The 144,179-nt window shown below is 44.0% G+C and overlaps 1 protein-coding gene and 2 long non-coding RNA genes across 4 annotated transcripts; 1 reads left to right on the plus strand and 2 right to left on the minus strand.

Annotated features, from left to right (window-relative positions):
• Positions 1–16,568: 16,568 nt before the first annotated feature.
• On the plus strand, positions 16,569–55,242 carry LOC142503482 (uncharacterized). The gene is made up of 3 exons (XR_012804030.1): positions 16,569–16,630; positions 50,397–50,605; positions 55,095–55,242. It is a non-coding gene; the product is annotated as an uncharacterized LOC142503482 (long non-coding RNA).
• On the minus strand, positions 53,150–59,472 carry LOC142503483 (uncharacterized). The gene is made up of 2 exons (XR_012804031.1): positions 58,606–59,472; positions 53,150–53,779 (listed from the first exon to the last, which is right to left on the minus strand). It is a non-coding gene; the product is annotated as an uncharacterized LOC142503483 (long non-coding RNA).
• A 1,986-nt stretch (positions 59,473–61,458) lies between these two features.
• GIPC2 (GIPC PDZ domain containing family member 2) lies at positions 61,459–119,224 on the minus strand. 2 transcript variants are annotated; one of them, XM_075615731.1, is made up of 6 exons: positions 119,204–119,224; positions 96,846–97,031; positions 92,861–93,041; positions 77,261–77,370; positions 76,007–76,088; positions 61,459–65,233 (listed from the first exon to the last, which is right to left on the minus strand). In XM_075615731.1, the coding sequence occupies exons 1-6, from the start codon at positions 119,207–119,209 to the stop codon at positions 65,082–65,084; spliced, it is 717 nt and encodes a 238-aa protein (XP_075471846.1). In that variant the 5' UTR covers positions 119,210–119,224; the 3' UTR covers positions 61,459–65,081. The 2 variants fall into 2 exon arrangements, with proteins under 2 accessions (XP_075471846.1, XP_075471845.1); XM_075615730.1 differs by lacking the exon at positions 119,204–119,224 and adding an exon at positions 118,083–118,446.
• Between the last annotated feature and the right edge of the window lie 24,955 nt (positions 119,225–144,179).

The following is a 144,179-nucleotide window of genomic DNA, read 5'->3' on the forward strand; positions in this document are numbered from 1 at the left end:
AGATTTAATATTCATTTGATATGGAGGAAAGTTGTTTAGATACAGTATTATAATATATATATATTACTATACCGGCTTCTATTGTAACACGCATTGCACTCTTTTTAAAAATCAGTTCGCCATTAAACGTATCACTCTTACCTTAGGTTTGTTTCGATTTTAATTCGAAAAGTCTTTTTTTCTGTCTATTCTTTGGCCTAGCAATGTACCATCCTCTATCTGTATGTCACAGCTCTGAGCATCGCAGAATAAAACCGTGATCATTGCATCAAAAAAACATATACAATTATTTTAAATCACCAAGGAAAGAAGAGCAGTTGAAAAAGATCTGAAGCGTAGAGAACATTTTGAGAATAATCATTTGCTGTGGCAATCACTCCATATTTACTGCGCTCCGCATACAACAATACTAACGGAAATTGAAGGCAGTGGCCTTGTAATTGGCAGCACATTGAATCTAGATGAATGAGCTGATGACGACCATGAAACCCTCTGCTAGCCCATCCTTTGAAGATTTATTTTGCGTTGCATGCCTCTACCAGACCGTAGCTATTTCATAGCAGACATTAAGAATTCCTCTTAAAGTAGAGAAACTGAACACGTTTGTTACTGTACATCTCAATTTCCAAGCAGAAATAAATCTGGCCTTTACAAAGTACTGTAAGATTAGTGCAGACGTGGTCGGGAATTTTCAAGATGGTAAACGTGTTTCTAGGAGAGTATATAATATAAAAACAACTTTTGGTACAGTATGTCAATATGAAGAACAGAACAGAAGTGCATGGTCTTGGAATGATTATTATTTTATATGGACAGAAATATATGTATGTATACATGTGTATATGTGTATATGTGTATATGTAGCGGGGTACCCCCTGGCTACTAAATCTACCCAATGGGCTGGCAGTAAAACCCAGGTTTGCCAGTAGTTATCATGGGGTTTTCCCCCTTCATCCTTTAGTGCTGCGCTTGAGTGACAGCAGGGGTTGGCATATCCTGTGTGGCTGGGCCAATGGGATGCCTGCCCTCTGGATGTACTGAAGGGCAGGACCGCCCTGCTAGTTAGTGGTTGTCCTTCCCCATGAGGAAGGCAGGTCACGACTGTGAGCCTAAGATTGGGGCTTTCCCATGTGTTCTTCCCTCGGGGGAGGAGTAGAGTGACTATACCTCTGCCTCTGCTATGGAGGTGGGGAAGAGCTAGGATGGCTGTGGGTGCCCTAGGCCTGTAGTGACGGTCTAGGGACTATCTCTGGTAATATCTGAGAGAAGAGACTGTGATCCAGCAGGTGACTGCTGAGTACCTGTATTTCTGCAATAAGAGTAGTAATAAACCCGTTCCTGTTTTGCAATATACCTCCTGCCTGGTGTGTGATCTTATCAGGGGGAGTGTTAGAGTTCTGCCGTGGGAGATCGCCTCCATATCCCTGGGGCCTATGGCAGATGGAGGCGCTGCACTGCTAAGTATTATGTGGGGTACTCTTGTTACCAGCAGGTATGCACCACAAATACCCAGTAATGGCCCCGATATGCGATGGGGGGGGGGGGGGAATAGCGTTACATATATATGTAAATATATGAAAAAAGAAAGCCCTAGACTTGTAATTAAGGGGTGGCATGATGTCAGGTCAGGAAGAGAGGTTAAGGAATGGGTCTTAGGGCAAAGGGGAATGATCCTAGCTTCCTCTTTCTTCTAGGATCAACTGGAGTGAAGTTAGATTTTCCTGGTATCCTGATCCTGAGATATGGCTGCGCCGTGCGGAGAAAAGACACCGGCTGAGGATCCAGCGGAGATTATGGCGGTTGCGGTCAGTGGCAAAGACGTGTAGATGAAGGAGCTGCAGGAAGAGGCCCAGCGGCGTGGTCCTGAGTGGCTGGTGGCTCATGGCAACGCGGGGATTTTGCCCAGCGGAGCAGAGAGGCAGCAGCAGAGGTGGACGACAGAAGGTAGAAAAAGGGGAATTTATCTTTTTTCGGAGTGGGTTTGGGAGGGGTAGTGCGTTTGGGTATGATTTGCATGGAGGAACGGTTGCGGATTCCAGAATCCGTTTGCAGATTGTCATTTTGATGATCCTTTGGCGGATGGCAGATTGTACGGCATTGGAGAGCTAGCACAGAATCAGCGGATTAGTGCGGATTTAATACACGCCTCGGATTTGGGTTATATTGTACGGAGTTTGTATGAATTTTGGAGGGGAAGTGCGAATTTTGACAGGGTTGTGGATTTTGGGGTCAAATCTCTGTGGATTTGTCAGGGGAAACATTCGCGGATGGACATGAGGGCGAATTTCGGGATTCAAATTCATGTGCATTGGGTTGCAAGGATGGATTTCAGGTAAAATCCGTGCGGATTGGACACAATGGCGGATTTCGAGGGAAAAATCCGTGTGGGTTATATGCAAGAACAGATTTGGCAGAAAATCCAAATGGATAGATACTTTAGATACGGAGCAGATTGTGAAGTAAAAGGTTAGGAGAATGGATTTTAATGTTGTACCCATCTTTAATATGAGGGCAGGCTCTAGCGGCGGAGGCCGGGAGGAGTCAGGACCTGGCCCGGCGAGCGCAGCAAGGACAGGACGCACCATGAGAAGAAGGAGCGGGGGCGAGACTGCACGTGGCAACACTGCCCCAGCATGGGACATTGCAAGGGGCGGGTCAGAGCCTGCGGCAGCCCAAGGCAGAAGCGAGTGGCAGAGCAGGAACCGCAGCAGGGAACAGCTAGGACTACGGCGGCCCTGGCCTCCGCTGAGGCTGAACACATCAGAGCCAGATACAGTGTACACACACACACACACACACACACACATACACACACACAACTGTAAACACTTCTCTCTCTCCTTTTTTTTCTCTCTCTTTTTCTTTCTCTCGCTCTCTCTTTCTCTTTTTCTTTCTCTCTCTCTTTTTCTTTCTTTCTCTCTTTTTCTTTCTCTCTCTCTTTCTCTCTCTTTCTCTCTTTCTTTTTCTCTCTCTCTTTTTCTTTCTCTCACTCTTTCTCTCTCTTTCTCTCTTTCTCTCTTTCTTTTTCTCTCTCTCTTTTTCTTTCTCTCTCTTTCTCTCTCTCTTTTTCTTTCTTTCTTTCTCTCTCTCTTTCTCTCTCTTTTTTTTCTTCTTTTCTCTCTCTCTTTCATCCAACTTTGGATTGCAAAAAGACTGTCTTTAAAAATAAACAAAAGACGGATTGGTCTTTTGGGACTAATCTGTGGAAATCCGCAAATTACTAAAATTATGTTTACAAGTAAAACAGTCTCTTTAGTTAAGATTGACCCTTTGATGATACTATTGATTTTTCATCATTTATATATTCACTCTAATGCACAAACACAGCCTAACTGACAAATTATATAAATAATGGCCCAAATACAAAGAAAGATCTTCAGTAGGCATGAAAGCAACACACACTGGCGGTTGGGTTAAGACCATCATATTGATATCTATTCCTTTATCTTAATAATTACACCAATTAAACATCCCTCTTCCACTCCTTTAAAGATTTCACCATGTTCTGTAGGATATGAATGACAGTTTTCATGTTTTCTGGTTGCTCAGACACATCCCCAGAAGCTTCTTAAAGGCAGAAGTTGGCTAAAAAAGGAATGTTCCATTTATTAGAAAGACGAGACTTACCTTTGTATTTTTTCCTGTAAGAGAACTACCAGTAATATTCTTGGTGAGCAGCCAAACGGTATTTATTTTTATATTGCTTCATGTTCTCTGAATGGGACTCATTATACTGAAAACATTTTTCTGCAATGTTTTATAGTCCAAAACACGATTTATGAGCCAGGATATGCTGTCTGAAATCACCCATGTATAGATTTATAGATTTAGCCCACGGTAGCTCCCTCTGTTTAAATCTTCACCAGCATATGATTTCCATTTGGAAGTCTTGCTATTCACATCACCACGTAACAATCTTCATCATGTTCATGCATGAGTTCTTTCAGTTAAAGGTCCCTTACATTACTTACTGTTTTATTGCTGTCCAAGGTATTTGCTTCTCATCTTCGATAACATAGTTGAATTTTATTTTCTACGGCACCAAATTTAAATGAATGCTACACCATCAGTAAAGAAAAATAAATACATTTAATAAAAATGAATTTTTACAATGGAGACAGATAGAAGGCCCAGATACATCAAACTCTTTTAAAATTGAGTTAATATTGCACTGGGGTAAAAAAATAAAATAATGGGTCTTATTACCGCAATTTTGAGATGCTATACTTTTAATATTGAGGCAATCATTTATTGGGTAAGTTATTTAACCCAAAGTCACGATGCGGGAATTCAACCGACCGTTAATAATGCGTTAATTACTGCAGCGTGATAGTATTTCTATCATATGCATCTGTAATATCTATTATTACAGAAGCCTACGATGAAAATAACATTAATCCATTTGAGCCCTGTGATTACCAAGGTTTACCACAAGTAACCAAGGGGTTAATACATAAAGATACACTACCTAACACCCTTGGCTACCTTAGTGGTAAAATACATTGTAACCATAAAACCATCGATTATCAGTGTTTGTACCTAGGACTTCTCAATGGTGGCCTAGAAGGCCACAGTGGCAATCAATCGTAACCTGCATTAATAAAGTTAACAATATTAAAACACATTACTTACCACCTTGGACTACTTAGTGGCTAGTAAAGCATTGCTAAGCAATTGCTTTTCTAATAGCTGAGATAATGAAGGGGCATTAGAAAAATACATTACATTACAACAAATAATAAAAATGAAAGCCTTTAAATCCATTGAGTGTCATTGTGGCTACCTATGCCCTCAATGGGCATCATATACTGTACTAGATTGTGTTTTTCTATGAATGATTAGAAAATGCCCACAGCTCAGATGCAGAAAATTTGACTTTTTCTTCCTTACTGCTGAATTTTTCTGAAATAGACGCAATGTCAGCAGAAATGTACATGTGATTGTCACCCTGAGGTTTCCATATGTTTTCATCGCCACCGTTTGATTTTCATTGAGCACTAAAAGCATTTGTTAAATAATTACAAACATGCTGATTAACTTGTTTCCTCTGCAGACAAAGCATTACAATACTAACGCCAGGAGCATTCTTTTATGAGTCAGTAATATTACAATCTCCCTTTCCTGAACATTGATTTCCAATAAATCCGCGAACATGACTGGTGCCTTCATTTCCTTATCCGCAGACGTTGCGTTTTCCTGCATGTGTGCATGCGTGTAACTTCTCAGATCCAGGAATACATGGACATTTCCCCTGTCACATATTCTTTTCATGTCCCTTGCCCAGACCTCCAATGCAAATATCTCTCTCTCCCTGAGTTACCCCAGTATTCTAACGCCCCTTCAGGGACATTTGAAGTGACTTTTATTGGCTGATTGCACTGAAAGCTCTGAGGTAACTTATCAGCAGAAAATGATGGGAAGAATGACAACCTATAGTGTGGATAAAATGTACCTACCCGTCTGAGAAATTAATGTCTGCTGGTTTTAATGTTGTTGTAGCAAATGAGTGTGATCGTGTTAATAATATGCCTGCTTATTGTTTAGTCCTCAGGGGCCACCAACAGGTCAGGTTTTAAGGATATCCCTGGTTCAGCACAGGTGGCTCAGTCTGAATGTGCTGAAGCAGGGACATCCCTAAAACCTGGCCTGTTGGCTAGAGTTTTTTACTTGGCTCCAAAACTATACAAGCAACACATCTGTCTGACATTTAGGGCCATTTAATAAGGTGTTACTCCATGAAACCCCTTCTATTCTGGAGGGCACCTCACTGCCTCATTCAAGTGAACAGGCCAAACAGGGCTATATTTACATGATGCTGCTCCATACAGCACCTTGGTCCTTATATAGAAAAAAATATAATGTTGGCGTTAAAATATTATGAAGACTGAGCCACTGATTGAGCCACCTGTGCTGAGGGAAGGATATCCTTAAACCTGACCTGTTGGTGGCCCTTGAGGACCGGAGTTGGCCAGCCCTGTCTAGGAGTGTAGCCTGATTTGTACCTGGTCCAAGCAGACTCACAATTAAGAAGCCTTCTTAAATTAAGAAAGGCAGTTAAAATGACTCTGAATTGGATGCAAATGCAAGACGTGTTATTTAACAGGTGTCTGCCCATGTAGAACTCATTTATATAAATTAGAACTAGACAAGCCTACCCTCCACCTATCCGCTCACCCCCAACAAAATGCACTTTGCGTGGTTTCTTTGTCAACTCTAAATGGAGTTATTTTTTTATCACAAACCTCCCATTTGCGCCCATACAATAAAATAGCAGTACGACTGCTACTAGCCAACTCTAAATTGGCCTCTTTCTGTGCTGAAAGGTGTCTTATGTAGTAGCATTGCTTAGTAAATATGCCCCTAATAGCTTTTGATTGGGTCTTTCTTTATATGAAATGACGTGCCTGTTTGTATTCGTTTTGCAACAAGGAGACTTTGATGAATAGTGTCAGAATGTTAAATATTGCACCGCGGTTATTTGTAAAGACCATTTTCAATAGGTTTGAGTTAGACGTGTGCTGGTAATGCAATTGTGGCAAAAAGTTTCACAAATTCATAGTAAAAGTGGGACATGTATAAAGGTTCATAGTCAGGCAGGAAATAATGTTCAAATTATAAAATATCTGTGCAATAGGATTTTATGGCTCATAATGACCCTAATAATTATCCTCTTACTTTTATCTACCTTGATTAACTTCTAGTTGTAGATGCAATATTAATTACCCAGTACTGTAATGTATTATATTTGGAATCGAAAGATAAAAAAGCTTCAAGAAACTAAAGTGTGGATATAACAGACATACTTCATCTTCCATAATTACAGAGTATGTTTTAACACACGTTTTCAATATCTTTTTACGTCATTTTTCAGTGATTTATCAAGCACATTTAGTGTAAGGAACAGAGCAAAAACTACAATCTGAAATATACTGATATTTAATGCAAATTAAAGTACTGGAACATTTGAGCAATTCTTTACAACTGGCACACTTATAACATATCGCCAGGTTTTGATTACATTTTTGGTTAGATGTAAATTTATTTTATCCTTTGTCTCATCCAAAATCCATCTAAAACTGTCATCATTATCTTCCTCTGAATACTCTATTAAAGAATAATGGTCCCCACCAGCCATGAAGATATAGGAAAAGCATGTCTCGTATGGTATCCCACTGGGTAAAGTGGGACTGCAGAATTGAAATGTGTCTGTTCAGAAAAGGATGTCAGGCCTAGCGCACACTGTCCTCTTTTTCCTGGCCAATTCATTACAAGTCATTACAAATTAATCTTCTGTTTGTTCCAGACAGACTTTAACCTTACAGCTCAAAATCACCTGATACCACCGTGGTCTCTTGCAGGTGTGGCCCACTCTTGTCATCAGGGGCCGCGAACAGGTCAGGTTTTCAGGATATCCCTGTTTCAGCACAGGTGTCTCAATCAGTGGCTGTCGTTAACTGAGCCACTGATTGAGCCACCTGTTGTGAAGCAGGGAAATCTTGAAAACCTGACCTGTTGGTGGCCCTTGGGGACTGCAGTTGACCACCCCTGGTTTATTGTATGATCAGTCTTGTTTTTGTGTAAAAAACATTCAGTTCTTGCACTGATATTTTCCCAATTACTAAATTGCAATATTACATATAAATACCCCAACATAGAGAGATTCCAAAAACGGTGCAGAAAAAAAAACATTAAGGTCTCATTACTGGTTATCTGCCCCAGAAACTGGTAATTTACTCCAGATAACAAGCTTTTTCTGACATCTTTAATTTTCCACTAAACCGTTCTCTCTTTGACCAGCCTAGGGGCCTTTGTACTGGTCCTTTGTACTGGTCCTTTGTACTGGTCCTTTGTACTGGTACTTTGTACTGGTACTTTATGCTGGTCCTTTATGCTGGTCCTTTATGCTGGTCCTTTATGCTGGTCCTTTGTACTGGTCCTTTGTACTGGTCCTTTATGCTGGTCCTTTATGCTGGTCCTTTGTACTGGTCCTTTGTACTGGTCCTTTATGCTGGTCCTTTGCACTAAAAGCTCCAAGGTATTATATCTGCAGGGTTATTGGAACTGACATAATGAGCGATGTAGGGATCAGTACCCTTTACTTCCTCACCCCCGTCCTCCCTTCATCCTCTCTCACCCCCCCCCCCCCCATCACTTCATCCTCTCTCCCCCCACCCCATTCCCACCTCCCCCCTCCCCCCCCCTTGTCATTATCACTCCCCAGGACAGCCAGAGAACACACACAAAAACAGAACAAAGACACAGGGGACACAGGATACAGCCACCTGCGTTTCTTCCGCTCTTTGACCCCACCACCAGGCTCCTGCCACCTCCCTCCTGATTGGCTGCTGCCGTGTAATGCAGCCAATCAGGATGGAGGAAGCTGCCCAGCCCCCTAGCAGCAGCAGCCCTGCTCTCTCCTTTCTCAGGGGAAATCCCGCGATTGGTAATCAAGTCCGGTGAGGTAATACATGTCCAATCCGGTGAGGTAATGCACATACATGTCGTCGTCCCCGCACACATACATGTACAGAGAGGTAATACCGGTATGCACATACATGTGCCCCCCCCCCCGCACACATACATGTACAGAGAGGTAATACCGGTATGCACATACATGTCGCCCCCCCCCCCCCGCACACATACCTGTACAGAGAGGTAATACCGGTATGCCCTGAAAACCTGGCCTGTTTGTGGCCCTTGAGGACTGGAGTTGGCCATCCCTGGTTTAGTGGATAATGTGGAGGGCTGCGTGTCCCCTCTCGGTTCTGCTGCATCCCTGTGATACTCGCTACACTTTCACTATTTGTTCCTCAAATCTAATTCAGTATTAGCTAAAATAAAAACAAACAACTGGCACAATTGCGAGCAGCCTGGTTTGTGTTCTCATTTCACAAGCTCTCAAACATGTACAGCTCCTTAACCTTGGAATATGTTTTCCCCGCTGCCTGGCTTGCATTACCCTCTTCATTTCATTAGTGTGATTTGTGTTTGCTGCGGGCATTAAACCTCCTGCAATAGCCACATGCTTGCAATAATAAAACTTGCTATAGTCCATCATCCAAGTCACTTACAGTATCAGTCACTACAAGTTCAGAATGTCACATCCCAAACTAGCAGTGACCAGGTACCGGCTGCCTATTTGTCAACAATTGCTGGAAGAGTAGGCGTTATAGGGAAGAAAATAATTATTTTGGCAAGGGAGAGGCAGACTGACAGAGCTCCGCTTGTAACAGCCGAGTTCAGTTAGTAATAGAAGGCGGGTAAATGAACTGTTAACAGTCTGGAACATTTGATGGGACATGGTTTTCATGCTGCTGATTAAGTCGGAAACGCGAACTATGCTAATATTATGCAAGTAGCAGTATATTATTCATACCAGTTTACAGGCAAACTGGTTGGCCTAGAAAGGTACACAAAGGAAATGTATTCCTGCAACTATCTTATAGTATAAATTAGATCACAGTATGTATTTTATGCTATATAGGAACTTCAATTATAGAGTGGTAAAATGTACATAGTAGTAGTGTAGTTTACCTGATGCTAGAGATGCTATTAAATTGGCTCTGACAATACATAGCAGCCCGCTGTGTACCCCATGATGTGTACGAGAGAACTGTGTGACTGTTTAGATGGTAGAACAAATAAAAAAGAACTTCAGGAGCCAAATAGCAATGAGTGCTCACTTGTTTCAGAGATGGATCTGGCTGCCATAAATAGGCCGGTGTCTACAATAAAGGACGCACAAACAGAACGCTTTCAAAGTTATTAGAAAGCTGTTCCAGCTCAGAAAAGTTATATACACAAAAAGTACAAGAAGGATTTTGTATATAGAAAAAAGATTGCTTTATAATGGAATAAAAATTATACGAGGTATAAAAGGCTACAGTAAAATAAGGTATGTTAATGGGGGTATAAGCGTGTGGTCTTCAGGGCGAAGAAAGCCTACATTGCCATGAGGATCGACTCCGTGAGGAATCATCCAGTGAAACTCATTCAAATCTGCATCCAATCTGAACCCCTTCAGTGTACATCTGCGTCACCCCAAAAGGCAGACGGACGGCTGATGGGGCTCCCCAGGAGCTGCTCCCCTCTGCACAGGACCAGCGTGCTAAGGGTTAACATTTGCTTGTACTTTGTGGAACATCAACCTCACCTGGCACACCCGGTGGACAGACACATGAACTCTGAGAGAGGGAGACTTGGGAAACTATGTCAGGGCTATTCCTGCCAACATTGCAGCTTGGATGCTGAGTTGTGTTTCTAGTTTTGAGCATATCACTCCCATCTTACGCGATCTGCACTGGTTTCCAATGATCTTCCGGGTTCGGATCAAGTTGCCCGTAATGGCCTTTAAAAACTTGCAAGTTCTAATACTAAGACGAGTCAAGCTTTGGGAGATTTCCTAGCGGATTCAAAGCTGCCTGAACGGGGCGGAGAGAGAGGCCTTGAAAAAGATTTTACTTTGGAGGAACTGGTACAGGCAGTCAACGATTTGAAATCATCTAAAGCACCAGGTCCTGATGGTTTTTCCAACTTATAATATATTACAAAAAATGTATCAAATTATTAGCCCCTTACCTTCTACGAATGTTTAATGCGGTGCTGGCAGGAGCCTTATTCCCGGAACAAATGCTACAAGCATCCATCTCCTTAATTCATAAGCAGGGCAAAGGCCCATCAAATTGTAAAAGCTATAGGCCCATCTCTTTAATAAACTCTGACATCAAAATCTACTCTAAATTATTAGCAAATGGGTTAAGTCATATTCTCCCTAGACTGATTCACCTAGATCAGGTAGGATTTATTAAAGGTAGACAAGCGACAGATAACACTAGGATACTAAAACAGTCTGACGCGTTTCCCACAGTGGAGGAACTTTATCAAAGATAAATCTGGATCTTTGATAAAGCGCCTCCACAGCGGGAAATGGCATCAGAGTATTTTAGCTGTGTGTCTTTATTTTTGGCATATATGCCTAATAAATAGTTAAACATGTTTTGCCTCCAGCCCTGGCTTATATTTGCAGTGCTCGGCCTTCCACTCCTTCTATTAGAGAAATGTAATAGAATCTCAGGATTCAAGATCAATCAAACAAGGTCAGAGGCTTTAAACATTAACCCAGCAAAAGAGATCGAAAAATTGATAGATATCAATTTCCACTTCACCTGGCAACCGCAGGCTTTCAAATATCTTGGAGTTCATATCACTAACAATTATAAAACTTTATACGGCTCAAATTACCCCAAATTATTAAAAACATTGAGAGAGGATAGAGGCATATGGTCCATATACAATATCTCTTGGATAGGCAGGATTCATTGTATTAAGATGAATCTACTTCCACATATCCTCGTCTATTTCAGACATTACCAATCCCAGTACAGGCAGTCCTCGGTTATCCGACACAATGCGTTACTCAAAATGGCATTGTAAAGCGAAACGTTGTAAAGCGAAACACGCTTTCCCATACGAACACTGTTTAAGTGAAAGGTTCCGTTCCTGAAGGCATTTTTAACACTAAAATACACCAAATATTTTATGCCGGCAATAAGATATGCTGCACACACATAAATTATATAGTGTATATACTGTATTATATATATAATATAACATAATAAATAATATATTATATAGTATAATATAATATTATATAGTATAATATTATATATATACACTCTTACGACGCTTTGCAACGTTGTTTATGTGAATGTGTATATATATACACACATACACAACGTTGCAAAGCGTCATAAGAGCATTGGATAAGCCGGTTTTGCGTTGTAAAAATGAATATAGGTATGCATTGCATAGCGTTGGATAAGCCATTCGTTGTAAAGCAAAGAGTTGTAAAACGAGGACTGCCTGTAGTACAGAAGGATATATCCTCTCCAATATTTGATCTCCAAATTTATCTGCAGATACAAAAAGTCGAGAAACAATTATGTTTATGCTTTTTGATGTAAATGGCTATATGATGTCAGCATTGTTTGTATGATGTTTTACAAACCAATACATTTTGTTTAAAAAAAATTTTTAAAAAAACTTTGTAAGATCAAGGGCCTGCCTGCAGTCTCGTTTAAGCCCTGAAGGGAAACTCGCTATGATCTCAGGTCCTCAGGGGGCGTTCGCCTCTCCGTGCCAAGGATACTGCACCCTACGCTGGCCGGGCCTTCTCATGTGCAGCTACAGACGTTTGGAACTCGCTACCCCCAGAGCTCCGGCGTATATCGACCTTACCACTGTTTTGAGCTTGGTGTGAGACTTACCTTTTCCTTCTGGCTTTCCCAGTCTAACAAAACCATTGCTTATCATTTTAATTTGTTCAACTGTAAAGTATTGAGATACCCTCTTAAGTGGAGGCGTGTTTTTACTCCAAAAAAAAACAATATGATTATATTCACATCCAACCGAACTGTAGCTTAAAACAATATTGGCCTGTTTTTTTAAATGTAATAAATCGCTTGAGGCATGTAAGGGTAATCTATTAATATAGCTATAAACAGTATATATCTTATATTAAAGAAAGGAAATGAGGGTGAAACAGTGCCTTAACCCCTGTCTAAAAGAGCTTCAATAGAAAGTCTGTATTGGTCTGAGGAATCCAGCAGAGAGCTGTTTAATTGCAGCTACAGACAATTAACAAGTCTCCACCTGGCTCATCAGCCAGGTAGAAAAGCACCTCTTGCTCAGGAGATCTTCTGAGCACAGGGGGACTGTGTTGCCAGCAAGAGGCTCACAGAAGCATTGTTTTGAGCACAGAAGGACTGTGCGGCCTACAAGACACCCTGAAACCAGACCCTCTAGCATCCAGGACGCAGCAGACCCCAGAAACTGCCATAGAGTGGACCCCAATGGACACAACCCAGAGACTGACATAAAGGGCCCCCTGCTTACAGGTGCCTCATTGGACTTTGGGGTCGTAGGTTGGAAAGAGGCCTATCTTCCCAGCCTGGCATATAGGGACTGCGAAAGTGAGTTATCCCTTACACGGGATAGGATGTTTATTTATTTGTGTACTTCCTTAAAATGTATTGCTTAAAGCTACGGGCTGAATAAGAGCCATGGTTTCATTTCCTCAACTCTGCCTCCCTGGTTGTACCTCTGCACATGTCTCTTACAGGGTGTTAAAATGTAATTGGAAATCAGGAACAAATCCCACCACAAGGAATTGAGTGTTCCTCTATGCCAGCTGGTCCTAACCTTATTCTATTTTCTATCACCATATTAACCCATGTGTCCTGTGTGCTGTACCTAGAAGTTAATTTGGAAGTTAATGTGCGAAAACTGTGCGGCAAAATTTTAGTGGTAAAAACTAATATAAACCTTAAATAAATGTGCGTTGTATGTATAAAGACCTCGTACATACAGTATGACATATCATTTGTTTTTGTTTTTGACACATCCCTCATGAGGAATATCTGATTGATATAATTAAAATTAAAACAGACTTACAGGCTAAAATACAGTGTGTATTTTTGTATTTAGAACTAGTGTTAGTGAATATCAGTTATTGGTATATTATTTACACCGGCCATACAGTGAAAATAATAAATTTTTATACCTTATAATGAAACATCCAATTCTGGGTTGATATATAGCAACTTCATCCTGTGCTAACTTGGACACATTTGACTTAATTCATTTTCTGGCTCGTATAAATAGTAATCTTTTTTAGTCCATACCCTTTACCTTTGTAGGCCAAGTCCAATCCATTTCTGTGCAGCCCCCCAAAAAATTATTTTTGACGCAGTTGGTGCAGCTGGCTGCAAATCCTCACTAAGCCGGCTGGTCAGAAAGCGCATCCCACAGCAAATGCTAATTATAGACTGCATTGATATAGTGTATGGTACCCCAAACTCACTTTAGCAAACTACACACCCTCTACAAGTCAATATGCCGCTTCATCCTCCAATGTAACTACAACACACATCACAGCAAAATGCTCAAAGAACTAGATTGACCATCTCTTGAGTATATGCACAAAGTACATTTTTAATGTCTTGCCTTAAAATATTTTCTGGGCAAGCTACCTGTCATCTGAATGCTACACCTACCACATGCAGCACTTATCACCTGAGATCTGACTCCAAAAGACTGTTCATGGTCCCAAGGTTCAACAAAGAATCCGGCCGCTCCTCCTTCTCTTACCGTGCACCCCACACCTGGAACAGTCTACTCTCACTGCCGCCACCAGTCTAAGTTCTTTCCAAAATGAAGATGTCTCGCATTTTAATCTGGTCTGCAACTGTTACATACGCCCATAACATATATTATCTTTAACTGTTCATGAAATGTCTTTTAATATAATGTATAACCCTCTTCATTTAACGTAACTATGTATTGTTATAACTATGTGCCCAGTACACACATGAAAACGAGAGGTAATTCAATGTATTACTTCCTGGTAAAACATTTCATAAAGAAATAAATGATACCTTTTATTTGTAATAAAAGGTATCATACCCCCCCCCCCCGTCTCCCTCCGTTGTTACTACTGTACATGGAAGAAAGGACCGACACGGCCCCCCGCCCTTCTTTACTTGCAATAGCTAGCAATGCCATAGCTCTGAAACGAATGTCTAGTGGTAATCTCAGGGGTTTAAAGAGCCAACTCCCAATGTCCACCAATTTTTGTGGCATCAAAAGAATTATATATTGTATTTGTATCATATCTAGAATTAAATCATTTTCCATATTGATCTATAATGGTAATTTCATTCTTAAAATGCTATTGGTGTTTATATTGTCCTTTTTTCTCTTTGCTTCTTCCATAACAACCCGAGTCAGAAGGCAATTGGAGTACGTCATAGGGTCTTGTCTAACACTAGTGGTACTAGCACTGGTGCTGGTACCATAGACTGGGAAATACTGATCTATGGCACAGGTATGGCTACAAATCATTTTTCAGATGGCTTCACATACAATAGACTGTGCAGACTACTCCCAAGCTTACAATTTAGCAGTACCACCACTTATTTCTATTCAAACTGTCCATTGTTTTTAACAGGAAAACCACATATGCAAAACTCAGCAATGTAATGTGGGCTACACGTCTTTCTGTCAGTGAAGGGATTCATTTTCTAAAGGGGGAAAAAAGAGTTTTACACCCAATAAAAATGATGTATGTTTGTTTGTGTCTAATACACATACCTGCACAAGTAAATGTTAGCCTTGGGCAACTGTCCAGACTAACGCTTGCTTACTTGTACTTTCTTGTAACATTTCCCATAGCTAAGTTCCAGATGCCTCTTTTAAGTCATTTTCAGAGCTCTTCTGAGAAATAGTGATGCAATTCACAATGAGAAAATAAGTATGTAATCTATACTTAACTTTTTCCTCTGGTATTATTGAGTGTTTAGGGTTTTAAACTGACAAATCCAATTGGCATCTACTGTCTATAAAACAAATAAAAGGTCAGTATTTGTAAAACTAACCAGGCAAACAACAAAATAGTCAATTTTCCCATTATTTTTGAGGATTTTAAAGGGGAGTACCAAACTATTTGGGAAGTTGAGTAATCCCCAGCGAAAACAAAACAGTAATGACCTTTACACACAGAGCATATTCACTTTCATTAAATAAACACTAATCAAGAAAAAAAAAGTGTCTTTCCTACGAAAACGGCAAAAGAGAATGTTACATTTTTACTTTATAGCTCATGCTATAAAATTGCTAATAATAAAAGCAGAAAAGATAACGGTCTATTGGACTTGATCCACTTCTAACTAAACGAAAATATATATTGTCACGTATAGAATACCTGTAAGCAAGTGATCCGTATATGGTCATGGGTTAATACACACAGCTATCTAGCCGATTGTCTAAGCATTAGAGATATGAAGTTATGAGTGTGTATATATTGAGTAAAATGTAAATGTCAGAAAAAAATGGGGTTTTTTTCCTTTCAAGTCCTGAATGTCCCACAAGTGGCAGATTTATGGCGGGGAGGGGGGGGCTTGTGGGGTTCTCAATGAAGGGGAGTCAGAATATAAAGCACTACTTTTTCAATTATGAGGAAAATTCAGCAGCAGCTATGTTTTGGGAACAAGGCAGTGTAGGAAGGTTGGAGCACAACTAAGCACAGGAAAGGAAGAACAATCTGCGAGAGAGTGTGTGTCCCATAAAAAATATTTAATGGATCAAACCATAAACATACAGTGAGCCCACGGGACCCCACCAAATATGTTCCCATATGTTTTGGGAACAGACACGTGACTTCTCATCTTTACGACGCCAGTGACCTCTCTGGGAAAAACCTATGGTATATGATAACGTGCTGTATAGGGATTTCCGTTTATTTTATCCTTGTATTTTAAGAAATTGGCCTGTATTTATTATAACTGTATGTTTTTGTAATAATCACCATGAAAGCGTTGCACATCTCTAATTATAACAATAATATTTTAGTCATGTAACCCCCTCCCCATTGCGGTTACTATATAGGGCTAAAGGAGCATTCTAGTCAACCACCCTGGTGCTGGTGTTCTGCCAATCACCAGGCCCAGAGACAAGAGAAATGAGCAGGAGGATTCTATGACAGTTAGTGACAGTTGGAGACAGTTGGAGACAGTTGGAGACAGTTGGAGACACAGAGAGGCTGAGAGCAGAGATCAAGCTAGAGACCTATGCAGTGAGTAGTTAGGGAAGATAGAAGCCGTTGTTATTATTTTGCAGTACAGGGAAGTGTCTCTTGTAGCTAGGCCCTCAGTATAGGGAGGTGAATCAGGACACGGAAGAGTCTATCCTTAACAAGGCATTACAAACAGTTACTGAAAAACATGTTATCCCAAGATGGCTGCCCCGCATACAGCCCCAAGTCTAATCTGATACAAGTCCTTCAGGGGTCACGGCCCTGGTCATACTTCTAAGTATTGTACTGTGCTGTGGGCAGAAGGTGATGGAGCACAGTGTGAGCAAGCAGCATCACCCCATGTTACCTGTGTGCAATAGGTTTGGGTACGGAGAGAGGAAAGGGACCCCCAGCTGGGACCCTGGAAAGGGAGGATTGAAGAAAGTTACTAAGAACAAGTTTATTAATGCCCCGTGTTAAAATGCAACCAGTTTAAGGCCTGGGACATGGTGCAGGGAGCGGCGCTGGGCAGCACTGACGTTCATGCTTAAGCAGGAGATTTTTCTTGTCCCTGCATGATCATCAGCGAGCGAGCTTGTGTGCCGGTGGGAGACGGGTGGGAGGCGGAGCACAAGGCGGGGCTAGCGCGCCACGTCACGGCGCCGACATCACGGACTGCCATTGGCTTCTGGCAGTCACGTGACCGGCCCTGCACTTCCCTCGGCGGGAAATCTAAAATTGGTCTGTCGGCTGAAATTCCACACGCCTCCACACGCCTGCGGAAGCGCCGTCTAAAGCCGCGCTGATAGGGATAATGTTTCCCCTCAGCGCGCCTCAGCACGGTCTTTTTGACCATGTCCGAAGCCTCAAGTAACAAAAGTATCGTCCTCCTCAGCACTGCAAGTATGCAGCTGAGGAAGAAGTTGTAACCATAAAGATATGACAGTAAGGAATATAGTTAATAGTGTACTTAGAATAGAGTAGACTTCATTTGATAACAGTTTGGTTATTAATGATAGGTAGGTGCCCTAGGTAGACAGGACATCACAGTACCCCTACCAGAGAGAAATAACACCCAGGATCCCCTGAACAGGGATGTCTGGGGTATAATAAAGTGTCACCAGTTAGTGACTCAGAGAGAGAGAGAGAGTTATTTTAAATGTTAGATTTGAGGCCATTGTATCTCAAGGTGAGGTAGGTGCCCTAGGTAAACAAGAAACTGTTTATACCACTTAGTAAAAGAGTAGAGCATCAGGGTCCCCTGAACATGTAGTAGCAACATAGAGGCATATAGATGGTATACCTGGTAACTTGGTCAGGATGGTAGTAATATGGAGACATATAGATGGTATACCTGGTAACTTGGTCAGGGTGGTAGTAATATGGAGACATATAGATGGTATACCTGGTAACTTGGTCAGGGTGGTAGTAATATGGAGACACATAGATGGTATACCTGGTAACGGTCAGGGTGGTAGTAATATGGAGACATATAGATGGTATACCTGGTAACCTGGTCAGGCTGGTAGTAATATGGAGACATATAGATGGTATACCTGGTAACTTGGTCAGGCTGGTAGTAATATGGAGACATATAGATGGTATACCTGGTAACTTGGTCAGGCTGGTAGTAATATGGAGACATATAGATGGTATACCTGGTAACTTGGTCAGGCTGGTAGTAATATGGAGACATATAGATGGTATACCTGATAACTTGGTCGGGTGGTAGTAATATGGAGACATATAGATGGTATACCTGATAACTTGGTCGGGTGGTAGTAATATGGAGACATATAGATGGTATACCTGGTAACTTGGTCAGGCTGGTAGTAATATGGAGACATATAGATGGTATACCTGATAACTTGGTCGGGTGGTAGTAATATGGAGACATATAGATGGTATACCTGATAACTTGGTTATGGTGGTAGTAATATGGATGAACAAAGGAACATAGGGCACAACGGGTTTAGCAAATCAAACTCATTTATTGAGCCAACACGACGTTTCGACCATAATGGTCTTTATCAAGTGACAATGAGTTTGATTTGCTAAACCCGTTTTGCCCTATGTTCCTTTGTTCATCTGTTCAGGACTGATCGCAGGCTTTCGTGCAAACACTGGAGCACCGGTAACTGTATCATTATTTTTCTTTTTGAGGTGTGCAGCATTTCTCTTATATTGTCTGGGAGTAATATGGAGACATATAGATGGTATACCTGGTAACTTGGCCAGGGTGGTAGTAATATGGAGACATATAGATGGTATACCTGGTAACTTGGTCATGGTGGTAGTAATATGGAGACATATAGATGGTATACCTGGTAACTTGGCCAGGGTGGTAGTAATATGGAGACATATAAATGGTATACCTGATAACTTGGTCATGGTGGTAGTAATATGGAGACATATAGATGGTATACCTGGTAACTTGGTAAGGGTGGTAGTAATATGGAGACATATAGATGATATACCTGGTAACTTGGTAAGGGTGGTAGTAATATGGAGACATATAGATGGTATACCTGGTAACTTGGCCAGGGTGGTAGCAATATGGAGACATATAGATGGTATACCTGATAACTTGGTAAGGGTGGTAGTAATATGGAGACATATAGATGGTATACCTGGTAACTTGGCCAGGGTGGTAGTAATATGGAGACATATAGATGGTATACCTGATAACTTGGTCATGGTGGTAGTAATATGGAGACATATAGATGGTATACCTGGTAACTTGGTAAGGGTGGTAGTAATATGGAGACATATAGATGGTATACCTGGTAACTTGGTAAGGGTGGTAGTAATATGGAGACATATAGATGGTATACCTGGTAACTTGGTCAGGCTGGTAGTAATATGGAGACATATAGATGGTATACCTGATAACTTGGTCGGGTGGTAGTAATATGGAGACATATAGATGGTATACCTGATAACTTGGTCGGGTGGTAGTAATATGGAGACATATAGATGGTATACCTGGTAACTTGGTCAGGCTGGTAGTAATATGGAGACATATAGATGGTATACCTGATAACTTGGTCGGGTGGTAGTAATATGGAGACATATAGATGGTATACCTGATAACTTGGTTATGGTGGTAGTAATATGGATGAACAAAGGAACATAGGGCACAACGGGTTTAGCAAATCAAACTCATTTATTGAGCCAACACGACGTTTCGACCATAATGGTCTTTATCAAGTGACAATGAGTTTGATTTGCTAAACCCGTTGTGCCCTATGTTCCTTTGTTCATCTGTTCAGGACTGATCGCAGGCTTTCGTGCAAACACTGGAGCACCGGTAACTGTATCATTATTTTTCTTTTTGAGGTGTGCAGCATTTCTCTTATATTGTCTGGGAGTAATATGGAGACATATAGATGGTATACCTGGTAACTTGGCCAGGGTGGTAGTAATATGGAGACATATAGATGGTATACCTGGTAACTTGGTCATGGTGGTAGTAATATGGAGACATATAGATGGTATACCTGGTAACTTGGCCAGGGTGGTAGTAATATGGAGACATATAAATGGTATACCTGATAACTTGGTCATGGTGGTAGTAATATGGAGACATATAGATGGTATACCTGGTAACTTGGTAAGGGTGGTAGTAATATGGAGACATATAGATGATATACCTGGTAACTTGGTAAGGGTGGTAGTAATATGGAGACATATAGATGGTATACCTGGTAACTTGGCCAGGGTGGTAGCAATATGGAGACATATAGATGGTATACCTGATAACTTGGTAAGGGTGGTAGTAATATGGAGACATATAGATGGTATACCTGGTAACTTGGCCAGGGTGGTAGTAATATGGAGACATATAGATGGTATACCTGATAACTTGGTCATGGTGGTAGTAATATGGAGACATATAGATGGTATACCTGGTAACTTGGTAAGGGTGGTAGTAATATGGAGACATATAGATGGTATACCTGGTAACTTGGTAAGGGTGGTAGTAATATGGAGACATATAGATGGTATACCTGGTAACGGTCAGGGTGGTAGTAATATGGAGACATATAGATGGTATACCTGGTAACGGTCAGGGTGGTAGTAATATGGAGACATATAGATGGTATACCTGGTAACGGTCAGGGTGGTAGTAATATGGAGACATATAGATGGTATACCTGGTAACAGTCAGGGTGGTAGTAATATGGAGACATATAGATGGTATACCTGGTAACTTGGTAAGGGTGGTAGTAATATGGAGACATATAGATGGTATACCTGGTAACTTGGTAAGGGTGGTAGTAATATGGAGACATATAGATGGTATACCTGGTAACGGTCAGGGTGGTAGTAATATGGAGACATATAGATGGTATACCTGGTAACGGTCAGGGTGGTAGTAATATGGAGACATATAGATGGTATACCTGGTAACGGTCAGGGTGGTAGTAATATGGAGACATATAGATGGTATACCTGGTAACGGTCAGGGTGGTAGTAATATGGAGACATATAGATGGTATACCTGGTAACGGTCAGGGTATCAGTATTGAGTTTGGATAATAGGAAAAGAAATAGATAGATGTTCTGGGAACTTGGGCAGAAACTGGGAGAGGAATATATATATATATATATATATGGCATAGAGATAAATTGTTTTATAGATAAGTGTTTAGTTAGGTCTGAGAAAAGGCTAGAGCAAGACTTTAATACTATTAGTGGGAATAGAGGTGGTACTAGAGTTTAGGTTAAAATAGTAACGTAAATGTGCAGTTGCAATAAGCGATGCGCCTCCTCAGCAACCTCTGTGAGGAAGTCAATAGTTAATAAACAATTATTTTATTCAAAACTACAAAACTCCTGGCGCCGATCATTTAACAGCTTCTTTACCTCCTGAGAGAACCATGCCCAGTCGCAAGATCCATCTGTTGGACTAAGTATGAACCCTGAGACTGATATGAAAGATAAGCTGTATACTCCTTTGAGCTGGGCGGCAAGGGGTTACAGTCATATTTTTAGTAAAACAAACCTCGCTGCAATGTTTTAAATGCAAGGAGTACAGAGTGCATGTAATTTCCAGGGTGCAAAGTAAAGGTCCTGCAACAAAAGATAAACTGCAATGGTGCCGATCAGGGCAACGTGACACAGGCACTCCCAGCGACTTCAATGGGAGCTTCCATGCAATAATCCCCACAAGCTCATACAGAGAATAATACATCTGCAGCAGAACTCCGGTGGTTATTTGGTCGCGGCGAAACGGCCGTGGCCAAATGTTCCATTCCAGTCCGGAGTACATCATCTTCAACGTTCAATAACAATTTCAACCAGCCAAAGACTCATTTACTGTGAAAGAACGTCAAGAACACAGAGATATATCACACGAAATGAATTATTAAGTCTGCCTTAACTGGAACTTGTTTTGAAGGAAGAATCACTATCCAGCAATCAAACGGTTAATGGGGAGCGCACCGCAGGGCAGATAATTGCTGCAGTTAGCCTGACTTTCTTATACAAATGCAAGAAAGACGGTGAGGCCTGAAACAGGGGTGAGCTGCAAAATGTCGGCCTTATTCTTAACTCCCAATGTAAATATTTTGTAACTAAAAAAAGCTGACTCGTTTGCGTGATTATAACAGGATTATGTAGTCACATTTAGCTGTAGCAACTGCAAATACAATGTTTAATTGCAGTACATGTTCTACATTCATCACTGAGAATGTTTTTATAAACTTCCCCACACTGACTCTTGGTTTATCGGGGCACTGATTGAGCCACCTCTGCTGAAGCAGAGATATCCTTAAAACCTGACCTGTTGGTGGCCTTTGAGAACTGGCGTTGGCCACTTCTGCCCTAGGACATAAGCAAAGCAACATTTAGGACTCTAACAAGTTGAGGAATGCCATTCTGAGGCATTGAAATTATTTTTCCATTTCAATTTAATAGGTGTTTGCCCAAAACTCACCCTGGATCATCACATTATGAAGTGTTAGAAGTTGGCTGCCGCTACGGAACGGATGAAACTATTAACAAGCGGCCCTAAACATGCTAGAGACTTAAAGAAATGCAGCTACTTGTCTGACTATTTAGTTCATGTGGAGGTTCTGAAAATAATTGATGTGGTGACATCAATTCCCAAGAGTAATCCACTTAAGGGTCCCCAAAATGTAGCATTATCTACACTCTATCCGACTACTATCTATGTATGTACAGTATGTCTTTCTTTATATAGCGCCATTAATGTACATAGCGCGTCACAGCAGTAATACACATGACAATCATATCAATAACAAACAATACAAATAACAGATCATGGGAATAACCGCTTCAGACATAAAAGTAACATTTCGGAAGAGGAGTCCTTGCTCCGAAGAGCTTACAATCTAACTATGTCAGTAACTGTGCATTTTACGTTTTCCCACAGTTTAGGAAAACTAACTAGTTGTGTAACTCCACAGAGTATAAATACTTCTCGATCTCCGACAGTAAGGTCGCAGGGGTTACAAATGTCCTTACGTGTTGGAAATTATCTTGTAATGTTTATTTTCTGGCCAGAGGCAGTGACGAATATGCAAGCGAGAGGAACTCTGCATCTGGTGTATTTAGTATTGCAACCTGAAAACCCATAACATGCTAGTTCTGAACTAATGGAAATACTGAATAACATGTAAGGTATAAGGCACTTAAGCAGAGAAAATGCCTATGGAAAGTGATAGCCATGCGAAATAACCACTGCAATTTCTGATTTGTTTCAGTTCTGTTATAGTGAATATTCGCATAGCTGCAATTTATATTGTTCAATTTCTAATTGTGTTCTGTTTCATTTCAACAATCAAGAAATAAATAAAACATTATTTTGTTTGGCCTGGAAGCCTTGGGATGTGGTGAATTTAAGCTCCATAGGGAAGATATAAAACTAATTAAGGTGTCTTTGAAGAAGAAAGAAAAACCTATTGAACATGATATGTTACTGGTGGTGGAAATCCCTAAGGGATATGTTAGCATTTAAATCAGCTTTATCACAGAAACCTTCAAATAACTGTGAAGTGACAGAAACACACATATGCCCATACGTACTAAATTGTGCTATTCTCTAACATGCCATCTGGAGCCTGACGACCACTTACAACTGTTCAAGGAAATTGTGGTACTGAAAGGGTTACTGTTATAGTTCAAGTGAATGTGCCATGAGACGTCGTCTCGCGCAGGAAGGCATTATGGCCCAATTATTAAATATGGGCTTGAATGGCTACTGAATAAATTCCTTTTTTTCAAGGATCAGTCCTAATAGAAATACATAGGAGATATGTTTTATTTGTGTATTGTGTATTCATGATCTAAAACTGTCGTCAGAAACATTTAAAACCATGCACTGCGCAGGAGACAGATTAAGGTATACAGTGTGCCAGGGGTGGCAACTCCCGTCCTGACGGGTCACCAGCAAGTCCATTTGTCAGGATATCCCTGCTTCAGCACAGGTGGCGAAGCAGGGATATCCTAAAAAGTTGACCTGTTAGTAACTCTTATGGACTGACGTTGGCTACCCCTGGCATATACTGTACGTATGCTGTTTGGATGCAAGACTGGTCTCTAAGCAATACAAAACATAACAAAACCTAATGCGTAGATCAAGTAACATATCTACTCTGAACAGTGGAATGTTACATTAATTCATATGATAGATAGCTGCCAGTCAAGAGCTGATGGTTCATGCAGAGAGGAGGAAAGCTGCAGCCAGTAGTGTAATAGAACGTTTGCAATTGTGAAATATTAAAGGGACAGAAATGCTAAATCTGAATCTAAATCTGTCAAGGCAAAAGGAAATTACATCAGAAACCTCTGGCAGATTCATATATCTTTAGCCTTTGATTAAAGCGAGTAAAAGAGAACCATTCTTTCGAGTGGAGCTTGGCTAAAAACTAGAACCCTTTCAGTGTTATAATTGTCTGTAACTCATTGATCTGCAATGCATTCCAGACCCCTCCAGAAATTCAATGTTTAAAGGACTCTCTGACCATTACAATCCTCAAACAGCTGTTGTGGCTATTACTTCCATGTGAGCATACGTATATTTTCTCAACCCAAAATCTTTTTGGCAAGTTAAACAAATTCTGAATGAACACGGAGTGAAGTCCACTCAACCACATCACTGATATTGTAGTGCATCAGAGAAGGGAATTTGAGGAAGTTAGACACTAAAAACATGTCTAAAAATATTATTTGCGGGTTGAAGTGGCATATCATATGCAGGGAGTTATTTTTATGCTTTACAAAAATGATTGTGGTATTACAGTCCATTGTATATTAGTCCTGTGTTGGTGTAGAAACTCAGGCTGTAATATTTAATTTTGCTCAGCTAATGGAATTTAAATAAATCTCAAAACAATGTTTTACTAGTTCTGCCAAACAGAAGACTTCATACCCTAAATGGGCTGAATGTCATTAAAAAGGATGGGACTTGGGAAACGGGATGTTTGCATGGCTACAATAATCGTTTTAGGATTCCGCTTACAAAGAACAAGGTGCTGAAGCAGTTATGGTTCCTATAGGTCTCCATATAAAGATATTACACTGATTTGCAGTCCTACATACATTTATTTAGTCCAGTGCTGCTCAACTCCAGTCCTGAAGGGCCACCAACAGGTCAGATTTTAAGGATATCCCAGCTTCAGCACAGGTGGCTGAGTCAAAGACTGTGCCACGGATTGAGACACCTGTGCTGAAGCTGGGATATCCTTAAAACCTGACATGTTGGGGGGTTTTGAGGACTGGAGTTGAGCTCAACTGATTTCGTCTACTGTCAAAACACAACAGAATTCATAGTAGGCAGAACTGCTCCTCTAAGATGTTTGGGAGAGTTTAGTCGTTCACAGTGTTGCTTTATATTGTAGTATGTTCCTCTATCTTTATATTGTAGCTTTATATTGTAGTATGTTCCTCTATCTTTATATTATAGTATGTTCCTCTTGCTTTATATTGTAGTATGTTCCTCTTGCTTTATATTGTAGTATATTCATCTTCTTCAGGGGGATCCCTGAACATGGAAATATAAAACAGCTGCCCTGATCTAATTTGGTGCTGTCTGCTATTCCTCATTATGTTTACCGCAATGATTGTCTGTCTATTGTCACTGTAATTTATTCAATGACATACTGAAAACAAGATATTCATCTCAATACATCGTCCCTGATTCAATTTTTTAAATAACTAAATACTGTACACACAAAATTCTGCTTTGATCCATTTAGTGGTAACAGTGGTCTTTAACTCCTTACACTGTAGACCAGCGGTGGCCAACTCCAGTTCTCAAGAGCCACCAACAGGTCAAGTTTTAAGGATATCCAATCTTGTGTGCTGAAGCAGGGATACCCTTAAAACCTGACCTGTTGGTAGCCCTTGAGGACTGGAGTTGGCCACTCTTTCTGTAGACCTTTCCAACACTCAAGATGTTTAATTGTTCTTCTCATTGTTAGATTAATCTGTCAACATAATATTAATCTGCCAGGCCAGCATGCTGCTCATAACCACAAAAATCGCCACCATCAAAGAAGTCGGGCATGACTTGCATTTAACTAAAGAGCAACACTTAACTACATCCACTAGCAAGGACAGGGTTAAAAGCCACCCGAACGCTCTGTAATTTAAAGCTCCATGAAGCAAACCAGAAATATTTCTTGGATACAATCTAACATTTGTCTACACAGAGTTATGTGATAGTCACGTCTAGCCCAGGCTCAGCAACAATATTCCGTAAACTTTCACAGTAAGAAACAGATGGATTGTCCCCGTGTGAGAGAAACCACTCGTGTAGTCTGTGGGCTGTTTGTCAGTTTTTGGCAGCTGTTTTTCAGCCGAGGAAAATGTCATTTCACAATGCCAACCGTTCTTTTTCCTGATGAGGAGCCGAAGAGACTTGGGCGATTCTAATTACCGCATCGCAGGCGTGGCATTTTTCAGCAATACTGCGATCACTGTCATGGTGATTTTGCCCAGAAAGAAAACACAGAACTTGAAGTTAAGGGCGTTTCTAATCTTCTCTGGAAGATATTGTGTAAACTTCCTTAGAAAAATGATTTCAATTTGTTTACACATTCAGGCCATCTTAGGGTATAAGTAGTGTGGTCTGACGCGTGGTCTCTCCTTCCCCTCCCCCTTCTCTTTCCCCACTCCTCTCCCACTTTTATCTCCCCCCTCCTCTCTTGCTTCTATCTACCCTCTCCTTTCTCTCCCTCTTCTCTTTAGTCCCTTCCCCTCTTCTCTTCCTTCCTCTCCCTTACCCCCTCCTTTCTCCCCTTCCTCCCCCTACCTCTCTCCCCCCCTCCTTCCTCTTCTCCCTCCTCACCCTCCCCACTCTGCCCCCCTCTCTCGCCTGTCTCTTCCCCCTCTCCCTCCCCCTTCCTCTCTCTCCCCCACTTCTCCCTCTGTAGTGAGCCCATCTACCTACCCCCACCCAGGAAATGTGTGTTTCACTGCTTCAGCATCATCCCAGCCATAACAATGTAGCCAGATAATATAACAATGAGGTGGAAAGGAGCCCAGTTACCTACCCCCAACCCAGCTACCTACCCCCACCTAGCTACTTACCCCCACCAGGAAACTCGAGGCATCCATTATTTTTAATAATGGTATTGATAATGGTATTGTGTGTAAGGCAGGACAGTCTATTTTCCAACGTCTTCTGGCTGCAAAACAACAATATATTTATCAAGCAATCATTCCTTCTGCTTTCAACTGGGTTACTTTTTATTTGCCTGTTGCCGTTTTGATAAATAGTATTTCTTGGGACTTTTTTCAACCCTATTGATATCATTCAATTACCGAGACACCCACTTAATTTCTGAGCACTTACATTAATTACATTCCCTATAAAACACGTTTGATATACAAACCCAGTTGTTTTTATCTTTGTCTTATCTATCCTAGTAATTAGATAATAGCTCTCTCGCAGCCCCAAGGTCAAGGGCATCCTCAGGATTGACAGAGAGGGCAGGGGCCCTCCCCCTAGGAGAGGAGTGTGGCCGGGATGCATCCTGATTGGCTCCCTGCCTGTGTGAGACCGCTGCGGAGAGAGGGAGAAGTGTGTGTGTGTGTGTGTGTGTGTGTGTGTGTGTGTGTGTGTGTGTGTGTGTGTGTGTGTGTGTGTGTGTGTGTGTGTGTGTGTGTGTGTGTGTGTGTGTGTGTGTGTGTGTGTGTGAACTGAACTATTAAACTGCTGAACTTGGCTGGACTCCAAAATCAGCCAATTCAACAACTCTTTTTCCTAAATGTTACTTTTATGTCTGAAGCACATATTCCCATGATCTGTTATTTGTATTATTTGGTTTTTATATGATTGACACGTGTATTACTGCTGTGAAGCGCTATGTACATTAATGGCGCTATATAAATATACATACATACAACTCTGAAATTCAGCATGCGCATATGGACTGGCCTCCCATCGCTTGTCCCTTGTTAGAATAAACTGCACTCACATCTCTCTGTGCCTCCATTGCTCATCGGGATGTTATTGATGCTGTTACAGGGAAACTCTCCTCCTCTTTTGCTCCATGCTGATGAATGAGTGATAACTCATCCCGGCTTCAGCATTTATAGGTCCCCAACATTCAGTGTATTATGATGTCCCGGTGAGCTCACGTGACCTCACAATGCTGTGTTCAGCTGCCTAGCTATCTAAAGGAAGACAGAATTTTGACCAATGTGTGATGACTACTCCAGGCGAATGGCAGCAGCTGCAACTTAGCCACACCCATTCTGATGTCATTGATGACCTCACAGAGGTCCCCGCTATAACATACGCTGATCTATCAGATCTTAAAGGTTATTAATGAAACATTACTCTTTGTTCCCCCCCCCCCCGTAATGCCTTGCAGTCTCTTGTTACCTTTCCCCCCAACTTATTCTCTGCTCCATCATGCCCTGCACCTCTTTGCACTCTCTCCTCCCCTCTCTTTGTACTCCCTGCCTTACTGTGCCTGCTCCTCTCTGTGCACACTACAATTCCTCATCGCCTACTCACCTCATCTGTCTCCTCCTCACCTTGCTGTCTCTCCTCCTCTCTTTGCACTCCCTCCTGCCCCATGTGCACACTGCTCTGCATTCACTCCTACTCATCATCCATATGTCTCCTCTCCTTGCTGTCTCTTTCTGGCTCCTATCCCCTCCTTGCATTCTCCCCTCCTTGCTATGTCTATCTTACTCCTCCTTCCTCCCCTCCTTGCTTTCTCTCTCTCTCTCTCTCTCTCTCTCTCTCTCTCTCTCTCTCTCTCTCTCTCTCTCTCTCTCTCTCTCTCTCTCTCTCTCTCTCTCTCTCTCTCTCTCTCTCCTCTCTCTCACTCCTCTCTTTGCTTTATCTCTCTCTCTTCCTCTCTTTGCTTTCTCTCTCTCTCTTTCTCTCTCTCTCTTTCTCTCTCTCTCTCCTGTCTCTCCTCCCCTCCTTGCTGTCTCTCCTCCCCTCCTTTCTCCTCTCCTTGAGGGGGCATTCTGGTTACATAGTTACATAGTTACATAGTAGATGAGGTTGAAAAAAGACATACGTCCATCAAGTTCAACCTATGCTAAAATTAGACAAGAGATACTTTTTTCTATATCTATACTTACTTATTGATCCAGAGGAAGGCAAACAAAAAACCCCATTAAGGGGAAAAATTAATTCCTTCCTGACTCCAAGGATTGGCAATCGGATTAATCCCTGGATCAACATCCTTCCCCTGTATACTTATTTGGTATATCCCTGTATACCTTTCCCATCTAAAAAGATGTCCAACCTTTTTTTGAACAAATCTATTGTATCTGCCATCACAGTCTCCATGGGTAATGAATTCCACATTTTAACTGCCCTTACTGTAAAGAACCCTTTCCTTTGTTGCTGGTGAAATTTCCTTTCCTCCAACCTTAAGGGATGGCCCTGAGTCCTTTGTACTGCCCGTGGGATGAATAGTTCTTTTGAAAGCTCCTTGTATTGTCCCTGAATATATTTGTATATAGTTATCATATCCCCTCTTAGACGCCTCTTTTCTAATGTAAATAAATCTAATTTAGCTAGCCTCTCCTCATAAGTTAGAATGTCCATCCCCTTTATTAATTTGGTGGCTCTTCACTGCACTCTCTCTAGTTCCATAATGTCTTTTCTTAGGATTGGTGCCCAAAATTGTACTCCATATTCAAGGTGTGGTCTTACTAATGCTTTGTAAAGGGGCATAATTATGTTTACTTCCCTTCCATCCATTGCCCGTTTGATGCAAGATAAGATCTTGTTTGCCTTTGCAGCTACTGCATGACATTGGGCACTATTGCTAAGCCTGCTGTCTACAAGCACACCTAAATCCTTCTCCATCAAGGATTCCCCCAATATATCTCCATTTAATTTGTAAATCGCCTTTTTATTCTTGCATCCCAAATGCATAACCTTACATTTATCTGTATTAAACCTCATCTGCCATTTACCTGCCCACGTTTCCAGTCTCTCCAAGTCCTTCTGAAGAGAAATTACATCCTGCTCTGATTCTATTACCTTACACAATTTAGTATCATCAGCAAAGATGGAGACTTTGCTCTCGATCCCAACCTCAAGGTCATTAATAAACAAGTTAAAAAGCAGGGGTCCCAGTACCGATCCCTGAGGTACTCCACTCACGACTTTAGCCCAACCTGAAAAAGTTCCATTTATGACAACCCTCTGTTGTCTGTCCTTTAACCAGTTTTAAATCCAGGTGCATATATTATTACTGAGTCCAATTTTCTTTATTTTGTACACCAACCTCTTGTGTGAAACCGTATCAAAAGCCTTTTTTTTTAATCCGTGTAGACCACATCAACTGCATTACCCTGGTCTCAATTCCTACTTACCTCCTCAAAGAAACAAATAAGGTTAGTTTGGCAAGATCTATCCTTCATAAATCCATGCTGACTATTACTAATAATTTTGTTTTCCATTAGGTATTCCTGAATATTATCCCGTATTAAACCTTCAAGTAGTTTCCCTACTATTGAAGTCAGGCTTACAGGTCTGTAATTTCCCGGTTGTGATCTAGCTCCCTTTTAAAATATAGGCACCACATCTGCTTTACGCCAATCTTGTGGTACTGAGCCTGTGGAAATGGAGTCCTTGAATATTAAATATAATGGTTTGGCTATTACTGAGCTTAACTCCTTGAGAACTCTTGGATGTATGCCATCGAGGCCAGGTGCCTTATTTACTTTAATTTTTTCAAGTCGTTTATGAACTTCTTCCTCAGTTAACCAATTGTTCATTAATATGTAGGTTGTGGCTTCCTCCTGCGGCACTACTATTGAACTTGATTCTTCCCTGGTAAACTCAGAGGCAAAGAATTTCTTTAATACGTCAGCTTTTTCCTTATCTCCAATAATAATCTGCATACCCATCTCACACTGAAAGGGTCCTATATTTTCTTTTCTCATTTTTTTGTTATTAAGGTACTTAAAGAACTTTTTAGGGTTGACCTTACTTTCTATTGCAATCCTTTTTTCATTATCCATTTTTGCTCATTTGATTGCCCTTTTGCAATTTTTGTTACATTCCTTATAATTCTGATAAGATGTCTCTGTCCCTTCTGACTTAAAGAATCTAAATGCCTTCCTCTTCTTGTCCATTTCCTCCCCTACCTGTTTATTTAGCCACATTGGTTTTGACTTATTTCTTTTATACTTATTACCCAAGGGTATACACTGATAAGTGTGCTTTACTAACAATGTTTTAAAGACTGCCCATTTATCTTCTACATTTTTCCCCGCAAAAAACATCATCCCATTGTATTACTACTAGATTAGACCTCAGTTTATTAAAATCTGCCTTTCTAAAGTTTAAGGTCTTTGTTGAACCCAAGTAATCTGTTATTTGATCATTTATTTCAAATGAGACCATGTTATGATCACTGTTACCCAAATGTTCCAGGACTTGAATATTTGTTATTACTTCTACATTGTTTGATATTACCAAATCCAGAACTGCCCCTCTCCTGGTTGGTTCCTCAATAATTTGGGTCATATAATTGTCTTTAAGCACCCCCAAAAACCTGTTTCCTTTTGTTGTAACGCTAATCTCATTGCCCCAGTCTATGTCTGGATAATTAAAATCCACCATTATGCAAACATGACCCAGTTTTGATGCCTTCTCCATTTGCAAAAGTATTTTAGCTTCCTCAATCTCACAGATATTTGGTGGTTTATAGCATATTCCCACAAACATTTTCTTTATACTTTTATCTCCACTGCTAATTTCTATCCACAAAGTCTCTACATTTTCATCATTCCCTTCATAGACATCATCCCTTATAATAGGTTTTAGATCCGGTTTAACATATAAACATACTCCACCTCCCCTTCTATTTGTTCGATCCTTCTGAAAAAGAGAATAACCATCTAAATTAACTGTCCAGTCATGCGTTTCATCCCACCATGTTTCAGTAATGCCTATGATATCATACTGCTACCTTGCAGCTTTTAATTCAAGCTCCCCCATTTTATCTGACAGGCTTCTTGCATTAGCAAACATGCATTTCAGGGTTTTTTCAGCCTGTACTATTATCTTATCTGCTCCTTCCTTTCTGCTCCCACTTGGTTTAGGCTTTAGAAGTTTTCTAGTATTATCTGTATTTACTATAGGTGTCTCACTTCTTGTCAAACTTGCACTTGCCCCCAATTCTACCTCCATACCACCTTGTATCCTCATCTATTCCATTTAGTTCATTATCTGTTTCATTCCCCTCCCCCCTCCTTCCTAGTTTAAAATCTCCTCCAACCTTTTTAGCATTCTCCCCCCTTGCACAGAAGATCCCTCTTCATTGAGGTGCAATCCGTCCCTAGAATATAGATGGCACCTCTCAGAAAAGGAGTCCCAGTGCTCTAAAAACCCAAACCCCTGCTTCCTGCACCACTTTCTTAACCATGCATTAACCTCCCTGGTCTCTGACTGTCTCCCTGCGGTAGCGCATGGCACTGGTAGTATTTCAGAAAATACTACCTTGGAGGTCCTTGCCTTAAGCTTTTGGCCTAGATCCCTGTAATCATTGTTTAGGACCCTCCATCTTTCTCTAACTTTGTCATTGGTGCCAACGTGTACCAAGACCGCCGGGTCAATCTCAGCCCCTCCCAACAATCTGTCTACCCGATCCGCAATGTGCCAAACCCGAGCACCCGGGAGACAACAAACTGGTTGTTGCAGACATCCTTAGGCTTTTATATTTCAGAATGTTTGTCTGTGTGGCAAGTCAGCCACTGGCTGTTGTACCTGGTCGGCTAACGATCTGGCACATGACAACATACTTGTGTTACACTTATAAACAAGAAGAATAACAATAGACTTGGGCTGCGTGCCCGTTAGCGCTGAGCTCGCTGAGCGGGCGGCGCTTGCGGCGGTTACTTTCATATATAGATATATTTAAATCCCCGCTCATGCTGTGCGCGCGCTCGTGCGCAGGCACACATGCCCAGCGCTTAGGTAAACAATGGAGCGCTCTCCAAGCATGAGCGCGCTCAGCGCCAGCAGGGACTCAGCCTTAGGCCTTGGGCATGGTGCCTCGGGCCGCGCTGATCAGCGCTCCTGCTCTGCCTCACCTGCTCAAACTGGAGCTTTTTTGTGTCCTGGCAGGCGAGGCAGTGAGCGCGCTTTGGGGGCAGGTTGGAGGCGTGTCGGGAGGCGGAGCGGAGGTGTGGCGGGAGGCGGGGCTAGTCCCTCGCTCCCATTGGATGTGAGCGGTCACGTGACCGCTTCTCTGCTCCCCTGAGCGGCAAATTTAAAATTTGCCTGCCTCTCCAAAATATCTGAGCCTCCGCACGCATGCGGAAGCGGCTGCTAAAGCCGCGCTGATGACAGATGCAGGGGGTAAGTGCATCTGCTCAGCGCGGCTCAGCGCGGCTCAGCAAGGCTCACCGTACTATGTCCCAGGCCTTAGAATGCAGACACCTCTAGCAGCAAGAGCTCTGGCAGATTGTTACAATGTACAGTAGGTTAAAAAAAAGCAAACACCATACATGGATTTTGTTATAGCATTTTATCTCATGCATTGCACACTACATTCATCATCTTTAATGGGATTAAACTATTGTGATTTAATAGCTGTGGCAATTGATCAAAGTATCTCATTACGAACTAGAAAGCAATGAGAATCATTATTTCAACTTTATTTGTATTTTTTGTGAGCATGCACTGCTTTATGTCATGAAATAATCTCTTCTCACTAGTCTAGTTACTGAAGACAATTGTCTGATAATGGTTGCATTGAGTGCTTCATTTGTAATCTCTTCAGACATAGGAAAATACAAGGGAATATGAGATAACACGCTCAGATGAAATAATGCCTGCATACAGTATTTGTAGCGAAAACATCTTTTGAGCAGTTTTAAACTGAACAAATTGAGACAATGTCCACAAGGTGATAACTACCTAGGAAATAACAGTAATAACATGCACTATATACAGCAAGCAACCGGGTTCTATAGTTCATGTTTTAAAATGTTACTATTTTTGTCTTGAGAAAGCGCTATGATAGCGTGAAACGCGTGGGTGGAGGACCCCCCTTTTTGTTTTGTGTCCCCATTATGTTTTTTATGTAGCATTAATAAATATTTTTAATCCGTCCCAACCCGGTGAGTTGTGAGTGCTTTTGGCTTGCCCGTGCTGTCCGCCAATCCTCTTCAGTGTTCTGAGGACTGGACTTGGGAACCTTGAGGACTGGGAGTCTTGAGGACTGGACTTGGGAACCTTGAGGACTGGACTTGGGAACCCCGGCATTACTGTTTGCCGTAATAAAGAACCCTGGTGGTTCTCTTAAAGGCCCTTATGGAACAAGCTCTGCAGCAGCTGATCACAACTGACATTAGCTTTTGGATTTATCTCTGTTATCAGCTAGTTCAGAACTTATTTAAAAGGGCCAAAGACCTTGTAACAGGTGATGCTGGGGCCTGCCGGCTTGTCCTGATTGCACACAAAGTGGAGAGAGTTGATTTGCCGGTTGTTACGGATTCTCAGTCTCCTTTAATCCACCTTGTTGGGTGAATTGTTCAGTGGTTAGAAGTAGTCAATGCTCCAATAAGCTTGAATGAGGGCAACCTTTATGGTCCCCATTTATCTACATGGTAGGTTATACAGGGTGGCATGCCCAGGGGCCCTTATAATGTACGTGGTATGGTATGTCATGCCTATTTGGCTCATTTCCGATACTGGGTCACATTTAACGCTGAACGCAATCAAATCTCCAAACTCCACTTCCATGTTCATTATCAGCGGGCTGGTGGCAACCATGTGATCACTTTGGTGGCACTGGAGCTCCAGCAGCAACAAGGTTAAGATCATTCATCCATCCAGCACTACAGTTGCCTTTGGCAGTCCACTAGACTCCAATTCCCATCCATAAACACCACACCGCAGTATCACTTACTAACAACTAAAACTCCTAGAGGTTTATGCAGTATTTCTGTGTCTGTGCCAAATTTATAGATTTGCTGTAGAAGAGGCGCTTCTGTCACCAGTAAATAATTTTGTTTTTAAAGCTCTGCAAATATAAGTTGACAAGCAGCAACAGTCCATAATTTACCAGTTTTACGTCCCCGGGAACATCTGCTTTAATCTTTTGGGGGTGTAGTACCAACGCAACAACATTTTATACATATTCTCTTTTGTTACCGTACATATACAGGTTTTACCTGCATTCTCCCAAATATCTTCCCAGTCCTCCCTTGTTATTTCAGTCTGGAAAACTTTTTTAGGGTCAGCCCCTGGTACAGAGATGATATCAAACCTCTTTGGTATTTTTTTTGTTTTACATAAATCTTCAAATCGTTTATATCTAGGAAATTCTTCATCATGGAGGCCCTGACACACAAAATGTTGGACCTGTATATACTTATACAGCTCAATTTGGGGCAGACCATACTTTCTCATCAGTTCCTCGAAAGACATTAGCTTGTCCTTTTCTAATAAATCTCCTACCTCCAGAATTCCTCTGTCTCCAAATTTCAAAACCCTGACCCTGACATCACATCTGTGAATGTGATCTCTGTGATAGTGAAAAAAATATATATGTATATAATACAGACAAATGAAGTTACTGCTTCCACCTCACTGTTGATTGCTTCCTCAATCCTTGTGTTGTCTCCGTTATCCAGAAAGAGGGGGAGCACATCTACAGACCCATTGTTAGACCGAAAATAATCTTTAAGTGAGTCTCCCATTTGTGCGCTAATCTCCGGATAATTTAGTAAATAATCATTCATCCTCCAATGAAATTATTGAATCTTAGCGAATGGTGGGTCAATCAGTATTGCCACTGGGGCGTGGTCCGACCACGTGATAGTCATATGTAGAAGCACATGCACACCGCTGGTAGGTGCTGGAGGGGGGTACTTATCTGCCGGTGCGCTGTATCCAGGGAGGTCCAGACATCCCAGAGGTACTTAAGCAAAGGAATGGAAGCAGGCACACGGTCTTTCTAAAGGTGCAGTTTATTGTGCCACCAAAGGTCCAACGTTTCGGCAAATAGATTGCCTTTATCAAGGAGAGGGCTACAGAACATGTTAACTGGCGCCCTGACGTCACGATGGGGGGCGTTGACATCCAGGAGCAAGGCAGCAGTGATCGTGGGGGGGTGAGTACCCATTTGTGTATATATTGTGGTATGTTTAACATGTTCTGTAGCCCTCTCCTTGATAAAGGCAATCTATTTGCCGAAACGTTGGACCTTTGGTGGCACAATAAACTGCACCTTTAGAAAGACCGTGTGCCTGCTTCCGACCACGTGATAGGCCCTATATCTGAGTGGACCAATACTTCAGGATATTTGGAGATACAAAAATATTATTGATTCTATAATACGAATCGTGTGGGGCGAATAGAAGGAATAATCTCTCTGCCCTTTATGTGAGCAACGCCAGGCGTCCAACAGACGAAATTCTTTGATTAACAATCTAAATTTCTTTGCTACACTGTATGTCATTGCAGAGTGTGAATGTCCTGGATGTGTGGACTTGTCCACATCCGGGTCCGGGACCATATTAAAATGCTTCCTAAAATATATAACTGTTCTCGATTATCCCCATTGACTCCAATGTTTCCCTTAGAAAATCAATTTGTCCCTCGTTAGGCGCGTATATGTTCACTAGGGTAATATGTAGACCTGACAGAAGACCATGGACCACACATGACCTCCCTCCTTGGTCTCTCTTGACCTCCAGTGTCTGGAACGGGATATACTGTTTTATAAAAATCGCAACCCCCCTTTTCTTACTGGTGAAAGATGAATAAAATGCTATAGGGTATTTCCTGCTAAAGTTGTTTGGGGGTTCCTTGGTATCGAAGTGTTTCTCTCGCAGAAAAAAAATATCACTTAAATAGAAAAAGGTCCTTTCCATCCCGCTAGTAACAGTGCTTCTTCCGATTTGTCATAGTTTATAGTTAGACTGGAGATTTTACCAAAAACCCAAATTTTATCTATGATGGCTGGGATAGCGTCCTTTGGATTTGAAATCAAAAGGAGCATACCATCGACAAAAGCCCCTATTATTCGTTCTTGATTCCCAATGTGTATACCCTTAAAGTGACCCATTTGCTCTTAGTGTCACAGCAGGGGTTATCTGGTGCCAAATCAAACAGCATTGGGGACAACGGGCAACCTTGACTTGTCCATCTTTACAATGGGAAAGTGCCTGAGTTTACAGCATTAGCCATTACAAAAGCTCTAGGTGTTTTATACGGTATATGATTTGTATAAGTGATATGATGCCTTACCAAAAATATTTTGCTCCAAGTACTCTAATTATGTGTGCCCATGTCATTTTGTCAAATGCCTTCTCAGTGTAAGGATCCGTCATCTGTACCCCTTCCGATGCGCTCCCAGCTTACCCAGTCCCATGATCGGGCGTCCTGAATCTGCTGCCTCCTGCAGTGTATCTCGCAAAAAGGCGAATGCCAGTGTTCCTTCTAGGGGCGCGTGCTGACCGCACTCGGCACTAAATTCCGTTCCCGCTGGTCCCGCCTCCAGGCTTTGCTCGAGCAGTAACGTCATCGCCATGCAGTGCGCACCCACAATGCGCGGCAATCGCGCATGCGCGCAGAAGCTTCCTCGTTCCTTTGTCTAAAGGGATACACCTGTGCTGTCTCCCTCAGTCAACCACAGCCAGGCATACTCCTGAGTATGTTCCAAGCTCATTGGACTGTTCTGCCTTATATGCTCAGCCTGCCCTCTGGCACATTGGCTGGGCATAACCTTGTTTATGTTCGCTGTGTTCACTGCAGTCCTGCCTCCTGTCTGAGCCTTGCCTGTCTTGTCCTGCGTTGCCTGACCTCGCTTGTTCTTTGGATTCCACACCTCTCTGCTCCTGACCCGGCTTACCAACAACGATCCATACCTCTCTGCTCCTGACCCCGGCTTACCCACGACGATCCACACCTCTCCAATCCCGACCTTGGCTAAAGTACCTGCAATGATCCGTACCTCTCCAATCCCGACCTCGGCAAGTATCACTGACCATCCTGGCCTCTCCTACCCTGACCCGGCTACCTCGACCAATCTACACTCCAGGCGCACCCTCGCGGCTGTGGGTCGGCGTTTATCAAATCCCCACCTCGGCCTCGCGGTCACGCCTTGTTTGTGGTGAGCGCATCGTTACACTCAGCATCTCAATTAACAATCATATTATTATTTTTCTTTCCCTGGTTAGAGGCTACTATTGCTGCTATGATTGATTTTATGCTTGAAACCGATTACCTTCCTGGGACGAAGCCTGTTTGCTCCGGGGCTATTAAGTCAGGAAGCACGCTATTAAATCTATTTGCATACATTTTTGTTAGAATTTTGACATTCTGATTCAATAAGTACATGAGTGTATAAGAAGTTTGCTCTGGGTCTCTGGCACGCTTAGGGAGCGCAATTTATTAAAGTCTTATGGCATTTCCTGGGCGTAGATTATATAATTGAAAAGATTTGTTCATGGTTTTGCGATATCTGGGTTCAGTAATTTGTAATTCTCTGCACTACGGCTGGCAGGCGGCCCTGGTTATTTATTGGATGTTCCCCATTTGAAGTATTTGTTTTTTTGGGATAGTAAATAAAAATATCACTTGTGCGCACATTCTCATATCTTAGATAGGTCTGCAACCTTGCTCTGTACCATTATCTCTTCGCATACAGAGCTTCCACTGCAGCCAGGGATTCTGGGAAATGACATGCAAATGAGCACACCTTTCGCCTTTTATCCATTTGAACATGGACCCCTATAAGCTCATGCCTGCCGCATTACACATCTGCATAGCCAGGACACCCACAGAAACTGTGTCAACGTTTTGGGTCTTATCAATGTAAGGCTGGTTATACCGGTTTTGCAATGTGAATCTGGGATGGTTTCAAACACACATTAAATAAGTTATGGTGGGTAAAGAACTTTTGACAAAGTAATTGTGTCTGAGCTCTTTCAGAGAGTAGAGCATCATACATCGCCTTAGTTTTTACATATAGTTTTTGTGTTTTGTGTTGAACCATTCTCCTTATATGTTTGATATGCCTGGGTTAGGTGGGCATTTAGATTGTTTAATTTGGTGTTCAGAATTATTGTATTCTTCTTGGCCACGTATGCGATTGTGTGACCCCTTAGTACAGCTGTTGAAGTTTATTGTCTTTTTCCAAATTGAACCACTCATTTCTCAGGTAGTGTTTGAATTCCTTTGGCACAGCCAAATATGCCGGCATTCGCCAGCTTTGTGATATACTGTAGGTTAAGGGTGTTTAGATTTAGACTGATCCAGATCAGTGCATGATTAAAAACGATAATATTGATGGGTGCATGCTGGGAAGCGAGGAGCATGGAAGCTTAAACTGAGAGCTCTGTGCCTCACTCCCTGTTTTTCTAAAAAAAACGAACAAAAAAACTGGCAAGACTTAAATAAAAACACCACCTTATACTAACTAAACATCCAGGATGTCAAAGAAGATAGCTAAAACCCCTAAAAAAAGGGGGCTCCCAGAGTATTTTGGCGGAGCTAAACCGAGCAGAGCCACGGCAGCAGGGGCACCCACCTCCCGCACTGGATCAGAATCAGAGGAGGAGGGGGATACAGGGGAAGATCAGGGTCTTCTGCCGGTAAGACGCTGCGATTTTGAAAGACTATATACAGACTTAAAATCCATGTTGCAGGCTGAAATCAGAGCCCTGGGAAAGGAGGTAGGGAGCCTGGGGGCAAGAACGCAGGAGCTTGAAGTGAAGGTGGATGCTAACGCCAAGGTTGGCCTGCGCAATACAAAAAAGACAGCGGACCTGCAGGCGCAAATTAACGAATTAAAAGACAGACAAGAAGACGCAGAAAATCGCGACCGACGCAACAATGTCCGCCTACGGGGCGTCCCAGAGACTGTAGGAGACTGTGAGGAGTTCGTGGCGCGGTGGCTCGCCCATATGTGCCCGGATTCCCCGCAGGATAAACTGGGAATGGATAGATGCCATCGGGCGCTCCGGTCAAAGCCACAACCAACAGAACGACCGCGGGACATTATAGTGCGGCTCCATCACTATAAGACCAGGGAAGCGGTGCTGCAGCACGCAAGGAATGCGCCCCTGAGAGAATTTGAGGGCACCAAAATTGCAGTATTCCAGGACATTGCCCCAATTACATTAGCCCGGAGAAGAGAGCTGTGGCCCATAACTAAATGCCTCAGGGATAAGGCCATCCGCTACCGTTGGCTATTTCCCTTCGGGCTGATGGTGATTAAAAATGGACGCCCAATCAGTATGAAAGCCCCTGGAGAAGGTGAGGCGTTCCTCAAGAGGCTGGGGCTGCGGCTGACCCCCACTGCCTCCGAGACGGAAGAGCCGGCCCCGGGTCCATCCTGGACTACAGTCGGAGGCACAGCTTCTGAGGGGGCCACTCAAGGAGGAGGAAATGTTTAACCTCTTTGTTCCACCACAGTTTGAACTATAATAAAGTTGCCAGTTCGGTGTTTGAAACAGCAGGAAAACTACACCTTTGCCCTGGACTAATATACCTCGTGCCCCCCCCTAGCTGAGCCGGTGGATGTCGCATGCCCGGGACGTGGGGCGCCTGTTTTAAAAATCTATGGGACTCACCTCGTGGTGGTGGCATGGCTCCCAAGATGGCGGGGACAGCTCAGACGGCGTGGAACGCAGAACCAGGAAGGCGGGAGGATCGAGGTGAGCGGGAAGCCGTGATGATGCGTCTGCCCTGGTGAGTTAGCAGATCCAAGATGGCGGCCGGAGGAAGTGCGTCACCGGAAGGGGCGGGAATCGGAGCGGCCATCTTGGAGGTGGCGAGGAGCAGAGGAATCCCTGGCGGTGACGTCATCTCAGAGAGCCGGAAGCAACGGCGCCTGCGACCAAGGAAGCGGCCACCGAGCGGAAGGGAGCAGCTGTGACCCTGGACACCGGCACGCAGGCCAGGAGGCAGAAGGGAGAAGACAACGGAGCAGAGTTGGACTGCACTGGAGAAAATTAAAGGATACTGTTGTGGACTTGAGTTATTACGGAGCCAAGGGGGGGTAGAGGGGGGAGAGATCGGAGAGCCGAGGAGGCGGATAAGCAAGGCATGAGTAGCGCGGGGGGGGGGGGAAATGGAGGAGGGGAGGGAAATGGAGGAGGGGAGGGAAATGGAGGTGAGCAGGAAGGAGAGGGAAGGATAATAGGGCGAGATTGGAAGGGGTAAGTAGTTTAAGTAGGTGGTTCAGGGCAAGTGATTAGGAGGAGAGGAGCAGTAGATAGATGGGGTGGAGGGGGGATCAAGAAGGGGAGGAGTAGAGAAGAGAAGCAGAGGGGAGTAGGTAGGTTGAGGGGAAAGGAGGGGGATGTGATATATTGGAAGGTAAGAGTACGTTAGCGTAAGAGAAGGATTTATGGAAATGATGGAGAGAGATAAGGGAAGGCAAAAAGATAAAATAAGAGAAAGATAGAGAGGAGAAGGCAAGACGCTCGCAGGAAGGTAGATAAAGTGTGAGGGAGCATAGGAAAGTGATCAAAAGGACTCAGGTAACCAGAACACACCCGACTCCAGTGCAGTCAACTAATTAGATGCAGTTCATCTCTTTAAACGGTGGCCCCATCAGCCAAGGACAGGGGTGCGTAGGACCGGGCCAATCAAAGCCCGGACGTGCCACAGAGAGAGACGCAGGAGCTAGATTAATATCTCCAAGCAGGGGTGCGAGGCTAAGGTACTACAAAAGGAGAGGAAGGTTACTGTAGGGAGGAGTACATAGGGCAAAGGAGTGATCCTAGGAAAGCATTGTTTGCTAGTTATTGTTGGAAGATTTTATAGGAGGGAGGCCGGATAGCGGGGTTCGAGCCTGCTTTTGTTCCTGCATGGACCGACAGCCGGAGCGGGAAAGGACATCAACCCCAATGGCCGGCAAAGTCCCTTGGGAGGGGATTCCAGTGAGGGAGGGGCGGGAGGGTAGGGAGTACCTGACCACCTACACTGAATACCCAAGGGCGTTGGTCTCACAGCCAGGGTACTGGTACCGAGGCTCTGAGACCACTGTTTATATGTGTTGTTTATGTCTGTCTGGATGTTCCCCCCCTCCCTTCTTGTATCTCCCCCCCATAGTGCACCAAACTACAGGAAGATGGAGAACTACAGATTCCCAGAAGCAGTTGGAGTATGTGGACCAACGAACGGCCCAGACGATCTCGCCAATGGAGCACACCTCTTCCGCAGACAAGGATGAGTAATGAACTAATAATGATTACACACAATGTCAAAGGGTTTAACAGCCCGGTTAAGCGTAGAATCGCATTTAAAGAGTATAGCCGCCTGAAAGCCGATATACTTTTTCTACAAGAAACCCACTTTTCACGCTCCAATCACCCGAAATATTTAGACAAAAATTACAGAACTTTTTATCTGGCCTCTAACAAGGCAAAGAAAAGAGGAGTGGCTATCTTAGCACACAATAAACTAGCGTTAGATATAAATAAACAATATGCGGACCCGGAAGGTCGTTATGTCATCCTTACGGGGATGATACAAAGTCAACCTCTTACATTAGCGTCAGTCTACGCCCCATGCGAGACGAGCACTACATTCTTTACACAGTTCTTTAATAAATTACACACTGTCGCGAAGGGACATATCTTCATAGCAGGCGATCTTAACCGCACACTAGACTCTGACCTGGACAGATGTACGAGACCTAACCCATCCCACAAACAGGACGTACTAACCATACATAAGGGGATGCAAGACTGTCAGCTAATTGATATCTGGCGGGAACAACATCCTAATGCACGGGAATATACCTTTTATTCCCACCCGCACAATCGTTACAGTCGGATAGATTGCCTCCTGGTATCCAATAGAGTGGTTCCGGTGGTAGGGCACACAGAGATCCATGGAATCTCGTGGTCCGACCATGCACCGGTAGAGCTGCGGTGCACATTAGACGCCTTAGACAGACCTGGAGCAAACTGGAAGCTCAACGAACTCCTCCTTAAATGCCCCGTAACTGCAAAAGAGATTGGTGAGCGAATCCAAGAATATTTTAAGGACAACAAAGGCAGTGTGTCGGCTCAATCCACGCTCTGGGAGGCCCATAAGGCTACCATGAGGGGGGTGTTGATGTCCATAGCAGGAAAAAGAAAGAGAGCAAAAGAGGCGAAAGTAAAAGAGCTACGGGAGAAATTGGCACATCTCACGGCTCAACACAAAACGCATAAAGATAAATTGGTTTGGAAAGAACTGAGCGACACTAAAATTAAACTTAACCTGGTCCTGTCCTCTCAGGCCGAGAAGGAGTTGGCGTGGTCAAAGCGCAGATTCTATGAGAAAGCCAACAAGCCAGATACCCTATTGGCCAATAAGCTCCGAAACAAGCTTCCAAATTTTCGAATAGCATCCATCAAATCTCAGGGGGGGGACCTTACCTCTGATCCTCGACAAATAGTGGAGGTGTTTAAGAATTATTACGCCACATTATACGACGGAGATAAGGTCAGCCACACACAAAAGACCGCAGCAACTTTGAATATATTCCTAAAAGAGGCAAATCTGCCTACCTTGAGCAGAGAGGATAGGGAGGCACTCCAGGGCGACTTCACCCTTGAGGAAGTAATAGAGGTAATGAAGTCCCTTAAACCCGCTAAAGCCCCTGGTCCAGACGGATTTTCAAATTTATATTATAAAAAATTTGTCAAGATTCTGGCTCCCCACTTGCTGACTCTATTTAATGAGATTCTAGCAGGAGAGCCCCTCCCGGCGCAGATGCTCCAGGCGTCTATCTCTGTGATCCACAAACCCGGTAAGGACCCGGCAGACGTAAAGAGCTACCGGCCAATATCCCTGATCAATTCCGACATTAAAATCTTCTCAAAATTGCTAGCTAACAGGGTGGGCATTGTCCTTCCGGGGCTGATTCACCCGGATCAAGTAGGCTTTATTGAGGGCAGGCAGGCGGCAGACAATACTAGACGGATTGTAGATTTGATTGATCTGGCAAAAAAGAAAAGTATTCCGTCTATGTTGTTGAGTCTGGACGCCGAAAAGGCCTTTGATAGGATTGACTGGCCCTTCCTCAGGGAGACGCTGGGGGCGTTTGGGTTCGGGGGGCGCCTCCTAGAGGCAATACTAGCCCTTTACAATGGTCCCACTGCAAAGGTGCGACACCAAGGGTTCCCCTCGGAGGTATTTAACATCCGTAGCGGGACAAGACAAGGATGCCCACTTTCACCGTTAATATTTGCCCTTTGCATGGAACCGTTAGCGGCTCATATCAGAGCAAGCCCAGATATAACAGGGATAGATATAGGGGAGCAGCAACATAAAGTAGCGTTATACGCAGACGATGTAATCTTGACACTGTCAAAACCCCTCACCTCCTTGCCCAACGTCTTTGCGATCTTGGGAACTTTCAGCTTGGTGTCGGGGTTTAAAATTAACCAGGCCAAGTCGGAAGCGCTCAACATCAATCTACCCAAGCCGGTCGAAAAACTGATAGAGCTCAACTTCAATTTTAAATGGCAACCCTCCGCTATCAAATATTTAGGGGTATATATCACAAAGGACTACAACACATTATATAAAGCAAATTTCCCCAGAATAATGAAGAAACTGAAGGAAGATCTCAGGGTTTGGGCGGGGTATGGCATATCATGGTTTGGGCGGATCAACAGTGTCAAAATGAACCTGCTGCCTAAATTGTTATATCTGTTTCAAGCCCTCCCAATACCTCTTGTTAGGACTGAGGTCCTCACGCTGCAGGCTCACATTATTCAATTTATTTGGAATAAAAAAAGCCCACGAATTGCGAAAAGCATACTGACAAAACCAGTAACAAGAGGAGGGTTAGCGGTACCTTGCTTGTTGGCATACCACAAGGCGGCACAATTATGCCAAATTGTCCAGTGGCACTCGAACCCAGCAAATAGAAGATGGGTGGCCCTAGAAACAGAATGCTGCGCGCCAGTAAAACTACATGATCTGATTTGGCTTCCAAAACAGTGCAAGAAATCAATAGGGATGCCACTCTGTGCAATTGCGAACTCGCTAGCGGTCTGGGAGTCCTCTAAATTTAAAGCCAAATTGACCACACGACAGTCGTTGATGACCCCCCTGGTGGGAAATCCGGATTTTGCTCCAGGGCTGTTAGGTGACAAATTTGTAAAATGGACGCAAGCAGGGTACTTACGATTAAAGGACCTGGAAGGAAGTAAATATATCAAGACGTTCGATATGATTAAGGATGAGAAAAAGCTACCCAACACAGAATTATTTAGATTCCTCCAGGTCAGGGCTTTTTATAATAAATTCCCGGTTCGCCCAGCACGAACTAATTTCGAACAGCTGTGTTCCAGAGAGACAGACACAAGAGGACTAACTTCTCGGATGTACAGGGAGGTAGTCTGTCCGAAGACTTCCGACGCCCCCCGACTGAAATACATGCGACAGTGGGAGACAGATTTAGGGGAGATACTAGAGGACGAGGAATGGGAGCAGATATTACAGGCAGCTACCAAAAGCTCAATCTGTGCCACGTTAAAGGAGAACGCATATAAAGTCCTAATGCGGTGGTACCATACCCCATTGAAATTATCTAAATTTATCAAGGGCTATTCCCCGCTCTGCCCAAAACAGTGTGGGGAAACTGCTGATTTAAAACATATGTTGTGGTCTTGCCCGAACGTGGTCCCGATTTGGGAATCTATTAGGGAATGGCTAGAAAGAATCCTCAATTTGGAGGTCCCCCTGGACCCGTGGCTGTTCCTCGTGGGCAGACGCCCTCAGGACGTGTCTAACGCGACACTCAAATTGGTTGCACATTTCGCAACCGCCACGAGGTGTGAGATCGCAGCAGTATGGAGACAACAGGAATTACCCACTATAGCCAAAATCAGGAACAGAATTTGGCATGTCTGCCAGATGGAACAGTTGACGAGTTGGGTCAACGACTCTGGCTCCAAATTTCTAAACGTATGGGCCCCATGGCTGGCCCAAACAGACATCCCGGGGGTGGACACCGCCACAATTTTGCATTAATATATATAAATGCGTTCTCCTTGGACAGAGCAGACCCGACGGGAGGATGACATAGCGACGGAGAACGTAGAACCACTGTGATATTCACAACACACTCTAGCGTACGCACAGAGCAAAAAGCAGTTCCTCCACTCCGATGCAGCAGCTACAGGTGCCCCCCACCCCCACCCACCCTACTGTGTCTCACCCCAGTCTAGTTTGTCCTGTCCGTCTTAGTGATGTGGTTTACGTGTGGTTCGTTACGTCTGTCTCATGTCCTGTCTACGTGTTACTGTTTGGATGACAAAATTGTGTATTCTGTAACGTATGCCAATAGGTGGTGATATTATGTACACTCTGTAATACCAAATAAAAATAAGAGTTGTAAAAAAAAAAACCGATAATATTTTCCATTTTCATTGTGTTCCTTGTTTGCAGGAGATTGACTGAAACAAGAATATGGTTTATTCGGAAACATATATTGTGGCCATATGAGAAGAATGTGTATTCCTGTTCCAGTCATTTTAAAACTATCCAGAGATCTGCCAGATTCAAGCTATCCCTGAAGGATATGTCTAGTTGTCAGTGCGAATAATGCGGTACCACTTTGTTTCCTGACCTTTCCAGCTTCCAGTCCCCACCATGTTGAAGTCCTCACCCTCTTCCCCCCCCCCCCCCCTCCCAATTCCAGTTGTGGTGTCCCATTCAAGTAACTTTTGATATTTTGATGGAGAAGGAGCGGCTCAGTGAGTAATGACACTGACTGGCACTGAGTGTGAAGCAGGGGAGCCTGGTTCAATTTCCAGAGTCAGCTCCTTGTGACCTTGGGCAAGTCACTTTATCTCCCTGTGCCTCAGGCACCAAAAAATATAGATTCTAAGCTCTATGGGGCAGGGACCTGTGCCTGCAAAATGTCTCTGTAAAGCGCTATGTAAAACTAGCCGCGCTATACAAGAACAAACTATTATTATCATATAAATTTGTAAAAAAAATTGATGGTCAGGTACATTCGGAGCATAAACATTAACCAACAACACTCTTGACCCTTCAATGGTATATCAACAAACAGGGGTGCAGACAGCTCTCCCGGGGCCCAGGACTACAATTTTCACCCACCACCCACACCCCATCCACACCCAGTGTCAGTAGCCTTGCGAGACACCCCCCCCCCCCTCCATCTCTCACATCCTTCTCTCTCTCCTTGCTTTCATCCTCTCCCTTATCCTTCTCACTCCCCTCTCCCACACCCCCACCTTTTCCCACACCTTATCCCTCCCTCACTCACCTCTCTTTCCAACCTCTATCCCTCATGCCTCCACCTTTCTCTCACATGCCTCCACCTCTCCCTCACACCCCATCTCTCTAAACCTCACGCCACCACCTCTCTCTCCCACATGCCCTCTCCTCTCTCCCACCTCTCCATCCCCTACCTCCCCCTCGTGCCTCCCCTCACCCTACACACATAATACACCCCCCTGATGCACATACAATACTCCCTCCACCCCCACACAACCAAAAAACCCTCTCCCCCATACATAATACCTCTTATCCCCCCACACACACAATACGCCCCTTCCCCCACACACATAATAACCTGCCCTCCACATAATAAACACACACCCTGTGCCGTGCCAATCAGCCCGCCCAACTTCTGATGCGTGGTCCGACCTGGCCATATGATCGGGCCTAACGGCCAGTGCTAGCCTTCCTGGGCCCTCCGCAGCTGCTGGTTCCCGATAAATTGTCCTGGCTTTCCACCCCTGTCAACAATGAAGTATCTCCCCCCAGATCTCTAATAACTCTGTAAGTCACAGTCTTGTTCACTATTATTGCTATTCCCTTCTTCTTCTTCTCTGTGTATGGTGCAGCAATTATTTCTTTAAGCCAAGGCGCTTTAAGTTTTCTTGTGTCTTCACTCAGGAGGTGCGTTTTCTGGCAAATAGTCACTTCGGCCTTGGAGTGCTTAATATGGGAAATAACTTCTCGTTTTTGCTGTTGAATTTAAGCCTCCAGGAAACCAATTTGATGTTTCTGTTTTGCAAGAGAATAGTTACCCTGGTTCTCAGGCGCGTTTTGAGTTACTCTTTCACGTTTCAACAGGCAACTTGACAACCTAACCCAACAGTACATAATGCCTGAGGCTTTACCTCTGTGTATTACAGGACACTTACATATTACATATAGTGTGATCACTGCATATACACAGACATATATCGGGTGCTGTAAGATTTGTTTATGAGAACATATGAGTAGTTATGGAAAATCTTTAATATACAAACAACTAGAAACTCATTGAGGTTTTAGTAGTCTAACGGGTCCATATATGGGCAGCAAAGTTTAATCTCTTCTGCGGTGTTCATCAACATTAGATAAGAGGCGAAGTAACAGAGAATAATGTGCCAAGAGGGATTCATGTTGATGACAATGAATGTATCTAAATAGCTGTGATACATTGAAAAACAAAACCTTCAGGACCAGATCACAGATGACTATGTAAAGAAGAGAACTGGAAAGTGTCCACGTGATTGCTACATATTAGCGGTGTCTTGCTAAATGTCAGCTGCCCAGTTCCTATGAGAAAGAATAAACACAGGAATCACTCTACGGATGATATCTTCAAATAGTTTGAATGCAAAATAATTGGTTATCTTTGTAATGGGCCTTAGGCAATATTTATATTCATAAAGTGTTTTGATCGTGTTTGTCCTCGTCTAGTGTGATAAATTAAATACTGCCAGCAGGGCCGCCAACAAAGATTTAGGACAAATTAAAAGGAGCAGCCCCACCCCCAACCCCTGCCCACCCCCACTTACCTTTCCAGTGCGCTGGCGATCCCTGAGGGGGGGGGATATAGGTCTGTGGGAAGGGTTTGGGGGGAGTGAAGGAGATAAGAGCCTCAAGGGGGTAGCTATGGATCTGGGGGAGGGGAGAAAGGGGAGAGAGGAGGAGGGGTAAGAGAGGGGGAGGGATGAGGGGGAGGGAAGAGAGAAAGGGGGAGGGGAGAGAGAGGGGAGGGGATAGAGAGAGGGGGGAAGGAGATAGAAGAAGGTGGAGGGGAGAGGAGAGAGAGGGATTGGGGGAAGAAGTGTACATTACTCCTAAGTATTTAAAGTGGGTAAAATACCCCTTAGAGATTTATAATGACTTGGACAAAGTAACTTTTAATACATATACCATTTAAAAAAATGAGAGAGGACCTCCAAAGAGTTTCACAATAGAGGATGCAATAAGTAATGGAATGTATCTGTGATGTGTTAACCTAACTAAGTGATACAAAGTTATACATTTATAAAGAGACAGAATTAAGTGAATAATAAAGGAAAACGTAACAATAAAAAGCACGAGATCTGAGGATAAGCAAACCACAATGTTTATTGGTCCTAGTAGTGTGACCTAGGACTTATTGGTAATTTAAAATTTAAGTAAAATGATAAGGTGTGTGTGTGTGTGTGTGTGTGTGTGTGTGTGTGTGTGTGTGTGTGTGTGTGTGTGTGTGTGTGTGTGTGTGTGTGTGTGTGTGTGTGTGTGTGTGTATTTGCAGAACAAAAGACTCCTGATTTAAGGCTTGTTTGAGAATGCTGATTGAAAATTCAAAATGCATTAAATCACAGGTTGGCTTCTTCAGAGGTGCCGTCACCCTGAAAGAGACCCTATCCGCTTAAATAGATACGTACAGAGAAAGGATTTAATGCCTCCTGTACAATCTATATAAACAAGATTGCACAGATCTCGTCTAATAAGATGAAAATGTACAACATCCACATTATACCAGGAATATTCATCTACACATAATAACAGTGCTTGCTTGTCGAACTACAGTTATAACTGTGTAATCCCTAGAGAAGTGGAGGTAGCATCCATTTTTTCTAACTCAGTAGAGCGAGGAAGCCCATGTTCTGTTCAGCTTTTATTTAATCTTACCCGGCCCCAGTAACTCATAGCCCACAGTACATATTATTACTTTGTGCTTGAAGTGCTTCCAAGGTTACAGTCAACAAAATAGATATCCCTTGGAGGTGTGCTGACAGTAGAGGGTGGTACAGTGCTAGCCATCAGCTGAGTTAGCTCACACTGCTAGAGCTGCAGTCTAGAAAAGTAGTGGTGGTAGGTTCTAGTCCTGTTGGGTCTGACACCATTCCAGTCATTAGTTTGGTGCCTTAGGATTATCAACTCTATGTAATTGGTATGGAAATACTTTCAGGAAGTGTGGGATGGGATTCATTTAAATATAGTTTGCATATCTCCCAGTCAGGTAACTCAGGTGTGCTCCTTTTTCAGCACACGTATGTCTCACTAATTTGTTTGAGGGGTTATATATATACAACTGTCAACACATTACATTTGAAATCTCTCTCTTACCCCACCCTTTCTTCTCCCCCTCCCTCCCAGCGTCTCTGAGAGTCCTGCTGAGCTGACAATGTCTGGTGGTGTTTACTGTGTTCGAGATGGCTGCTCCGTCACCCTCATTCAGAGCTGTAACCAGATCTGAATGTTTAAATCCTGACTCTAAACAGTTAAAGAGTCTTTTGGCTAGTACATTACCAGCTTTATTTTGCTTTTATGATGTTCCTCATTGTCTTTTCTGTTTACTCCGATAGGTAAATATTTCATTTTCCTTTGACCACTATGAGCTCTTTTAGGAGAGCGTATGAGGGGGAAGAGAGTATGAGGGGGAGAGCAGAAGGCAGAGGCTGTGTGAGGGCTGGGGACGGAGCAAGTCAGAGCTGTGACAGTGTATTACAGTGTGTGAGTGTGTGTGACAGTGTGTGAGTGTGTGAGAGTCTGTGTGACAGAGAGCATGAGGGATGGGGACGGAGCTAGTGAGAGCTGTGTGTGTGTGACAGTTTGTGTGTGTGTGTGTGACAGTGTGTATGCGAGTGTTTGTGTGTGTGTGAGTCTGTGTGACAGAGAGTATGAGAGGTGGGGGCGGAGCTAGTCGGAGCTGTGACAGTGTATTACAATTTGTGAGTGTGTGTGACAGTCTGTGTGACAGTGTGTGAGAGTGTGTGACAGTCTGTGTGAGTGTGTGTGACAGAGAGTATGAGTGATGGGGATGGAGCTAGTTGGAGCTGTGAGTGTGAGTGACAGTTTGTGTGAATGTGTGTATGACAGTGTGTATGTGAGAGTGTGTGTGTGACAGTCTGTGTGAGTGTGTGGAGAGAGTAGGAGAGGTTAGAGCAGAAGGCAGAGGCTGTGTGAGGGCTGGGGACGGAGCTAGTCGGAGCCGTGACAGTGTATTACAGTGTGTGTGACTGTGTGTGTGACTGTGTGTGTGACTGTGTGTGACAGTGTATTACAGTGTATGTGACTGTGTGTGACTGTGACTGTGTGTGTGTGTGTGTGTGTGTGATGGGGGAGAGCAGAAGGCAGAGGGGGTGCGAGGACTGGCGATGGAGCGTGTGAGTGTGTGTGTGAGAGTGTGAGTGTGAGTGTCTGTGTGTGAGTGAGAGTGTGTGTGAGTGAGAGTCTGTGTGTCTCATCCACCGCTGAGCTGCTGTCTCCTCCTCCGCCGCTGGCATTTGAGTGCTGATTTCAGACTCAAATGGCTTTCCCGAAGGAAAATAATGTATGCTTTAGTTTATTTTTAGTCTAATATTGAAAGTCTGCGTGTATGTGGGCTATTAAACGCTTAACATAAAGGGAATATGTTTGGGAGTGGCCATTAGATTAGGTTATTCACAAAGTTTAGCAAAACTTGAATTAAATTGACCTGTTTCCCAGAGTCTCTAAAAATAAACAAAACGGGAAAACGGGGGATAACAAACTAATGAGGCATAAAATAAAATAAAACGACCCTGGGGAGGCAAGCAGCCCGGGGTAATGCTCCCAGTCACGTGAGGGGGCTGGCAGGGATAGGACAGTTTGGGTAATGTGGATACCATTTTACTAAGAAATAGGCATCCAGTGGGCTGATAGTAATAACCAATTCAAACAATCTGAATCTGAGCCTAATCACTGCTGTGGGATATCATAAATTGGGTTTACAGGAATAATCATAAGGACTCAGACCTACAACACGGAAATATCAAACAATAAAACACAAATACAGGTAGTCCTCGTTATCCAACGTTTCACTTTACAGCGAATGGCATATCCAACGCCGTACAATGCAACCCTATGGGACGTTTTTCGACCCCGGAATGCGTTATCCAATGCCTGAACGCGTTATCCGACGCCTGAATGCGTTATCCAATGCTCACCACCACTGATTAACATGGGACTCACTTTACAACGGTTTCACTATCCAACGCTACTTCCAGAACGGATTCCGTTGGATAACCGAGGACTGCCTGTAAAGATATGAAACCATTATAAAACAACATATACCACATAACTTGTGCAGCCCCCCTGTGGGAAAGGGTTAGTTGTGTGGAAGGCTCCAATTGTATCGTCTCTATCATCACATGAGTTGTTGGGCAGAAACTAGCCACACCCACCTTCTAGAGGGTACCTGGTGATGTGAATAAATAATGTTACTGATAGACTGTTAAACCCCTCTCTTAGTTGCCATAGTGACTAGTGATGTCACTATTGGGTATATAAAGTGGGGATGTAACATTCTAGCTTTAGATCCCAGGAGGAGACAGAGATGGGTGATCTCATTGTAAATAATGTCAGTCTTGTGAGTCTGTAACTGAAGCAGCGTCAACGTCACGGTGCGTGACATTGACGTCAGTGCGTCGCGGGGGCGATTGGCCCAGCGACGTCACTGCCCCGCCTCCAACCACCTCCCCCCGGCTCGCTTCGCGCACTCTGGCTCGCCTGCAAGTTCGTGCAATCGCGCTGACTGAAGCAGGCGAGCCTCAGCGTTAGTGCGCCTCCGCTCTCCCCACACCTCTATGGCCCGGGCCTTAGAATCAGAACCCCCTTTGTTATTTCCCAGTTTCGGGAAAGTGTCATTCCTAAATAATAAATCAAATTAAATCATTCCTTAATAAATCAAATTAACAACAACCGATGGCTACATTCTTAACTATACATAGCTAGTGGGACTTAAATTCATACATAAATTGGAATTCAATTGATCATATTCATAGAATACACCTAACAATAACTTACAATATGCAAATATCCCTAACACGTTGGTACAACATGACACGTATATACAGAATTATCCTTAAAATGTGAAAAAGCACAATGCATGGAGGAAACTCCCACTGATAGGGTGATCATTTCCCACGTGCACTTTACCCTACCCGAGCTCGTCCATAAAATTACAACCGGATTGATACATAATCGCAATCGTATGTTTTCAAAGTCTGCACATTTTACAAATCTGTCTCCACGTTCATTCCGATGGCCGTAACCGGACTTACCAACTGACGCTTCGTCCTTTTGCTGGGCACCAATTTTTGCATTGAAATCTCAAATAACGATCTTGAGTGACAATTTAGCTTAAAGTTGGTTAATTTCATGGTAGAAGTCTTTTGACTTTGGGGCATAGCCTTGAATATCTTGTATTTCTTTGTCATCTGAATGATGGTTTGGACGGCTCTTCCAGGTGAGCGTTCATTCTCCACTCTGATGTTTCTCCATTTCCTGTTAACAATGAAATCTTCTGCAGTGATTCTTCCATTTTCTGTATTACACATATAATGCAATATATTGTATCAGCCAAGAGATTGCAGCTGCTTATCCCTTACTTAGGCCATTATACATTTCATTGTCATTTCTCTGTGTCTCCCGCAGTGAGCACGGTCAGATCCAGTCTGTCACTGCTGCAACATATTGCTGTTCTCTCCATTAGTAAAAGAGTTCATGTATTTGCAGTGCTAATAGGAATTGAAAACAATGATTAGATTAATGAATACTGATCATATTTTCAATTCTGTAAATCCTCATTATAAGAGTTGTAATTGCTCTTAAATTTCTGAATGCAATTGAGATCTAAATTGTACATTGTGCTCCATCTAAACGCCCTTGGTTGTGATTTGCAATCGTAGCATTACACAATGCTACACCTTTTCATTCTTCAAATTCCACTATTACATTTTAAGATCCCTGCACAAAGTACACTATGAGACCTTCACAATTCAAATAAATATAGTGGACCTTTTAAAGCACTGGTCACATGTTTCATTTAGATTGTAAGCTCTTCGGGGCAGGGACTCCTTTTCTTAATGCTACTTTATGTCTGAAGCGCTTATTCCCATTATGTGGTATATTATTATGCCACGTGTATCATTGCTCTGAAGCACTATATACATAGTCGGCGCTATATAAATAAAGATATACATACATTAATAGTTGCTGAATATCATTTCATAAAGCTCAGTCCAAAATATCAGGTTGAACTTTGCTACTGCAAGTCCTCAGTCATGTAACACTGCGTACTGTATCTTTATCACCGTGTTTTTTTGGTTTGTTTTGACGCCCAGAAATGGACTGTGCTTGGGGTACAAATGTAAATAATATGGACTGAAAGAAAAGTTCTGTGTGCCACAAAATCAATAAAGTGTATCAAATCAGCAACCAAGTTCAGCTTGGCGTAAGCCCTAAAAATACTCAATAGTGTTATCACAGAAGGAAGTTGCTACAATTTGTATCAACCCCAAAATGTATTTGACCTGGAAACAGATGTTTCTATATATAGGTTATTAAAATGTATTATTTTCACGGAATGGCTTTTACAAATTATATAACACAAAAAATTGATATTTACCAATACCAGTTATAAATGTAAAAAAATACACAATTCTGTTTCATTTAAAATGTATCAATCGAGTATTCAACATTAGGGATGCATCAAAATTCCTTTTAAACAACAAATGTTGTGTGGCAGTATGAAGTATTTTCACTGAACTTTTAATGTACCAAAAAATGTAAAGTAAAATCTTAGTAAGTAGACCTTAATATTTCTGTGCAAAGTGATCTAGCCTCTGTAAGACAATTATCATTTGATTACAGTCTGCTCCAATTGTAAGAAACTTAAGCAAACACTTTGCCCATTTCATGCAGTCACAGGGGACAAATCTAATGTGTCTAGACACTTCCTAGAGATGCATAGCCACCTATCTCTGGAAGCAACATTCCTAGTATTGGATGAGCACATTCTCAGTTTATGTACTTTTCTCAATTTCTTTGCAGGAGCAAAGAACACTCAATCTGGTCTGCATTAGAACGAACACATGAAAAGATATTTTTCTATTGGTGCCAATTAAGAAAATCCAATTTAGCTGAAGACAGGACAAATGAAACAAAAAATTCACTTCCAATACAGAAGAACCACTAAACACAACCAACCGTTCTAAATAAAAAGAACAACAAAATAAATCATGATTTTGTTCACTCTTTATTGATAGGGACAGCTGTGCGCGTTTGTTCCACCACCTATTAATCCTGCACTATATGATAATAGGAAGTATCCATCTGTAGCCTCTTTCATTAGAAAAAAAGACCATGGAAAAGGCGATCAAGAATAGGTCTATTTACTAGAGCGTGATACCCATTATCACGGGCACGGGAGTGTGTGAGCGCATGAAAGGGGTTAACCAAAGAGGTCACCACTTGTCACTCACCTTCCCATAGGGCACTACAAATAAGCATACACACCCAGGGCCGCCGATGGGAGGAGAGCCGGGACAACTGTCCCGGGTCCAGTGGCTACTGGTGTCCAGACCGCTCGGTGCTAGAAGTTGGACCTGGCCAGAGGTCGGGCCCAACATCTGCTTCCGACTGACAGGCTTCAGCTCTCCCCAGCTGCGGGCCGGCCTTCACTCAAACCCTGCCCCAGCACGCTGAAAGTTTGGCATTCGCGTGGCCCCCGAGGATTCCCCCTAAGGTAGGTAGGTGTGTGGGTTTTTTTAGGGTGGGGGGGAGGTTGTGTATGATGATGGGATGGGGGGTTATTGTATGGGGGAGGGGGGGTTATTGTATGGGGAGGGGGGGTTATTGCGTGGGGGTTGGAGGGGTTGTTGTGTGCGAAGGGGAGGGGAGTTATTCTGTGGTATTGCCGTTAGGAGGAATTGTTGAGTGTGAGGAGGGGAGGGGGAATGATGGTGAGAATGGGGTTTATTGTGTGGGGAAGGGGGGTTTATTGTGTGGGGAGAGGGGGTTTATTGTATGGGGAGAGGGGGTTTATTGTGTGGGGAGAGGGAGGTTAATGTGTGTGGGGGGGATTATTATGGGGTTAGGAGGAATATTGTGTGTGGAGGGGAGAAGGGTTATTGTGTGGTATTGAGAGGCGTGGAGAATTGTTGATTGTGAAGGGGAAATGGAGTGTGAGAAGGGGAAGGGGGAATGTAGCGTGAGTAGGGGAGGGGAAAAGGAGTGTTGGAAGGGGGAGGAACGAGTGTGGGGAGGGGGAATGGAGTGTGAGGAGGGGAAGGGGAAATGGAGTGTGGAGAGGGGGGAATGGAGTGTGAGAAGGGGAAGGGGGAATGAAGCGTGAGAAGGGGAAGGGGGAATGGAGCGTGAATAAGGGAGGGGAAAAGGAGTGTTGGAAGGGGGAGAAACGAGTGTGGGGAGGGGGAATTGGTGTGAGGAGGGGAAGGGGAATGGAGTGTGAGGAGGGGAAATGGAGTGGGGAGAGGGGGTAATGGGGAGGGGGTATGGAGTGTGAGAAGGGGTAGGAGGAATGGAGCATGAAGAGGGGAGGGAAAAAGGAGTGTTGGAAGGGGGAGAAACAAGTGTGGGGAGGGGGAATGGAGTGTGAGGAGAGGGGAATAGAGGGTGAAGTGGGAATCGAGTGTGAAGATGGGAGGGGGAATGGAGTGGGAGGATGGTAATGGAGTGTGAGGAGGATAGGGGGAATGGAGCTTGAGGATGGAAGTGGGGAATGGAGTGGGAGGAGGGGAGAGTGGGAATGGATTGTGAGGAGGGGAATGGAGAGTGAGGAGAGGTGGGTGAAGGAGCATAAGGCAGGATGGGGGAATAGAGCATGGGTGGGGGAAAGGGGTATGGAGCATGAGGAGGGGAGGGGGAATGGAGGGGGAGGAGGGGAGAATGGGAATGGAGTGTGAGGAGGAATGGAGTATAAGGCAGGTAGGGGGAATGGAGTGTGAGGAGGGGGGAATGGAGTGTGAGGAGCAGGGAATGGAGTGTGAGGAGGGGGGAATGGAGTGTGAGGGGGGAATGGAGTGTGAGGAGGGAATGGAGCATAAGGCAGGATGGGGGAATAGAGCATGGGTGGGGGAAGGGGGTAATGGAGCATGAGGAGGGGAGGGGGAATGGAGGGGGAGGAGGGGATAGTGGGAATGGAGTGTGAGGAGGGAATGGAGTATGAGGAGGGTAGGGGGAATGGAGTGAGGAGGGGGGAATGGAGTGTGAGGAGGGGAGGGGGAAAAAGGAGTGTAAGGAGGGGAGAGTGGGAATGGAGTGTGAAGAGGGAAGGGGGAAGCTGAAGACTGAGCCACTGATTGAGTCACCTGTGCTGAATCGGGATGTCATTAAACCCTGACCTGTTGGTGGCCCTTGAGGACTGGAGTTGCTCACCCCTGATGTAGAGGTTGGCAGTTAGTAGGTGGCAGCCTCATGCCGAGAGAGAAGATGGAAAAGCTGCACAAGAAATGCGGGCATAGAACGGAGCTGATATTGGCAGCAGGAAGAGGTGAGCTACAGTACCCCACCACCCTTACCATTGGGCACGGGGTAAAAGAAAAAGACAGAACACCATCGGAGACAGCTGCCTCCATAAAAGTCATGTTGTGAAAGCTAGGTTTCGGTTAGAGCAAAGAGATTAAGTGAGCGAGACCAGAAGAGGTCGTCCATCCATCAGCACTTTCATTAATAGACATTAAAGAGGTATAAAATATATATTGCGCTGCTAATATATAAACTTCACAGAAGCACCTGCACTTGTATCAGAACTCAGGAATTATTCATGGAATGTTTTTAGTCTTAACAAATATGAAATTATTGGCGACCCTCGGTATGTGTACTGTACTGTTTAATATTTGTTTTAAAAATAAAGTAAAATGAACTTTTATACAGGCATACCCCGTATTAACGTACGCAATGGGACTGGAGCATGTATGTAAAGCGAAAATGTACTTAAAGTGAAGCACTCCCTTTTTCCCACTTGTCGATGCATGTACTGTACTGCAATCGTCATATACGTGCATAACTGATGTAAATAACGCATTTGTAACAGGCTCTATAGTCTCCCCGCTTGTGCACGGTACAGGTAGGGAGCCGGTATTGCTGTTCAGGGCGTGCTGACAGGCGCATGCGCGAGCTGCCGTTTGCCTAATGGGCGACATGTACTTACTCGCGAGTGTACTTAAAGTGAGTGTCCTTAAACCGAGGTATGCCTGTAATTATACTGTTATGGTTCACGCGCACTTTACAATATCCTACTTTTTCTTTGCCTTTTTTGTGCATAATTTAAATTGGGCAGAATATCAAAGAAAATGTGTAAATGAACTTGAACTGTCTCAGGCAACTGACAATGTTTACACATATCCTCACACAGAAATCATTTGAATAATTCCACAATAGAAAACGATTAGAGTATTTCACAAACAGATATTGAATGAGGGAAAGTACCAATTAAGAGATTGAATTTTTTTAAATTAAAAATATGTAACCCTTCCTTGCCCGGCAGGAAACAGGTGTCACCATGAGGTAGTGTAGATGTGGTGACACAGACTCTCCTTACCTTCTCAGGGTGCTGGCATTCAGCTGGCTGGTAGTGTAAGCGCTCAGGGTGGTAGGAAAAGGTGCCAGGAAATTTGTTACACAAACAGGACAGGTTTATTGGCAAGACAACATGTACACCTTTCTTCCTTGGGGTCCAGACAGCTCCACGGGGAGGTACACGTGGCTTGTGTCACTTAATCTCACCCACGGTAAAGATGAGCATGCATTTCCATGACTTTAATGGACTGGAATAATTCACAGGTACTTTCCTAGACTCAGCTTAGGGGTGTAGTTGCATCACGGTTCCCATCTACTCTTCATCCTTACAATGTCCTAACAGTCTTCACTTTGTAACCTGGTGTGCCTTTACTTCAAGATTGGCCTTAGAGCAACCTTGCTGGTGACAGTTCTGGAAAACCCTGGTTTAATGAACCTGGCCCGCACATACTCCCCTACACTTAGTGGACAGTCACGCCTCTACATCAGATATTAAGTGACCCTATCTGGCTGGGGACACTTCCCCTAACTGTGAAAACAATAAAGGTGACCGCACATCTTAACACAGAGTTACACACGTTCTAGACTAGGACTGCATGCACACAGATGAGACCCATCCTGTTTCCTCCGGGCCCTCCTGGTGTTGTTGGGGAACTCCTGTGATCCTCCAGGGGTCTAAGGACCAACCCCTTGTACTCCCATCTTTATATTCCCTAGTGACCGCATAGGTCACAATACTTATAGGGGAGTGTCTGGGCTCCTCACATCACCCCACCCCATGTGACAGGGGGAACCCCTATAGAATAGGGGCGGGGCTTAACTTTCAGTTAGACGGTTTGCAACAATATTTTAAAGTCACCATTTAGCAACATCCCAGCAGAACTTAACCCCTTCTATAACAAGTAGTAACCCGAAAGGGGGGGGTTACAAATATATACTGTAAATAACTCTGGGTCATGAATAAGATGCAGTGGCGTAGCAGACATGTGCCGACCACCAGGCAAAAACATTTTCAGGGCCCCATTAATACTGTCCCCCCCCCCCCCCCCCATCCTCTCCATTATTCTCGTACTCATCGTCCCTCCTCATCTCTCCCCATCCCTCCTCACCATCGTCCCTCCTCATTTCTCCCCATCATAATCATTATCTACCCCTCCTCATCATCATCTCACCCCTCCTCCTTATCTCACCCCCTCCTCATCATCCTATACCCCACCTCATCTCTCCCCCGCTTCCTTATCATCTCTCCCCCTCCTCCTCCTCATCAGCTCTCTCCCTCATCATCACCATCATCAGCTCTCCCCTTAATGATCATCGCAATCACTAGCTCTCCCCATCACCATCACCATCTCTCTCTCCTCCTGCATGCATACCTGTGGGTGGTAATAGAGACAGGCGGGGGGAGATGGTAGGTGGCGGCGGCCCCCGGGACTAAACAGAGAATAAGCCGGCAGAGGAATGAGCAGTTGCTACAGAGGCAGTGCCGGATGGCCGGGGAGGAGCGCCCTCTAGCGGTCTGACCCGGTGTCTGCTGCTAGAGGGCGCTCCTCCCCTGTCGTCCTGCTCTGCCTCTGTAGCAACTGCTCATTCCTCTGCCAGCTTATCCTCTGTATAACCCCAGGTGCCCGCCGCTGCATATCATCTCCACCCGTCTGTCTCTATCTGAAGAGAGATGTGGGCCACCAACAGGGGGGGGGGAAGAGTGGGCACCCGAGTGTGTGGGCCACCTGAATTCCCTTCAGTCTGTATCACTTCACTGATTATGCCAGCCCACATAGCAGTACGGTGTAGTTGGATTGAAGGAGACTTGGGAGAAGGGATTTCCACATGGCATTCTTCAGATTCATGGAAACAGCTTAAGTAACAAATTATGTCCAAAAGCAAAAGTGCGGAGGGGATCTGTGCATATATTTATATTAATCATTCTGACTTAGGTGTATTAGTTGGAATTTCAAGATAGTGCGAGAATTCCATTGCACACCACATACCTGTTAGGGCAGGACAGCAGGATGGAGTGTGGGATGTGTACAATGTAGTGTAAGTGACACTATGCAGAGTTCCCAATGTCCAGACTAAGAACATGATGCATTTAAATGATTTACTAAATATCTCTCCCACTGAATCAGAAGAACCGCTATGGCTTAAAGCAGCAGTCCAAGCTGGCGGTTTTATTCATTTATTTTTCCCTTTAATATGTGCATCAATACAGCCCACACAATGATAAGTAATCGGCTAAGTTGCTGATCGATCCGTTCTCCTGTGATCGATCGGTGAAGATTCGGCTCGGGGGTTCCCTAAATGGCTCAGTCAGCAGAAGAGGAGCAAAGATGCAAAGTTCTGTGGGGAAGATCACGTGACCAGGCAGTCACTAGATACAATTGGTGCACTGCTAGAGAGGGCAGGGCTCAAAAAGGGGTGTGCCAGAGCCTGTTTCAGAAGAGGAAGGGGATGTGACTTTGTAAGTGGTTGCTATAGAAACAATAAAATGCTTGTTACGTTATAATACATAAAAAATGTTTTTAAAAAAATTCTACAAGCATTTTCTCAAAGTACAGCACTGATTTTTGTTTTTTTAAACACACACAGACACGTAGGATATTGGTTGGTCTGCAGCTTTAACCAACTTCACGTCTTCCCCAACTTTCTCACCCTTTGCAACAAACCCTCAATAAGGGGAGCTGAGATATGGGGCAAATTAAAGAGGGGGAGAAATAGAAAACAAGCTTTGGCTGAGTCACTGATTGAGCCCCCTGTGCTGAAGCAGGGATAACCTGAAAACCTGACCCGTTGGCGGCCCTTGAGGACTGGACTTGGCCGCCCCTGCACTAGTAGCTTAAATCAGAAGCATAATTAAAACAACAAAAAATGCTAAAACGATTTTACAATAACACAGCTTTAATTATTCAACATCATCCTCCTTAGCAGAAAACGTCTCGCAGGATTTTTCTACTAAGCCAGACGGTTTATGCAATTAAACTAATATTTATTTTTGTAAGTATTTTTAAAACAATGCAATATCGTTAACAAGCAATATTTAAAGCTGACTGACTTTATTAAAAGCAACAAACACAGATTAACTTCAGATTTGCATTTTCATTTTAACTGTCACAAACGGCATTAAATGTATCAACACGGAAACAAAACGGTATTTACATATTTAAAAGACAGTGATAATATACACCATTACAATAACTGGAAACACAGGTAGAAGTTGGTGTGTGCAGACAGAGCGGTACCACCGGGCACGGGGCTTGCACTGTGGCTTTGGAATGGAATTAGTTCGCTGATAAGAAGAATCATTTTCTCGGGCCCCCAACTACTCAGCTGGAACCCATGGGGGAAAAAACAGAGTTTCACATCCCCTCTACTCTCCCAAGAACCGGAACATGTCGCTGCGATCATGCAGGCCCCTAACACTGGAGGCATACTCTTAGGGGTCTCTACAAACAGCTCGCAGCTTAAAGGAGCCGTACACGTGGGCTGTTTTTTAAACATTTTTTTAAAAACTATTTACACAGTAATGAAGCGGGGGGTCTCCGGAGCTGAACCCCCGTTAATTTCAGGTCTGGGGATCCCCTGCTTCCAGAAATACTTGCCTCCGAAGCGGGCGTCGGTATCTCCTGCAAGTTTAAAGCTGCCGCGTCACGCGGGCCAATAGGAAGCCGCACCGGATGATGTCACGGTTTCCTATTGGCCCGCAGGGCGCGGGAGCTTTGAAACTCTGCAGTTACGCGAACACCAGCTAGCGGGCTGGAGCACCTACCGGCACCCACTACGGAGGTAAGTATCTCCGGAAGCAGAGTGTCCCCGGAGCTGAAAATAATGGGGTTCAGCTCCGGAGACCCCCTGCTTCCTATGTATCCAGCTTGGATTGACGCTTTAAATGAGCTGGACTAGACCGTGCTGACAAACAGTAGTTAATCAATGGGAGAGTCCAACAAGCCGCTAGCCTTATTTCATTAGCAGCCTCCCATACATTGGCATGTTTAATACATTCAAAATAGAGCATCAGTGCCCTAAAAAAAGTAGATGTATTAAAAAAATTAAAAATGTGATATTTGTAAACGTTGTAACTAAACGTTATGATGGATTTTACATCTTCTCATTTCCCCCTGGGCTCTTTCTATCCGACAGACATTGTATGAGTGGGTATAAATTATATGACTTTGACGGGACTCAAACAAGATAATTCCCCAATTCATCTAAGACCTTTTAAACCAAGGGTGGCCACCTCCAGCCCTGAAGGGTCACCAACAGGTCACGTGTTCAGGATATCCCTGCTTCAGCTCAGTCTTTGATTGAGCCACCTGTGCTGAAGCAGGGATATCCTGAAAACGTGACCTGTTGGTGACCCTTCAGGGCTGGAGTTGGTCACCCTTGTCTAAACCTGTGACTACCGTTTGTTCAACAAAGTTCTAAAATGCGTCAGCACCTTTAATCAACTAGTTACATGAAAGAGCTATTGAATAATGCATTCCTTTTTACATTCAAAATCTCAAAGGTTAGTGAAAACAAATGTCTGTATAATGAGTTCTTCCTCTGGGACACTGGATTCCCCATATTTTATAAATACATAAAATACACATTATTTACGCTAAAGGTTAGTTTGCAGCTTAACACCATAAACCATTGTATTGTGTAGTAAATAATCTAAAAAAGAAATATCACCTTATTTTGCGACATTTGTCATAAATGTTAAAATAAGGTTATTGTGTCTGCAGTGAATAACTCATTGCTCGTTCAAATCAACAAAAAATACAACTCCATTCCAGCTTGTGGCTGATGCGATGTAGTAATTCACATTGTATTTCGTTTCCGCCTATCAGCAAGGGAAACCTTGGCTGTTCCAACTGAAGCACTGACAGCAAGCAACAATATGTGTAGCTTATTTCCTACTCTCTATTACTGTACAAATATGTACCATGTCTTTCATATCAGGTGTATACACTGCAAAGAAATGTCTGCATGTGTACAATGTAATACTTTGTATTAGTGGAGACTGGATGCGGGTATTGGTAGATGCATATCTGAAAGGAGTCACTATCATAGGCTATAAAAGACGTTCCATCTGCATTTCTAAGGTTGGAATGAAGGATGTGAAGATCACTCATGTTTATGATATTAAAGGTGATAGAATATGAAGATGTTTAAAGTGCATAATGGCATTATTTTAATCACTCTTTGTGATTACCACCTTTTTTAGTTCACAGTTAATTAATTATTCACTTTATTTATCATGAACTATACATTCTTTTATTGCAGTGGTGTATGAGTGGGTATTTGTTTAATTTGTGTTATTTCAGGAGGAAAAGATAAAAACTTTAAATGGGAGATGTTTAGTCACATTTAAAATGTAGGGGGGAATATAGCTCAGTTTGTAATTACCTCCTCCACTTTCCACGTTACAAAGCAGAAAAGTTGTTGGCGCTTGAAATCACCAATGTATAAAAAAAAAATGAAATAATTCATAAACTTAAAAGCCATATTTACTATTTGGTACTAAGCCCTAAGACGGCCTACGGTGTCGTAAAGTGTTTATATGGCTTAGCGCTGTTTAGTATGTATATGTTGTATATCCAAAATGCCTGAAGGTTTGTTTTGTTACTGTTATTCTATAAGGGCGCAGGCCTGCACGCTTTCTCTGTGTTTCAGAATTGTAGAAGAATGACATGTATTTCAATGTGAAGACATTATTACATGGAGGAATTAGTAACACAGCCAGGTTCCACCTCCCTTGTATTTAAAACTAGATTCTACTATGTGCAAGATGCTACACATCAAATCAGAGTGCACAGTACGATTATGCACGACTAATATTTACACATAATCACACCAAATTGATTAAAAAAAATGTGTATATTGAATGTAAAAAAAAAGCATAATAATTTGTGTCAATGAACTACTTTATTTGTAGTGCGATACTAAAAAGAAACCCAGCCCATTACCTCAATTTTATTTTTAATGATATTCCAACAACAAAAATATATGTATAACTTAATGTTTCAAACAATGCTTTATACAAAACAGAAAAATCAATCAAAAGTAATAATGCAATGTGTTATTTATTATAGGCATCAGGGATTGTTACTTTTAGGAGTTATGCCCAGTAACCCCTGCATTATAATAATCACTTTGTTTCTTGGATCCACTAGAAAACGGAGAATCAGGAGCAGCATTTTCTCTCTTTATATTTGGGAAATGTATTTTTTTACTCTTTAATAGCACATATATTACTGATTTTTCTGGATGGCTCTCTCTTTCATTAAGACATAGTCATATGCTGGTAGTATATGCATAATATTAAGGTCTCCCTGCTATAGGCAATTTACATTTTGGAAAAATGATATTATATCTTGGTTGCAATAATGAAGATGAACAGAAGCAGTGCTTCCTCTTCATCTGTTTATCCCAATTTAAGAAAATACTTTAAAGTTCAGATCAGTCATTTATTCAGCAGTAATTGTATCCCAGTGCTTAGAAATGTCCAAGTATTTCACATTAAAGACGCCCTTGCTTTGCGTCTCCTATTGCTCCCCAGACATCAAAGACAAACTCATCAGGGAAAGCAAAGTCTCCGAGAGCTTCATCGAGCGCCACCGCAAACTCGTCTGGGTTTTTCTTGTCCCTTCCCGCTTCCACCATTGTTGCAGCTAAAAAAGAAATAAATTAGGATTTAGGGAGAGGAGATAAATGGCCACTGAAGTCAGCCCGTCCGTTCTATGTGAAAGAAACCTTTATTTTTATATCATCCCTGGTCAAAAGATATTTGGTCATATACAAGAACAAATATTGCTCTCATAGTGCAGTTTTAGGCTGAATCCATAGAGACTTCAGCCGTGCGGAGGCGCGCGGAGGCAGATGGAAAGCGGGTGCTTTCCCTGGCCTTAGACCGCGCGCCGTCCAGGGGCGTGTCGGGGGGGGGGGGGGGGCCTGTGTCGTCACGGAGCTGGTTCGCCCTCATTGGGCGAACCGCTCACATGACCGGCCCTGCGCTCCGGTGAGCTCAGAAACTAAAGATTTGTTAAGACACACGCTTCCGCAAGTGTGCGGAAGCGTGCGCGAGCCCCTGCTAAAGCCGCTCTCATTGCGGCTGCAGGGGCTCACTGCCGAGAAGCAGCGCGCCTCAGCACGGGTCAGCACCTAAGCGCTGACCATGCCCGAGGCCTAACTTAGAAGGTTTGTTCGGCTAATCTCAAGGGATGACCCCATGTCAATTGTACTTTCCTTGTGATACGATGTTTCCTTGAAAGGTCTTTGTATTGACTTTGGATATATTTGTAAATAGCGATCATATCCCCTCTTAGACGCATCTTTTCTAATGTAAAAAATTCTCATTGAGATTGTCTTTCATCAGAATGCAGAGAAGGGAGTTGAAATTTTGGAGTTGAAATTGGAGGTGAAGATTGGAGGAAGATCTTGACTCTGCATTAAACTTTGCCACTGTGAGACATTCTCTTTTAACATCTGTGATTATTTGTTAATTTTTATCCTCCATTACCTGGGAAGTCTCTCCTCCTGCATCTTACTATACCCTCCCTACTGCTTTTTGTGTTTACTGTTTCCTCGCTCCTTTGTGAATGTCTCTGTTCTCTCCAACTTCCCCACTCCCCACTGCACTATTATTTATACACCCCTCTCCCAACAATTTCTATACCCCTCAATAAAAAACACCCACACAAATCCTCTATTCACACCCTCTATCTATTCCTTCCCACTGCTGGGGATCTCCCCATAGCCTGAAGTATTGTATTGTATGTCTTTATTTATATAGCGCCATTAATGTACATAGCGCTTCACAGTAGTAATACATGTGGTAATCAAATAAATAACAGATAATATCAATAACAGATCATGGGAATAAGTGCTTTAGACATAAAAGTAACATTAAGGAAGAGGAGTCCCTGCCCCGAGGAGCTTACAGTCTAATTGGTAGGTAGGGAGAACGTACAGAGACAGTAGGAGGGAATTCTGGTAAGTGCATCTGCAGGGGGCCAAGCTTTATGTATCATGTGTTCAGAATATCCACAGTGCTATTCATATGCTTCTTTAAGCAAGTGTGTCTTAAGGTGGGTCTTAAAGGTGGATAGAGAGGGTGCTAGTCGGGTACTGAGGGGAAGGGCATTCCAGAGGTGTGGGACAGTCAGTGAAAAAGGTTTAAGGCGGGAGAGGGCTTTAGATACAAAGGGGGTAGAAAGAAGACATCCTTGAGAAGAACGCAAGAGTCTGGATGGTGCATAACGAGAAATTAGGGCTGAGATGTAAGGAGGGGCAGAAGAGTGTAAAGCTTTAAAAGTGAGGAGAAGAATGGAGTGTGAGATGCGGGGTTTGATCGGAAGCCAGGAGAGGAGTTTCAGGAGAGGAGATGCTGTGACAGATCTAGGAAAGAGTAGAGTGATTCTGGCAGCAGCATTTAGGATAGATTGTAGGGGAGACAGATGAGAGGCAGGAAGGCCGGACAGCAGGAGGTTACAGTAATCAAGACAGGAGAGAATGAGGGCCTGAGTCAGCGTTTTAGCAGTCGAGCAACAGAGGAAATGGCGTATCTTTGTTATATTGCGGAGGAAAAAGCGACAAGTTTTAGAAATGTTTTGAATGTGAGGGACGAATGTGAGAGAGGAGTCGAGTGTGACCCCTAGGCTGCGTGCTTGGGCTACTGGGTAAATGATCGTAGTTCCAACAGTAATGTGGAAGGAGGTAGTAGGGCCAGGTTTGGGAGGAAGTATGAGGAGCTCTGTATTAGCCATGTTGAGTTTAAGGCAGCGGAGGACCATCCAGGATGATATAGCAGAGAGACATTCAGAAACTTTGGTTTGTACAGCAAGTGTAAGGTCGGGTGTTGAAAGTATATTTGTGTGTCGTCAGCATAAAGGTGATATTTGAACCCAAACGATGTTATTAGGAAGCCAGACATACACACCTGATCTCACTCATGCGTCCCTGCCATCTCTTCCCCTGTAAATGGTGTTAACCTCTTCATTTAATACTGACCAGCCTTAAATCTCACCCCACAAATCAAGTATCCCAATAGCCTGCAACTCATGGCTATTGTCCCACACTCAGTCACTCCTACCACACATTGTGACCAAGCACTGCCATCTACAGCACTTACTCCCTCACCTACTGTCTCTGTAAGTTTCCCATTAAACCTCTTAGATTGTAAGCTCTTCGTGGCAGGGATTTCCTTTCCTATTGTCTGATTTTGCTGCACTTACTGTATAATTATAATTCCCTGTACTGTATTCTTTGTGAAGCGCTGAGTACACTTTTGGCGTTATATAAATAAAGACATACAATTACAAGGGGATGTTAGCTCTCCCATCCCCAGTACTGTACTCCATATTAAAGGTGTGATGTTTCAACTGTTCCGAAACGATGAAATGGCAAGCTCCTTACCCATTGTACCAGGGCATGTTATAATATTATATTAATGCTGCAGTTCAAGCTGACGTTTTAAAAAAAATAAAAAAAGATTTTTCCCGTTCAATATGTGCATCAATACAATCTGACAAGTGATAGGCTAAGCTGCAGATCGATCCGTTCTCCTGTATCAATCGCTTGCTCTGGGCTATCTAATTCAGCATTTTGGGCAATGTAGTTCTTGGAATATGATTGACTGCAGTTACTAGATACAATTGGTTCACTGCCAGAGAGAGGGCGGGGCTCAAGAGCCAGAGCCTGTCAGAAGGGGAAGAGGCTGTCACTTTGGAAATGCTTCCTACATTAGAAACGTTAAAAAATGTCTTTAAAACATTTTATTTTTTAAATACTACAAGTATTTTCTCATAGTACAGAACTGATTTATTTAAAAAAAATACACATGTAGGATATTGCTTGAACTGCAGCTTTAAGCAGGAACCTTCAGAGCTGAACTGCGTTCATTTCAGCTCTCGATACCCCCTACTTCCCGAGATACTTATAGTACCTCCGTAGGTGCTGCCAGTACTTCTAGCTCGTTAAATCTCCCACAACACACGGTCCAATAGGAAGCTGCGACAGATGATGTTGTGGCTTCCAATTGGCCTTTGTGACGTGGGTCATTTCCCTAGCAGGGGATGCTACCGGACCGAATAAAGGTTTCAGGATATGCAACATGCCATAACTTTGCAGAATAATCCATTCAATACACATTAGTTCACAGACATCCTGAATAGAAGACCAGAGCAGCAAATGATAAGCCTTCTCACAAGGATCGAGCATTATTTTTCAAACATCGTGTCATTATTTAAGCACTGTAGTCCCACGTAGAAACAGAACGTACTAATGGCAGTGATCATTTTACTGGGGCAAAATCAGGATATCCTTTGAAAAATCATACAACTGTGAGCATTTTTGAACATCTCTAATATTTCCTGTTTTCATTTTAAATGTGGACTCTGAAATGAATGATTACATTTTTACTTTTAAAATGTATACTTGTCTGTTTTATTGTATCAATAATCTAAGGAGTGGCTCGGTGAGTAAAGACACTGACTAGCACTGAGTTTGAAGCAGGGGAACCTCAGGCACCAAAAAATAGATTGTAAGCTCCACGGGGCAGGGACATGTGCCTGCAAAATGTCTCTGTAAAGCGCTACGTAAAACTAGCAGCGCTATACAAGAACATGCTATTATTATTATAACCTAGCAAACATAACACTGTTAGTAGCTAAATGTAGTTCTATGTGGGAATGCGCCATTAATGTAACAGTGATACCTTTTACCCACACAAACATTCATTGATTATGACAGTTACAATGTACATTGCAGTGAGGAAATGGGATGTTTAATAAGTGGTTTCACTGGTAACAGAGTATCCTGGTAATACCTTTTATGTATCCCTGCACATACTTCTTTTTTACATGTAGCCCTGGTAAGAAATAGGGCTATAGTTATTTCCTCCTCCTGGTAAAAAGCCCTGGTAAGGGCAGGCTGCCAGGAGTTATCATGGGTTTCCCCCACATCAAGCACTGCCCTGAGTGGTGGAGGTAGGTCACCTGACCCTGTGTCAAAGCAAGAGACACAGGGGTGGTGCCTGCTGATATCATAAAGAGCAGTGCACTTCCTGTTTAGTTGGAGTCTAGAGTCTGGAGTTAGTGTGTGATTCTAGTTAGTGGGCAGAGTGTATGGAGTGTTACAGTTGGAGAGAATAGGAGCAGCCTCTGAGTAGACCTGCTAGGATTATAGTAGTGAGGTGGACCAATACCTCTCACCCTGCGTAGGGGGTGAGGGAAGAGATAGCCCCACTCTGGGTGCCCTTGATCCAGGGTGGTGGCAGGGGAAGAGACCATCCTAAAGGAGAGCTATCAGAGTGGAGGAAACACCCTGTACCTGTCTGCTGTTACTGCTGCTGTTGTTGCTGCCATTGCTGCTGCTGTGAATAAAGATCTGCTGCTTTTAAAGAAAGACAACTGTGTGAGACTGGAATCTCTCATCCCTGTGTGGGAACTCTCTATAAGGATTCCACCCCGCATTCCTGGGGCTTACTAGAGATGGAGGCGCTGCACCACTGAATGAATACAAAGGCATCCACCCCAGAAACCTGTTCCTGCTATCCCCCATACCATCGCGGGAGACTCAGGCCCTCCTGTTGCCAGCAGGTAGGCACCACATACAGTCATGTAGCCAGATCCCAGTACAGCGTAGGGGGGCTGATCTGCGATTGCCCTGGGGTCGATGGGTTACATACACATAAGCTTAACTCCTGTCGTGATAGAGTTTTCAGTACATTGTTTTGCAATGCATTGGAAAACCCAGCCCCCACTGAAGCAGTTTAGGTTAAGGAAAATAAATAGAAAGGAAATGAGAGCAATGCCATTAAAAAGCAATGTGCAGGCATAATAGTTAAATAAATTCACAAAAATCAATTTAAATTAGACATATTTACAAAAATCCCATTAAATGAAGTTAGATTAAGCTGCTAACATTTCATTAGCTTTTTAGTAATGGCTTTGATGTACACTATAAAATATTGGATCTGGGAATGGGGAAATGGTACGTTCAATGCGCTATTTGCTAGCAGAATAACTTCATTTTATTGACATAGACAGAGCCGTGAATTCGCTGCCAGCGCTGCGTCGCACTGCCACACAAATGTCCTGCAGATGCCGTGTGCTCTTTTAGCTTCTGTCTGCATATAATTAACCATTGTGCCAACAAGTTAAAGAGCATCTCTGGAAAAATGAGCCTAGACTGTTCAGTGAAATGTTCTCGCAATAGAAATGCCTTTTTAGGTAATTACGTTACACTTCTTTATTCAGATAAACACAATGTATTCTGCTCCAAGCTCAGGGCGAGTTCAGCACATACGGTATGTCAGAACATGACAATAACATGTATGTATACACGTCCAGTATGTTATTACTGTTTACTGCATAGTAACAAATGAATAATAGAAACGGGCTAGCTTTAGCTGTGTGATAACATGGACAGCAGGACACAGAAGAGACAATGGACCCCCACCACGGCTAACCCCCCTCTTCCTCCGATAATACACAAGGAGGGGGGGGAGAGACATTGAACCCAGGAGCCGTGATGGAACTGGAACAGAGAAAACGGTAACAGAAAAAGGGGATCCAGGTGCGAGGAAGAGATCCAGGTGCGAGGAGGGGGATCCAGGTGCGAGGAGGGGATCCAGGTGCGAGGAGGGGATCCAGGTGCGAGGAGGGGATACAGGTGCGAGGAGGGGATCCAGGTGCAAGGAGGGGGATCCAGGTGCGAGGAGGAGGGGCTGACAGGCAGGTAACTTCCAGGCAGTGTGGTCAGACAAGTACAGGCCAGCAGTGGGGAATCCAGCAAGCAAGAGAAGGATCCAAATAATAAGGAAAATTCCAGCAAAAGTAACAGGGGCGCCAGGCACCGAAGAACAAGCTAACCTGTTGCAGCAGCGCAGGTGAATGGCACTTCCTAGTGTCTATAGCGCTAACCTGGAAGTAACTCTGCTGGACAATAGTGATTAGTGCTGGGAAACCAGAGTGGGCCAAAAGGCTCTAATCCAGGGAAACCAGGTGAGGTCTTTTGCGAAGTAGTAGGGATGTGACAAGTCATAAGTATGGTTACCAGTAAGCCATTTTTACAGTGACCTGTCCGCTTTTAAAAAGCCTCTGAAAGTGCCCAGTCAGATTTCCGACAAATACTCTGTTTGTCCTGGATTTGGCCGGACTAACAGACAACATTTCTTAATATCTCTATGACAGGGGTGGGCCACTCCAGTCCTCAAGGGCTACCAACAGGTCAGGTTTTAAGGATATCCCTGCTTCAGCACAGGTGGCTCAATCAGTGGATCGGTCAATGACTGATAAAAATAAAACATTTTGTCTGGTTTGCTTAGAAGATTTGTTTAAGTTCTCTACCTCAGAAGTTAATAATGAAAAGTTAATAAGCACAAGGATTTTGTCTTTCACCGTGTGTGTATATACCGCTGAACCCCATTATAACATGGTGCTTGGGGTCCACCCGATGTGACATAATCGGATCCAGGGTTCCACGTCCGGCACGCTTGACTTCAGCATGCTTTAGACGTTTGTAGAGGACTTTTCCAAGCACAGCCTTTCCCTAATGTACTTAGCTTCCTCGACTCTGTGAGGGACTTCTCACTAAAGCTCCCTTTTCTATCTGACCAAGTCTTCTTTTACTCGCTTGTGCGGACTATTCTTCCCTATCACTAGGGTGACCACCTGTGTCTTGCTCAGGATCCCTAATCTTGGGCAGCTCAACCTTGGTGGAATTTGAATCAAGAGGTGGATGAATCAAATGGACTGCCGCTCTAAGTAGGAAAAAGTATGGAAACTCACCAGCGTTGGAAAAATAAGATCAATTTATTAAGCTACATAAAAAAAGACTAAACAGAACAAAACTCCTCCCACGCGTTTCACTCCAAATGTGACGCTTTCTCAAGGCATTTTAATCAACACTGACTCCCATGGCATCTTTCTTTGGCTGTCGGTTGACTTCTAGTCTTGGTCCTCTCTTTCTCGATGCATTAATTTCTCCATCCTGTCTGCTTCTTCAATGTATGGGAAAGTCCCAAGTGATGTCTGGCGGGGTATCTCTGCTATAGTAGCACCGTTATCAAGCGCCTTCAGTATCAAGGGACCCCAGTCTACAGCAGAAATTCCTTTTAGAGATTTTCAGTTCTGTGCTGAGACCGCTGACCTCCTGGTGAGAGACATCCAGCTCAACGCAGAGATTGTGAACAGTTAAAGGTGCGAGTGTAAGCAGACCCCTTTGAAACTCAGTGTTAGCTTCCATCTCCTTTTCCAATCGTTCACTGAGGAGATCACAGTCATGCTTGGCAGTTTGCAGTGCATCTTCAGGGCTGGTCAAGGGATCGTCACGTACTAGTTCTGGCTCTGCTTCCCTGGTATGGTTTGTTGAGGGTCTCTCACTGTCAGAACCGGACAGACTCTTTGAGGTACACGACTTCTGCCCTCTGGAAATTCCACCATTCCTGGGATGAATCCAGGGGGTGAGAAGGTTCACGGTGCAGGGTGCTCTTTAGAGCGGTCCAGGGTGACTACCTCCCTGGATCAGAAATAGCCTGAGACTGCTGCCAAGCTGGCATTTAAAGGCCTTATGAGTCAGGTGAGGAGATCAATTAAGGCACCCTGCTTTACAATTAACCTCCTCCGTGCTGTATTAGGTTATGCAAGCAGGTTTCCCTGTCTCACTACCTGGCAGGGCATCCACCCGGCTACAATATCTTTGTTGTCGGTAGGTGGGGAACATTATGGTCGGGCTATGGGTTAGATGCATTGGGAGCTTGCTTGGTTGGTGGGTAAGGGTGGGAACGTTATGGTCGGGCTATAGGTTAGATGCATTAAGAGCTTGCTTGGTTGGTGGGCAGGGGTTACGTTATGGTCAGGTTATGGGTTAGGGGCAGTGAGAGCTTGCTTGGTTGGTGGGCAGGGGTTACGTTATGGTCAGGTTATGGGTTAGGGGCAGTGAGAGATTGCTTGGTTGGTGGGCAGGGGTTACGTTATGGTCAGGTTATGGGTTAGGGGCAGTGAGAGCTTGCTTGCTTGGTGGGTAGGAACATTATGGTCAGGTTATGGGTTAGGGGCATTAAGAGCTTGCTTGGTTGGTGGGTAGGAACATTATGGTCAGGTTATGGGTTAGGGGCAGTGAGAGATTGCTTGGTTGGTGGGTAGGAACATTATGGTCAGGTTATGGGTTAGGGGCAGTGAGAGATTGCTTGGTTGGTGGGTAGGGGTTACGTTATGGTCAGGTTATCGGTTAGGGGCAGTGAGAGCTTGGTTGGTGGGCAGGGGTTACGTTATGGTCAGGTTATGGGTTAGGGGCAGTGAGAGCTTGCTTGCTTGGTGGGTAGGAACATTATGGTCAGGTTATGGGTTAGGGGCAGTGAGAGCTTGCTTGGTGGGTAGGAACATTATGGTCAGGTTATGGGTTAGGGGCAGTGAGAGCTTGCTTGGTGGTTAGGAGTTGGGGTCAGGCCTCTGGATTTAGTCTTGTGGGTGACATGGTGATGGGTCTGATAGTCTGATAGTCTGAAAGTAAGGACTTTAAGAAGGTTTATGAAGTGGATAGGTTAAGGGAGATCATGGGTGTTGGAGGGTGGGGTGAGGGAGGGCACACTGTGTCAGTCGCTGTGCGTATGTGTCGGTCGCTGTGCGTATGTGTCGGTCGCTGTGCGTATGTGTCGGTCGCTGTGCGTATGTGTCGGTCGCTGTGCGTATGTGTCGGTCGCTGTGCGTATGTGTCGGTCGCTGTGCGTATGTGTCGGTCGCTGTGCGTATGTGTCTCTCGCTGTGCGTATGTGTCTCTCGCTGTGCGTATGTGTCTCTCGCTGTGCGTATGTGTTGTTGGGGTCGTGTAGTTTTGTGTAGAGGGGGGAATTAATGGACAGGAGAAAAGGTAGGGTGTGGTGTATTTCATGTTATAAATATATTTTAGCATTATGCGCTTTTGTCACAAAACGGTATTAACCATTACTGTGCAGCAACCTATACAATATTTCGTTAATGAGAACCATAGCGTTCTCTTTTTAGGGGAATGAAATATGGTAACCCCAGTTCTTAGGCACTTTGGAATTGAAACATCAAATCAAATGCAAGTTATTTTAATTTTTAAAGTACTTCTTTTGTATATGTTACATGGCCCTTATTCTATATGCAATGAAGTCGCTTCCTCATGCTGGACACGATTTTAGCCCAATTCACTGGAATGGAGCGGCCCTTTCTGACCTGGGAGACGGGGTCCCCGGATTCTGCATATGGGCCATAAGGTAAAAAAAGGTTTTTACTTTCATAGCATATTTGCCAGTAGATGGCAGCACATTACCTGGGCCGGCAATACAAATACAATTCTATTACAGGGTTTGTTCCATGTAAGGTGGAGACATTTTGACAAATATTTGTAAAGTGTCTAGTTCAAAATCTACTATGCAGTTTACCAAACATTCACTCTTTAAAAATACCAACAAGTTCACATAAGGAAATCATTTCACATGCAATTTCGTTCTCAGCCAGACCACATTTTTGGAGAAGGACAGGTCCTCAGCTCAGGAAACATTACTGGGGCCATATGGCTGCAAATCTGAACTTTTTGTTGCACTAAAAATCACAGCTTACAGGGGATGTGGTGAGTCACGGGCAAACGGCTCAAACAAGCTGCAGGCCCAGTTTGTGTTTCATTTCCCAAAATCGGAGGGCAAACTTCATATGAACTCAGGCAAATGTTTGACATTGCAATCATGTGTCAAGAAAAATTCTTTTATGAAACAATCTTAAATTGTGTGTTGTGTTGGGCGCTGAGCCAAAGATACACCAGTAAAAACCCCACAATTCCTTCTGCAGGACCATGACATTAAGGCATTCTGGAGTTAAACAGAGAGAATTTCCCCTCTTTCTTTCTCCCCATTATGACCTACCTTTCATCCGTTCAGTATTCCAATTATTCAACCAAGGCACGACCTTCAAGTTTCTTTAAAACCACTTTTTAATCATAAATGTACAAACAAATCGACTTCCAGTGTGTACTGGCGACAAGCTCCGCCCTCAAACAGGAAGTGATTCTAAGGCTACGGTCCCAGTGAGCGTGTGCACGTTCGTGGCGGAGCGTCTGGCTGCGCGTGCACACGGAAAAGCTGCGATCAGTGGAACCAGCTACTCTGTGCGATGGGACGCAGCCATGACGTCACATCCTGTTCTGCGCTCTCATTGGTTACAGGAAACCACGTGACGCCGTCGCCGCATGAAAAAGACAAAATCCTTGTCTTTTCAAAAATGCGGGCGCGCATGGCACTTTCTCCAGGCGCGCGCAGGTACCTACTGGGGCCGGCCCCATAGAAGGCCGGTTCTTGTTTGTGACGCGCACGCCGTAACGAGCGCAGCTGCGGACAGTGGGGATGAGGCCTACTACATTACGACCACAGCCGTGGCTACGCCTTTATTGGCTTTTATTATACATAGATTAAAGGAAAAGCTCACCTAGTTCGATGTCTCTTATACCCATGTAAGTTTCAAGAAGATCATCAACTTTTTGTATTGCTTTCTCTTCAAATGCAGTAGGCTGGAAACAGTAAGGAGTGAAATGACATTTCTGAGTATTTATTCAAATCAGAACCTAAAATACTAGCCACCCACCATACATGTGAGGTACATACCAGGAGAGAGAAGACTATCCTCCCAAACGCATTTAATACACAAAGACTTCTAGTTTAGAATGTGCTCACAAGGGATATTTGTATTTACTGTGCTTTGTACGGGGGAGGGGTTGTGTCACATGTTTACTTACTATAATTTATGTGTGGTTGAAACATATTCCAGTTTCACATAGCAAAGCCAGTATAACCAACCTCACACTTCAGAGACCCAAAAGGTAGAAACAGCTGTCTGTGAGTAGGGTTACTGGCTCTGCACTTCTTACACCCCGGCTGTGCTGATAAATTGTGTAATGCGGCAGGCATATACTTATAGGGGTCCATGTTAAAATGGATTTGAAGCAAAAGGTGACAGTGTGTGCTCATTCTCATGTCATTTCCCAGAATCCCCAGCAGAAGTGGAAGGGATGTATGCTAGGAGATAATGGTGAAAAGCAGGTTGCAGACCTGTCTGAGACATGTGAATGTGCTCACACGTCGTATTTTTATTTAATTTCGAATGTGAAATTCTTGTTTTATATGTTAAACTTTTATTCTTAATGTTGCTTTCATGCATTCCTGTGGTATTGAATAAACTAAGCTGCCTGACCACACAGATGTTTGCAATGGCAGAAATGCAATACCAGATCAAGCCTATAGCTGCAAAAATATATTCTGAAAGGCACCCAGATCATTTACAATTCCCAGACATTAGCAGAGCACTAGCGGTTTTAAGAAAACAGGAGATGTATGCGATTACATGTTATAGCTGAACTATCACAGAGGTTATACTTTACCAATTTCCAACATTAAATTGTTCATGACCTGAGATTACATACAATCCCTTATGATTAAATATTTATGCTCAGAGGATGATACCCTAATAGACAGCCAATGAATAAAAGATTCATTCTCATGAATAGCCTCAATCACGTTAGTTCATAAGCAAACTCCCAGACCTCTGCTTTACAGTTGTCTCTCTTCCAACTACTCCTATATCTGTTTAATGGAAAGCATTTCTAGGTGCACAGTCTGGAGGCCGCGCTTCATACACGTCCCAAAAACTAATGACTGTGTGTAAACTGTAGTAAGACGTACACACCATTTCTTCCACCGTGGCGGGTCCTTTTGATCGTAATCGTAATGTTTCTCTTCCAGTGGAAATTTTACCTTCCGTTGTTTTGCCGCCTCTTGTCCTTGGTTCAATCATTTCTATAAAAAGGACAACAAAGTATGTTTAGTATGTTTCTTACACCAGAACTTTATGTCTGTAGGTAACTCCAAAAAACTGAGCCACTGACTGAGCCACCTGTTCTGAAGCAGGGATGTCCTTAAAACCTGGCCTGTTGGTGGCCCTTGAGGACTGGAGTTGGCCTCTCCTGTCCCGATGCATCATTATATTTGTTCATCTTCTCCCTACCACCGATTGAAGATGAGACAACAACCGGACCTATGCTCCCTTCATCCTTCACTCCTGTACAGCCATCATCATACTTCTGCTACTACCATTTAATAACCTGGATATTTAGTTCTCCGGCCTAGCACCACTAAATACATGGAAGAACTACTTATTCACCTTGCTGTAAACTAAACATTACGCCTCCTTTTGTCCTACACCTTACTCCCCTCCTCTATCCTGATGCAAATGGGACCTGGTCATCAATGTATGACTGCCATTCCCAAAATGTATCAATGTATGACTGCCTTTCCAAAAAATGTATCAATGTATGACTGCCTTTCACCAAAATGTATACGCTTGGTTATTTCCATTCTACAATTTCTTTATTTAAAAACTTATATGTACATGTATTTCTGTGATATGTAGAAGCACATGCACACCGCTGGTAGGTGCTGGAGGGGGGTACTTATCTGCCGGTGCGCTGTATCCAGGGAGGTCCAGACATCCCAGAGGTACTTGAGCAAAGGAATGGAAGCAGGCACACGGTCTTTCTAAAGGTGCAGTTTATTGTGCCACCAAAGGTCCAACGTTTCGGCAAATAGATTGCCTTTATCAAGGAGATAAAGGCAATCTATTTGCCGAAACGTTGGACCTTTGGTGGCACAATAAACTGCACCTTTAGAAAGACCGTGTGCCTGCTTCCATGTATTTCTGTGAGCCATAATACCACAAATACTGTATATCCATTCTTTTTAGTGCAACATACCAAATAAAACAATTATTACTTTTACTAATGATTGGTGCAATGTTAATTAAAACAGTAGTGGCCGCATAAATGATCCATGGACCAAAAGCACAGGGAACAAAACGGTTTCCAATCCATGAAGTGAAATCTGGGGCATACACTGTATACTGTAATGTGGTTTGAGACGACATTTATTTTAAAATGATGTTCAAGGCTTTAATAAACAAGTTATGGCAAAAACCCCAATAGAATGTGGATGCTACTGAGGTTACCATTACTTAAACCACAACGCATGTCTTTAGAAACTAGTCATAGTGCTGAGGTCTCATATAGAATAATGAGTCAGGAGACCATGAAATTAAAGCATTCTGGAGAAAAGTTGAGACAATTTCCCATCTCTTTTTCTTTCCATTAAAACCGACCTTTTGTAAGTTCAGTATTCCAAATATTCAACCTTCAAGTTTATTTAAAACCCTTTTTTGATCATACATGTACAAACAAACCAAACGCTTTTTACGTAGCCTAATAGTTTATGTTCTAATAGTGAGTAATCCATTTATTATTATTATCTTTTATTTGTCTGGTGCCAACATATTCCTCAGTGCTACAATATGGGGGTAAAGACAACAACAAGACGTAGCCTACATACAACTTGAGACATGAAGGCGCAATATATAATGAGGTAACAGTGTCAAGCAGACCTTTCATGAATATTATAAATACAAATCTTATCATCGTCCCAGCACTGAGTGGATGGAATATACAGCTCAATCCAGTGCTGTGTCATGCAAGGCTTTCCTGCCAAAAAGAATAAATAAAAGAAACCCGAGAAAACCTTGGAACAAAGCCGACCTGTGTATTATTTACAACTGTTACTATTGCCTGAGGAAGCACAACCAATTCCACATCCAATTCTTTCAAGTGCTCCACAAAAGTGAGTTGAAAGAGTTTGGGAGTATTAGACAAAATACCTGCTCCATTAAGTTTTTTTGAAATGTAAAAACATCCATGGGAGTGACAGCAAAAATGTTAATCAAAAATGAACAATGTTGATGAGTTTTTGTGCCCGTATGCAAATTTAAACAAGGGTCATTTATCAAAGACTCCTGGTGTAAAACTGAAGTCAATAACACCATCCCTTATCAAAGGGAAACATTTCACAGCGATATAAAAGGATTTGTTTGTCTTTTATAAAGCTGGTTCTGTTTTCTAACAAGTCTCGCAGTAGAGAGAGCTATTTATACAAACGATTCCATAAATATTTTACAGCCTGGTTTACAGAGGCTTATTTTTAAAAGTTTCAGTTCCACAAAATGGGTGCAAAAGAAATGCACAAGCACAGAGCAGACGTACGGCACACCCGTACAGTATGCAGTATACAATGTATTCCATAAGTGGCAGATGAAACAAAACAAGGCTGACAAAAGGGGGCAGGATTAAGGTGGCTTCTCCAAAAATACTGGACACAATGGTGAAAGGTGTGATGCGCTCGAGACACACATACACACCCCTCAACTCTCTCCACTCCATGCAGTTTCCTCCTTTCCTTGGCCCCACCTCCTGACATCTCCTCCTGATTGGCTGCTGCTGGGTAATGCAGACAATCTGAATGGAGGGAGCTGCCCAGCCCCGTAGCAACAGCCCTGCTCTCTCAGGGAAAACCGGTGGCCCCCCCAATCCGGTTAGGTCACTATGTCCAGAGGTAATACCGGTATACACATACACACCTAGAGAGGTAATACCGGTATACACAAACGCCCAGAGAGATAATACAGTATTATCTCTATTTTTTTCTGAACAGAGTGGTGTCCAAATTCAGGACAGTCCGGTTTAATACTGGACACCGAACAACCCTAAGCAGAATCCCCCAAAATGATGTGTTGTTTCATCTGCCACTATTGGCATACAGTTGCAAGTTTGCATGTAAATGTGTGCACGTCTGTTCTCTGCTCGTGTATATGCTGTGTGTATATGAAGCTAGTTTCCAGGGGATGCATTTCCAATGTATTCGGAAGCAGCCAGCCCTGAGGAAGTGTGCCCGCTCTCTGAACTGTCTGCAAAATTAATGCACCAAGTTTATCAAAGACATTTGCGTTTATCAAAGGAAATGTTTTTGTTTAACATGGGCCTTTAATAGTTTACCCCTAACAGTCTCTCCCGCAATTTATGAAAAAGAAAAAATGTGCACAAGCGCTAAAGACTAAAACACCAGTGTGACAATTGCAAAATATATATATATAAAGGCTGCCTAGTAATACTGTCAGTACTGACAGAGAAAGTGAAAGTGAAAACAAAGAAAAACCTGGCGCCAAAAGTTCATTGGATAATCCTGTACTCCTCAGGGGATCAGCACACTTGCTTGACAGGCCATATAGGGGGAAAAACACAAACAGACACAGATCATAGTGCAACACTGTAGGGTTAAAACAGGTCTACACTAATACACACACTGCACATATAACATAGAGACTCCTGGTGACTATAAAAACTATTTATTAAATAAAAAGAACTATGCCATAAAATGGTTTGGACAAATGAGAACACCGCTGGTCATCCAGATGTGAAAAATCAGAGCCCTACTTACAAGCAGCAAGGCAAATACAGGCAATGCAGCAAAGAGTCTTCCGGCTGCTGCTGATGTCTTTGCAGAGATGTGATTCCTGCTGCACCGTGACTCTCGTGCTGACTCTCCCTCCAGGGGTTAACAGGAACAGTGGCAGTGTTGGAGGCCTGCTTGTGGGGCTCACAGCTCTCCTCCACGTGAGGCTGCTCTCCTCACTTCCTCCTCCGGTTACACAGGCTGTCTCAGCGTGCCTGCACGCGAGTGTGCACGTGCCCTTAAAGGGACAGTACAAGCGTCCTGTATGCCAAGAACTAACGGCTGCAATGGGGCTCAAATGTGACCAAGTGTCCCAAAAAGTCCAATACCAAGCTCAAAGTGACTGTGTCACCTGCCCTACGCGTTTCGTGGATGTTACTCCACTTCCTCAGGGGCTACAAAGACTGACACTGAATGACATGTACATATACCCTAACCAATTAAAAATTAATTGCCCAATTAGGCTGTATAGCCTGCATGTCATTAATATCAAATCACTACGTCTCTAACAACATAATACACATACAATACATTAAACAACATTAAAAACATTCAGATATCAACTGATAACCATATATCCCAAAATTGAGGCCAGATGTAATATCATAATAGGCATTGATATATACCAAAATGCCAAATTGTGGCCAAAGGATAAACAAACCTGCTTAAGCCACTTAGTATGCTACTGCTGGTACAGAGTCAAATAGATAAGGTGTCATCCATTAAGTAATGGTTGCATTTAACTAATGTTTGTTTGGGCCATTTCATCATTTAATTGGTTAGGGTATATGTACATGTCATTCAGTGTCAGTCTTTGTAGCCCCTGAGGAAGTGGAGTAACATCCACGAAACGCGTAGGGCAGGTGACACAGTCACTTTGAGCTTGGTATTGGACTTTTTGGGACACTTGGTCACATTTGAGCCCCATTGCAGCCGTTAGTTCTTGGCATACAGGACGCTTGTACTGTCCCTTTAAGGGCACGTGCACACTCGCGTGCAGGCACGCTGAGACAGCCTGTGTAACCGGAGGAGGAAGTGAGGAGAGCAGCCTCACGTGGAGGAGAGCTGTGAGCCCCACAAGCAGGCCTCCAACACTGCCACTGTTCCTGTTAACCCCTGGAGGGAGAGTCAGCACGAGAGTCACGGTGCAGCAGGAATCACATCTCTGCAAAGACATCAGCAGCAGCCGGAAGACTATTTGCTGCATTGCCTGTATTTGCCTTGCTGCTTGTAAGTAGGGCTCTGATTTTTCACATCTGGATGACCAGCGGTGTTCTCATTTGTCCAAACCATTTTATGGCATAGTTCTTTTTATTTAATAAATAGTTTTTATAGTCACTAGGAGTCTCTATGTTATATGTGCAGTGTGTGTATTAGTGTAGACCTGTTTTAACCCTACAGTGTTGCACTATGATCTGTGTCCGTTTGTGTTTTTCCCCCTATATGGCCTGTCAAGCAAGTGTGCTGATCCCCTGAGGAGTACAGGATTGTCCAATGAACTTTTGGCGCCAGGTTTTTCTTTGTTTTCACTCTCCCGCAATTTACTACAATACCAATAGTGTAATTTATTTAGCGTTAACCTACATCAGCAACAGAGCGTTCTCCTCACAGCCAGAGGTACCTCTGGCACTAAAACGGTTAATGCTGAACTGTTCATTGGTAAAATGTACTATTTTCTACATTGATTTTAGGCCAGATGCTTTTTTTTCTCATTTCTTTTTCTCACTTGAGATATGATTGAGATTCCACTAAAATGCCATTTTCTCTTTCTTTTTTTTTTTTTTTCATTTTCTAGCATCATTGGTTTATTTGAGACTTTTTGTTCCCTGTCTTGTACAACCCTTTAGATGGCTGAAAGTGCCACTCTTCAGTACTCCCAGACTGTTCTTTCATTTCTCAGAAATACATCTCAACGTGCTGATAATGGCTGGGAATCTGTACATTATCCTGGCAGAGTCAGAAAAGCTACATTTTCAGGTTTCTAGCATCCTCTACACAGCAGCTCACACAACTGTCTCTGGAGAGAAATGTACAGAATCAAAAGCAAAAAACCCATCAGATATATTTTAGAATGGCAAACTAGTATTACTACACAAGGTGTTGCTTGTACAAGGTGTGTTTAAATGATGCACTGCAGGGTTAGGCCCATGCTAATCATACTGCGTTCTGGGACTGACCCAGTGAGGGAAATGCATCAGAACACTGCTGCTTGGACAACACAATCGTGACACCAATGGAAACCCAAAGCAATATTACCAAATCAAAACTGGGTCAGGTCCCACTTTCATCTGTTCTCCCAAAGATTGTGCCTAAACAGCTAATAGATCAATGAGAGACTGAGAGGTTCAAAATACAAAAGTGAACACGTATACCCTTATTAATCAGGTTCTCCTGACGTGTTACCAAGGAATTCTGGCACAGAGGCCGTGATATCATTCAATTTAAACTTTAGGCATAGTTTGAGTCAAAATAATGTAATACCCCATTTATCAGCATAAATTCATAGTACAATGTATCCTGTTTGACAAGGAATACACTTTTTACTAATAGCTTATGTTCTAATAGTCAGTAACCCGTTTATTAATATTATTATTATCTTTTATTTGTATGGTGTTCCGCAGGGCAGCACAATGTGGGGGTAAGGACAAGAACAAAACATAAAATGCATCAAACTTGAGACATAAAGGAACAATAGATAATGAGATCACTAAGAAGCTTACCATCTAGAAGGAATGGGAGCTGGACTGACTCTGAGAATTGCGGGGCTCACTGCAGAGTGGACATGGTGGACATTCTTACTTGCTCCGAAGACGGCATCTCCTCCTGTTGCAATGTCACATGTCACATTGTCATCGCAATGTGGCTCATGTGACGTCGTGGTGACACATCGTAACATGGTAGCACGAGAAGATGCCGGCACCGGCACTTGCAGAAGCCCCGCACTCTCCCCCGGACCCGGCAATCACCGTTTAAATGTTGTGGTTAATTTAACCGCAACAAAATTATATTAGGCGGTGCTTAATATCCATTTAGGATGGTGACAGCTTGTCCTTAGTATGTAATTATTAGTATCTAATTAGTAGCTACTAATAATTACATACTGAGGACAAGCGGTCAACATCCTAAATGGATGGACAATGTGCCTTTTGGGCAATTTCATAGAATAAAAAGAAATTGCACAGACGAGGATGTTTTTATAGATCAGGCAGAAATTTAAAAAAAAAGATTTTTAGGAAAAGATTACAGTGAAGACCTTTTAAATAATTCCATGGAGAAAACAAAAAATCTTGAGAGAAAAAAATCTAACTAAGGTAATAGAAGAATCATCATCAGACACTAAGATAAAGAAATACTTTAGTGTCTCATTTCTGACAGAATATAATAGGGAATCAAATAATATTAAAAGTATAATTGAAAAAACATTGGCATTTACTTTAAATGATCCCCTATTAAAAAATGTAATTCCCGTGAGACCAAATGCTATCTTTAGAAAGACATGTCATATTAAAAATAAGATAGCACCAAGTGGCCTAAGGAAAATAAAATATAAAAATGAAGATTCAGGGTTTTTGAACAAACCTAAAGGATTCTCTGGGTGTGCATCGTGTACAGCTTGTGAACATAACGCTACAGAGAAAATATTTTTCAAATCAAAAACAAAGAAAGAAACATACAAAACTGATAACGTATTCAGACCTACAGTTCATACATTTATCTATTTATTAGAATGCACATGCGGGCTTCAATATAGAGGAAAAATCAAGAGACCAATTCGAACGCGCATCCTGGAACACCAGAGCAATATTCATAGGGGTGTTATTACTCACAGTGTATCTAAACATGCGTCATAATTCTGATCCAACAGGATTAAGATATATGGGAATTTAATTAGTGCCACAAGGCAGAGAACTGGATCTAAGCCAAAAAAAGATTTTTTGGATCCACAAATTAAAAACACTAACACCACTTGGATTGAATGTGGACTTGCCACTGATCTACTGTACGCACAGAGCAGGACTTACTTCCTTATTCAACCGCTTTCTGGCAAAATCCCATGTTTGGGACGTTGGAGGTGGTAGAGCGGTTGCTGTAAATAATTTCATATGAATCCGTTTCAAAACGTATGATTACACTACATCAAACTGGGCTTGATCAAAAGCCCAATAAATTCAGTATGCCGTATCTAGAAATGTTATTTACTAAACCAGCTAGGGAACTTTCACCAAGGAAAATCACTTTGCACAATCAGCATGGGCCATGAGATGGGACATGTTTTAAAGTCTCAGGAAAATGTGTCATCAAATGTCATCTCGAAGAAACAATTTTTTTAGTTCAACAATGTCCAACATGAAACACAAAAACTGCAGAATACAAGTGTCAGACGAGCACGGTGTTATTGCAAATACTGTACTTGTGTACATCTGGTGCAAACAAGCTCTGAAAGGAGATGTAATGAACGCAATGTAACCATTTACAACACTTAGCAACACTTTACAGTACTGTGGCGAACAAAATATATTGTGCGCAACTAATGAACCTCTAGTATTATCAGTCATACAATGTGTAATAACATATACCCTTCTAATTATTACCCAATCGGTGAAACCACAAGAAACCACAGTGTGAAAATATAATGAATTTTACATAACCGTGTAGTGTGATGTAGAAAGCGTCTGCTGCTATAAAACAGGGGGTGGCTCGGCACCCCCCAAACACTAGAGATATGGAGACAAAAAAAACAGCGCACAACGCAAATAGTGAAGTATGAAAAAAACAAATGTATATTAAAATAGGGGATAAATATTCTGCGTACATCAAGGTATTAGGACATAAACATTGAGTGTGTACAAGACACAAGTTACCACTCGCCGGCCGCTCATACAGGAGTCAGGAGTATGTTTCCCTTGGCAAGCGTCTGGGACAGCAGCTGCGATGCTTCTCCTTCCTAGGAACACCTCTGCATTCGGTCACCGTCTCCGTGGGAAACTCCCCTCTGGTCAGCTGGGCTCCAGACGAATCGAGCGATCTGCAGCCTGCAGACGCACTAGGAGGGTCCCCGGATTGATCAGTGAGGACTTGGGTGGTTCACAGAGCTCCCCGTTTAGTGCTGCCACAAGCAGGGGTGAACTGGCTGGCTGGGAATGAAACTCCAGTATGCCGCGCTGTTGCTCCGTATTTGATGCTGCGGAGTGACGTCACAATGGCGATTTCCAAAAGTATACAGCAAGAGCGGAATAAAGTATTTAAAGTGCCCAAAATGCACACAAATGATAGAGTAGCAATAAAACACATAGACCAGGTATATCCTACGCGTTTCGTAGTTACAACTACTTCATCTACTACTTCAACTACTTCCCTGATGAAGTAGATGTAACTACGAAACGCATAGGATATACCTGGTCTATGTGTTTTATTGCTACTCTATCATTTGTGTGCATTTTGGGCACTTTAAATACTTTATTCCGCTCTTGCTGTATACTTTTGGAAATCGCCATTGTGACGTCACTCCGCAGCGTCAAATACGGAGCAACAGCGCGGCATACTGGAGTTTCATTCCCAGCCAGCCAGTTCACCTCCGCCTGTGGCTGCACTAAACGGGGAGCTCTGCGAACCACCCAAGTCCTCACTGATCAATCCGGGGACCCTCCTAGTGCGTCTGCAGGCTGCAGATCGCTCGATTCGTCTGGAGCCCAGCTGACCAGAAGGAAGTTTCCCACAGAGACGGTGACCGAATGCAGAGGTGTTCCTAGGAAGGAGAAGCATCGCAGCTGCTGTCCCAGACGCTTGTCAAGGGAAACATACTCCTGACTCCTGTATGAGCGGCCGCCGAGTGGTAACTTGTGTGTTTAACACACTCAATGTTTATGTCCTAATACCTTGATGTACGCAGAATATTTATCCCCTATTTTAATATACACTTGTTTTTTTCATACTTCACTATTTGCGTTGTGCGCTGTTTTTTTGTCTCCACTTTACAGTACTGCCTTTTAAAAGCTGCAATCAATTTTGTATTTAGTGCAATACTGCCCCTGCCAGAAAGGCCTCCAACATACAGCAAAGAAATAAATAAGGGTTTGACTGACATGAGTGTTATGCTTTGAATTTAGGGAATGGAAAGCCAAATGTACTCACTTGTAACTTACACTCAGAGCACTGTACCAAGCCAGCGATGGAATGGAAACAATTAACAATAAATGGGAGATTACCTGAGCACCCTTTTTCAATTACAGATACATGAATCACAATATGCTTTTAACTTCAAAACGAAATATTTTATCCATAGGGATATCACCCCGTTTCCGTAACCCAAGAGTAACATCCAAGGATCTGCAGGTCAGTCTCACCTTGGCTAGTGTGTGTGTTCATTACTCAACTATTAGGAAAAGACTGAACAAGAATGGTGTTCATGGAAGGATAGCCGGGAGGAAATCACTGTTCTCTAAAAAGAACATTGCTGCACACCTGAAGTTCGCCAAAGAGCACATTGATGATCCACAAGACTTCTGGAACAAAGTTACCTAGACAAACGTGTCAAAGGTAGAACTTTTTGTGGCCTCAATGAGAAACGTTATGTTTGGCAAAAACCAAAACTGCGTTCGAAGAGAAGAACCTAATTTCCACCACCAAGCATGGTGGTAGGAGTGTGATAGTTAAGGGCTGCTTTGCTGCCTCAGGACCTGGACGGTTTGCCATCATTGACACAACCATAAATTCTGCATTGTATCAGAAGAGTCTAGAGGAGAATGTCATATTAAATAGGACTTATTTGCTGTATCACGGGGATAGGTAACTTTCACACCACTGAAAAATAAAAGCACTTTGGCGATACCCACAGTGAGTTCCCATGTGGAAGGACTGTCCCCCACACCCACTGTGCTCCATGCTTGTTTTCTCATGGAAGATGGTGGAGGGAAATGTATCATGAGCAGCATTTATTGTACTTGTCCCACGGTGAGAGACTTTTCTCAGGCTCTGTGACCCATCTCAGATTCACATTAGTTTGAGAATTAAATAATGGTCCAGTATATTCTATTATTTAAAATGTAAAAAAAAAAATGAACAGACGTGTGAAGATGCTCCGGTTCCATACGGTAATGTTTGCAAGCGTTTAAAAAGTGCTGAATTTTACCCACTAAGAAACTTTTTTCCAATGTTGACATTTTTGTGACTTTTTTTGCAAGTGATCCTTGTTCCTCCAGTTTGTGAATGTTTCACAGATCTTCGCTACGGAAGTATGCTCGCTCTAGAAAATATTCCCAGTACCTGGGTGTGTTATGTCAAAGTGACCTTGCCGTCTACACCTGAGGAAAAGGGAGAATGTGCTCATCAAGTTCAGCACTAAAAGACTTTGACAGCAGCTCAAACTCAAGCTCATGTGAATTTTCGAAGAGTTGCTTCATAACGCGTTACTCATCAATGTATCAATAATTCCGTAATCCCAAACTCCTCAATTAGGTATGCAATACTTGTCCTGGGTATCCAGTTATATGCCTGTTATTTGCCATCTTGATTGAAGTTAAAAATACACATTAAAATGGCAAAGAACTTTGTGAAATCTTTGACTTTTTTGCATGTAACTAGGTAAATGCCAGTGCTGATTTAATGAAACAGGAAGCTTACTCGCCAAATAAAAAATGCAGAACATTACAGCATTAAGTGAATGTTACCTTTTTCCATTGTTACTAAATCCTATTGATTAAAACATGGCCTTTTTGCTTCTTGTTTAGTTTCCTAATGTGACATAGCCACTATTAAACACAGAATCTATGGCAAGGACACGTTACATTGTACTTAGTCACAGACACATTTTGTAAAAATATATTTACTGTAATGTAATAGCTCCATCTAGAGGAAAATGTATTTAACATTTACAGAAAATAGCTGTGTAAAAAATGATGCTCAAAGCATTTAAGTGTTAGAATACACTGTATTCTATCTATACTTGTAGTATATACATATATATGTATACATAAACTCTATAAACATATATATTGTTTTCCCCTTTGACACGTTTAAAACAAGGACTAACAATGAGAAGTGGCTGTATTTCTGCCGCATGATTTGTCTGGTGTGAGCTTATAGGGATCTGTGCTGAGATGGACAAGAAGCAACAAGTTACTCACTGAGTGCTCAGAGTATCAACCTAATTCCCTCAATTCAAGCTGCAGTTCAGTCAATATCCTGCATGTGTGGGTTTTTTATTAAATCAGTTCTGTAGTAAGAAAAAATACTTTTAGCATTTTCTGTTTTTAAAAAAACAACTTTGAAAGACCAATTTTCTTGTATTCTATTTTAACAGCCATTTGCTAAGGCACTGCCCCTTCATGACCTGTCACAAGCCCTGGCATACCTCTTTGTCAGCCGTGCCCTCCCTCTAGCACATGTCAGTGCAGGAGTGCTCATGAATATTCATGAGCTTCCACTGACGGACAGAAGCAGAAAAAAAAACAGATCCCTTCACTAATGATGTCACCAAATTTCGACAATCAATACATGGAGAACGAATTGACCTGCAGCTATGCAGTTCTTTAGGTAATTAGAGATTGCACACATGAAACTATTGAAGTAACAAAATAAATAAAAATTAAAAAAAAGACTGAAATGCAGCTTTAATATGTACACTGCTTCCTTAAAATGAAAGAGGTATTAGTTTAAAGAACACATACTGTATTTAACTATTTTTTAAGTTTTTTGCTTCATAAACAGACCTGTTGAAAATGTGTCCCTTTCCCATTGGGAAAATTAAAATCATATGCTATACATGCCTGAGAAATATATGTAAGTGCTCTCTAAAAAAAAACAGATAATCAGTAACAGATGTCAGGCACTTTTCTAATATATTTTCTGATTGTCTGCAAAACATCCCCCTATTATATGGATATCCCGATATGCAGCGATAGTTCATACAGGCTACCACAGGGGTAGCACACTCCAGTCCTCAAGGGCCACCAACGGGTCAGGTTTTCAGGATATCCCTGCTTTAGCACAGTGAGCTCAATTGTTAACAGTGCCACTGATTGGGCCATCTGTGCTGAAGCAGGGATATCCTGAAAACCTGACCTGTTGGTGGCCCTTGAGGTCTGGAGTTGGTCACCCCTGGGCTACAGTCTCAGAGTACTGTACAGTATGTCCCTTGGTTGCCACTTTCATGCATCTTTTTTGTGGTGTGCCTCGCAGCATCTTTCATTTTAGGCATTAATGTTCCTGCCCTTTCTCAAAGTTGTTGTTTTTTCACTTGGATCTTTCTCTGTTCTTCCCCCACTTTCAGGAACCTGACTCCTTCACCCCTAATCACACACACTTTTCAGTGTCTTCTCTATCCATTTTCCTTCTCATCTTTCCCTTGGGATCATCTTACTGGTTTCTCTGCTCAGCAAATGTATGTTGTTTTTCTTCTTGGAGTAGCAAATCCAGTGGAAAGGAACCTGTTTCATATGCATTATACAGCTAATACCTGCAGGTTCATGGAGCGACACATCTCTCTTATGATGAATTCACAAACACAGTTTGCATGAGTCCAAGAGTGTTTATTATTCGGTTTTTCTGGTTACAACAATATCTTTTGGGGGATTTTCAATAACATATATTTAATAGTGTCACACTCAATTGAGTAAGTCAAAACCTCTCAGCAATTTTCGATGTGATATAATTCTCTCATTATCAGTACTGTCACTGTCACTGTGACTCAATAAAAACTATTGTATGTCCAATGAACATTATATAAAGTGGCAAAACAGAGGCAAAAATACTGAGTGGATCCTTTTCTGTAAAGCCAATTTTTTCTGATTAAGTTAAAACATTGTTAAAACTCCTAAACATTGTCATTTTAATACTAATCACTGACAGTCATTCATTCTGCCATCAGCAAAACAACCAAACTGTGACCACAAATATTGTGCCACCAAACTCCAACTCAATAAAAGTCTAAATCTGCCGTGTACATTCTTGTTTGCCTTGTTATAATAAAATAGCAAGTTATATAACAAGAAGGGATATCAAAAAGTCCAAGAGACAACAACACCTACACATTGTAATAAATCCATTCAAATAAAAACCTAATTACCTATGAAATAAATTATTGCATTCAACTAAGATGATTTATATTGAAAAAAAAGGGTCGTTCAATAAGGTCCAATGCTGCCGATCACACAGCGATGAATCAGCCCAAAACTGCCACGGATTTCTTGTATGGGCACAAATGTTCTATCTGAACAAAGTGCAACATTGTAACTCATGAGCTTGGGCAAAAAACTCAATCATAACAGGCAATTTTTATATTAATTTCACAGAAAGAACTGACGCTACCAAAGCCATTTACAAAAGCCACTGTTTCCAATAAGACAATTCCTTTTTAATAAGTGTGAGTTCCTTATGGGGCTTTTGTTAAATGGTTTTTCTAAACTCTTGACACATTTTGCCTTTAGAAACTGAAAAAAGTGACGTTGGTGCAGGATTTTCAGGGAGCGGGACATAACAACGCTTTCATTGTGTGCAGAAGATGGAACGGGACGGGTTCTGTTTCGTGGTACTGTACTGTAGCTGCTGTGTCCAATAACGACTTTGGTATTCCGATCTCTTCTTCATTGTTACATTCAGACAAATATGTGGAAGCAGACTACAATTTCAATGGGAGATATCAGAGGGGGGGTCTGCGAGCGAGGCTGCTGCCCCGGGGGCAGAAGGTTAGGGGTGCAGGCGGGTTGATGTGTGGTCGGTCAGGAGGTGGCTGCAGCGGGGGGGCGGAATTAGCCCCAGCGATCCGACCCAGAAGTCAGTCATAAAATTTCTGGTGTCTGCCCCCTGCTCCATAGGTAGGGATTTTGGTGGGGGAGCTAAGAGAGACAGGTGGTGGGGGGGGGGACAGTTGAGAGAGACTGGGGGGGGAGTTGAGAGAGATTGGTGGTGGGGGCAGGGAGGGGTAGAGACAGGCAGGTGGTGAGGGGAGGGAGGAGTTGAGAGACTGGGGGGGAGGGGGAGTTGAGAGAGACTAGGGAGACGGGGAGTTGAGAGAGATTGGTGGGGTGGAGGGATGGGGGGAGAATGTGGCAGGGATGGGGGGGAGAATGTGGCAGGGATGGGGGGGAGAATGTGGCAGGGATGGGGGGGAGAATGTGGCAGGGATGGGGGGAGAGAATGTGGCAGGGATGGGGGGAGAGAATGTGGCAGGGATGGGGGGAGAGAATGTGGCAGGGATGGGGGGAGAGAATGTGGCAGGAAGGGGGGAGAGAATGGGGAAGGAAGAGGGGAGAGAATGGGGAAGGGAGGGGGGAGAGAGAATGGGGAAGGGAGGGGGAGAGAGAATGGGGAAGGGAGGGGGAGAGAGAATGGGAGGAAGGGGGAGAGAGAATGGGAGGAAGGGGGAGAGAGAATGGGAGGAAGGGGGAGAGAGAATGGGAGGAAGGGGGAGAGAGAATGGGAGGAAGGAGGGAGAGGGAAAAAACAGGGGGAGGGATGTTAGGGGAGGGAGCAGAAGAGAGAAGTATGGGGAGAGAGAATGGGTGGAGGCAAGGGTGAAATAGAGAAGGAGAAAGTGGGGAACTGTGTGTGTAATAGAGAGAAAGTGAGGGGAGAGATAAACGGGGAGAGAATGTACAAATGATAAAAAGAATGACGGTATTGTTTTGCCTTGGTTCTATTTTATTTATTTATTTTTAATGTTGGGGGGTGGAGGAAGGAGATGGTGGGCGGCACAGTTGCTGGAACTTCCCCCGGGCACAAAAATACCCAGATCCTCCTCTGGGAGACATTCAAAATTGATTAGTTTAAATAAAAATAAAATAAAAAAAACAGACATCTTTGTTACAAGCGGGCACCATGGTTTGGCCAAAGGAGGGCTAATAAAACCACACTCATTTGTTTTAAAAACACGATTAAATGCCCTTGTGCTATAAATTTAATATATTTGGCTATTTAATCTTAAAATCAATGATAATGTAGTGTATAGAAGGTTTGCACTCACCAAACGCCTTCAACGGTTCTATCAACTTCAGGGAAAAGGTCTGTTCCTTTTCCAACTCTTTCAGCATCTTGGCAACTTCATAATGGCGTGTTCCAACAATGTACTTCCCATTGATAGATTCAATATGATCACCTACATTAATTACTTGCACCTTGTCAATAGTGCTGCCTTCCTTAATGCGCTGCAAAAAACCAGAGATAGGAAATCGTTAAAAACACCAATGTGGCCAGAATGTGCAGACGTGTTTGTTAATTATGTGTAAAAGGTTAATTTGTTTAATTAGCTGCTTTTCCAACATAAAATAAATGCCAATGGGAGGCTCAAGTTCAAGCAAACGTTAGTGCAACCGACACATTAACCCAGGGGTGGCCAACTCCACTCCTCAAGGGCCACCAACAGGTCAGGTTTTGAGGACATCCCTGCTTCAGCACAGGTGGCTCACCTGTGCTGAAGCTGCAACTGATTGAGCCACCTTTGCTGAAGCAGGGATATCCTGAAAACCTGAACTGTTGGTGGCCCTTGAGGACTGGCGTTGACCTCTCCTGCATTAACCCATCATGGTGGATAATAATTGTCTACCTTCCCCTAACTGCAATGAATGAAGATATGTAGGAAGATCACGTCCACAATCGCTAACACAAGAATACAAATGTGTCAGACTGAATAAAATCCGTAATAATGGAGACCTCAACGTTTTCTGCAATTATATTATCACACAAACAATTACAGACAAAGGATTTGTGTCCTAAGCCGATACAAATATATGTGCGGAAAATACATGATTCTATAAGAGCATAACGCTAAGCACTGAGATCGGCAGGTATTCACCATGTCAGCTGTGTACTTACAAGCTTTACATGTTTCCAACTATGGACAGACTGTTCCAGTACAACTGCTCATTAATAACTAATAGAAATGGAAATAAGGTCACTCGAAAGAGAAATCCACAATCACAAAGAGAAACAAGTGAACAGAGGGCATTGTGTCCCTACTTTGTAATTCATCTGTAGCTACAAATCTTTCAATAACTGTCGATAATGTGTTAAAAGACTTGTCATCGAGCCTGTGTTTGTTTGCACGTGCACTCGTCTGTTATTTTCTTCACCTGTCCAAAAAACGTTAATCCTACACCCATTCAAACTGTAGTACAAGGAACCATAGTTATTCAAATGATAATGAAGCCTATCATATTTAAACTTCATTGGATCCATTAGGGAGGTTAGTGAAGGATCCCTTTTAAGCAGTAACCTCTTGTTACTATCGTCAATTGCGTTATATTTGACCTCAGACCAAAAGTTTTACAAAGAAAACATCGGTCTTCGAAATCTTATAAATATAATAAACTCAATAAACATCTTCCCAGCCGGGAGTGCGGGGAACTCACAGATAACTCCATGACACTCTTTTGCCCCCAGCTGTAAGTATATGCAAGTGAACGACTGAATAAAGTTATGCCTGGATTATTTTCATGAATGCCGTTTAGATGAAGTGATCCCTCATTCTGCAGATAATTATGATTCAATGGCCAATTATTGAAAATTCATTTTTAATTAATGCTTTTAAGCGAAATATATCCAATATCCTCAATGCAGTTACATCTTGCAGTTCTAGGTGTTGCTGCCAGAAAAAAAGAATATATATCACTGATATAGTAAATAAAGAAAGTATACATTTAATGTATGTAAGCCTCATAGCTCAGAGACACGCAATATAACATAGAACCTGTGGCACCGACTACTTCACTTTCTGATAAGTGGGCGAGTAGCTAGCACTACAAGAGACTACCTCAACCTGAACTAACTGAGGTTATATACATGGAATGAGATACTTGCAAATATGTGTGTCTAGAATTATTACTGCTAGTTGGCTGGGTTCTTTGTTCAGCCATTACATGTATGTCTCAGTTTACCTTGCTTGAGTAGAGCCACGTTCTAGTGCAGGAGTGGCCAACACCAGGTCAGGTTTTAAGGATATCCCTGCTTCAGTACAGGTGGCTCAATCAGTGGCTCAGTCAGTGACTGAGCCTCCTGTGCTGAAGCAGGGATATCCTTAAAACCTGACCTGTTGGTGGCCCTTGCGTACTAGAGTTGGCCACCCCTGTTTTAGTGCTAGTAACTTACACGTACCCTTATCAAATGACTGTTTCATCATACTACTACCGCTTGTAATCTCCCAATAAGACAGGTTATTGAACTATTAAAGCAATATCATTCACCCATCATACGTATAACTATTGCACAGTGGTTCATACCATGTTCTATGTTATCACTCATATGTTTAACCATTTAATACTCAACTTCCTCATGGACAGGAGGACTTTGCTTATTGTACAAGATGTTGTAGATTAGAATACTTAATGTCAATTAACAAATGTCACTCAAGTAAAGCCAAGTTACACCCAGGCAGTAGGAAAGGTAATTTCAACACGCACAACTTTACTGACATGAAATAAAATGCTTGCTTTGGTATTCACCGTAAGATTTCTGTGTCAGTGACAGCTGACCATGCCCGAGGCCTAACATTTCTGTGTCAGTGACAGCTGACCATGCCCGAGGCCTAACATTTCTGTGTCAGTGACAGCTGACCATGCCCGGGGCCTAACATTTCTGTGTCAGTGACAGCTGACCATGCCCGAGGCCTAACATTTCTGTGTCAGTGACAGCTGACCATGCCCGGGGCCTAACATTTCTGTGTCAGTGACAGCTGACCATGCCCGGGGCCTAACATTTCTGTGTCAGTGACAGCTGACCATGCCCGAAGCCTAACATTTCTGTGTCAGTGACAGCTGACCATGCCCGAGGCCTAACATTTCTGTGTCAGTGACAGCTGACCATGCCCGGGGCCTAACATTTCTGTGTCAGTGACAGCTGACCATGCCCGAGGCCTAACATTTCTGTGTCAGTGACAGCTGACCATGCCCGAGGCCTAACATTTCTGTGTCAGTGACAGCTGACCGCACTGACACTTTCCTGCAATGAGCCGCATTTTATTCTGCGCTGCCACTCGTGTATTTATGCATCTTTTAAATGTGCAATCCAAGCCGCCAATTTTTTTACATAGGTTTGAAGCAGGGGGTCTCCGGAGCTGAACCCCATTAATTTCAGCTCCGGGGACCCCCTGCTTCTGGAGTTACTTACCTCTGCAGGGGGTGACAGTATCTCGGGGGGACATTAAAGCCCCCGGTCACGCGGGCCAATACGAAAGCCGCACCGGATGATGTCACGGCTTCTTATTGGCCCGCAGGACACAGGAGCTTTGAAAAACCTCCATAACATGAACCCCAGCTATCCCAGCTGCAGCGGCTACTGGCAGCCCCTACAGAGGCAAGTATCTCCCGAAGCAGGGGGTCACCGCAGCTCCAAGGAAAGGGGTTCAGCCCCAGAGCTGCTTGGATTGCCACTTTAAAGCAATAATGCCCCCCTCCCCCAGAAGCCGGGATAAATGTAACTTATATAATGTTAGTATCTTACCCACTGAGCATCTCCTTCTCTTTCAGTGTTAAGAACATCAAGTGTTAAAAATCATCATTTCTAGCTGCTGACATTACCATGGTAATCGTCCGACTGCACTGGTCTCCGAGAAGGGCCCCATTTTAACCTCCCGGACACATAATATTTCAAAAAGCAATGCTCTCTCCTGAAGGGAGCATGAGATTTTAACAGTAAAAACAGACTCAGAATGGGCCGGGAGAGATCTCTTAAAGCGAGTCATAAAATACAAATGAAAGAAATGGCGGTCAGGGCATATTGTTGCTTTACATTTGAAACCAGCCTCTGGCAATACTCCAAGCCACCGCAGACAAGTATGCTTTGCAGTGGATTGTGTTGAAGGTCACCTGCATTAAATAGGGTAACGTCGGATTTACATATGCATGGAAATAAGCTCCCAGTTGGTGAAGCTGGTTTATGACTCAATATTTGTTTCCTGCCGATAAAGAAGATACGTCCCCACTGTCTTTGCTTTACAACACATGAAACACGTTTACCTTTATGAAAGAAATTCCCGCTCCATTATCAGTAATCGTAAGTCCTAAGGCATCTTCCGATTTAAAAACTTCCACTTCCTTCTTTGCTCCTTTCACGTGGGCGAAGATGAAATCTTCCAGGCCTATCTGTCCCCCCAGGAGTTTGTCCATGTCGATTTTGTGCGTATTCAGCGTGCAAAACAGGATCTGCATCCAGGAAGGAGAGAGTCAGTTAACATGTCGTACTTGGGAAAGAAATTACAGGCAGCTCAGTATCATAAGTGTGCTCCAACAATGAGCTGTTTGTGGTGTTTCAGTTTCCGTTCTGATAACATGCTTCCCTGTTACATTCTGTTGTAGTTTTCTGTTCTAGAGACTTTCTGATGTAAAAAAATTAATTAAACGGTTTTCCAGGTAATTGTCTAACACAGGGATCCACAAGAGCTACCAACAGATCAGGTTTTCAGGATATCCCTGCTTCAGCACTGGTGGCTCAATCAGTGGCTCAGTCAGTCTTCAATTGAGCCACCTGTGCTGAAGCAGGGATATCCTGAAAACCTGACCCGTTGGTGGCCCTTGAGGACTGGAGTTGGCCACACCTGGGCTAAGACCTGCTCTGTAATTCAATTCTTTAAGAGCTCCGTCAGAATGACCAAAGCATTCTTTCCACATTTAGCCACGAGCTATTGAACGAGTCACACTTGTTGTTGTGGCTTTCTGAGTGACTATCAAACACTACTGACAGTTACAGGGATACGTGTTCAATCGTTTCTTATTGATAATATGTCCTTATTCAACTTGTATTTGTTAAACTGTAACCATAGCAGCTATTAGAATACTCAAAATAATAAACAAATAATAATAGTCTTTTCCTTGCATAGTGCTGACAGTGTACGTAGCGCTGTACATAGAATTGTTTCAGGCACAGGTCCCTGCCCCGTAGAGCTTACAATCTATGTTTTTGGTGCCAGAGGAACAGGGAGATAAAGTGACTTGCCCCAAGGAGCGGATACTGGGATTTTAACCTGTCTCCCATGCTTCAAACTCGGCCGTAGCTTGTAAGCTCTGCAGCAGGGGTGCACAAACTTTTTTGTCTGCCGCCCCTTACCTTTTCTCTGGCGTTTTCTGACATCACTTTATTTGACACCACGCTGCCATGCTCACGCATTGCCAGAAGCCGCCAGAGACAAGGTAAGGGACTTATGGAGAGTCCTCGCGTGCTCCCCCGGCATTTCATTTAAATGTTATGGGGAAGAGCGCGGGGCCTCTGTAAGTGCCGCCCCCCCACCCCCAAAAATGTTACACCCCCCGGTTTGCTTCCCCCAGTTTGCGCATCTCTAAGCTACAGGGCTGGGACTCGTGCTTGCAAAGTGTTATGTACAGACTGTCAGCGCTATACATGAAAAACTAGTATTATTATTTTATTATATGTTGACATGAAGTTCAAAGAACGTTTTCCAACCTTTTATGGTTTCAGATTGATACCATTTCCAGCCATGTTGCCCTTAATACAAATAAAATACAATGACGTCCCAGTGACCTGCGTGATTCCCAGAGTAATATAAGTAGGTGGGAGGGAATTTGCATGTACAAGTCTGAATTACCATAACTTATACCTGCTCTTTAATACATAGCGTATCAGTGACACAATGTAATGGAAAATGTGCCACGGTGCAGTACTGAGAGAGACTGACACGCCACTGCGATTGTAAGCTCCTCGGGGCAGGGACTCCATTCCCAATGTCTACTTTTATGTATGTAGCGCGTATTCCTATTATGTCTCCCATTATATCACATGTATTACTGCCGTAAAGTGCTACGTATATGGGCGGCGCTATACCAATAAAGATATACATGCATACAATGCACTACAATACATCCAGAGAATGAGCTCCATCGACTGAGACTAACTTCCAATTAGAGCGACTGCAACCAGTGATAATACTGCTGCAATATTAACAACTACAGCGTTTCCTTCGTACGTCGGCGAGCAATAAGGGCTTTGTGTGGCTTGTGTAGTGAAGGCTCGGTTTTGTAAACTTTTCAGCTGCTGACAGTTATATAATAAACGGTTTCACACCTCTGAATAGATAAAGTTGGCAGCAGAATAGAAATGTGATATAGAGAAACCCGATACCGATTCTGCTCTTACTAAATCCTCATATTGGTCGCCGGACGGTACAGAGGGCTCTAGAAACCTAAGCTGAACGGTCACCTGTCGTACACTCAGAAATACAGCTGTAGCCAGGCTGTCCCCAGACACGAGTAAAGAAACGCAACGTCTCCGGTGACAGTAAAAGTCACGGCTGCCGACGGGGGGTAATTCTGCTGAATGGGACCCCGCACCGAGAATTTCCCGCTGCCGGAGGAAACGCAGGTCCGAGGGGTTCCCCGACACAGAGAACACTGAAGCTGGCAACATCTGTACTACCTGTGTATAGTGCAAGATTGCTCCTATTGGTAAGGAAGAGAAAATATTTACTATATTAGAATCATTTATTAAAGGAGCAATCCAAACTAATTATCCTCCATTTTTTTTTTTTTTTTACAGGATTTGAACCGAGGGATCCTCCAGCGTGAACCGCACTGCAGTGGTGACGTTACCATTATTACTTCCTGGTTAGTAAAGGTAATGTAAATTGGCCATCCAATAGGAAGTCACAACTGATGATGTTGCAACATTCTATTGGCCTGGTCTTCAGTAGCTGTCCCACAGGCCAATAGAAAGCTGTAATATCATCCTGTGCGGCTTCCGATTGGCCCACAAACTGCAGGACCTTTAAATAGCAGTGCGATACCGGCATCACCTACAGATGTAAGTATCACAGGAAGTAGGGGGTCCCCGGAGATAACATTAAACCGGTTCTGCTCCCGGAGACCCCCTGCTTACAAACTAGGGTATATATATATATATATATTTGTTTTGGTTTTTTTAAAGGCAATGGTTCATCAAAGTCTGGGGTAGGGGTATGGCATAGTGTAGGAGTGGCCAACTACAGTCCTCAAGGGCCACCAACAGGTCAGATTTTCAGGATATTCTGCTTCAGCACAGGTGGCTCAGTCAATGACTGAGCCACTAATTGAGCCACCTGTACTGAAACAGGGATATCCTTAAAACCTGACCTGTTGGTGGCCCATGAGGACTGGAGTTGGCCACCCCTGGCATAATGTCTAGCTAGAATTCGCAAGCAAACTAAAGCTCAGATTCTGGGCAGGGTTCACGAGGTCCCTTAGCAGCAGATTGAAAAACATTGGCTATGTATAAAGCGTCACAATAAGTGATTTTGTTGTAAAACACACACACTGAAGAATAGAAAGTTAGTGCATCAATGTATAAAGCCAATTCTGATGTGCTCTGTTGTGTGTGCGTCAGCGTCCTTTTCACAAAGATGGTCAGGAGGAAGTTGGAAGCTGGGTTTGGATGATGTTCGTGGCGCACAAATGTAACTTGTATGTTATTTTAACTTACAAGCGTCCCTACTGCGCGTCAGAATTGTTCAGTAAGTTTTTATTGGCATAAACACTAAATGCAAGTAAACACAAACATTATGCTTCACATGCAAGGACATCGGCGCTCTGAGGCTTCAGCAGTCAGCAAATGATGTAATGTGGTTAGTATCAGGGGCTGAACTCCAGTCTTCAAGTCCCCACAACAGGTCAGGTTGTCCCAGTTTCAGCACAGGTGGCTCTATCTTCGACTTAGCCTCTGATTTGGCCACGTATGCTGAAGCAGGGACTGATTGAGCCCCTGTGCTGAAACAGGGACTGATTGAAAGACCTGTGCTGAAGCTGGGATATCCTGAAAACCTGACCTGTTGGGGGGCTTGAGGATTGGCGTTGAGTGCCCCTGGGTTAGGGGTAAGAGGGATAAATGCACGGATGAAGGACTGCCGGGCACAGCACTGGGATACTGATCCCAGAGCGAGAATAGTGTATTCCTGGCAGGAGCCCACTTGGGATAGGGCATTACAGAAGCTATGCAAGAGACTGCCCATCTAACCAATACTAAGGGGCACACGAGTAAGTACCTCCCCAGCATAGGAGGGAGGGCCACCAGGGGAGAAAGCACAGAGTAACCATAGTGTTTGCCACCTGTTAATGTCTGAAGTGAAGTCTGTCTTTATATGGTGATCATTATCAATGGATGTGAATAAAGCTCTTTTGGTACTATAAACATTCCTGGCGACCATCAATATTCTATCTGCATATCCACGCCCAGCCTGCACGGACCCAGCACCCGGACCAGGCATGAGAGGCCGAGCCCAGCCTGCACCGACCCAGCACCCTGACCAGGTCTGAGAGACTGAGCCCAGCCTGCACGGACCCAGCACCCGGACCAGGCATGAGAGGCCGAGCCCAGCCTGCACCGACCCAGCACCCTGACCAGGTCTGAGAGACTGAGCCCAGCCTGCACGGACCCAGCACCCGGACCAGGCATGAGAGGCCGAGCCCAGCCTGCACCGACCCAGCACCCTGACCAGGTCTGAGAGACTGAGCCCAGCCTGCACTGATCCAGCACCCTGACCAGGTCTGAGAGACTGAGCCCAGCCTGCACTGACCCAGCACCCTGACCAGGTCTGAGAGACTGAGCCCAGCCTGCACCGACCCAGCACCCTGACCAGGTCTGAGACTGAGCCCAGCCTGTACGGACCCAGCACCCTGGCCAGGTATGAGAGACTGAGCCCAGCCTGTACGGACCCAGCACCCTGACCAGGTCTGAGAGACTGAGCCCAGCCTGCACCGACCCAGCACCCTGACCAGGTCTGAGACTGAGCCCAGCCTGCACGGACCAAGCACCCGGACCAGGCATGAGAGGCCGAGCCCAGTCTGCACACACCCAGCACCCTGACCAGGTCTGAGACTAAACCCAGCCTGCACTGACCCAGCACCCTGACCAGGTCTGAGAGACTGAGCCCAGCCTGCACCGACCCAGCACCCTGACCAGGTCTGAGACTGAGCCCAGCCTGTACAGACCCAGCACCCTGGCCAGGTATGAGAGACTGAGCCCAGCCTGTACGGACCCAGCACCCTGACCAGGTCTGAGAGACTGAGCCCAGCCTGCACCGACCCAGCACCCTGACCAGGTCTGAGACTGAGCCCAGCCTGCACGGACCAAGCACCCGGACCAGGCATGAGAGGCCGAGCCCAGTCTGCACACACCCAGCACCCTGACCAGGTCTGAGACTAAACCCAGCCTGCACTGACCCAGCACCCTGACCAGGTCTGAGAGAATGAGCCCAGCCTGCACTGACCCAGCACCCTGACCAGGTCTGAGAGAATGAGCACAGCCTGCACGGACCCAGCACCCTGACCAGGTCTGAGAGACGGAGCCCAGCCTGCACACACCCAGCACCCTGACCAGGTCTGAGACTGAACCCAGCCTGCACTGACCCAGCACCCTGACCAGGTCTGAGAGAATGAGCACAGCCTGCACGGACCCAGCACCCTGACCAGGTCTGAGAGACGGAGCCCAGCCTGCACTGACCCAGCACCCTGACCAGGTCTGAGAGACGGAGCCCAGCCTGCACACACCCAGCACCCTGACCAGGCATGAGAGGCCGAGCCCAGCCTGCACACACCCAGCACCCTGACCAGGTCTGAGACTAAACCCAGCCTGCACTGACCCAGCACCCTGACCAGGTCTGAGAGAATGAGCACAGCCTGCACGGACCCAGCACCCTGACCAGGTCTGAGAGACGGAGCCCAGCCTGCACACACCCAGCACCCTGACCAGGTCTGAGAGAATGAGCCCAGCCTGCACTGACCCAGCAACCTGACCAGGTCTGAGAGACGGAGCCCAGCCTGCACACACCCAGCACCCTGACCAGGTCTGAGAGATTGAGCCCAGCCTGCACCCAGCACCCTGACCAGGTAGGAGATACTAGCACAGTCTGCACGGACGCAGAACCCTGACACGGTATGAGAGACTGAGCACAGCCATGTATATAGTTCATCTGATGTAAACTCTTATAAAGCCGGGCAAGGAGAGTTACATATGAAACTAAGGGCACACTTCCGAGTGAAAAGGCCAGTCAATACAGTATTATAAATAAAGAAAACTAAAATAAATACATCAATTGAATAATATATATAATTGATAGTGAAGTACACATATATATATATATATATATATATATGACAGTGGTGATTACCTAGTCTAGTCTCAAACCTGCTTTGCCATTAAGACCAACCTCACACTGATGATACCCATCAAGGTTGAAACATGTATGTGAGTGGGTCTAATGGCTTTGCATCTCATCCCAGCCTCTGTCTAAAAGCTGTGTTTAAAACAGCATGCATTGGCTTGAGGATTGGATTGTGTAATACGAGCTTGAGACAAAAGGTGGCACTGAGTGCTCATTTGCATGTCATTTCCCAGAATCCTTTGCTGCAGTGGAAGCGCTGTATGCTGGGTGACAATGGGGAAAGACAGGGTTGCAGACCTGTCTAAGACATGCAAATGTCACTTTCGTTGCAATCCAGGGGGAGCATGGAGGGAAATAGAACAAAAAGACAAAAAACAATCTAAGTGTAGACAGTTTCAAATAAGTGTAATACTCTGTATCTTGTCTTGGCTCATATGTTGTGCCTACTTACAAGATGTAAGTTGTATTCAAGCGGTTTTGACACACAATGGTCTCTGCTAAGGATGTTTTTCTCCACTCTGTGATGCGGTCTCCAATTCTCAGCTCAGCAACCACGTGTATGTGAAAAAAATGATACCGTAGTGCAGACCAGTACAATAATAAAACTAGACTTTATAAGGTTTAAAAATGGACACTTACAATAAAAACATATAGTTTAAGCATTTTTCACAATCATTGTGATCAGGGAGAGAAGAGTGTGTTAACTTCAGGCTCACCCGCCTCCTCCGATGTGACTTGATGTATTTCGTCTCTCTCTGGGACTGTGTGTCTCCGGCGGTGGACTGCGTCCTTCCAGGCTGTATCCCCCCGTGGGCTATCAGACTCCCCTTCAGCTGTTGTTCGCAATTACTGCCCTTGGAGCTGCCTCTCGGGTGGATAATCCTGGCTCTCTATCCGCCGGTGCGTCACTTCCGCTCCGTCCCGATACGTCACTTCCGGGCGTGGCTAGGTGAGTTTCTGTATGGCAATCTCGCCTCTCTCCGAGAGAGAGGCGAGATTGCCATACAGAAACTCACCTAGCCACGCCCGGAAGTGACGTATCGGGACGGAGCGGAAGTGACGCACCGGCGGATAGAGAGCCAGGATTATCCACCCGAGAGGCAGCTCCAAGGGCAGTAATTGCGAACAACAGCTGAAGGGGAGTCTGATAGCCCACGGGGGGATACAGCCTGGAAGGACGCAGTCCACCGCCGGAGACACACAGTCCCAGAGAGAGACGAAATACATCAAGTCACATCGGAGGAGGCGGGTGAGCCTGAAGTTAACACACTCTTCTCTCCCTGATCACAATGATTGTGAAAAATGCTTAAACTATATGTTTTTATTGTAAGTGTCCATTTTTAAACCTTATAAAGTCTAGTTTTATTATTGTACTGGTCTGCACTATGGTATCATTTTTTTCACATACACGTGGTTGCTGAGCTGAGAATTGGAGACCGCATCACAGAGTGGAGAAAAACATCCTTAGCAGAGACCATTGTGTGTCAAAACCGCTTGAATACAACTTACATCTTGTAAGTAGGCACAACATATGAGCCAAGACAAGATACAGAGTATTACACTTATTTGAAACTGTCTACACTTAGATTGTTTTTTGTCTTTTTGTTCTATTTCCCTCCATGCTCCCCCTGGATTGCAACGAAAGTGACGATTTGTGGGACTAGTGAAACCAGTCCCTACCAGCTGGGTCTGAGCAGGGGGTTTGAACTTTTTATTATCATTTGCACGTTATTAGAGCACATTATTATTGTGGAAAAATCAGTAGATTTTATCAAATAATTCACTATAAAGTTTAAGTGTACACTAATAGAGTTAGCGCCGTTTCTTTCACCTTCACTTAGCTAGTAAGACATGCAAATGAACATACAGTAATATTTACAGTTGATATATATATATATATATATATATATATATACACATACATACATATATATACACACACATATATATATTATAACAAATGATATATTGTAACTATTAATACGTTCACCTGCTCATGACCTAAGTAATGCAGTAAAGACATCGCAGATTTTATTGCAAACGAGACCTGTGTGCCTCCTTTATATACACATCTCAAGTACCTAGCAAGGCTCCTATTTTGGGACAGAGTGATCACAGAAATGACAGAGCCCCGGGGTATACCTACAATAAGAGACTGGGAGTATTGGAGTACCACTACAAGCCCTATGGTGAGAAGATATCAATAATATGCCTTTAACATTAGGACTAAATCCCAAAAGGAAAATAAATTAACCCATGAACCAAGAGATAAGGAAGTGAAGTGTCCACGGGACTGGCATTCCAGTCATGGTACCCGCATCAGCGTTTCCACTAACGATCCCTCCGCCCCCTATGTATAGTGTAATGGCGTAACAAGCACTCCCTACACTTCTCGGAGCTCCAGCCATCATAATTCCTTTTTGCTTTAATTTACCATGCAAAAATGATGGTATGTGCTATTGTGATGGTTAATATATTATGTACGGCAAAAAGAAAAAAAAGTGTCAATATATTTAATATATTGCTGCTTTCAGGAGGGCCTGCAATTCATTACATACTGTAGCTTTGTAATATGCAAAAGCCTGTTCTAGCAGCAAAGGGCTTAGAAAATAATGAATTCCGTCCCAGTACTGCGGCGGTATTTATAGGTACATGGGTTTGGAAGCCTGGAGTACCATCAGCTGATGAATGAATAAAATCACTCTATGTTTGAGTGTCAGAGAGACAGCCCAGTGATTAAAGGCACATTTTTAATTTAATAGCATATATTTGATTCACGTAGAAAGGAAAAGCTAATCTGTAACTCATTGTCCAACATTGTAACGTTTGTTTTGTATTTCAGGATGTGTTTCGTAGTCTTTCAAAATATAGGCCCAAAAGTTTAAGTCTACAAATTACTGGGCAACAGCTAAAAGATTATTTTAGGGAAATTTGGGATGAAAATGGATGTGATTTTAACATTTCCATGACCTTGTATGAGGATGAGGGAATTATTTTCAGGAAGGCAGACAAATGATACAAAATGATGTTGTGATTTGGATGTTGCCGTTTTATAGACTGAACTAGAAGGCATTTCTTTGCAAATGAACAATGACCAATAGATAAGAAATAGCAAACTCGTGTTGAAACAAACTAACACGTTTAGTCCAAATAAATCGAATTCAAATAAAAACATTTATTTTAAAGTGTCAGTGCAAAAAATTAACACAAAACATGTTGGTTACGCCAGGGGGGCTCAACTCCACTCCTCAAGCCCCCCAACAGGTCAGGTTTTCAGGATATTCCTGCTTCAGGAGGTTCAATCAGTTCCAGCTTCAGCACAGATGGATCAGACTGAGCCTCTGATTGAGCCACCTTTGCTGAAGCTGGGATATCCTGAAAACGTACCCTGTTTGGGGGGAGAGGGGGCTTGAGGACTGGAGTTGAGCACCCTTGGGGTACGGCACCTTGAAGGGTGGTTGCCTTTTATTCGATACTCTTCTTGTTTTCGGATAATTATTTCATGTAAAAAATGTTCTGCTTTTGTATTTTAATTTCCGCTCCGTTTCAGTTCCCGCTTAGCATTGAATGTAATGCAGGTGTCCACATAGTCAGGGAGCAAAATACACCAACTAAAACCTTTATATGCAACATCACTACCCAAACAGGTGGCGGAATTAACCCCTTCACCTGCACAGGGGCAGAAACGCAATCTGTTGCAAGGGGTTTACAAATCAGATTACTGTTGCCACAAAAATGGAAAAGCATTTATTCGTTATCTCTTAAAATACATGTTATTAATTACTTTAAAAATCAACTTCCAAATATACATATACCGCGGACTTCTATGACAAATTAAAACATTGGAACTTGAACAAAAAGATTGTGTGTGTGTGTGTGTGTGTGTGTGTGTGTGTGTGTGTCAGCAAAAGTGGTCACCCCTCAGGGCACTAAGATGATTGCGCACACCCCAACAATCCTCACACAGCACCCCAATTCTGTCACCGCCAATTTAATGTTTTACACGTAAGGATTATTCCCCTTTTCCGAGAAAAATACACAAATTTACCAAAATCCCATTTTAGCCAAACAGAGCTGTAAAAGGTTTGCAAAGATAAGCGTCAGGACGTCCCCGCAGAGGTAAACATGTTCAATTAGAGCTCAGAAAAAGAGCCAGGCGAAAAGAGGAAGGGAACGGTCCCACTCCCACAAACACACACGTCAGAGTGTGTATCTGTGACACACACACACTAACAAACAGACAGATTGACACAGTGAGACTGAAACACTGACACACACTCCTGACCCCTTCTGCCACATTGTCAGAAGTTAGAAAGAGCAGGGGAGGGCAGTCCCAGAGCGTTCCTCCTCTCCCTCTCCCCTCTGCCCCGGTCCCTCTCTCTTCTCTGCCCCTCTCTCTCCTCACCCCCTCTCCCTCTCTCTCTCTCTCTCTCCTCTCCCCTCTCTCTCTCCTCTGCCCCTCTCTCTCTCTCTCTCTCCTCTGCCCCTCTCTCTCCTCTGCCCCTCTCTCTCTCTCTCTCTCTCTCTCTCCTTTGCCCCTCTCTCTCCTCTGCCCCTCTGCCCCTCTCTCTCTCTCCTCTGCCCCTCTCTCTCTCTCCTCTGCCCCTCTCTCTCTCTCCTCTGCCCCTCTCTCTCTCCTCTGCCCCTCTCTCTCTCTCCTCTGCCCCTCTCTCTCTCTCCTCTGCCCCTCTCTCTCTCTCCTCTGCCCCTCTCTCTCCTCTGCCCCTCTCTCTCTCTCCTCTGCCCCTCTCTCTCTCTCTCCTCTGCCCCTCTCTCTCTCTCTCCTCTGCCCCTCTCTCTCTCTCTCCTCTGCCCCTCTCTCTCTCTCTCCTCTGCCCCTCTCTCTCTCTCTCCTCTGCCCCTCTCTCTCTCTCTCCTCTGCCCCTCTCTCTCTCCTCTGCCCCTCTCTCTCTCCTCTGCCCCTATCTCTCTCCTCTGCCCCTCTCTCTCTCCTCTGCCCCTCTCTCTCTCCTCTGCCCCTCTCTCTCTCCTCTGCCCCTCTCTCTCTCCTCTGCCCCTCTCTCTCTCTCTCTCTCCTCTGCCCCTCTCTCTTCTCTGCCCCTCTCTCTCTCTCTCCTCTGCCCCTCTCTCTCTCTCCTCTGCCCCTCTCTCTCTCTCCTCTGCCCCTCTCTCTCTCTCCTCTGCCCCTCTCTCTCTCTCCTCTGCCCCTCTCTCCTATGCCCCTCTCCCTCTCTCCTCTGCCCCTCTCTCACTCTCCTCTGCCCCTCTCTCGCTCCTCTGCTCCTCTCTCGCTCCTCTGCTCCTCTCTCGCTCCTCTGCTCCTCTCTCGCTCCTCTGCCCCCCTCCTCCGGCGCCCTTGCTCTCTCCCTCTCTCCTACCAGCTCTCCCATTCCTTCTTCCACCTTCACAGCAGACTAAACAGCGACCAGGAACAGGGCGCCCTAGCCTAATTTGCGGTCTCGCTAGTGAAGCATTATGGGCCACGCTGCCCCCAGTCGCGGCGGTGACTGACAGTTCAGTCAGCATTTGAGATGGGCAAACTTCTCGCCAAAGTTCGACTCGGCCGCAAACAAATAAGAGCACGGACGAACTTTTGCGAAATCGTCAAAATAAAGTTTGGTTAACTTATCTTTGAAAAAATGCACGAGCACACACACCACTCCGTGTTCACCCGACGCACTTAATAAAGTTCACTCGAAATATGGGGGGACAGTGTTTCTTTTTGTGACCAGGTGTCTCTACATGTGTAGCACAACGGTGTTTTGGGAGGTATATAGGCACTCTCTCCCACACACCCCCTCTCTTTTTCTCACCCCCCCCCCCTCTCTCTCACCTTCCCTCTCTCTTTCTCTCCCTCCCCCCCCCTTTCTCCTTCTCTCCCCCCCCCCCCTCTCTCTCTCTCCTTTATTAAGTTTTTCCAAGCAAAAGGCGGAATCGCAAGATTGTCGCACAGACTTGTGCGGATTTGTAAAGAAATAGAAACGTTTGTGTGAAAATGTGACGAGTTCGGCCCTGGCTGGTCAGCTCGGCGTCGTAACGTGGGCATCACGTGTACATGTTTTGATCAACCATGGCGCCCCCTGGATTTTACCATCCCTGTATAATACTTTTTTAATGTACATTAACCCACAAAGACTACAATAGAACCGTTCTTTGGGTAATCTTTACAATATGGTCCTTATGAACTTTTACAACCAACACCTGATGAAGCATCACCACATGGCACAATAATCTCGGAATCTGGAGCTCACCAAATCTATAGTGCCATGTAATAGCTGGTTACCCTTACACCTATAGTGTCATGTAATAGCTGGTTACCCGTACATCTATAGTGCCATTTAATAGCTGGTTACCCTTACATCTATAGTGCCATTTAATAGCTGGTTACCCTTACATCTATAGTGCCATGTAATAGCTGGTTACCCGTACATCTATAGTGCCATTTAATAGCTGGTTACCCTTACATCTATAGTGCCATTGAATAGCTGTTTACCCTTACAACATACAGTATATTTATCCTGTTTGTACAAGGAGTTCAACACAACCCACAAGGGATTTACTGTATTACGTAGTCATTTGAAGAATTTTTAGCTCAAAGGTTAACACCCTCGCTGCCAAAGTAACGCAGTTCATATTTTGCTGTGTAACCTCTTAGTTGCCATACTGCATATGCATACACTTAAAATTGTACCTTTTCCTTGCTACATGGTGACAGCCAATTGGAGAGAAGTGATTCAGCGCTTATTGCATAAGGGAGGTCCTCGAGATGTCAGCTGAAAAATTCTGGACTTGTGGGTTCTGGACAAAAACATGGGACTTTAATGGGAAGGCACTGTGGGGGTTTTTTTTATCAGAGAGACTCCACTAGAATATATGGGAACAACTGTGCATCTCTACCACAGGCAGCCCTTATCACCTGACATCTGACTCCAAAAGACTGTTCACGGTCCCATGGTGCAACCAAGTATCCGGCCGCTCCTCCTTCTCTTACCGTGCACCCCACAACTGGAACAATCTACCGGAGACTCTCACAGCCGCCACCAGTCTAAGTTCTTTCAAAACTAAAGCTGTCTCACATTTTAATCTGGTCTGTAACTGTTACACACGCCTATAGCATGTATTATCTCTGGCTGTGCATGCAATGTCTTTATATATAATGTTTAACCCTGCTCACTTAATGTAACTATGTATTTGTTCTTATAACTCTGTGCCCAGGACATACTTGAAAACGAGAGGTAACTCTCAATGTATTACTTCCTGGTAACACATTTTATAAATTAATAAAAGAAATCAGTGAGAGTTGACATTTTCTGCTTATGGGGGATTTCTAGTCTGAAGTGGCCATTGGAGTCATTTTCGGACGAAATTCCCAATTGACTCCGATGGGGACTTTTACCTGAAAATGACCAGTTTGCTGTTTTGGGCTGTATAGTAGGGGTTCTCAACTATAGTCCTCAAGACCCCAAAACAGGTCAGCACAGGTGGCTCAGTGAAAGTGCCTGTTTAAGCACAGGTGGCTCAATCAGTGGCTCAGTGAAAGAGCCTGCTTTACCACAGGTGGCTTAGTCGAAGACTAAAGATATTGTGAGGTGATGCAGGCGCACAAATATGGGTTTGAAGTGTGTACTTAGCTGCCGGTGCACTGTAACACAGTGGGAGCCCACAGGTCCCAGAATAGGTAACTGGTGATCAGGAAGATGCAGGCACACAGACTTAATCACAGCCATTTATTTAGCCAAAATTCCAACGTTTCGCAGGGTCACACTGCATTGGTCAAGGTGAGGGCTCTCCATGAGTAAGGCAGTGTGACCCTGCTGAAATGTTGGAATTTTGGCTTAATAAATGGCTGTGATTAAGTCTGTGTGCCTGCATCTTCAGTCGAAGAATAAGCCACCTGTGCTGAAGCAGGGATATCCTAAAAACCTGATCTATTGGGGGGTCTTGAGGACTGGAGTTGAGAACCCCAGCTGTATAGGATAAGGCCCTGAGAGAGAAATACATCTATTTTCAGTATTTTGCATACTATTGTGCAGATTATGACAATAATATCTTATGCATGGCACTAATGCACAATAGGTTTCTGGGAAAAGTAGTTTAATTTGCTAATTATACTCTCCTACAATGTGAGTAATCATTTCTCTTTGTTCTCTATTTAAGTGTATCAACATTGTTAGCGCTGTAACTATACCGACTTCCCCGACAACGCGACAATCTTTTCTATTACTTTAGCTCCTTTGATTCACATATTGACACAGGACGTGTATTATGTTTCACAATCAATTCAGAGTTTAATCTAACACCAAAATCTGGCAACCTGCCAGCATCAGTCCTGTTTTATTGCACGCAAATATGGAAAGTTGCCAATTAGCAGGACCAAAGAATAAGGGGACATGGAAGGAATACCCCTTTTGCAATGCATTGCCGGCACCCCGGCATCTAAGGGGTTAAGTGACACTCTGTCTTGCTTGCTATTTAACCCTTGCCACGTTAATGGAGACAACTTTCACATTCTCGGGTGACAGACCACAATGGGATAAAAACAGCACTGTGCCCAAGCAACATATTTTGTGTATGGACCAAGTAATCGTCTTTGTTCCTGCACCTTTGCTTACATGTTTAACCTCTAGGGTGCTGGAGAGGCACGCAGTGCTTTCACTAAGACAGGGGTACCCAACTCCAGTCCTCAAGAGCCACCAACAGGTCAGGTTTTCGGGATGTCCTTGCTTCAGCACAGGTGGCTCAATCAGTGGCTCAGTCTTTGACTGCACCCTCTGTGCTGAAGCAGGGATGTCCTGAAAACCTGCCCTGTTGGTGGCCCTTGAGAACTGGAGTTGCCCACCCCTTTACTAAGACATGTTTTCAGTACAAATGTGTGGGTTTTTTTACAAGACAGTTTGCATTTTTGCCCAACCTTCAGCAAACTATGTCCTGCCTGCCTTTACACGCGCTCACTCTGAAATACTTTACATGTTGCTGCATTTACAAACTATTCTTACAACAACAACAAATTGGAACTGCAGACACGCCCCAACCCAAAGTGTGTTTCCCGGCAACACAATCTAAAGTACACTAACATGCATACCGCAGAACCTGTATTAACGCTAGTATAAGAGAAGCAGCATGGGGGGGGGTGACACATCACCCATATTTCCCCAATCAGGCTGAGGTTGCACCTTGTATTAACTGCAGGTCACACGAGGCACTAGAAGCAGCTAAACTGAGCGATTCCTGGTGCTACTGGTTACACTTTCTTTCATTCAAATTCATGGTACAAAAAAACAAAAGTAAACAATCTAACAAAATACAGATACTGTACACTTAACAAGTGTCTCTGCTTCATAGTAATTGGATTTATGCGCAACAAAAGGGGTAGTCCCACCTAGGACCAAAGTACAGAGCATCGCCAGGATTACTCATTTGATCCCCCAGAGGATCTGACTACGCCTGTCCATGACTGTATGTCCTCACGTCTGGACTGCTGCAATGCCCTCTACCTTCTGGAAAAAGTGCTGCGGCCAGGTTCTTAACTAACCAGACCCGTTCATGTCACGTGACGCCTGGTCTCCGTTCTCTGCACTGGCTGCCTGTAAAATGGCAAATTTATTTCAAGATTGGCTTGTTGACATTCAAAGCCCGACATGCCCTGGGTCCCAGCTATGTGACAGGGCTTCTAGTTCCCTACACTCCCATTCTCTCACTCCCATCTGCAGGTGAAGGACTCCTAACAGTTCCCAGAATCTCCTTAACTTGCTTTGCGGCCCGAGCTTTTAGCCACGCTGCTCCCACTCTTTGGGACAATTTGCCCCATATACTTTGAGAGGCCCCTCTCTGGGAATCTATAAAAACAAGCTCAGACCTACCTGTTTACTCAGGCATTTAATTAATGACCCACAACCTGTCCGGCATTTAATAGCTACAGCACCGTCCCACCCTGTATTGTATCTTTCCTCGTGTTTGGTCTCTGTTATAACGTTAAATGTTTTCTTCTTTTTCCGTTTTTGTAACCGTGAAGCGCTTTAAGTCCCATTGGGAAAAAAGCGCTACAGAAATAAAGTTATTATTATTAATTAAATAATGACAGTGGCATGTTTAATAGGTGAAATGTAGGAGATTAGCATGCTTAAAAAAAATGTAGTAATCACATTTTAAAGGGTATAATTCTTTTTTATGGATTCTAAAATGCACATGTAAAATACAGATAACAGTGTAGAACAATAAGCATCTGATAAGCATACACGTTAAAGTACATTTTCTAAAGAGGAGGGTGACGGGCTCACATTTACTAAACAATACTACTCTATGAGACCCCTTCAGAAAGACACCTCGTGTCCCATTCAGGTGACCGTAACAAGTCTTCTGGAGACAGGGGTGTCCTATAAACAGAATGCTGCTTAGTAAAATGGGCATTAATACTTCCAGCCAATTACACTGACGAATTGTGAGAATGAAGTCCCAGCTCAGAAATTGCATCGTCTCTCATGGTAATGTTTTTTACATGTAATACAATTCTTTATATTATTGTATAATATTGACTCCACCGGTGTGGTTATTTGTGTAAATGAATGACGCTGCATTTTCTCATTAATCCACGTCTCTTTGATTGCTAGGATGTAGTTTGTCATTGTAATTTCTATATTAAGTGGAGTCTTGGAAGACACAACATGCATTGTACATTTCATCCTCATTTGTCCAGGACCAATACAGCTACTAGCACTTTACACCAGGAAAGTGCAAGTGATTAATTCAGTTTATGTTAGAAACCCGGCATGTTTACCACTTTCCTCTCTTCTACATTTGCAACAGACAGCAATAGAGAAACAACATTCTTCATGTAAGACGCATTATGTATTTAAGTATCTTTTCAGGGAACAAAAAAACCTCAGCTACAAATACGTGTATAGCATTGACAGGGCCTTCATCTGGTCTCAATCTGTTGGCCTCTTTCCCAATGAGAACACCCTCTGACCTGCCATAACGCAGCAGGACAATCTTTTCCAGCATGAGAAGCTATTCCGGACTGGATTAACATGCGGTTTACTGCAACGCCGGGGCAGGTGGCCAAGAAAGTAGGACTACTCAAGGAATGGTTTTCCGGTCTCCATACAGCAAGTACAAGCAGATGTTGTGGGACGGGGCACGTATACAGCAGCCGCGGCAAAGATTACTAGGAAATATATCCATTCATTTCAGAAACTAAATCCACAAAGTGACTGCAATTTGAGATTTCCTATAAAAATTTTACAAGCATTTATTTTCACAGTTTAACATGGCTGTAAACATTACCCCGGATTACCATTTAATTTAACAAGTCAAACATCCAATTATCCGCATACAAATGTGATATTCAAAACTTATATTTGCAAAAGCCCTTTGCCATTAAATGTATTTTGTGAACATATTTTTCTAAGATCTTACCGAATTTAAAAGCCCTCCAAACATCACAAAATACTGTACTCATATGGATCAGGGTTATTTTAGTAAAAGTTTTTTTAAAAAAATACCTCAAACAGATCCTAATTCGAGCGGCTTTGTCCACAAGAGAAAGATTTCCTGGCCATGCTTTAGGAGTATTTTCCCATGGAGTCAGGAATGCAGAAGTTGTTAATGTAATGCAATTTATTTTATGTTCTGCTTTTCCATTAGATAACCAAACACGCCAGCGTCTTTTTTTGACACAATTATTGCAATTCTCTTAAATTGAGCATACATGTCTCACCTGCACATGTTCAGCACATTTTAATAGCGATGGCCCAGATTTCTTTCACACACAGCTACTGTACATAACTTTGTGCTTGAGGCTTTTTTATTATAACTTGTGAATTAAAAAATACACTAGTTTACCACAGATGTTTCTAATTATTGCAATTTGTTCCTGGGTCTAAACAAAACTGCCATGTATCTCACATTTGCATTGTCACAATATAAGGCATGGTCCAGCCCCCAAGGGCCACCAACAGGTCAGGTTTTCAGGATATCTTTGCTTCAGCACAGGTGGCTCAATCAGTGGCTTAGTCTTCAACTGAGACACTGATTGAACCACCTGTGCTGAAGCAAAGGTATCCTGAAAACCTGACTTGTTGGTGGCCCTTGAGGACTGGAGTTGGCCACCCCTACACCATGCCATACCTCTAACCCAGACTTTAAAGGATTTTTTATATATATATATATATATATATATATATATATCCCTGGGTGAGAAGCAGGGGGCTTCCGGAGCAGGACCGCGTTAATGTCAGCTCCAGGGACCCCATACTTTCTGAGATACTTACATCTGAAGGTGATGTGACCTTCCTGAAATTCTCACAGCTGGAGTCGCCACCCCTGATATAAGGGATTCAAAGCAACTTAGATTCACACTCACTGAAGCCAGTAGTGAAGTTAATGTAACCCCATGTTAACGTACCAGTGTGATGCACACACGGCCGTGAGATTAAAGAGAAAGAAATGACAAGTAGGTTTGTGAGGCAAACTGAGTCATTCCCCAGCACACCCTATGACCTTAAATCACCCTATTTAATTGTTCAGAAGATCTCAATGGGTCGCACGGAAAGTCATTAGCGGCGTAATTATACGGAGCAAGCGATTGTCTGACATATAGATGGCGGTTATAATACGTAGTGTATCTTTCATTTACTTTGCACTAATTCACGAAAGCCTTTGATCAAACCGATCCAGGTGTTAGCCCATTAAATGCAAAGAATAAGAAGACAGAAGAAAGCATGAAGTTTACCAACCTAATGGGGAGAAGCCATATTACCCCACCCACTCTTTGCTGCACAGGTGAGTTGTGCCTCCTTGTTGCAGCACTTCCTGGACTTTCCACCAATGCTATAAATAAACAATGAATAAGAACCAGCTCGCCCGCTTCACGCTGTATATACCGTTTGCTACACATCCACTGGGCAAATGTTCTGGCCTACAAAAACGAATTGATACTTTGTGGCAGTGACATATAACGTGGACAATGTTAGTGTGTAGTGCAGGGGTGTCAAACTCCGTCCTCAAGGGCACCAACAGGCCAGGTTTTATGGATATCCCAGCTTCAGCACAGGTGGTGCAATCTGTCCCTGCTTCAGCACAGGTGGCTCAATCTTTCACTGAGCTACTGATTGAGCCACCTGTGCTGAAGCAGGGATATCCATGACTGAGTTTGACACCCCTGATGTAGTGGGTAAGGGGTATAAAAGATTCCTGGACCTGTGAGCCAGTCACAAAGCAACGGGCATCACTGCACAGAGTGAATGAAGCCACATGTATATACTTCATGGTGAGTGTGTTTCTACAGTATAATTTAACCCTTTTGCAGCATGAGGGGGCCTACAGTGCATTACAAGGGCCTGCAAACTGTGGCCAGTGGCTTAAAGAATATCGGTACTGTGTCTGACTTCCCCCAAAAAAATCGCAATTTATTAGACATTGTGAAAAGCTATTTGTACCATTTTTTTTTTTAATTTTTTTTAAAGGAAGACTTCTACAATAGCCTTGCTTGGAAAGCAGGAAGGGGGAAGAGTATTCATAGAATAAACCCATTTTATTTTTATTTAAATAGAAAAGAGGAACTATACATTGTTAATAAAAACATGGCGGTTCTCTCGGATTGTGAATAACAAAAGTAATCACGCTACGACCACTAGTGGCAAGACATTTGTATTATATATTTTTTAAAAGCCCATTTAAATTGAAGCTATTAGTAATTCTGAAATAGACAATAAAAATTAAAAAAAAACTATTCAGCTTCTCTGCCTGTGTCTTTCCTTCCTATGATTTTGATGAGTGAGCATCAGGACTGAAATTTTGGGAGCCGTAGGCCGGGAACCAGACCCACACCGACCCTCACCCCATTTTTCTCACACGCCACCGACTCGAAACGGAAGCCCCGCTGCGCTGTTATTTACAAAGAGCCCTTACCAACGCGCCACCCGCCACCGGTCGGGTTAAAAATTAGCGTTTAAAGTCGGCTTGAAGGTTTAATGAAAAGCTCCTGATAACAACGGCTTCCGGCAACCATTAAAAACAATACGCCAATTACGCCGTCGAGAAACTGCCCCTGACGGTTAAATAATGTGCGCCGATTTACACCCCCCGCTGGTAATTTTAGCTTAACAAGCCACCGCGGCTAATTTTATGGAGGCGCAAATGTCTAAGGCAGAATGCACGGCGGGGAAGAGAAAGGGAGGGATTTCAGATGAATGTTTTCAGGTATGCAAAAAATAAAACTAGAGGCCCGGCCAGGGGTGCCCACAATACGGGGTGCCCACAATACGGGGTGCCCACAATACGGGGTGCCCACAATACGGGGGTCCTGGGTCTGGGCTGACGGGTACATTGGGAAATCGGGCTCTGACAGTTTCCTTGTTGTGTTGGGCATAAAGTGTCATTTCTCGCAGTCTCCAAGCTGTAATATTTGTGTAAAAAATGTCAAACATTTGCTTTGAATGGGAATATGTTATTTACAAATGTAGTTCTGCCTTTGCAGGGGAAAGACTAAATACTGTGCCCCCCCCCCCCCCCCCGCGCCCTCTATCTGTCTATCAATAATAATAATTAAGTATTTCTTGCGGATTTGTAGTCAATTTTTTACTGACTTAATAAATGCTTTTAAAAACAATTGTCAAGGACTATTTAATAAGGCTCATATGGTCTCTGTATGTCCCCCATTCAATACATAAGTTGTAACATCATCAGTGTTGATGGGATGGGCATAAAGTTACTACCAGAGGTAACCCCTTCAGTGCCAGAGACGTGCAACGCATTGCTCTGCTATCAATGTCCAAGAGGTCAGAGGGATGAGACTGCACCGACAATGCTAACTGTATAATGGCACAATTCTCCTGCAGCGAGTTAAATCCCACTATAGTATGTAGGGGCTCTGGTAATGGCTGAGGTCCCCTCTAATGTCACTGACCTTTTGACATTCTGATGGGGCCACAAGTGTTGCAAACATATAATGCAGCATCACTGGAGGTAATGAAACTAAGCCCCCCCCCCCCCCCCATCCCTATGAATGTGTGACCCCTTTTGGCATGGCATTGGGATAGGTAGCATAGATACTGAGGGTACAGTGGGCAGAATGAGTGCCTCCCCTCTGCTTGGCACTGATACGTGTGTGCCAGCCATGTGCATGCAGGGTGCTGCGCCCTCCATCCCTTACCTCTTCTGGGGCGACCTGGAAGGCACCGGCGATCTTGGAGTACAGCTCCTTGACGTTGGTGAAGCCCTCGATCCTGCCCGTGGGGCTGCCATGTGCCAGCTGGGTGTGGAAGACCAGCTTGGGGCGCATGGCCGGCGGAGGAGGGGGCAGCCCGGGCGCACCGTTGGCACTGGGCACCGCCTTGGCACCGCTGGCTGCCCCCCTCCTCTCCGCCACCTCCTCGCTCTCCACCAGCTTGGAGGAGATCTCTTTGCTCTTTTTCTTCCTGCTCCTCAGTCCCAGAGGCATCTTCCCTGGCCGGGGCAATGAACGAGTGGGAATGAATGCAGCCCCTGACCCTCTAACCCTCTCCCCCCCACCCCAGGAGCCCCTGCCAGATCCCCTCAGTGGGATCACTTCGCCCGGACCTGGATCTGCTTCCCTGGACTTTGTTCCGTCTTGTCACTGACTCAGCGGCGCATCAATTCCCCTTCCAATGTTCACAGGTAAAGGGACCAATTACAGTGTGACTTCCTGCTTCACCCTGGGCAGAAAAGTTCCCTAGCCCTCCCACCGGCTCCCTGCAGTCAGACCCATCGAGATCATCGTCCTCCTCCTCCTCCTCCTCCTCCTCCTCCTCCTATTATGGGAGACACATGGAGCCTGTCACAACAGTGGCTTTTTAAAGGAACTTTGCTGCCATTTTTAGGAATTATTTGTAACACCACACATTTAGGAGCACTTTTCCAGGATATAATAATCTTGAATATATATATATTTGCCTGTAAAAAAATGGTATCACAAATCATACAACAGTATTGTAATAATATAAATCATTTTGGGGAGATGTCCAATAAAGTAGAAGTTTAGAAGTTATAGCTTTTTATTTCATTTATTGCTTTTCTCCCATCAGGACTCAAAGCACTTCACAATTACAGTATAGCACAATTACAGTATAGCACAAATACAGTATAGCACAAATACAGTATAGCACAATTACAGTATAGCACAATTACAGTATAGCACAATTACAGTATAGCAAGGTATGCAGCGTATGGGATTGTTACATATGCAGTCCCTGCCCAGGTGAGCTTACAATCTATATTTTTGTGCTTGAGGCACAGGGAGGTAAGGTAACTCACCCGCATGACTCCAGGAATTGAACCAGGTTCGCCTGCTTCACACTCTGTCACGGATTAGGAGTCTGTGTGGTTACTCACTGAGCCGCTCCTTCTCAAACACAGCATAACATGCTGCGGGTATGGCAATCTATTCTGTACTATATAAGATAAGGTCACGTGTTTACCATTTTCTCTGAACCTAGTTAAAAATGTACTCTTAATATTTACACCAATTATGCAATATTATTGTCTTTCACATCAATGAATGCTCCTAAGTATTAAGATTATATTTGAAATTTTTAGGGCATCAAAATTTCAGGGCTAAAAACTAATAGAAACCTTCATAAAATATTTGTCATATGAAGACTTTGTACATATGAATATTATTATCTTTTATTCATAAAGCGCCAACATATTCCGCCGCACGACACCGCGGGGGTACAGAATGACATCAATTTATATCAATATGATAAATAATTTGTTGTTTTACATTATCGTTTGATGCATCCCACCCATCACGTTGAATACATGGTTGATACCATTTAAATTAGAACAGAATTATGAGTATTTTTTTATTTCTAACAAGCATTAGTAAGTATAAATTATTAGTGTAATATTATTTATAGTAGCCATACTGTGAAAATAATATATTTTGGTAACCTATATAATTAAATATCCCTACTACGTCAAAAATATTTTTGGATTGAAACAAAGCGATTTAATTTGGCGCTAACACTATTAAGATAATTTTTTTGTGTTTAAACTTCTTAAACTTGGCACGCAATATGACACACTGTTACTTTTGTGGCTCACAGAAATATTATTTTTAGTACATACGATTAACATCTGTATTCATAGCACAGCTATTTCTGTGCCCTCCTCAAATAAAAGGAAATTCACAACGGTGAGAAATTGTGACAGAAAAGCTAAAGTGTGTCACGCTTAGTTGCGTACAGTGCTGGGCAGTACATACAATTTCAAAAAGAATACATTGTTTAAATTAATTGCATTTCTTAAAGGGAAAAAAGTTATGTTTAAATACAAACATGCTACAAGTATGCATGTATTTGCAGTTCCTGAAACTGTTACATTGTTTTAATGCAGTAATAATAATTAATTTGATACTGAAAGAAATGTAAAATGTGTTTTATTGTAGCCTTAAATTTAAAAATAACCCTAGGTTATTATTTAACTAAATATTTATCATTTAAATTTGCTTAAAGCAACATTAGTTAGTACCCTTGTCGAGCATTACCACGTATTGGCACTCAAAATATTATTCAGTTAAAGTTTGATTTCTTAATTATGTTAATTATTGACACAGACCAAAGATATTCCCCCACTCAGAGGAGGTGGCAGCTGCAGGGAAGATGCTAAAGCTTAAATTGATCATATATATTACTTTTGTATATGTAAATCTGGGTTAATATTAATAGTCATTTTGCTTTTGAGTAAAAGTGGAACTTTCTTTTTTGTTTTGGTTCTAAAAAATATTTTGGGTTTTGGTTTTGGACATGGTTTTGGTTCTAAAAAATGTGTGCTTTCATTTTAAAGCAGCAAAACGTGAAATCTCCTATGGTTTTTTTAAACAATTAGTTCTGTATAATCAGATAATAGTGACTGATTTTTTCTTTCTTTTTTTTTTTAATTCCTCACTGCTATTTTTAAATGAGTTTAAAAGCATCCTTTGATTTCCATAGCAGTTTTTAGCCCTCTTCCCAAGCAGTGCAAGATCTTTGCAACACTTTCCTGTTTGTGATATGTTGCCAATATTCCCAGCAGTTTGAGCTGCAAACTGTAACAATAGATAATGTTACTTTAGTAATATCAGGATACATTGTAGCTCCTGCTACACGGAAGGATTGATTGAAACGGAAAGGCAGCCATTATGTTAGGCACACAATCAGGCTTTTTACAGATTTATAACAGGAGCACCAAACGATTGCCAGCTTAGCTAAGGATGTACAATTATACATTGTCACATATTTTACATATTTAAATAAGAAAGAAAAAAGGGGGGAATGCTTTAATTTTGGTTTTGCCAAAACTCAATAATTGCATTATACAATCTAATAAGTGTTGTGCTTTAAAAAATAACAGTAAAATGACAATGCTGCATCACGTTAACAAGCATTACCATTTGTAAATGTGACATGTGACACTTAGGGTTCAATATAAAGATGTCATGTTTAAATAGGAAGCCAGGAGTATTGCATACAAGTGTAAAGTTCTCACTCTAACTGTATACCAAGTTTTAGTAGTGAAAACCCTTTAGAAATAGGTTTGCAAAGAATAGCCAAAATGAAATAGTGTTTATTTTTCTTCATTTTTAATATGTAATGCTCAGACTGCATAACAATGTTTTCTATTGACATACAAGAAGAAAATAAAGTCTCTGTGAGATATAAATGTGCGCTGTGACCTTGCAATAATTAGCGGTCCCCTATATTGCGTAGAGAAGAAGACGAGCCCTGTAGTATTTCCATGAAGCACAGGAGGAAGACGAACGCGCCCTGACAAATACATAAAGCATTAAAGATTGACTCTTGACAGTGTCCGCTCCTACTTGAGAGCACAACTTAAAGAAGCACTTTCATCGATCCCTCTCTAAACACAGCAGCTGTCTGACCCAGTCGCCATGTTATACCCGGGCGGCAAAACCATAACAATATCACCGGAAAATGTCGCAAAAATAGACTTTTACAAAACTGACGTTCTAGAAAAGAAATGTCCCCAAAAAATTATTCCTGAACAGTCTGGCAGAGCATGTCCACTGGACAGCAAAGAGGTTACGGTATTTGACCTTTACAGGGCCAGGGGGCCACCCGGCATACGTGGTCATGTGATGGCTGTGCAGTGATCACATGACTGCCACGCCTGCTGGCTGATGGAAATGGAGAAGGCTCCTCTACCGTTTCAACCAGGCAGACCGCTCCATAGGAGAGGTTAGCCCGAGCAGTCCCTAAAAAACTAGCATGTGTGCCATGACGTACCTAACACGTGAATATATGGGGCTCCCGGTGTACCGGTACATCATTAGGCCACGCTAACGGTTAACCTCATTGTCCCAAAGCTGTTTTCTGTTAACAACATAATAAGATTATTTTCCAGCATAGTTTTATGCTAGAGTTGTTCACCAAGACGGGACACACCTACATTGCCACTGGAAAACATGACTGGGTGCCTGAAACAGAGTCTCAGGCTCTCATAAAACATGGAGAAGGTGATAAACATCTCTGGCAGTAACACGAGTCCTGCTGGCTACTTCAGCAGCAATGGCCTTTGTACCTAGCAGCTGCCGTAAGCAAACTTTGCAAAGTTTTCCCATCAATGGGAGACATGTCTGATTATGATTCAAAAAGCTCAGTTATTTCCAATCAAAGACACTTGTATAACTCACACTTTTTATTGGACTCACACGTTTGCGATAGGTGTTTGAAAACTGCAACAACTTTCCTCCTTAACTAGATGGAAGTCTAACTAGTGAGTGATGCAAGTTCTGCTATAGTTATTGTCCTTTGTGCCTTAAATACATTAGTGTCTCATATTATTGTAAGAGATTGTTCTGTATTGCAAACCCATGTTTATGAAAAATAGTTAAATATTCTGCTAGGAGACATTGGGGCACATGTATTGACTAGGCCACTGATTGAGCCACCTGTGCTGAAGCAGGGATATCCTTAAAACCTGGCCCTTGAGGACTGGAGTTGCCAAACCCTGATCTAGTAAATAGAGATGGACAAACTCAAAGAAATTATATTCACAAAAATGTTGGTTTATTTTTTTAAGGCCTACAAAATTGACTATTTTTAAAGCCGCAGTTCAAGCTCCCGTTTTTTTTTTTTAGTTTTTTTTTTACTTCAGTGGTTTCAGTTGTGCAATCTCTACTTACCTAAAGAACTGAATAGCTGCCGGTCAATTCGTTCTCCGTCTATTGATCGGCGAAGTTTGGCGACATCTTTAAATATGGGGAATGTAAATGGTTGCTATAGGAACAAGCAAGCTTGTTAAAATAGAATACAAAAAAATTGGTCTTCGAAAGTTGTTTTTTTAAAACAGAAAATGCTAAAAGTATTTTTTCTTACTACAGAACTGATTTATTAAAAAAAAACACATATGCAGGATATTGCTTGAACTGCAGCTTTAAAGAACCATTACCTCTTGGGTTGTTTTTTTGGGTGGGGTGGTTTGACTATGTTTGAAGCTGGGGGGGTATCCAGAGCTTATCCAGAGCATCACTTTGATTTCAGCTCCTGGAGCTGCTGGTAGCAGCCCTGGCTGGCCACCCAATATGGTGGTTTTAAGGTCCTGCGGGCCAATAGGAAGCTGCGATGTCATCCCTTGCGACTTCCACGTGATGCAGGACCTTTAAACAGCAGTGAGATACCGGCCCCGCCTTGACATGTAAATATCTCCTTAGAGCGGAAATTAAACCCTAACCCAAATTTCACAAATTTTGACAAATGTTTCATATTTATTACATTTTTAAACTAGGTCACAGAACCAATAAAACTTAAGCCCGTGTTTTTCACCCCTAAAGGGTTTCCTGCAGTGCCGGATCATACCTTCAGAGGCCCCAAGCACTGAAAAGATTACGGTACCCCCATATGTAATTTAAAATAAAAACAATACTTAACCGTCAAATTAAATTGTATTTTTCGAAATGACATAAAACTTACCTGTATGCTGAAATTAAAATAGCTTTTTTTTTTTACAATTTCAATAAAAACTGCTTCATTTTTGATTTACCAAAAATGTATACAGAACGCATAAATATTTGGCATCATTACCATTGCTTATTTTAAGTTACTAATAAAACAGTATACAGGCATACCCCACATTAACGTACGCAATGGGACCGGAGCATGTATGTAAAGCGAAAATGTACTTAAAGTGAAGCACTACCTTTTCCCCACTTATCGATGCATGTACTGTACTGCAATCGTCATATACGTGCATAACTGATGTAAATAACGCATGTGTAACAGGCTCTATAGTCTCCCCGCTTGCGCACAGCTTCGGTACAGGTAGGGAGCCGGTATTGCTGTTCAGGACGTGCTGACAGGCGCATGCGTGAGCTGCCGTTTGCCTATTGGGCGATATGTCCTTACTCGCGAGTGTACTTAAAGTGAGTGTCCTTAAACCGGGGTATGCCTGTAATACTTACATTTGCTTTGAAAATAATTGCAGTATTGAAATTAGACAAAAGTTTTGTACATACGAAATACTGAATTTTGAAACAAATTCTTAATACAGGGATTCTAACCTTTTTATGGCTCGTACCCAAACCCCGTACCGAAATGAGATTAAGCGCAAAATGTGGGGGTTACGCAGAGCCATGCACTGCGCGTAGTAGGGAAGCAGCAACGAGCCATAGAGGACTAACATATAAATGGCGTCGGTGCTGACAACTAACGGGGAAAATGGGAATGATATCGGAAACGGCCGATGTTGCAACTGTTGTGACCTACAAATCAAGGCGTAGAAACGTTCCAAATCTCGCCCTGACAAACATTGGGCATGTAACCTGCCTGTGCATTACCCTGGCAAACTTTGCAGTTTTAATCGCTAGTTTTTTTTAACCGGAAACTCTGCAGATTTTGCGAACTCGCCCGAACACCTCAGACCTCTCTACCAACAAATAAGTAAAATATCAATTTCCACAAAAAACAGCTTCATAGCTTGTTGCAAAATAATTATTGAACACATATCTCCTTCTCCTAATGTTACTGTGATGTGTGATGCGTTATTCCCAGAATGTGTTATATTATGTCACGTGTATCACTGCTGTGATGCGCTATGTACTAAGATGGCGCTATATAAATAAAGATATACATACACACATCATCTGCCTTGTGATTCCTGGGGAGTAGACATCCATGTGCAAAACTAATCTGCATTCCTAACATCCCCTCCCTCAATGTTTTCACATTTACACCTACAGTAATTACCCACTTGATAAGGTTTATAATAGATGTTCAATAGTGCTTGAGCCTGACAATAAAAACAGATTAGAGAGTTGTATCATTTACCTTTGATCTTGAGGCAATATATTTAAATGGTTTCCTGAAAGAATGTATTCGATGCATATTTCTCCCATGAAGACTTCTTGTTATTAGGGACAGGCTGTTTTAAGTGGAACAAAGTGAATCCTCCCCAAAGCACAGTGAGCGGCTGTGGTTGCATAATCTCTTGTGGCATGCTGTGCATTCTCTAGTTAAATAAAAGTATTTAAACCCAGGTTTTTATTTTTGAAAGTCCTAAAGCTTCAATCCTTCCTAGGGCCAACATGAATTAATGCCATGAGAGGGGTTACATCTTATTTGATTTATTTATAACATGTTTTAGCAGGAAGTAACACATTGAGAGCTCCCTCTCGCTTTCAGGCATGTCTGAGTTATTGGTGCATTTTGCAGACATACTGTATAACTAGTTACAGTAACAATTACCTTTAAACGTAGTTAGTTATTAGAGATGGGCGCGTTTTTTTTGCTGGTTTGGTTCCGTGCGAATTTGCTTTATTTTGTGTGGGGGGGAGGGGGGAAAGGTTTGTTTGGGTACTGGGGGGAATTGTGTTTGTGGCCAGGGGAGGAGGGAGAAATGAGTGTGAGGAGGGGGGGATTGAGGGAGTGGGATTGAGTGAGAGGGGGTAATTGAGTGAGAGCAGAGGGGAGAGGGAGGGAAAGTGAGAGACAGGGGGGAGAGAAGTACAGGTGTGACTTGCGGTGCGCGGGGGCAGCAGCATGAGAAAAACGGGCTGGTGGGGGGGTGGGTGTGAAAAACGGGCTGGTGGGGGGGTGGGTGTGAAAAACGGGCTGGTGGGGGGGGTGGGTGTTAAAAACGTGCTGGTGGGGGGGGTGGGCTGCTGACACGTGAGGGGGTGGGTGAGCTGCTGACATGTGAGGGGGGGTGGGCTGCTGACATGTGAGGGGGGATGGGCTGCTGACGTGAGTGGGGGGTGGGCTGCTGACATGTGATGGGGTGGGCTGCTGACAGGTGAGGGGGGGCTGCTGACATGTGAGGGGGGGGGGCTGGGCTGCTGACATGTGAGGGGCAGGGGGGGGAAGTGATGTGAGGTGCAGGGGGGGGAGAGAGTGATGTGAGTTGCAGGGGGGGAGAGAGTGATGTGAGGTGCAGGGGGGGAAGAGAGTGATGTGAGGTGCAGGGGGGGAAGAGAGTGATGTGAGGTGCAGGGGGGGAAGAGAGTGATGTGAGGTGCAGGGGGAGAGATACTGATGTGAGTTGCAGGGGGGGGAGAGAGTGATGTGAGTTGCAGGGGGAGGGTGAGAGTGATGTGAGTTGCAGGGGGAGGGTGTGATGTGAGTTGCAGGGGGGGGAGAGAGTGTCATATTGAGGGGAGGGGGAAAGTGTCATATTGAGGGGAGGGGAGAGTGTCATGTTGAGGGGAGGGGGAGAGTGTCATATTGAGGGGAGGGGGAGATTGTCATATTGAGGGGAGGGGGAGAGTGTCATATTGAGGGGAGGGGGAGAGTGTCATATTGAGGGGAGGGGGAGAGTCATATTGAGGGGAGGGGGAGAGTGTGTCATATTGAGGGGAGGGGGAGAGTGTCATATTGAGGGGAGGGGGAGAGAGTATCATATTGAGGGAAGAGAGACATGGGGGGGATGCTGACTTGGGGGGGATGCTGACATAGAATGGGCTGGGGGGATGTGGAGGGGAGTATTGTATGTTTGATGTGGAGGGGGGTATTGTGTGTTTGATGTGGAGGGGGGTATTGTGTGTTTGATGTGGAGGGGGGTATTGTGTGGGTGAGGGGGAGAGATGGGGGTATGAGAGATAGATGGGGAGTATCGTAAAGATTGATAGTGAGGGGTTCTGGGGGAGATATGAGGATGATGATGATGATGATGAGAGGTGCTGGAGGAGAGATGATGATGATGATTTAACCCGTGCAGCCCAAAAAAAAATTCCTTGGAGCAGTTCGGCCCTTCTCACTTTACGAGTTGGGCAGGCCTGATCTAAAGAAACACATTTTATATGTTTTATAAAACGATTAGAATGTAATCATTATTATTTACTGAAATAATAACATAGATTCGAAACGTGAATATTATTGCGCGTGTCCAAGAATAATTTTCCTCCCGGTCCTATCCTCACATTCTCTCACCTTTTATTCTAGAAAAAAAACTGTATATATATATATATATATATTTATATATAAAACATCCGATACCGTTTTCACACGAAATCAGAGGACATCACTCAGGTAAGCAGGTTTGTATTGTGAACAACATACGACACAGGAAACAGACGTTTCGGTCCCCAAACAGGACATTTTATATATCATATACAAATATTACTTGTGAGCACATTCACATGTCTTAGACAGGTCTGCAACCCTGCTTTTTGCCATTATCACCTAGCATATAGTGCTTCCACTGCAGCAAGGGATTCTGGGAAATGACATGCAAATGCCACCTTTTGTCTCAAGTCCATTATTACATGGAACCCTTAAGCCATGTAATCATTAATCCATGTAATCATTGAGGCCATGGGGCATTAATGTTCCGAGTTGTGTAATTCACCTGCATTCTTTATTAAGAAGCGATTTTTCTAAATCTCCACCCCTAATGCCCAAAGAGACTTTATCAATAGCAAATGCCATTAATACTGATGGATTGGAGTCATGTTTACTCAAGAAATGTCGAGCAACACGTGTGACTTTCTTATACGACTCCAAGTCTCGTTGGGCATTACGGATGTTCCGGACATGTTCTAACATGCGGAATCGAAATTCCTGTGTGCTCATGCTCATGTATACGAGGGGGCAGGAACAACTATGATAATATATTACCCCCTTTGATTTGCAAGTTAGAAAATACAGAATATCACATTCCTTAGCACCGCTGTTATCTCGAAAGTTAGGGGTTGGTGTCATAAACTGGCCAGCGGAACAAGTTCCACATTTAAAAAAACCTTTTTGTTCTTCGTTTAAGGAATGTGGGGCTTATCGGTGGAGTACAGTGTTATTTAGATTATTGTAGGAGGTTTCTCTTTCAGGTCCCAGCCTGATCTTAATCTGTCTGTTTTATCACATTCTCTGTCTTTATTGGTTTAATAAATGTGTTACTTTTTGCAATAAATCAGAGGGCTTCCTATTGGTTTTCTTTCTCTTTTGTGCTCTCATATATTTTTCCCATATCACCACCACCTGCCTTACTTTTTGGCTTTATTGTGTGGTTTTTGATGCTTATACTTAAATAGTGATTTTTTTATGCAGGTTTTTCGTATGTGTGTGTGTGTGTATAAATATATATATATATCTCCTATTTCCTCGATTCTAAGACACACCCTTGATTTAATAAAACCCCCACTATGTGTTTTTTAACTAGCAGACAATAGCATACATGTATCTACACTAGAGAGAGGCAGACACAGACACAGAATGGGGAGAGAGAGGCAGACACAGATTGGGGAGAGAGAGGCAGACACAGAATGGGGAGAGAGAGACAGGCACAAAATGGGGAGAGAGAGACAGTATCGGATGAGCGGAGAGAGAATGGATGGATGGGGGGGGGGGAAGGAAAGAATGGAGGGAAGGGGGAAAGCATTGTAGTGGATCGCACTATAACGGGGTTGAGCTGTGTGTGTGTGTATATATATATATATATATATATATATATATATATATATATATATATATATATATATAATGATTAGAAATATAAAAGCATGTCAATATTTGTAATGCATATTAATATAAAGTGGTCCTATAATAAACAGCAAAATAAGCAACTGTGGTGATGTAATAATAAATAATACTGATACGTTTTTGGTTGATCTGCAGCTCTCAAATCACCGATTTCTTCTTCCGCTTGTGAGGGTAATTTTTTGAGCGGATGTTGAGGTGCAAAGTGACTCCCAAGTTCATAAAATAGAGAATAAACCACAATATAGAACAGCTCTGTGATAGAGCAGGGGTGTGCAAACTTTTCCCGTGCACACCCCTGCCTGCTCTCCTCGGCCCCCCCCCCACCCTCTCGCCCCCCCCCCCCCTCGGCCTCATCGTCAAATGATGCGCGGATAACGTGACGTCACTTGACACCGGATTACAATGACGACGCGTCGCTGGAAGATGAGTGTATTATAGAGGCCTTGCACGGTCCCCCGGCATTTAATTTAAATGCTTAGGTGGAGAGTGTGGGACCTCTATAACTGCCACGCCCCCCCCCCCCCAGAAAATCTAGCGCCCCCCAGATTGCACACCCCAGTTTGCACACCCATGTGATAGAGCAGGGGTGCGCAATCTTTTTTCCCTGCGCCCCCCTGCCGGCTGTCCCCTCACTCCCGCGCCCCCCTCCCAACCCCAACTTACCCGCGCTCCGGCGTAATGACGTCACGTTGCCATAGCAACGTGACGTCACATGACCTCGCAGCGTCATTTTGACGCCGCGTTGCCATGGCGACAAAGGGAGGAAGCCGCCGGAGCTACGGTAAGTTAGGTTTACAGAGGCCCTGCAGCTCCCCCGGCACTTAATTTAAGTGCCTTCGGGAAGCGCGCGGGGCCTCTGTAAACCCCGCGCCCCCCGTCGGCAGTGTCGCGCCCCCCCTGGGGGTCGCGCCCCACAGTTTGCGCACCGCTGTGATAGAGAGTAGGTCAGAGAGAATGTGATTAATAGTGTGCACACTATTATATAGTTATAGTTAGTATAGTTAGTATATACATCCATACCCCGGTTTAAGGACACTCACTTTAAGTACACTCGCGAGTAAGGACATATTTTCAATAGCCCCATACCCCTGTGTCCATACACTCGCTTCGCGATTACGGAAATTATTCTGCCCTACAGACTGCCGTAGTAGTGACGCGCTGATTCCTCTCGCCCAATAGGCAAACGGCAGCTCGCGCATGCGCCTGTCAGCACGTCCTGAACAGCAATACCGGCTCCCTACCTGTACCCAAGCATCGATAAGTGGGAAAAAGGTAGTGCTTCACTTTAAGTACATTTTCGCTTTACATACATGCTCTGGACTCATTGCGTACGTTAATGCGGGGGTATGCTTGTAGTGCACAATAGAAATCAGTGTTTCCAATGAAAACACTTGATGAGTGATCCACATAGCGTCAGAAAGATGGAGCAGAACAACACAGGAGTGTAAATCTGTGTATACTGGAGACACAGGTGGTATATTGCAGTCACGAGAGGACTTTTGAAAATAAGCCTTCGGGTCGTTTTTACACGGCACACCCCAGCCGCCTTGTCTCCCGTTCAGCAGACACATGCGCTCGGTATACAGCAAAAAATATGTGCCCAATGGATACAAAATGGCGGCAGCGTCCGGGCTCGCTTCTGGGGTCAATGGAAAGTCACCATGTCACTGGGAGATAACGTTGTAGCTTTCTATTAATGATCTTGGTGGCCATGTTTGTAGTTTTTTTTTTTAGAAAACTAAAAAGAATGAGCGTCTTGCTGCTCAGCAGCCACTAAGTGATGGTCACTGCCGGATAACGGGGACCAGGTCCGACCTCTGGTTCAGATAAGCTTAAAAAAAGAATATTTGGAAGAGTATTGCTGCTTTAGAAGAGGAAACCCTTTATGGACTTAGGGGCCTATGCAGAGAGCAGCGCTAGAATAAATTGGAGAGTTTAAGAAAAAGTAGCTGTAATGGAGAGTTTTATTCTCCATATGCAGAAATGGGCGAAATCCGCTATTTTTAGCATTACTGCATGTGGAGAATTGTAAATGAGGAGATGCGCGCAGCTGAAAGGGAGAAAAAAAATCGCACATTTTTTTTTTCCCCCCTATAGCCGGCGAGCTCCTGCTTCTTGCCAACTTTAGTTGTCGGAGAAAATTGACGAAAATCGCGCCAAAAACAGCCACTAGATGGCGAGCGCGGCTTTCTGAATTTGGATATTTTTCAGACTGGCGAGATGTAGTTTCTCGCCAGCCGCGCGGCGAGATTTTCAAATAGAAAAAAAAAATGGCGCTTTTTTCCTACCTCGCCATTTTCAGCTGTTTTTTGCGCGATTTTCGACCGGAAAATGGCGAGATTGTAAATAGCGCTGCTCTCTGCATGAGGCCCTAAGCGTACTAAGCCTGAGTCATGTGTTTAGGGTGTTACAGCTGGGTGATAGGTGCTTTTTACCCAAATATGACACATAGAAATACTTTCAAATAACTCTTAAAGGTAAGTTTGTGAGCACAGTGAGCTGGGACTTGGGGTGGGGTTTCCTCTGGCTGCACCCTTTTTCTGATGTCAGTGTGCGTTCAGTAAACCCTGCACAGACACACACCCTGCCCCTCCCCTTAACGTTATTGGCTTTCTGATAGGGCAGGGTGGGGTAAGGAAAACGCTTGATTGACCAAAACCTCCTGATTCTGAGGTCACTACGGAATTCAACGTGTAATTAATGTCCCCAAGAATTAAAGCAGCCAAACCTTGCCACTAGCAATGCATAGTGAGATTTGTTTATGGAAGCCAATTAGACTGTTAAATTCTTTAGAAAAGCCTTTTTTTGTGGCCGGCTCATGGAAGCCGCACCTATTCACTGCTGGAAAGTCCTGCCGTTCAATGTTTGAACAATTTCCTGTATGAAGAGATTCACAAATGTAGTTGTCTCATATGTTTTTCTGCTTGGATAAGACAAACAAACAGCCCGTTTCTCTGCTCTGCTGGCGAGAGTTTAAAGCATTTAAGCTAGATAACAATCAGCACTCATAATACAATCATTTAAGAATTAGTTAGCAATACTTTGTGTGATTCAAATAGGAGTTTCATGTTTAGCAACCTATACTGTATGAGGCGTGGTCCCAGCCTGGAGCACTCCTTGCAGGAACATAATGTCCCGGGTTCAGAAAAAGTGGTGATTATGTATGAAACTTTCAGTAGTGCAAACCATACAGTATGCAATACAGCACACAAACCCCAGCTGGAATCCACTGCTTTCAAATGTTTTTGTCTTTGATGTATATACTCCAGCTGTTTTGTAGCAGGGGAACTGTAACACCCCTCTACCCCCCATCCCCGTTAATCTCCTGTTCCTCACTTCCGCTGAACATGGGGCAGAGGAGGAAAAGTACATGCAGATGTGGCAACAATGTATCATTCTTGCATTCCTGTGCTCTGCGCGGCATTCCCATGACTTTGCAGGGCGTGTTCATGATGTCAGGAGGCGTTCCGGTGACATTGTGAGGCGTTGCTATGATGTCAGGGAGCAATTCTATACCCCAATGTGTTTACCCAGTAATTATTATACTGATGATGGTAAAGGAGTGATGACAGCATTGCCACTATTCCTGTGACATCTACAAATCCTTACTATAACTATTGGTAGGCACCCTTAATACTGAGAGTGTCACAATCACACTACTACAAATACTTACCAAGGCATATGAGGTCAGTTGAGTCTTCCCCTTTGCAGTGTTTGATCAAACTACTTGCTGAAAGTTATTTAAGCCAAGTACAATGAGATTCAATTCTCTGATGTGATGGACTCATGTCATTTGTGATGTCATATGAGATGTCATCAGTTATATCATGGCGATGTCATAGGTGATGTCATCAGGGATGTCATACTGTATGTGACATCATGGATGGTGACATCGGCAAAGCATGGGGGCAGTTAAGGTTGTGTGTCACCTTAACTTCAAAATTTCCAGGCTTTTGAAGAGTTTGTTTATAAACCTTAACAGCACTTTAACAAAGTTTCTTCAATTGAACATAAATGTACTGTATGTGTATCTGTCTGTGTGTGAGATGTGTCTGTGTATAAGTGTATATATGAAAAAGTATAATCGTTAAACCAATTAAAATCTAGTTAGCCATTCACCAATGGGAACTAAGTTAGGGGTATATATGCATCCCACACCCATCACAAAGTCACTCCTGATGAAATCGATGAGATGAAACGCGTAGAGTGACGTCTGTACTACTGGCCGGAACCCCTGGAAGCCGATGACATCACTTCCTGTGCAGTTGGAACGCAAACCAGTGACACGCACGCCACGGAAGGAGGGGAACCAGATACACCATCTATCCGGCTGCTGAGATCCACTGCGTGTGATCGAAATGCTTTTAAACTTTTGAAATCATGTGAGTGTAATACCTTTCACTTACCTTTTATAAATTCTTGGATTACAGTCTGCGCTATGTCCAGTCTTCTTTTCTAAGGTCTCTTGGATTCTATATGGGGCTGAGATTGATTTCCTGAATACAGTGTGACATCCATACTCTGGGAAAGATACCTTTACGTGCCTTTAACCTTCTCACACTTGTGAGTACATCTGCATTAGATCAGCCAATTTATTTAATTTGTCACAGCAATATTGCACTATCTATATACATTTTTGTTTTCACATATCCCTGCGCTTCCCGGAGATTCATCCCTAATTGTATATATGTATGGTAATAAAAGAGCCTGTGTGTGTCTGTCTGTGTGTGCGGGGGGTGTCTGTGTGTATGTGTATGTGTATATATATGTTAGCCGAGCTTTAATAATCAAAAATGAATAGACAATACCGTTCTGTGGCTAACGAAATGCTTTTATTTGTGCGAGCTTTCGAGATACACTGATCTCTTCTTCCGGCGATGTTACAATGAATAAAGCAAGCAAGGGTTTTACTTAAAAATAGTGCATCCTGGAATGTTCTCTGTGACTGAAGCCAATCCCTCCCTCCTGTGTAGTATACGATTTATGACTTGAGGTGTTAAATAGTCCCTGAATCTTAGTGATGTAAGAGTGTGTGTGTATGTATGTATGTATGTACAGGCATACCCCGCATTAACGTACGCAATGGGACCGGAGCATGTATGTAAAGCGAAAATGTACTTAAAGTGAAGCACTACCTTTTCCCACTTATCGATGCATGTACTGTACTGCAATCATTATATACGTGCATAACTGATGTAAATAACACATGTGTAACAGGCTCTATAGTCTCCCTGCTTGCACACAGCTTCGGTAAAGGTAGGGAGCCGGTATTGCTGTTCAGGATGTGATGACCGACGCATGCGTGAGCTGCCGTTTGCCTATTGGGCGATATGTACTTACTCGCGAGTGTACTTAAAGTGAGTGTCCTTAAAGCGGGGTATGCCTGTAAATATAAATTTATAAAGAGCCCACAGTAGGTGTGGAAATGTAAGAGGGTGTCGCATTACTATTAGTGTGTGTAGACACTATGTGGGCCCTATTGGTATATAGGGATGGAATTACATGGAGTACTTGTATGTTTAAGAGACAGCTGTATGTATGCGCAGTATGTATAGAGATGGCCTATAGCACTCATGGGAAGAGGGTTCTCTTGTGTCAGTGACTCATGAAACTGCGGTCTCGGTTTAGGCCACCGCTAAGTGTCCCAAACAGTTGCATAAATTTGTATTCATGCAACCGTCTCTTTTTTGGTGTTCTAAGATTACCTTTGAGTATGGCCACCTTCAGATCGTTCATCTTATGGCCAGAGTCTGAGAAATGTTCGCCAACAGGACTGTCTCTTGTGATGCTGTGGCGATGCAGATTCATTCTCTTGTTTAGCCCCTGTCCCGTCTCACCTATGTAGTAGCAGCCCCCTGGGCATTTCATGCACATGATGAGGTACACAACATTGCTGGAGGAACAGATGAACCTTCCTCTGATTTTGTACTCCAAGATTCTTGTGTGGTATTTGTATTGTGCCCGCTGGTGGAGCATTGCTCAGGTTTGCATCTTGCATCCTGGCATGGTCTGTTCCCGCATTCAGTTGTACTGTTGAATACATCAGGGCCCCGCTTCTCTGCGCTTCGCTTTTCGGCGATCCGCCGATACGATGGCACCGAGAAGGGGGCTGCCATCGTTGATCCTCAGTCACGCATGCGCAGAATGGGCGGTTGCGCCCGGCGCACATGCGCAGACCGTTGTCTGCGCGCGCATACCGTTGTCTGCGCGTGCATACCGTTGTCTGCGCGGGCATACCGTAGTTTACTCCTCAACCATCATTTTCTTGAGATTATGAGGTTGTCTGTATGATAATAAAGGTGTTGCAGGGAAGACCTGTTGCAGTCTTGTATCTTCCTGGAGAATGGGTTGTAGTTCCCTGGCGATCTTGCGTAGGGCTTCTAGGTGTGGGTTATATGCAGTGGTCGACAAATCACCAAAAAATCTACTCGCCGAACAAAAAAATCTACTCGCCACCTAGTACCAAACGTGTGCTGCTTGGGCCAATAGGAGCTCGCCACGATGTTAAATCCACTCGCCCGGGGCGTGCAAATGTATAGGTTTGTCGAACACTGGTTATATGTGACCACCAAATGTACCCTGTCGCTTGTCTCTTTCTGTCTGTATTCAAGGAGATCACTTCTTGGTATTCTGGTGTCCTTTGTGAATTTGCTGGTCTACAATTCTGTGGTTATATCCACGGTTTATGAAATCCGATCTCAAGGCTTTAATCCGCTGGCCTCTGTCTGCTGTATCGGAGCATATCCGGTTGTATCGTATGGCTTGACTGTAGATGGTTGCATGTTTGGTGTGTGTCGGGTGGAAGCTGTTGTCCCTCAAATAGCTGGCTCTGTCTGTAGGTTTGCGGTATACAGAAGTCTGTAGTTGGTTGTTCTTTATAGTAATGGTGGTGTCTTGGAAATATACTTTGTCCGGGGAATGGGTGAGTTTGAGGTTGATGGTCGTGTGGAACTTTTTGATGTTCTTATGTAACTGTAGGAGGTCCTGTTCACCAGAGCTCCAAATCAGGTGGATGTCATCGATTTTACCGAAGGTATGTAAGGGGTTTCAAGTGACAGGAAGAAAGAAAGTCACTTTCCAGTTTTGCGCAGAACAGATTGGCATACTGTGGCGCCATCCGAGTACCCATAGCGGTCCCGGTTGTCTGGAGGTATGTGTCATTTCCAAATGTGAAGTAGTTATGGGTCAGAATAAATTTGATGCATTTAGTCACTGTCTCTTTGAGGGGGCCTGCGGTCCCAGAAAGATGGGATTTCAGCCTGCAGACACTTTATGGGACCGCAGGAGCCACTCACAGTGGCAGTTTTGAAAGGTTCAGTCCGCCATCTTGATTCAAATGGCGTCCAATTGTATCCAAACACAGACACAAACCTGTTCCTTGATGTCAGGAAAGATAATGCAAAATGTGGTTAGAATGTCTTAAGAGGCGTCCAAATGCATAGGGAACAGACAGGCAGCTTTCCAAAATATATAGTAGATGGGCTCGTTGATCAACCACAAGGCAAAACTTTATTAGGGTAATGTAATTGTGACGGTAGGGGTAAATATGGCTGCTGTTAATAAAGGTTAAGTCTGCCATTACCCCTACCTGTCAGTAATACATTGGTATTGTATTATATGTTATGTTTTGCTTGGTTCCAGCGCCTCAGGAATGAGGGGTTAACATGTTTGCAGTAGAATTGTTGCAAATGTTATGTTGCAGTTCTACCCACCAATCAGGGCCCGGCATGTAGGCAGCTCCTGGCCCTGAGTGTTGCAATATTATATATTAAGTGTATAGAAAGGTGGGGAGGGAGACCCCTAGCAGACAGGGAGGGAGACCCCTAGCAGACAGGGAGGGAGACCCCTAGCAGACAGGGAGGGAGACCCCTAGCAGACAGGGAGGGAGACGACCCCTAGCAGACAGGGAGGGAGACCCCTAGCAGACAGGGAGGGAGACCCCTAGCAGACAGGGAGGGAGACCCCTAGCAGACAGGGAGGGAGACCCCTAGCAGACAGGGAGGGAGAACCCTAGCAGACAGGGAGGGAGACGACCCCTAGCAGACAGGGAGGGAGACCCCTAGCAGACAGGGAGGGAGACCCCTAGCAGACAGGGAGGGAGACCCCTAGCAGACAGGGAGGGAGACCCCTAGCAGACAGGGAGGGAGACCCCTAGCAGACAGGGAGGGAGACCCCTAGCAGACAGGGGGGGGGGGGAGACCCCTAGCAGACAGGGAGGGAGACCCCTAGCAGAAAGGGGGGGAGACCCCTAGCATACAGGGAGGGAGACCCCTAGCAGACAGGGAGGGAGACGACCCCTAGCAGACAGGGAGGGAGATCCCTAGCAGACAGGGAGGGAGACCCCTAGCAGACAGGGAGGGAGACCCCTAGCAGACAGGGAGGGAGACCCCTAGCAGACAGTGAGGGAGACCCCTAGCAGACAGGGGGGGAGACCCCTAGCAGACAGGGGGGAGACCCCTAGCAGACAGGGAGGGAGACCCCTAGCAGACAGGGGGGGAGACCCCTAGCAGACAGGGAGGGAGACCCCTAGCAGACAGGGAGGGAGACCCCTAGCAGACAGGGAGGGAGACCCCTAGCAGACAGGGAGGGAGACGACCCCTAGCAGACAGGGAGGGAGACGACCCCTAGCAGACAGGGAGGGAGACCCCTAGCAGACAGGGAGGGAGACCCCTAGCAGACAGGGAGGGAGACCCCTAGCAGACAGGGGGGAGACCCCTAGCAGACAGGGGGGGAGACCCCTAGCAGACAGGGAGGGAGACCCCTAGCAGACAGGGAGGGAGACCCCTAGCAGACAGGGAGGGAGACCCCTAGCAGACAGGGAGGGAGACCCCTAGCAGACAGGGAGGGAGACCCCTAACAGACAGGGAGGGAGACCCCCAGCAGACAGGGAAGGAGACCCCCAGCAGACGGAGCCTGCAGAGAGGTGTTGCTCTGACAGCGAGAAACTGCAGTGTGCAATCCAGTGCTGGTCTCAGGTCTGAAAAACAGTCCTGTAGGCACTGGGCAAAGAGAGAACAGGGGAAATCTCTACAAGGAGGTCCATGCAACCAACTAGGTATGCAGGGTATGCCCCGGTGCAGGGTATGCCCCAGTGCAGGGTATCCCCCAGTGCTGGGTATCCCCCAGTGCAGGGTATCCCCCAGTGAAGGGTATGCCCCAGTGCAGGGTATCCCCCAGATGCCCCAGTGCAGGGTATGCCCCGGTCCAGGGTATCCCCCGGTGCAGGGTATGCCCCGGTGCAGGGTATGCCCCAGTGCTGGGTATCCCCCAGTGAAGGGTATGCCCCAATGCAGGGTATGCCCCAGATGCCCCAGTGCAGGGTATGCCCCGGTCCAGGGTATCCCCCGGTGCAGGGTATGCCCCGGTGCAGGGTATGCCCCGGTGCCGGGTATCCCCCAGTGCAGGGTATGCCCCAGTGCAGGGTATCCCCCAGTGCTGGGTATCCCCAGTGAAGGGTATGCCCCAGTGCAGGGTATGCCCCAGTGCAGGGTATCCCCCAGTGCTGGGTATCCCCAGTGAAGGGTATGCCCCAGTGCAGGGTATGCCCCAGTGCTGGGTATCCCCCAGTGAAGGGTATGCCCCAGTGCAGGGTATGCCCCAGATGCCCCAGTGCAGGGTATCCCCCAGTGAAGGGTATGCCCCAGTGCAGGGAATGCCCCAGATGCCCCAGTGCAGGGTATTCCCCAGTGCAGTGTATCCCCCGGTGCAGGGTATGCCCCAGTGCAGGGTATGCCCCAGATGCCCCAGTGCAGGGTATGCCCCGGTGCAGGGTATGCCCCGGTGCAGGGTATGCCCCGTGCAGGGTATGCCCCGGTGCAGGGTATGCCCCGCTGCAGGGTATGCCCCAGTGCAGGGTATGCCCCGGTGCAGGATATGCCCCGCTGCAGGGTATGCCCCGGTGCAGGGTTTGCCCCGGAGCAGGGTTTGCCCCAGTGCAGGGTATGACCCAGTTGGGTATGTGTGATGTTTGTGTGCTTTGTATAGTTGTGGATATACTTTTCCAATTAATGAATTTTATAAACTCTTGCGTTCAGTCTGGCGATATTGATCGTTGGTATTAGTCCTGGTCTCCCGTGACAGTAATGTGATTACCCCATGGAACATCATGGCCAGGGGGGCAAAGGGGAAATTATAGACCCCCCAGCCAATCGAGTAGAAAGATCTCTGACTATTGTGTGTGCGTAGATAGATGTATATATGGTGTGTGTGTGTGTGTGTGTGTGTAAATGTATATATGGTGTGTGTCTGTGTAGATGTAAATATGGTGTGTGTGTAGATATGGTGTGTGTGTGTGTCTGTGTGTTTGTGTGTGTGTGTGTGTAGATGTAGATATAGTGCGACAGGTGCCCCTTCGCCGAGGGGCTCCATGCTGCTATTCTGTGTTTAGTGTGTATCTGGTGTGTGCCTCTGTGTATGGTGCGTGTATATGGTGTGTGCTTCTGTGTATGGTGCATTGTGACAGGGTGAATGAACGTCACCAGCCATATACCTGGCAAACCTATGTTTAGGCTTCCAGTGCAGCAGTGAGGAGGTCAAGTTTCAGTTGAGAAGGGGTGCTTAATTAGTCTGACCCCAGCTGCATAATCAAGGTGTTTTAAACCCCCCAGGCTGTACACACATGCAGTCTAGCTGGTCATGAGACAGGACTGAAATACTGAAGAGATTACTGCTATAAGGTCTGTTTTTCAAAGTACATGTGTGATGAACTGTCTGTGTCCTGCATGCTGAAGAGAAGCTGCCTTGTTTTCTATGCTGAAGAGAAGCTATTTTGTTTTTGTCTGCTGAAGAGAAGCTATTTTGTTTTTGTGTGCTGTAAGTTTTTAAGGATCAATAAAAAAGTCTTATTAAGAGAACCCGCGTATGTGGTTGCATGTACCCTGCAACATATGGTGTCAGAAGTGCCGGGATTTTGAGAGGCCCCTGCAGTTGAGGGGCCACACACACACACACAAAAATGAGAAAAATGGAAGAATTTTTAAAAGAGTTTCTGTGCGAGCAGACCAGACAGCAGGGACTGTTAATGCAGTAGCAGACCAAACACCAGGGACTGTTAATGCAGGTGCAGGCCCAACTACTATTGCATCAGCAACCCAGCTCCTAACCCAGCAGCAGGCAGCACAGGATGAGCGGATGGTGAAGCCGCTGACCCAATTCCAGGAGTCTGCCTAGTCCAGAACTTGCGAACAAACCCCCGGCCCTCCTGAGGAAAATGGCTCCGAACGAGAATCCAGAGGCTTTTCTACTGACATTTGAAAGGGTTGCCGAAGCTCAGGGCTGGGCTGCAGATCGCTGGACAACTGCTTTGGCCCCGCTCCTCATAGGGAAAGCCCAGGCCTCATATCAGGGCCTCCCAGCAGATCAGGCAATGGACTACCAACAAGTAAAAGCCGCCATACTGGATCGCGACATACTCGCCATACAACCCGAGGAGCGCACTAAGGAGGCAATTCTTGAGCAAGTGGTTTTGGAACAATTCCTACAGTTAATACCCCCTTCCGCCCCCTCGTGGGTAAAACGCCATGCTGATGAAACCCTAGCTTTGGCGGTCCGACTCGTTGAGAACTTCCTTGGGGCCGAGGATCAGACGAGTGCCTTGGACCCGACGGATCCAACTTCACCATCACTTGCGGATACCCAAAGAGGGAGATTGGAACAACGGGGAAACTACGGCCCCTCCATACGCAACCGCCAAGTGCCACGAAAGGAGCAGTCCTTCCAACAAGGAAGAAGTCAAAACGCCAGGCACCGCCGAGACCCTCATCCCCTTCCTCATGACGGCTTGTCGCCAAATGAGAGGAACTTCCGAGGACGTCGCCCACAGGACCCACCAGATGCCTGGTCTCCAGTATCCGGTCCAGCGGAGCGCCATCCGCGGTACCCTCCTGCGAGGGAACCCTCTCCATGTTCCGCCTGCGGAGAACCAGGACACCGGCATGTGGACTGTCCAGAGATGGATTGTTCCTTCAGCAGGACCGTCGCCTCAGCCTTCACTGGAGAAAGTTACAAGCCCTGACTACTTCCAGCCCAGGTTGGGGGAAAAACCATCCAGGCCCTTGTAGATTCGGGCTCTGGGAAAACACTGGTCTTCCAGGAACTGTTACCGCCTAACATGTGTTCTTTTGACTCCCCATGGAGTATAGAATGTATTCACGGCGATGTAAAACGGTATCCGACAGCCAAAATCCGGCTACAGGTAAAAGGTCAGGAGGCCTACCTCGAATTAGGAGTCGCTCCTTGGCTCCCTGCCCCCGTTGTGCTCGGCCGGGACTGGCCTATCTTTTCGGACCTAATGGCTCCAGTCTCTCCTGAGGAGCCTTATTCTATGGCTCAGGAGAACCCTGGCAAACTGTTCCCCTTCTCGGCAGACCTTTTTCCCAGTAGACACCGGGTTCAAAAGACTCGGAAGCAAAGACGCTCTGACAAATGGGACTGGTTGCAGAAATCTGGGTTTCAAGGTGACCATTCTAGTAGCCAGAAGTCACAAGTGATGGCTGGGGATGGCCAGAGGGAGGGGGATATGGGCCCTGGAGATTTACCAGACCTATACCTCCCTGATTTTTGCCAGAGGCAAAGGGAAGACCCAGTCCTTGCTAGACAGTATGATAAAGTGGTAAAAATTGATGAGCAGATATTGAATGCACAGTGGGTGATAGTATTCCCCCATTTTGAATTATCGAATGATATCCTGTATAGGGTGAATAGGCAGACACAAACAGGGGAGGTCACCAGACAGATATTGGTTCCCAAGGCGTTTGTTAAATCTGTGTTCACTCTAGCCCATACTGTCCCTTGGGGTGGTCACCTGGGCAGGGATAAAACATTGGACCGTATTTCTTCCCGATTCTATTGGCCAGGGATGCATAGTGATATTGCTAAGTTATGTGCGGCATATCCGGAGTGCCAGCTAACTAGTCCGAAGGGACAAAAACCAGCCCTTTTGGTTCCTCTACCCTTGGTGTCAGTTCCCTTTGAGAGGATTTGGGTAGACTTGGTAGGACCTCTAGAACGTTCTGCGAAAGGACACAGGTTTATTCTTGTAATAGTTGACTATGCAACAAGATATCCTGAGGCGTTCCCCCTGAGAACAGCAACGGCGAAGCAAGTAGCCAACAAGTTGTTGGAGCTGTTCTCACGGGTTGGACTTCCCCAGGTTATGTTGACAGACCAAGGTACAAATTTTATGGCTAAACTGATGCAGGATGTCTTAAAATTACTAGAGGTCAAGTCGGTTCGGACATCGGTCTACCATCCACAGACTGACGGATTGGTAGAAAGATTTAACCGAACTCTAAAAGGGATGCTAAGGAAATTTGTAGATTCAGAGAAGAGAGCCTGGGATGAACTTCTCCCTTTTCTGCTGTTTGCAGTGCGGGAAGTTCCCCAGGCCTCCACGGGATTCTCTCCATTTGAACTGCTGTATGCCGCCAACCCCGGGGTATCCTAGACCTCCTAAAGGAGTCCTGGGAGGAACAGCGGTCCCCTTCTAAGAATACCCTGCAATATGTATTGGACCTTAGGAAGCGCCTAGATGTGGTCGGGCATTTTGCCAGGGAGAATCTTAGATCAGCCCAGGACAGTCAGGAGAGAGATTACAATCAAAATGCTCGTATGAGAGTGTTTCACCCAGGAGATCAGGTGATGTTGTTGTTACCCAGTTGTGAGAGCAAACTCCTAGCCAAATGGCAGGGCCCATTCGAAGTACTCCGACGCACGGATGATGTGGATTACGAGATCGCTCAACCAGGGTCCAGGAAGGGTACATGTGAACTTGCTGAAACCCTGGAAGATGCAGCGGTCTCTATTCATCCACCCGGTGGAGGAGGAAGCGGATTTGGGTCCTCAGCCCCCACGAGAGAACATCGTGGGTGACGATAAAATCCCAATGGGTTAGACAGTTGTCCTGTGAACAAAAAGGGGACTTGTTAGAAATAATTACACAATTCCATGATGTTTTTTCTGATTTGCCAGGGCAAACTAATTTAATTTCACATGTGATCGAGACAGCACCTGGGGTAAAAGTAAGTTCCCGTCCTTATAGGTTGCCTGAAAGTCGTAGGGCCCTGGTAGAGAAGGAGGTACAAGAAAAGTTACACTTAGGAGTGATTGAGGAATCATGCAGTGAGTGGTGTAGTCCACTAGTTATGGTCCCTAAACCCGATGGGAAGGTAAGATTTTGTGTGGACCTCCGAAAGGTCAATGCGGTATCCAAGTTTGACGCATATCCGATGCCAAGGGTGGACGAGTTAATTGAAGCCCTTGGTAACGCGGAATATATATCCACGCTGGACTTAACAAAAGGATACTGGCAAATACCTTTAGAGGAAAAGTCCAAGTGCAAAATAGCCTTTGCCACTCCCATGGGTTTATACCAGTTTGTGACAATGCCATTTGGACTGCATGGAGCCCCAGCCACATTTCAGAGACTCATGGATAAAGTGCTGAGACCCCATAGGGCTTATGCCGCAGCCTACCTAGATGACGTTGTCATTTATAGTAAACACTGGCGGGCCCATCTAAATAGGCTGAAAGCGGTCCTCAAATCTCTAAGAGAGGCAGGGCTCACAGCCAACCCTAAGAAATGTGCCTTAGGTAAGGCGGAAACCAAATACTTAGGGTATGCAGTGGGAGGTGGAAAAGTAAGGCCACTAGCCGACAAGGTAGCTGCCCTGAAAGAAGTTCCGACCCCCCAAACAAAAACGCAGGTACGCTCTCTGCTGGGTTTAGCAGGGTACTATCGGCGGTTCATCCCCAACTATTCGGAAGTTGCAGCCCCATTAACGGACCTCACAAAAAAGTGTGCCCCTACACAAGTGGTATGGTCAAGGGAGTGTCAGAGAGCCTTTGAGGACATAAAAAGGTGTTTATCAGAGGGTCCCGTGCTTAGAAGCCCAGACTTCAACAGGCCTTTTGTAGTGCAAACCGATGCATCAGCGATAGGGCTAGGGGCAGTGTTGTCACAACAGTTTGAGGGAGTGGAACATCCGATCCTTTTTCTGAGTAGGAAATTTCAGGAGACAGGACTGAAATACTGAAGAGATTACTGCTATAAGGTCTGTTTTTCAAAGTACATGTGTGATAAACTGTCTGTGTCCTGCATGCTGAAGAGAAGCTGCCTTGTTTTCTATGCTGAAGAGAAGCTATTTTGTTTTTGTCTGCTGAAGAGAAGCTATTTTGTTTTTGTGTGCTGTATGTTTTTAAGGCTCAATAAATAAGCCTTATCAAGAGAACCCGCGTGTGTGGTTGCATGTACCCTGCAACATGCATGTATCTGGTGTGTGCTTCTGTGTATGGTGCGTGTATCTGGTGAGTGCTTCTGTGTATGG

Source organism: Ascaphus truei, chromosome 10, assembly GCF_040206685.1.
Source record: "Ascaphus truei isolate aAscTru1 chromosome 10, aAscTru1.hap1, whole genome shotgun sequence".
Classification (NCBI taxonomy): domain Eukaryota; kingdom Metazoa; phylum Chordata; class Amphibia; order Anura; family Ascaphidae; genus Ascaphus; species Ascaphus truei.

Coding starts and splice junctions, on each gene's coding strand:
- GIPC2 (XM_075615730.1), bottom strand. CDS start 118,370: ATGCCTCTGGGACTGAGGAGCAGGAAGAAAAAGAGCAAAGAGATCTCC. Junction 77,371..92,860: donor AGAACCGTTGAAGGCGTTTG/GTGAGTGCAAAC, acceptor TCCTTTTTATAG/AAATGATTGAACCAAGGACA. Junction 65,234..76,006: donor TATAAGAGACATCGAACTAG/GTGAGCTTTTCC, acceptor TTTCTTTTTTAG/CTGCAACAATGGTGGAAGCG.